General features: G+C 46.0%; 3 protein-coding genes, 1 non-coding gene and 1 pseudogene across 4 annotated transcripts; all 5 read right to left on the reverse strand.

The window, feature by feature from the left end:
• Positions 1–9,721: 9,721 nt before the first annotated feature.
• On the reverse strand, positions 9,722–44,355 carry LOC141178625 (uncharacterized). Its single transcript, XM_073660513.1, has 7 exons — positions 44,271–44,355; positions 20,938–21,087; positions 20,629–20,808; positions 20,422–20,545; positions 20,241–20,338; positions 19,953–20,043; positions 9,722–16,230 (listed from the first exon to the last, which is right to left on the reverse strand). The coding sequence occupies exons 2-7, from the start codon at positions 21,013–21,015 to the stop codon at positions 15,218–15,220; spliced, it is 1,584 nt and encodes a 527-aa protein (XP_073516614.1). The 5' UTR covers positions 21,016–21,087; positions 44,271–44,355; the 3' UTR covers positions 9,722–15,217.
• Positions 44,356–60,736: 16,381 nt separating this feature from the next.
• On the reverse strand, positions 60,737–68,812 carry LOC141178703 (uncharacterized). Its single transcript, XM_073660582.1, has 7 exons — positions 68,795–68,812; positions 68,394–68,543; positions 68,085–68,264; positions 67,877–68,000; positions 67,696–67,793; positions 67,408–67,498; positions 60,737–63,984 (listed from the first exon to the last, which is right to left on the reverse strand). Exons 1-7 carry the CDS (start codon positions 68,810–68,812, stop codon positions 62,861–62,863), a joined length of 1,785 nt encoding a protein of 594 aa, XP_073516683.1. The 3' UTR covers positions 60,737–62,860.
• On the reverse strand, positions 66,345–66,464 carry LOC141178736 (U5 spliceosomal RNA). The gene has a single exon (XR_012254855.1). It is a non-coding gene; the product is annotated as a U5 spliceosomal RNA (small nuclear RNA).
• A 114-nt stretch (positions 68,813–68,926) lies between the features above and the next one.
• On the reverse strand, positions 68,927–101,352 carry LOC141178704 (oocyte zinc finger protein XlCOF8.4-like). Its single transcript, XM_073660583.1, has 9 exons — positions 101,242–101,352; positions 99,438–99,493; positions 96,535–96,779; positions 73,465–73,612; positions 73,156–73,335; positions 72,949–73,072; positions 72,767–72,864; positions 72,481–72,571; positions 68,927–69,442 (listed from the first exon to the last, which is right to left on the reverse strand). Exons 4-9 carry the CDS (start codon positions 73,540–73,542, stop codon positions 68,937–68,939), a joined length of 1,077 nt encoding a protein of 358 aa, XP_073516684.1. The 5' UTR covers positions 73,543–73,612; positions 96,535–96,779; positions 99,438–99,493; positions 101,242–101,352; the 3' UTR covers positions 68,927–68,936.
• LOC141178629 (uncharacterized) lies at positions 100,522–116,812 on the reverse strand (annotated as a pseudogene).
• Positions 116,813–144,179: the final 27,367 nt, after the last annotated feature.

A 144,179-nucleotide genomic window follows, 5' to 3' on the forward strand; every position in this document is an offset into this window, starting at 1 on the left:
ATACAGAAATTTTGGGAACGTGTCAGATATCACACTACATTTAAAGTATGTCATGTTACGCTCACGCCCGGACTATTTGGTGTGAAGGTGGTTAGTGGTCCCACTGGGCCACGAACCGAGGAGTGCCAGGAGGGGCATGACTAAGGGCCTCGCCAGATCCGACCCTGGACGCACGGCGGCTTAATCGACTCTCTGGTCAAAGGAGGGAAGTGGGAGGTGGCCTAGGTGCTACTCCAGGTCAGACCCCGGTCACACAGCTGTTGACCCGCACCGGGGAATGCAGGAACGGGCAGGTTTGGCTGGTATGCAGACAGACGGGTACTGGCAGGCACGGCTGGTATGCTGACAGGCGGGTAGTGGCAGGCACGGCTGGTATGCAGACAGGTGGGTACTGGCAGGCACGGCTGGTATACTGACAGGCGGGTACTGGCAGGCAGGTAAACAGGGTGGATAGGGACCAGTGCAGACTGGGATACAGGAACAGAGCCGCAGGTGCGGAGGGGAGCGGAGCAGGGCAGAGCAGAGCCGCAGATGCGGAGAAGCAGAGCAGAGCAGAACCGAAGGTGCAGAGGGGAAGTGGAGCAGAGCAGAACCGCAGGTGCGGAGGGGAAGCGGAGCCGGGCAGAGCAGAACCGTAGGTGCAAAGGGGAAGCAGAGCTGGGCAGAGCAGAGCAGAAGGTGCGGAGGAGAAGCGGACCAGGGCAGAGCAGAGCTGCAGGTGTGGAGGGGAAGCGGAGGAGGGCCGAGCAGAGCTGCAGGTGCGGAAGGGAAGCGGAGCAGGGCAGAGCAGAGCGCGCAGGTGCGGAGGTGAAGTGGAGCAGAGCAGGGCAGAGCAGAGCCGCAGGTGTGGAGAGGAAGTGGAGCAGTGGAGAGCAGAGCCGCAGGTGAAAAGGGGAAGCAGAGCAGGGCAGAGCAGAGCCACAGGAGCGGAGGGGAAGCGGAGCAGGGCAGGGCAGAGCCGCAGGTGTGGAGGGGAAGCTGAGCAGGGCAGAGCAGAGCCACAGGTGCAGAGTGGCAGCTGGGCAGAGCCGCAGGTGTGGACGGGAAGCAGAGCAGTGCCGCAGGAGCAAACAGACAGGACAGGGCTCTGTTCAAATGGAACAGACAGGGACAGGGAAACACAGGAAGATAGCTAGAACACACGAGGTAGATACAGAGGCAGGGAAATGGGAAAAGCAGAACCAGATACACACAAGGTACTTGCTATGAAGTAGCAAGTGGACACAAAACTCAAACAGAAGTACAGAGACAATGAGTGGGAGTTAGGTACTGGTTCAGACACTGCAGGAAAAGGGAAGGATCGGACATAGAGACAAACAGGTAAAGGGCTAGGACACAGTTCAGACAGGAACTGACACAGGAACGAGATACAGGAACGAACCTGGGCATTCAGCCCCCAGGATGGCGGAATAGACTAGAAGTCACAGATACAGGTAACGGGCCTGGGTACTCAGCTCCCAGGGTGGCAGAAACAGGCAAGATTCAGGACAGGACCTGGCGACTCACAGTTGCACAGAACACACTGTAAGAAAGTGTTGCTCAGGCACCTCCTACTGGGTGGAGGAGGTTTAAGTATCCAGTGACTCACAGCAATAGGCTGGGGATGCATTAGGACTGCGCACATTGTAACTTTAAGAATCAGGAAGTTCCAGCGCCTCCGCCCTAAGCCAGCAGACAAGAGACATGCACACAGCGAGTAGAGGATCATAGTGCACAGCCTGGACTGGTAGGTAGGTTGGTGGTCTTGCATGGTGGGAGATGGTAAGCCATGCCAGCACGCCGCCAGGGATGTTACATGGCAGTTGTGTGTTCAAACCTATTCACAGTTGGTCGCTGACAAATACCATACTATTAGGCGACTGCGTGAAACCGTGACCATCAGACATGATCCCATATAACTGCCGTAATAATACAGAAACTTTTGGGAACTTGTCATATATTACACTGCTTTTAAAATCTGCCAGGTCTATGTTGTTCCAAACTATTGACACTTGGTTGCTGACAAATTCCATCCTATTAAGCAACTGCCTGAAACTGTGGTCATCAGACATGATTCTATATTACTGCCCTAATAATCCAGCAATTTTCGTGAATGTGTCAAATATTACACTCCATTTATAGTATTGCAGTTGTGGGTTCAAACCTATTCACAGTTGGTGGATGACAAATAGCAATGTACAATGAACAATGTTGTCAGAGTATCACGCCACTTTTACAGACTGACAATAAAAAAAACATACAAAAAACAAGCAAAAATGGAAAAAATGTTAAGAAACATTCTTTCCAGGGTAATGACTTGTATATAAGGCCAAAGAAATAATAAAAAAAAGTTATGGACTGTGGAAGACATTTATGCAACCAGAATGAACACTCATCTGGAGCTGATGATACCACCTAGCACCTGTCCCTATTGTAAATGCATCTAACAGCGTTATCAATAGAGAATAGAATAGATTTTAAATTTTTTGGGGCCGCACCAGCAGCACGCAGTATAAGGCAATAATACCTGGCTGGATCGGTGTAATACGCTATCCATACTGCGATACCTCACTCGTAAACGAATTTCAGATAAGACAGATAATATTCTAGAATATAGAATCTATTTCAATCGTCCTTTCCATTATTAAAGAGTGGGTCTCCTATACTGTTATTCCGTATATGCAGCAATTAGAAGGGCTGGCAAAAATTAGGACGCACTCCAATACGGATTTGAAGAGACGCAAGAAAAAAACAAAAAATATATATATAAACACAGCAGGATCTTTAGTATTCAACCAGACTCGCCAATATAATCTCAATATAATCACATTGTTCAGCTCTAGCACCTCCTATTCCTCCTGTTCGGCCTCCATATCCGAAATGACCACATCAGTCACAAGCTGGAAGCACTGCAGCACTGCCTCGGCCAATCGGCAACAGGCTGTGTTGAAGATAATATGCTTATGCTTAGGTGACTAACCGCACACCGCTGCAGGGTTGTTGAAATCTGTAACACAGCAGGCAGATCCGTGGCTCTCACTTCTGAACCTACAGCCCGGCATGGTCTTGTGTCACAATGTCCGGAACCTGGAGGTGGAGAAATGACAGTCGGACTAGATTCCCTCTATGCCAGTCCTTTCACCAAGCTAAAGAATATGGCTCTCTCACCAAGAAGCAGTGTCAGACTGAAGAACATTGGGCCCACCAGAGGATTTGATTCTGAGGGCCCACGTTTCTCCCCCTGCTCATGAGCCCCATAGCAGTTGCAAGGTTTGCACTATGAACTCTCCTGAAGAAGCCAGGGCCCACCGGAGGAGTCTCTCTATTGGATGGTTCCCAGACACTCTATGGGTGCTTTTTTACTGAGGGCGAAACCCAAGCAAACATGGTGAGAACATACAAAATCCTTGCAGATGTTGTCATGGTGGGATTTGAACCCGGGACCCTAGCGCTGCAAGGCTGCAGTGCTAACCACTGAGCCACTGTGCTGCCTTCTCTATTCTCCCTCTGATATCTAACATGCTGGATAAATATGCACCTACTGCCACCACTCAGTATCTACAGCTCCTTTGTGAGAAACGAATGTATTTGGCCAGCCACTCAGTATACTAAATCAAATTCCTGAAAAGGAAATTGTGGATGGCTTTCCTTCTGGTACTGGGGGCACTGCTAATACCATGGTGTCGTGCCATAATTCATTGGAAATATTCCAGGCTGGTTGGAGCCAGCTCATTCCCACAGAAAAGTACCAGAAAGCTAAGGAGATGGTGGCCTCTATCATCATGAATAATTTGCTCGTTGACTAGAAGACCGACTACTTCTGCTGTCTACCTTATGAACATTGTGTTGAAGCTTGATTGACCCAGGGCCTGCAATCCTATGCGTCGGGAAGACGTGTCCCATCCCAGGATCTGACTGAGTCCCGGCTTCCAAAATATTAACCCAGTGATGAGTCAGTGAGATGTACTGTCCCTGGCCACATTTACTTGTCCACGTGTCTGTGGTTAGGCGGTCCTTCCCACTAACTGCGCTTGTGAGGGCACGGGTAATGTTCTGGGACCCATGCTTGTATAAGGCGGGGGCGAAACCAGGAGAAATAGTGGCGGCTGGGGACTGAGTACCAAGGGCCAGTCGCAGCCATGAGGTTTGCGGAAAGCTTCCGCCTCCATGAGCCTAAAAGGCAAAATTTCTAGTGGAAGCAGTCGAGAAATGTGGCCGTTTATTATTGTGGCCTCTGGGGGTTGACTGCATATTTGCACTTTTGTTCAAAGGACTGGGGTAGGGACATCTAAATGCTGCGCTGGAACAAGGACGTGGACATGGTTGCAGATGGTGATGGTTGCAAGCGTGCAACGACAGGTGCAAGGTGGGAGGCATTTTCGCCTGCATCATGGATGGAGGCTTGGCATGCATGTACAACAGGGGAAGAGGCAGTGGTGTCACCCGCAGACACTGTTTCTGGATCCTGGCATTCTGCCCATTGATTTCATCTTCCACCAGCTCATCTTCTACTTCTGCACCCTGGTTCTCCTCCTTTCTGTCCATTGTGTCTCATCATCATCCACCTCTTGCGACAGTAATTGCACGTTCCCACCGTCACCTTCGGGTGACCGTGGCTGCTCAAATATTTGGGCATCGTTATATGCGATCTTCTGTTGCCCTGCTTGAAGTGGTCCGGGCGAGAGACCCAAATCTATAAATGGAAAAGTCAACAACTCTTGGGGTAACCTTGGACTCTAATCTCTCCTTCAAACTGCATATCCAAGCTCTTTCCACTTCTGAGCGGACCAAGTGAGAGACCAGAATCCATAAATGGAAAGATGAACAAAACAGCTCTTCAGAGTGTCCAAGTATGGGATCAGTTGTCTCAGGGCACTAGGCATGATGGGAGAAAGGAGGATCAGGGTGAGGAATATGCCGACTCGAAGTAAAAAAAATCTCCTGGATCTGTACATTCCTCAAACAAGAATCTGCAAAAACACTAGTGCACGCCCTCATCATCTCCCGCCTCGACTAATGCAACCTCCTGCTCTGTGGCCTCCAATCTTTCACCCCTCTAATCTATCCTAAACTCTGTTGCCTGACTAATCCACCTGTCCCCCCACTATTCCCTGGCCTCTTCTCTCCCTTCACTGGCTCCCCATTGCCCAGAGACTCCAGTTCAAAACCATAACCTTAGCATGCAAAGCCATCCACAACCTGTCTCCTCCATATATCTGTGACCTAGTCTCTCGGTATTTACCTGCATGGAACCTCCGATCCTCACAAGATCTCCTTCTCTACTCCCCTCTTATCCTCTCTTCCCACAATCGCATACAAGATTTCTCTCATGCCTCCCCATTACTCTGGAACTCTCACCTAGTGTTGAAACCTTCAAAAGGCACCTGAAGACCCACCTCTTCCAGCAAGTGTACAAACTGCAGTATTCCTCGCTCCACCATACCGCTGCACGACCAGCTCTACCCTCATCTACTGTATCAGTACCCATCCCTTGAAGACTGTGAGCCCTCAATGGCAGGGTCATCTCCTTTCCTGTACCAGTCGCTGTCACATTTTTGTTCAAGATTATTGTAATTGTTTTTGCGATGTATACCCCTCTTTCACAAGTAAAGCACCATGTAATAAATGGCGCTAAAGTAATAATAGTAATGTGGTCCAGACTCACGGCTACCTAGACTGGACCGTGTGGAAGACAGGGTGGTGGTGGTGGCAAACTAACTGGAAGCATTATCTGCCATCCAACCAGCAACCTTTTCACACTGATCTGGCTTCCATAGTGGTGTTCCGCGGCCCCTTAGAAATTGGGACAGGAATGTAGTTCGACATGATGTGGGTGTTTGTTGTGCTCCCTCAGCAGGCACTACATAGCCAGATAAGGTAGTAAAATGTTAAAATGACATTTACCGGTGAATGTATTTTTCACTGTTGAAAGCAATGCAAAAGTGCAAAAACGCATTAAAAACGCTACATGTGAACATAGCCCAAGGTGTGGAGGATCATTTTTGTTTTTAGTTATTTATTTTGCCTTTTATGCAAGTCATTACCCTGGAAAGGATGTTCCTTAATATTTTTTCACAGGAAAATCCATTTTGGTTTCGTTTTTGTATGTTTTATTGTGAGCCTGTAAAAGTGGCGTAATACTCTGACAACATTGTTCACAGCAGTCAAGAGGACTATACCCCCTCTTTTGTCTGCCGGTCTAATTAATAGATCTTTATTGTTAGTTCTGTTAATGCAATTCGTTCATGAACAGATAAATTGTCCTTAATATACAGCTCTGGCAAAAATTAAGAGACCACTGAACAGTTTTCTATTGGAAAGCATGGAAAGACTGGTGGAAAGCATGGCAAGACGAATGAAAGCTGTGATTAAAATCATGGTTAGTCCACCAAATATTGATTTCTGAACTCTTCCTGAGTTAAAACATGAGTAATTTGAGGTCTGAAAGCACTGTTTATTTTTTAGTATTTTGACACTTTATCATTTGCTGCAAATAAATACAAAATTTTTAGCTTTGAATTTCGGAGACAAGTTGTCAGTACAAACAACAATGTACATTTTACTCTATAATATACCTATAAAATATCAAAGAAACTGAAAATTTTGCAGTGATCTCTTAATTTTTGCCAGAGCTGTAAGTACTATTACAGTCCAACAGATGTTCTTTTTCTACCAGTTCTTGAAATACGTCCAGGTCACGCGGTCTAGATTGGACCGCATAGAAAAAATGGTTCTGAGTGACAAATAAGTCATTTAGAGAATCCTGCATCTCATGTGAATCCGATCTCTCAGAGTAGTGAGACTTAACAATTCAGTAAAGAAAAACGTTCTATTCCATTGAGAGGAAGAATCATCCACATAAGGCAATGTAGTCAAACTGCTGGCAGAATCAGGAGTAGTATTCATAAAGTACCAATTTTAAAGGGGTATTCCCATCTCCAAGATCCAATCCCAATATGTAATAGGTGTAATAATAATAATATTAGCAAATACCTCCAATTAGAAATGAAGCATAGTTTTTTTGATTCGCTATGTCTCTTTCCTCATGTGCAAGCATTGCAGAACCTTAAGTATCCATGGTTACGTCCACTGATAAAGTGACAGTTAAATAGCTAGCTGCTAGTGGTCGTAACCATGGATACCTAAGGTCCTGAAATGCCTATGTGGCACCCCAGGGGGTCTGATTGCCACAGTAATAGAAATATTATGTCTGAGAGCAAGTAGGAGGTTTCTCTGGTCAGGAGCCCTAAGCATGCAACACTGCCCGCCCAGACCTGGGGGGGAAGGAATCTGCCCTTATAAACTGGGTCTGGGGCGGGATTAGGTGAGACAGAGCCTGCAGAACAAGCAGAGCAGTCAGAGCCTAGAAAGGGAGAGTTACAACAGGAGCTCTGTAGGAGCAGGAGCGAGTGCCAGAGGCTGGAAGCTAGATAGCTCGCCTTGGCTGAAGACACTAAACCCGGACACGGAGTCCGAGGCTGTGGGGACATCCAGGTCCAGCAGCAGAATCCAACCAGCAGGGGATTCCATGTATTCTGGCCATAGAAGCCCGGAGGCACGGTCACAAGCAAGGGACCAGCACCGCCATCCAGGAGCGGAGGCTAACAGAAGGCCCCAAGTCACCGGCCATACGGGTGAGCACCACACGGTATACTCAGGGACGTGGGCTACTTCTACCCGCACACAGCAAGGTAGCCAGGAAAGAGTGCAGATAGACGGGGAGGCCTACAACTCCACCTGGCCAGGGGAAGATCCTGCTAGCTCTCAGACTGACCAGACCTCTACCGCTAGCCAGTACTCCCGGGAGGGTCTGCTTTATACCATCAGTAAAGACCCTGAACTGCACCACACGTCTCTGTGTTTCATCGCCACACCAGCACCATTAGTACTGGGACGCTCACACCATTACTCCCATCATCCACACTATCTGCCCTGAGGCAATACTTCTCCCGTGGGGAGTTATCCCATACTTGGCTGCGCATACAACATCAGCCTCAGCGGTCTGCAGCGCAGCGGCGGTCCCCACTGACCGCAATCCACGGGTGGCGTAGTCGGACATTTGTTATTGCACTAAGACTGCCACTGGTTTGACCGCCCTGGGCACGGACCGGGTCACCGCCACGGAAGACTACAACTCCCAGCGATCCGGCTCCGGGTATCCCCTGCACAGCACAGGCCCAGGGGGCGTGTCACCTACACATAAGAAAAGAGACATACCGAATCAGAAAAACGATAGTACATTTCTAATTGGAAGCATTTGCTAATATTATTATTATTACACCTACTACAAATTGGGATAGGATCTTGGAGATGGGAATACCCCTTTAAAGGCCAAGACGTACTAATACGTATCTGCGCCCTGGGCTTTAAGAGCCTGATATGTATTAGTACGTCTTGGCGATCGCGTCCGCACACAGGTTGTGTGGGCGCGATTGCCGCCGGGTGTCAGCTGATTGTCACAGCTGACATCCGGTGCTATGTGCAGGGAGCGGTCCCCCTCCGCTCCTGGCACATTAACCCCGCAATTCTACGATCGAAGTCGATCGCAGCATTGCGGGGGCAAGGGGAGGTGATCGCAGATACTCACGTCTCCTGCCGGCGTTCAGCGATGTCTGCCGCGGCTTCCCGGATGTTGCCATGATGACCCGATGTCGTCATTACAACATCCGGGTCACCAGACAGCAGGAAGATATTTTGGTCATGCGCAGTGCCTCCATTGGTTAATAAATTTGATTTCCATTGATGATTTTTGTGTGATTTTGTTGTCAGCACATTCAACTTTGTACAGAACAAAGTATTCAATGAGAATATTTCATTCATTCAGATCTAGGATGTGTTATTTGAGTGTTCCCTTTATTTTTTGGAGCAGTGTATATATTTATATACAGCTTTGTATACATCACCTTGATAGGTGCCTCATTGCACATGAGAACTGATTGGTGTCACCTATTCTAGTCATACATGGGGTTATTTGTGTGTCTATATGTACTGCATGTTCACTGGCCAGTGGCTATTTTATCCTATCTATTATAAAACTTATATTTTAGTATATTCTACCTTTCTGAATTTGGATTTAAAATAAAACAACTGAGATACAATTGAAGTGGAGACTTTCAGGCTTAATTAAAGGGGTTGAACAAAAATATCCTGTGAATTGTTTAGGAATTACAACCATTTCTCTACAAAGCCTCCTCATTTCAGGGGCTTAAAAATAATAATTAACTTTACAATAAATAAAATGTTCATGTTCAATCCTTTGCAGAGAATCCTTTGCAGCAATGACGGCCTGAAGTCTGGAAACCATGGATGTCACCAAACGTTGGGTTTCCTCCTTTGAGAGGCTTTTCCAGGCCTTTACTGCAGTGACGTCAGTTTATGCTTATTTGTGGGTCTTTCTGCCTTATGATTTGTCTTAAAGGAGTTTTCCCATGTCCAAGATCCTACCCCAATATGTAGTAGGTGTAATAATAATAATCTTAGCAAATACCTCCAATTACAAATGTAGTATAGTTTTTCTGATTCACTATGTCTCTTACCTCATGTGCAAGTATTGCAGGACCTTAGGTATCCATGGCTACGACTACTGATATAGTGACAGTTAGTTTGCTAGTGGTCGTAACCATGGATACCTAAGGTCCTACAATGCCTGCACATGAGGAAAGAGACATAGCAAATCAGAAAAAAGATATAACATTTCTAATTGGAGAAATTTGCTAATATTATTATTGTTACATCTACTACATATTGGAATCTTGGACATGGGAATACCCCTTTTAGCCTTTGAAATGCAGCTCGATGTGGTTGAGATCTGGTGATGGACTCGGCCATTGCAGAATATTCCACTTCTTTGCCCTTAAAAATTCCTGGATTGCTTTTGTCCTATATTTTGGGTCATTGTCTCTCTGTACTGCGAAGCGCCGTCCAATCAACCTTACTGCATTTGGTTGAATCTGAGCATAAAATATCGACCTGTACACTTCAGAATTCATCCGGCTGCTTTGGTCTTCAGTCACATCATCAATAAATACTAGTGACCGAGCCCCACTGGAAGCCATGCAAGCCCGCACCATCACACCTCCTCCTTCATGTGTTACAGAGGATGGGCTGTGCTTTGGATCATGACCCATTCCAAGCCTTCTCCATTCTTTCTTATTCCCATTATTTTGGTGAAGATGAATCTTTGATTCATCTGTCCAAAGGATGCTGTTAGAACCCTCCTGTTAGTTTTTTCTATCTTGTGTTTTGCGGTCACGTGACCATCTGCCTATATATTCCAGCTCCGCCCTTCTGGCTTTGCTGGACTTCAGTGTTGTTTGACTGTTTTGCTAGCCTGGTGCTTCGGTGTCTATCTCTGTCAGTTTGCTCTAGTACTTTTTGTCAGTTTGTCTTTTGTGTTCCACAACAATTTCTGTTTAGGAGGTGTCCCATTTTTGTCCCAGTCCTTAGTTCTTTTAGGGACCCCTCCCTTATTTCTATAGGTCTTCGTTCAGACTAGCCGAGGACTAAGGCGGGTCTGTTCACAAGGAACAGGCAGCCTGCTACATCGCAGGGATTCAGCTTAGTCTTAGTGTAGGGACAGCTTTCCCCTATCTTTCCTTAGTTCTTGTTGCAGATCATAACAGTAAGTCCAGCCCAAAAAAACTAAAAGGAAAGAAATTCGGGGATCAGTATGGTTTCCGTCCAGGAGTTTGCTCAACACCTGCAGGGATTGTCTCTGGAGGTGGCTGAGCTTCAGCAACATGTGAGTAGCTGTCCTGGAGCGCATTTTGTCAAACCCAAGGTAGGACTGCCTGATGTTTTTTGTGGTAAACAGCAAGATTTTTTTTCCTTTAAAAATGATTATTATATTTTCGTTTGAGACCAATATCCTCTGGGAATGAATCACAGCGCATTGGTTTTATTATGTCACTTTTGTGCAAAGAACCACAGGGTTGGGCCTTTTCTCTTCAGCCTAATGATCCGTGTTTAAGTTCTGTTGAAGAATTTTTTTCTGCCATGGGGCTATTATATGACGATCCTGATCGAATCTCATCTGCTGAATCAGAACTTAGACGTTTGAATCAGGGGTCTGATGATGTTGAAAACTATTGCACACACTTCAGGAGATGGGCTTCAGAAGTTAAACGGAATGATTCGGCGCTGAGATGTTTATTTCTTGCTGGTCTGAGTGAAAGGGTTAAGGATTTGCTAATTGCATTCCCTGCACCTGAGACTCTGCAGGAAGCTATGCAGTTAGCTGTTCGTGTGGATAGGAGACTGGGGTGCAGGCTCAATGAGGTAAAGACTCCTGTAATGTCAGGTCCTAGTCCCCAGAAAATCTGCTCTGACGGTGGGGAACCAATGGAGGTTGGGGGGATGTCACTCCGCTCTCAGGAAAAAGACAGGAGATTCGCCGAGGGATTGTGTCTTTATTGTGGTAAAGGTGATCATTTGATTAAGTATTGTGAGCGTCGTTTAAGTAAAGAAAAAAAAAAGGTCAGTTACGTCCGTATAGCTTGTTTACGCTCTGCAGGAGTATTTCTTTCTGGGAGTACTACTCTGCAGGGAGATTTGATTGAATTTCAGGTTTTTGTGGATTGTGGTTCAACACTTAATGTGGTTGATAAAGGGTTTTTGGAAAACCTTAAATTGAAATCCAAACCTTTGTCATCACCTATTTCTGTGGTTACAATTGATAACACTCCTTTGAAATGTATTACTCACAAGACTGCTGCATTTTCTCTCACTATCGATGGAGTTCACTAAGAAGTTTTGGACTTGGTTGTTTTGGATAATTTACCCTCTCCGATTGTTCTAGGATTGCCTTGGTTAAAACTGCACAATCCTTTATTGGACTGGTCTACTAATGTGATTAAGTCTTGGAGTCCGAAGTGCTATGATAAATGATGTAATGGTCGCATTGCAGCTGTGGAAAAAGTGGAATTACCTGTACCTATTCAAGATTTTTGGAGGGTTTTTTCAGAGGAGGAGTCGCAAGTGTTACCTCCTCATAGGGATTATGATTGAGCCATTGAGTTTGTTCTGGGTGCTACTGTTCCCAAAAGTCGCTTGTTTAATCTGACTATCCCTGAAAGAAAGGCCTTGGAGGAGTACATACAGACTAGCCTGGCTGCTGGTCACATTAGACCTTCTAAGTCGCCTGTGGCAGTTGGATTCTTCTTCCCCCCGGATATTGTTTCTGATAGAGGACCTCAGTTTGTGGCTCGCTTTTGGCGTACTTTTTGTGACAGGTTGGGAGTCCATTTTTCATTTTCGTCTGGTTATCATCCTGAGTCTAATGGACAGACTGAAAGAAAGAACCAGGATGTTGAGCAGTTTTTGCGTTGTTTTGTGGCGGACAATCAAGAGGTGTGGTCTGAGTTTCTGCCTCTCGCAGAATTTGTTCTTAACAATCATACATCCTCCTCTGCTGGGTGTTCTTTTTTTGTTGTACTGGGAGACATCCGTCTTTTGGTTCGTTCTCCAAATTGGGGTCGGCGGTGCCGGAGGAGAATTTTTCCGGTGATTTGGAGAGAGTTTGGACTAATGTACGTTGTAACCTTCAAGAGGCTAACAAAAAATCCAAGAAGTATTTTGACAGGAAACGTAAAGAGGTTTTGTTTACTGTGGGTGACATGGTTTGGTTGTCCTCGAAGAACCTGCGGTTGAGGATTCCCTCTAAAAAATTGAGTCCTAAGTTTGTGGGTCCATTTAAAGTGCTTCAGGTTGTTAACCCGTCTGCTGTTAGGTTGGATGTCCCTACTTCCTGGAAGATTAATCCTGTGTTTCATGTTTCCTTGTTGAAAAAGGCTGAAGTATCTGATAGGGACGTCACTGCCACAGTTCCTCCTGTGGTGGAAGGCGGCGAATATGAAATTTCGCGTATCTTGAATTCTAGATTGCATAGAGGGAGATTACAATATCTTGTCTCCTGGAAGGGTTTCGGTCCCGAAGACAACTCCTGGGTAAGGACGGATGATGTCTCTGCTCCTAGGCTTGTTAAAGCTTTCCACAGGAGGTTTCCGGATAGGCCTGGAGGATCCGGATGATCCTCATAAAAGAGGGGGTACTGTTAGAACCCTCCTGTTAGTTTTTTTCCATCTTGTGTTTTGCGGTCACGTGACCATCTGCCTTTATATTCCAGCTCCGCCCTTCTGGCTTTGCTGGACTTCAGTGTTGTTTGACTGTTTTGCTAGCCTGGGGCTTTGGTGCCTATCTCTGTCAGTTTGCTTGGTCCTCTGGGACCTCTAGTACTTTTTGTCAGTTTGTCTTTTGTGTTCTACAACAATTTCTGTTTAGGTGTCCCATTCCTTAGTTCTTTTAGGGACCCCTCCCTTATTTTTATAGGTCTTCATTCAGACTAGCCGAGGACTAAGGCGGGTCTGTTCACAAGGAACAGGCAGCCCGCTACATCGTAGGGATTCAGCTTAGTCTTACTGTAGGGACAGCTTTCCCCTATCTTTCCTTAATTCTTGTTGCAGATCATAACAGATGCTTTTCCAGAACTGGACTGCCTTCTTTAGATGTTTTTTTTGGCAAAGTCTAATCTGGCCTTTCTATTTTTTAGGATGATTAATGGTTTGTACCTTGTGGTGAACACTTTGTTTTTGCTCTCATGAAGTTTTCTCTTTTATGATGGACATACACAATGAAATATATACTTCTTGAAGAACGTTCTTCACTTAGGTTGATTTTGTGAAGTGGCATTTCTTCATCAAGCATTCTGCAATAATCCACCACTGTTTTCTTCAATGGACCTCCACGCCTCTTTGAGTTCCCACTAACCAGTGCTCTTTTTTTTTCTTTTATTGCAGAATGTACCAAACTGTTGATTTGGGGATGCCTAACATTTCTGCTATCTATTTGATGGATTTATTCTTTTTTTTCAGTCAATACTAGGTCTCTTTCACTTCCATTAAGAGCTCCTTTCCGTGTTAGGGGTTCACAGCAACAGCTTCCAAATACAAATGCCACAAATGAAATCAGCTACACACCTTTTATTTGCTTAAGTGATGATGGATTAACGAGGGAAAAACCCATGAAACCCAGCCAATGAAAGAGCATTTCAGACAATTGTCCAATTACTTTTGGTCCCTATAAAATGAGGCAGCTCCATATTAAAGAGCTGTAATTGCTAAACCCTTACTCCACTTAGGATGTGAATACCCTCAAAGTAAAGCTGAGAGTCGGAACTTTAAGACCAGATTGATGACCAGATTGATTGTTTCTTGAATATGTTTTGGTAAACAGCCAAAATGGCAAAACTTGTGTCACTGTCCAAATATTTTCTGGACCTATCTAAAAGTGCTACTGACATAAAATTCTCACCAGATGTCAGTTACAACCCATCCAATCCACACAAGCAAAGAAGTCAAATCATAGATGGCAATAAATTATGTGTAATAATGAGAAATGACACAGGGAAAAAGTATTGAACTCGCTTATTGAAATGTATTTAATGCTTCGTACAAAAGCCTTTGTTGGTGATGACCGCTTCATGACGCCTCCTGTATGGCGAAACCAGTCGCATGCATTGCTCAGATGTGATTTTGGCCCATTCTCCCATACAAACACTCTTCAAATTTTGAAGGTCCTGTGGTATCCTTCTATGAACTCTGAGCTTTAGTTCCTTCAATACATTTTCTATTGGATTCAGGTCAGGTGATTGGCTGGGCCTGGTAGATGGCAGCAGATTTTTATCAAGAATGACTCAGTACATTTGTCCATTCATCATTCCTTCAATTATATGAAGTTTTCCAGTGCTTTATTCCCACCTTCAAACTTCACTGTTGGTATGGTGTTTTTGGGTTTAAATGCAGTGCCTTTGGTTTCCAAACATGGCGTGTATTATGGCATCCAAAGAGTTAAATTTTGGTCTCATCTTACAAGACTATATTTTCCCAGTATTTCACATTATTTTCTAAATGTTGTTGAGTAAACTTTAAACGCACTTGAACATGCTTTTTGTTCAGTAATGGAATCTTGCGTGGTGAGCGTGCGTGCAGGCCATGGAGGTTGAGTCCATTATTTACAGTTTTCTTTGAAACAATTGTATCTGCTGATTCCAGGTCAAAAACACTTACAATAATCTTTAGAAAACGAGTCAGCGACTGGTACAGGAGGAGAGAGGACCCTGCCTGCGAGGGCTCACAATCTGGTTAAAACACTTCCCACATTCTGAACATGAAAAAGGCTTCTTTGTGTGACTCCTCTGGTGTCTAACAAGATGCGATTTTATATTTAAAAAATATCCCACATCCTAAACAAGTTTCTCCTTGGTGTGAGTTTTCTGATGTGTGGTAAGATTTGATTTCCGCATAAAACATTTTCCACATTCTGAGCATGATAATGGCTTCTCCCCTGTGTGAGTACTCTGATGTCTATCAAGATTTGCTTGACGTTTAAAACATTTTCCACATTCTGAACAGGGAAAAGGCTTTTCCCCTGTGTGAGTTCTCTGATGTATAACAACATCAGATCTCTGGTTAAAACATTTCCCACATTCTGAACAGGAAAAACGCTTCTCCCCTGTGTGACTTCTCTGATGTTTGATAAGACTTGATTTCTCTGTAAAACATTTCCCACATTCTGAACAGGGAAAAGGCTTCTCCCCTGTATGAGTTCTGTGATGTTTTATAAGACTTGATATCTTTGTAAAACATCTTCCACATTCTGAACAAGAAAAAGGCTTCTCCCCTGTGTGAGTTCTCTGGTGTATAACAACATCAGATCTCTGGTTAAAACATTTCCCACATTCTGAACAGGGAAAAGGCTTCTCCCCTGTGTGAGTTCTCTGATGTTTGATAAGACTTGATTTCTCTGTAAAACATTTCTCACATTCTGAGCAGGAAAAAGGCTTCTCCCCTGTGTGACTTCTCTGGTGTCTAAGAAGATGTGATTTCCAGTCAAAACATCTCTCACAATTGGAACAAGAAAATCTATTCTCAGCTGTGCGTACCTTTCGATGTTTAAGAAAAGACTTTTTAAGAGGAAAACTATTTGTATATTCTGAACGTGAAAATGGCTTCTTTGCTTTAGGAGCAGCTCGTTTTTTGATGCTTATTTTGTGACTATGATTTTCCTCAGTAGTCGGTAATGAATCAGAAGACAGGACCTGTTTCAAAGGATCAGGTGACAGATCTTTGCTGTGAAGGGATGATGGGATATCTGGAGTAATGGCATTCACTTCAATGGTATCCTGTGGGATCTCAAGATCAACAGATTTAAAAATTGAAGATGTCAGCTGTCCCTCTGATCTCCTGGTACAGTCATCTACCAAGAATAAAAACATTTATTATTTATGAATAACATATCCTTAAAATTTATATTGTTGAATATTTCTACTTAAACTTTCATTAAAAATGGCAAGTTATGTAAAAATATTGAATTATTCAACAGAACAATAGCTCACAGTGTTATAGAAAACCTTATAGCATGAACCAGTAGAGTGTGGTGTACAACTGTTTATTCATTCTGCCACCCAAGTATGGAATTAGGCTGTGTGCCCACGATGCTGTGTTAATGCGTTTCCGCGGCTGCTATCCTGCCGCTGAAACGCATTAAAATCGCTTGTCAAGAGATCTGGCATGTTTCCCAATGATAACCCGCATGTGCTGTGCACATGCTGTGAAGATTTCCGCTTCAGATTATCATTGCCGAAGCATCCGCAACACAGCCAATTTAGGAGCGATTTCACACCAAAATTGCGCCCACTGACTTGCATTGAACCGCAGAAAACAAGTATGTATAACATCTATACATACGGATTTGCTGCGGTTCAATGTGCGCATGGTACCCGGGCCTGGGAGAGGAGACTGCTACTCCTCTCATCCGACTGCTGCTCTGGCTGATAACAGCATGAGCAGAGTGGATGGTAGAAGCAGCAGCCTGCTTTTCCACAGCGTGAGTAAAAAAATAATTAAAAAGTAAAAAAATAAAAAAATACCTTCATACTCACCTCACAGTCGGCCCCCAGTGTCCTCCCAGCGGCGATGCTCTCTCCTCGGCAGCCCGCGGTGTACTGCCAGGACCTGCGGTGACATCATTTATCAGCTGATGGTCACACGACCATCAGCTGACCGCTGACATCACCTATCAGCTGGTGGTCGCGTGACCATCAGCTGATAAATGATGTCACCGCAGGTCCTGGCAGTACACCGCGGGCCGCCGAGGAGAGAGGATCGCCGCCGGGAGGACAACGGGGCCGCCGGAGAGGTGAGTATCAGGGTTTTTTTTCCTTTTAACTTTTAAATTATTTTTTTTTTACTATACACAGCATGGGAATCTATGGACATTGGTAGATGCAACATTTGAAAGCATAACTTTCTTTTACCTACTCCTCATAAGTTGGTCACACAATATAAATCCATGCCAGTCGCATGGATTTATATTGTGTGACCAACTTATATTGTCAAGCCCTTTTCCAAAAGCATTGTGATGCTCAAAATCGCTTGGAAAACGGCTTGAAAAAAAACACATGCAAAAACGCATGTAAAAACGCTTCGAAATGCATGTAAAGTCCGCATGCGTTTTTTCTGCCAGGGAGAGGAAAAAAAGCTCAAGAAATTTCTGCTTCAGAACTGCACTGTGGGCACATACCCTTAAAAGCCACTAAAAATGTTATGTAGGTGAAAATAACACCAATAAAAACTTCTACTCATCTCACAAAAAAAGCCCCCACTCAGGTCCATCATCTCTCAATGGAAAAACAAAGGTTTCCACATTATTAGCGGCTCAAAGGTTCTTGAAAAACAATATGGCTTCCATAAACCAATCCAGCAATATCCGCTCTCCCAAAGTCAGATCTCCCCCTCACTTCTGAGCCTTGCAGTTCGCCCAAACCACATTCAGCATCTATGTATTTGGCATTACTATAGTGAGAAGAGCCCACTTAATTTACGGTGTGTGTCTCCTGGAGCACAATCTGGGCACTATGTGTAGGGGAATAAAATGGCAAATGTACAATTTTTACTCTCCAACATCCACTGCGTGCTAATTTCCAGAAAGTGCCTCTGGAATCAAAATAATCGCTACGTCTATAGATTATTTCACTGAGGGTTATAATTTCCAAAATGGAGTCACTTTATGGGGATTTCTACTGCTCTGAATTTCTGCTTTTTTGTTTTACTAGGGCTTCTTCAAATGGTGGGTCCCATCTGCTCTGGGAGGGACCTGCTCCTGAGACGTCTGCTTCTGTCACCAGGAGCCGCCTTATTCATCCTGCAGGCGGCTCTGGTGATGGAAGGGACGTCGGAACCAGAAGCTAAGGGTGGCACATTCTCTGTCCAGCCACTACAATTAGGGTGCCTGGGACCAGAAGTACCATCCAGTCTTGCAGTATGGATGTGTGTACTGTCCAGCTGGAGTAATCTGCTCCCTACTTCAGCCAGTTGGAAAGCACCGCACCCTACTAAAGCTGGAAGCATATTGCCGGAAGCTGCCAGATACAGCCTTGTTCTCCTCTGGTTCAGTCCTCTGTGCTCAGCTCCCAGCTATTTCTTTCCTGTTGTGCAACAACCCGTTTACTGGCTACTCTTGTGTCTTCTGATTTTGTATTAACTCTGCCCTCCTGGCCCGGCTACCTGACTATTCCTCTTGCCATATCAGTCCACAGAACAGCAGGTAATACCATGGCCCAAGCTTAGGGGTCTCTGTGTAAGTCCAGATCCATGTAGAGGGGTTAAAGGATGAGGAGCAAGGCAAACCCAGGGATCTGGAAAATGGAGTAGATAGCGCCAAGCCTGTTTGTGATGGCCATGAACAGTGCCCCCAATATATTGTGTCTGTAAACTATTCCAGCAAGATCAGCATTCAAATAGCTAAATGTCGCTCCTTCCCTTCTTAACCTGCCATGTGCCCAGACAGTAGTGTACAACCGTATATAGGGTATTGTCAGATTCAAGAGAAGTTGGAAAATAATTTGTAAGGTCCATTTGTTTCCTATTATCCTTTGTGAAGAATTCCAAAGTTATCACCATATAAAGTGACACACGTCAGATTTGAAAAATGGGGGCTGATTAGGAACAGAAAACTGGCAGCAGGAAGAGGTTAAATCAGAGTATTTTGGGCACTAACTACTGTAGTCAAAAACTGTATAGAAAATAACACATCTACTGAAATGATCAAACTCAACAGTCTCCATCAGTAAAAGATGAGTAACTAGTGGTGAAACCTCTCTGGGGTAATTAGAGTATGGGGCTCGGTGGCTCTTGGCAATCTAAACTATCGTAAGGGCCAATATTTTCTGTCAGATGAATTCAAGAAGAAATATTAGACGTTCAAAGAGAACTTTTTATAATAGTGCAGAGCTGAGGTGTCTTACATTTAGCTTAGAGATATATCATGGCACAGGTGTAATGTATTTTATGTAGTTTATCACAATCCTCTTTGAAGTTAGTTGGTTTTAAAAGAAATTGAAAAGTCAGGATAAAGGGAAACTCTGTTGTTATTGTACAGAAATTCACACTTGTCCCTCACTGCACATTTAATGTTGTCGATCATAAAAGTGAAGTTTGGCCAGAAAGACTGGACCTGGTCTTGTAGGAACCATATGAGGACATTCAGCAGCACAGAAGGGAGAGAAGGTAGATTCATCCAATAAGATATCAGGGATCTAGGAAGCCAACAGCATCATTACCCTCCGCTTTCTCTTACAGACCATCACAATATTTTTCTTCAAGTGATTTTCTAACTTGTCAGCACATTCTACGTACGCTGTCATTTGGCTTTGTAGTTTACAGATCTGGGCAGGTAACGGTCAGCGTCTCCTAATCCCAGGGGGTAAGTGGATTCTCGAGGTTGTAAGTTCTATAGAAAAGGGTTTTCAATGCCCAAAATCATTTGAACAGTTTTGGGTGGAGGTGAGTGTTGTGGTCTAGAGGCAAAATGGTGATCACACGATTATGATATGGCCGGACTACACCAGCGATAAACTAGCCACAGCCAGTGACAGAGGAGAATCTGTGACTACTCCGCATTTGGTGGTTACTACTCACCTAGGCGGTTATCTGTAGGAATCTCCTCTTTACACCGCTCATCACCCCTCACATATGTCTCTGTAGTATTAATATGGGTCAGATCTTCACCCTGAAACAAATATTGTAAAAGTCACAGACAGATGAGAAGTCACATCTATGATCAGCTCTAATCCTGCCATCTCCACCGTTCTCATTACACAAATAAAAAACATATAATACTGGTGGATAAAACAAGACTGAACACAAGACCTTCACAGCCGTCTACACATCAAAAGGGAGATCTCATGGCACCTTCTCTCCATCTACCTGATGATCCTGAGGAACATTGGGATCTTCTTGTTTACAGTCCTGTGGAAGAAGAGGATGGGGACATCTCTCTGGTGTTGTCCTCTTACTGGATAGATCTGGAGGAAACACATACAGGGACTGAATTCATTCTTTACATACAGATAATTATAGGCCGTGTGTACTTAGTCCTGTCTATTACCTGGTGATGTGAGGGGCTGGGGAACCTCCATCATGACGTCCCTGTACAGATCTTTGTGTCCTTCTAAATACTCCCACTCCTCCATGGAGAAATAGATTGTGACATCCTGACACCTTATAGGAACCTGACACATAAAATGATACAGTCATTCCCCTGATCCTTTCATAACATTACTGTATAATGTCCCAGCATTCCCAGCAGTGTCACCTCTCCAGTCAGCAGCTCAATCATCTTGTAGGCGACTTCTAGGATCTTCTGGTCATTGATGTCCTTATGTATCAGGGGGTGAGGTGGAGGCCCTGTGATTGGGCTCAGAGGTCTTCTCCATCCCTCAGACACAGGGTCTTGACAGCGCTCACTAGAGGTCTTCTTCACTACTGTGTAATCCTGGTTATGGAGAGACACAATAATAAAACTCACTCCAGACATTTCCAGAGTCCTCACCTCTCCAGTTCTGTCCATCTGTTATTTCCATAGATAAGAATGATGTAATGTGACGTCATCAGAATCTCTCACCTCTCCAGTAAGCCGGAAGAGGATCTCTAGGGTGAGGTGTAATATCCTCTCCACCATCTTGTCTCTGTCCATATCCATCTTTGATGGGTCAATAAGGAAAATTCTGTTATATAGAAGATCTTCACTGAGAGGATCCGATATTGTAGGGATCTGAATGAGAAGATGATGAGCCAATATAACATCATAAATATCTTGTGTAATAATACAATTACTGGAGATAATAAGGGGAAATGTGGTGGGCCACTGGGGAGGCGCCAGATGTTGCAGAACGGCCACCTGGGGTATGTAGTCTCACTGGCAACAGATAATGATGTCACAGTAGCTGAAGTGGGTCACTGGACCCCTCAACACTTCCCTCATGTCCACAACAATTGTCAAAAACGAGAGGTGGCACTTGTGGATGGTATAGGACCCCCAGGGGGCACTCCTGTAGCTGTGGTGTCTGGGTGCAAGTTTGGAGTGCCCGTGATGTTTGTGCAATCACAAGCAGCCAGACACGCAGGTGAACTTGTAAATATAACAACTTTACTAAAGGATTTACTAAAGGAGGTAACGGGGTACAGTCTCTCTTAAAGGCAAAGTTTACAGTATATTGTGCATATGAAAGTAATGGTTCTCTCCTCATGAAACAAGTGAGGTCATGGCCTCTCAGGGCTATAGTGTCCATTTTAAGACATGATCAGATATCAAAATCAAACATCAGAATGATGTCAGTTTGAGGCTAAATACCCGGTCTGACAAGTGATCCTGACAAGTGACTTTGATAAGTGACTTTAGAGCTGTAATAATAATAAAAAAAAGTCACTGTTCGCTGATGGGTCTTCAACCCAAAATTCTGTGTCCAGAAGCCAGTGCACTAACCACTGAGCTATAAACGCAGTTGATGAAACCTAGCAGTTCTATTTGGTTATATGATTTTCAGAGTAAACCTGTCTGAACCTGATTGGGACTTTCAGAAATACCTCCTCCAAACCAAATTCAAATGATGTTTGATTTTGATGTGTGAGTCTGATGTGTGACTTTCTTCAAACATCAGAATCAGAATGACTTTTAGTCACCCTGAGTATTTTCATGGTTGATCTCATAAGACAAGAAAAGCTACCAGTTGCTATAACTTGACTGGATAGCTCAATGGCAAGGCATCAGCCTCTGAAACTACAGTGTCCAGGTTCAAATCCCAATAGGAATATATATTTTTTAATTATGCCCATTTAGCACCAAAACTACAAGGGTGTTTTACTTTTAATATCTGACATTCTGATTGTCATCCTGACGTAATAAGAGTTTCAGACACACTGTCTATTTGCATGGTAAATTACATAGCCAAAGTAAATTGGGAGGCACTAATTTACTACATAGTTATTTCCAAGTGACTGTACATTTGCATAATTTCTTAAAGGGGTTTAATGATAACATTTCTTTATTTTAAATTTTTCTTTCCATCCACCCAAGAACTGGCTGCAAACTCCCAATTTACTTTTGCTATGTAATTATTATTATATATCACTACTAGGGTTGAGCGAGTATGTTCTGTTCCAAGTACGCTCGGGCCGAGCTCCGAGTATTTACAGCTGCTCGGTGATATGGTTGAATCGCTCCCGTGTGCATGATTCGCAACTGTTTGACAGCTTTATTACATGGGAGGAATGTGTAAGAAATAGTCATTCCTCACATGTAATAAAACTGTCAAACAGTCGCAAATCATGCACACGGGGGGGGGGGGGGATTTAACCCTATCACCGAGCAGCTATAAATACTCTGAGCTCGGCCTGAGCATACTCGGCGAAAAGGTTAATAGAACATACTCGCTCAACACTAATCACTACCTAAATAATCAAATAATGAACCTACAGTTTAATGGTAAGGCAACTATGTCACGCTACTGGGACTTGAACCCAAAAGCATTTGTTTCACAGTCAGCACGCTTACCATTGAGCTATACACTCATTAAAGAAAACTGGGTATTCTACTTGGTTATGTTATTTCCAGTGCAATCAGGACTTAAACACAGACATTGTCCAAACCAAATTCAAATGATGAATGAGTTTGATACCTGACTTTCTTCACACATCAGAATCAAAATCAGAAGGACTTCCAGACACCATGAGGATTTGCATAGTAAATCTCGTAAACCAAGGAAAACCATCCAGCAGCATCATTTGAGCTTATGGCAGAATGGTAACTCTCTTGTGTCACAAAGTGGACATTGTGAGTTCAAATTCCTGGTGCAGAAAAAAATAAACTATTGCTTTTTAAATGGTGCTGGTAGCACAAAAACTTCACTGATGCTTGGCTTTGATATCTGACTTTTCTCACACATCAGAATAAGAATCACAATTACTTTTAGACCCCCTGAGTATTATCATGGTTAATCTCATAAGCCAAGAAAAACCTGTAGGGACACTGAACTTTTTATTATTTATTATTATTACTATTATTATTATCCTTTCAAACCAAAACTATGTGACACAGATGCCTTACCATTAAACTGTAGGTTCATTATTTGATTATTTAGGTAGTGATATATACCGTATATTCCGGCGTATAAGACGACCTGGTGTATAAGACGACCCCCCTACTTTCCTGTTAAAATATAGAGTTTAGGATATATTCACCGTATAAGACTACCCCTTTTCCAACGCATACCAAACACCGGTAAAAATTAAAAAAAAACAGATTTGAATTTAACATGGTCCTTTTTTAATTTAAATTCTTATGACATGCAGGTATATAGCAGGAAAACTGTCACTCATAAACATATTAAAATAGGGGGGACCCCACGTCATTTTTTGGGGGGGTCCCCCATTCTAATAGCTAGTAAAGGCTAGGTATTCAGCTGGGGGCTGATATTAGTAGCCTGGGAAGCTCCGTGGGTATTACCCTCTTCCCAGACTTCAAACATCTGCCCCAGCCGTCTGCTTAACCTCCGCTACAGACTATAATGATGGTGGATCCCACGCCAATTTTCTTTTTAAAAAATCCTTTATTTTAACACTAAATGACAATTGAGGGGTTAATAAAGATGCAGTCCCTCAATTATTATTAATTTTGTAATTAATTTTTCCCAAAAATGTTGACGTGGGCTTCGCCATATTTTTGTGTCCAGCCAGGTACAGCAGGCAGGAACGGGCTGCCCCCAACCACCAGCTGCCTATTTGTACCTGGCCGGACACAACAATATAGGGAAGCCCTTTTTTTTTTAATTATTTCATGAAATAATTAAAAAAAAAAGACGTGGGGCTTCGCCCTATTTTTGTGTCCAGCCAGGTATAACTAGGCAGCTGGGGGCTGGAATCTGCAGCGCAGGGAGACCCAAGCTTTCTGGGCCCCCCCCCGCTGCAAATTGCAGTCCGCAGCCACCCCGGAAAATGGCGCGTTCATAGAAGCGCCATCTTCTGGCGCTGTACCCAACTCATCCAGGGCCCTGGTGCGGTGGCTCACTGGGTAATAAAGGGGTTAGGGCCAGCTTGGCATTATCAGCTGGCCCTAAGCCCGAAATTCATGGGGTCACGCCAATATTAGACATGACCACCATGAATTTCTAGTAAAGTACCGTAATTAAAAAAAACACAACACCCAGAATAAAGTCCTTTAATTGAAATAAAGACACAATTTTTTAATGTTCTAAATTAAACCATACTTACCGTCACGCCCATTCCAGCTGAAGCCAACGATCTCTTGCAATAAAAGTAAAATAATAAAGCAACCTCATCCTTACCTTTCCATGGTTCCCAGGACCGGTCCAGCTCTGCTACATTCACATGACAGGCTGCACCGCAGCAGAACGCTGCCGTTCAGCTTGCCATGCGGCAGACACTGAGAAGCGCAGGCATGCTTGTGCTCCTCGGTGTCTGACTGTGACGGCATCCAGATGAGCCGAGATCATGTCCAATGAACTCGGCTCACCTCATGCACGTCACTGACAGCGTGGGAAAATTCTCCTGCTCCCCGCATGCGCAGTAGAAGTTTCCCACGCTGTCAGTGACGGACGTCCAGGAGGTGAGCTGAGTTCATTGTCGGCTCATCTGGATGCCGTCACAGCCAGACACTGCAGAGCGCAAGCATGCCTGCGCTTCTCAGTGTCTGCGGGATGACAGGCTGGATGGCAGCGTTCTGCTGCGGTCCAGCCTGTCATCTCGATGTAGCAGAGCTGAAGCTGTCGTGGGAACCATGGAAAGGTAAGGATGATGTTGGTTTATTATTTTTCTTTTATTGCAGGAGATCGTTGGCTTCAGCTGGAATGGGCGTGATGGTAAGTATGGTTTAATTTAGAACAATAAAGAATTGTGTCTTTATTTCAATTAAAGCAGGGTTCCCCAACTCCAGTCCTCAAGGCCCACCAACAGGTCATGTTTTCAGGATTTCCTTAGTATTGCACAGGTGATGGAATTATTGCCTGTGCAGGTGATGGAATTATCACCTGTGTAATACTAAGGAAATCCTGAAAACATGACCTGTTGGTGGGCCTTGAGGACTGGAGTTGGGGAACCCTGAATTAAAGGACTTTATTCTGGGTGTTTGTGTTTTTTTTAACTTTTACTATGGGGTTAGTAATGGGGGTGTCTTATAGACGCCTCTCCATTACTAACCTGGGCTTGATGTCAGCTGGCATTATAAGCTGACATCAACCCCAACCCTATTACCCCCTGCCACCGCACCAGGGCAGCGTGGAAGAGCGAGGCTAAGTGCCAGAATTGGCGCATCCTATGGATGCGCCATTTCTGGGGCGGCTGACGGCTGGTGTTTCTAGCCTGGGAGGGGGCCAATATTCATGGCTCCCTTCCTGGGCTATTAATATCAGCCCCCAGCTGTCTGCCTAGCCTTTGCTAGCTATTAAATTAGGGGGGACCCCACGTCATTTTTTTGGGGGGGTCCCCCATTTTAATAGCTAGTAAAGGCTAGGTATTCAGCTGGGGGCTGATATTAGTAGCCTGGGAAGCTCCGTGGGTATTACCCCCTTCCCAGGCTTCAAACATCTGCCCCAGCTGTCTGCTTAACCTCCGCTAGAGCCTAAAATTAAGGGGAACCCCACGCCAATTTTTTTTTAAATAAATCCTTTAACACTAGATGACAAGTACAGTAATCAACACTGTCACTGTACTTCATATATATGTGACTGACATGTTTCTATCTATCTAATCTATGTGTGAAGCTCTATTCTGTCTGTTATAAATTGTCGGGTACCGCTGCTGAATTGCCGGCCGGCTTTTTTAAAGAGACGGTGCATGAAAACACTATTATTTGTTTTAATAAATCCTTTACACTAAATGACAAGTACAGTAAGCAACACTGTCACTGTACTTCATATATATGTGACTGACATGTTTCTATCTATCTAATCTATGTGTGAAGCTCTATTCTTTCTATTCTAAATTGTCGGGTGCCGGCTTATGCCGCTGCTGAATTGCCGGCTTTTCATATATTGTCACAGAAGCGATGCGAACTTCCCTGCTCCGGACACAGCGCAGCGCTTCTGTGACAAGTGAAAGCTGTCGGCACAGAAGCCCTGCGCTGTGTCCGGAGCTGGGAATACGCAGCGATGTGTCAGTTTCAGCACAGAAGCGCTGACTGTCTGGACCTACCGCCGCCGTATTTTAACTCCCTCCACCTTATATTAACTCCGACATGGCAGGGATACGGCCACGGCAGCTTATTAACACCCCCAGTGTATCCCCGCATGTCAATTTCTGAAAGTTCAAAAGCATTACCGGCATATAAGACGACCCCAGACTAGACAGAAGATTTTTCAGTCTTCAAAAGTCGTCTTATACGCCGGAATATACGGTAATTATAATAATTACATAGCAAAAGTAAATTGGGAGTTTGCAGCCAGTTCTTGGGTGGATGGAAAGAAAAATTTACAATAAAGAAATGTTATCATTAGACCCCTTTAAGAAATTATGCAAATGAACAGTCACTTGGAAATAGATATGTAGTAAATTAGTGCCTCCCAATTTACTTTGGCTATGTAATTTACCATGCAAATACACAGCGTGTCGGAAACTCTTAACACGTCAGGATGACAATCAAAATGTCAGATATTAAAAAGTAAAACACCCCTGTAGTTTGTGTGCTAAACAGACATAATTAAAAAAAATAACATTCCTATTGGGATTTGAACCTAGAGTTTCAGAAACTGATGACTTGCCGTTGAGCTATTCGTTCAAGTGATAGTAGCTGGCAGCTTTCCTTGTCTTATAAAATCAACAATGAAAATACTCAGGGTGACTAAAAGTCATTGTGATTCTGATGGTTGAAGAAAGTCACACATCAGACTCACACATCAGAATCAAACATCATTTGAATTTGGCTAGGAGCAGGTATTTCTGAAAGTCCCAATCAGTTTCAGACAGGTTTACTCTGAAAATCATATAACCAAATAGAACTGCTAGGATTCATCATCTAACTTAATAGCTCAGTGCTTAGTGCACTGGCTTCTGAACACAGAATTTTGGGTTCAAGTCCCATCAGCGAACAGTGACTTTTTTTTTATTATTATTACAGTTGTAAAAGTCACTTATCAAAGTCACTGATCAGGATCATTTGTCAGACAGGGTATTTAGCCTCAAACTGACATCATTCTGATGTTTGATTTTGATATCTGATCATGTCCTAAAATGGACACTGTACAGGGCAGCTGGAGCAGAGTTCTCTTCACTTGCTAGTAGAGGAAATGCTATGCGCAGTCCAAGAAATATTACACTGATGGAGGGACCTTCACAGATTGGCTCTCCGTGGAAACACACTAAAGTCTGGGTGTGCTCAGTTTTTAGACCACCATTCCCTTTCGCAGTCGGTAGTCGATGGTGTGGCAGCCACGTGGATCTGGTCCTGGCTAGAAGCAAACAGGATAACCAGCGTGCAGGAGAGCACACGAACAGCGTTATCTCTCCTGACTGGCAGAGGCTTCACTCATTTTGTGAAGGAGATTATGTGGAGAAAAATGTCCCCCCAGCATGGACTGGCATGGAAACTCTTCTGTGAGAAACAGTGTCTGTCTCCTGTATCTTCATTAGGCAGCTTGAACCGCCCACTACTGATTTGTACCAGTGCTCAGTCAGTGTGTGAGCCCTGAGCTGAGAGACTCCTCCCAGACATTTCTATGGCAGCTTATTGCGAGGAGAGTAATCACTTGCCTTTCATATACACACATTGGCCAGCAGATGGCAGGAAAGTCCAATTTACAATGCAATGTATTATATCTCCTGACTCACAGTGCCCACACTGGAACAAGTCTACTATCACTCTACATCTGTCTCATTTAGCAGCAGTAGAACGGGTACCGGGATGTCACAGAAAAATATGAGGAGATATATTATTTTACAGTATTTAGTTTTCTGCTTTACATCTAGTAATAAAACCTATATATTATAGGTCACAGACAACAAGCAGTTTCTTCCTCGGAGTCTGTAGCCGAATACGTTTCTCATAGACTCATCTTCCATAACACTAATTCTCGTCTCATTTACAGACACTGGAATCGGCATTAGCAATACTGCAGGAGATATTAATTACACATGACATGAGAAATAACTACTTCATGATGAGGACGACATCTTCATCTTCTTCTACGGCTCCAGAAACATATTTAGCCAGAGTCCATCACTGACTACATCTCCACCCGTCTATATGAATGTTTCCCGTCTTCTCTGCACTGTAATCTTCTATCACATTAGATCTCACGTCTGATTCACACACAGAAGTTTGAAGCTTTGACACATGGTAAGGTTTTTAATATTAGACAGAGTAGGACTATCCCGAATAGGTTCACCTTGCCATGGTTGGGATAGCTTTCATGCTATTTTTGATCAAAAACAGTGTTACTAAGAACCCTATTTTATTTAAATGCACTTTTGCTTTTTATTTACAGCAGGGTTTATGATAATTTTTCTTCTTGTAATTTTTTTCTGATTCATGGCCATTGTAAGCATGCATTTATGTGCTGCATGGATACCAACTTAAACCAAGCTCAAATTCTTGTTTTTCTCATGGGCACCATAGTGGTCGGGTTGGCTGCCGCTATGGATGATACCCACTTAACTATCAAACTATCATGTGGTAAAAATCTCATAGGTTCTGGATTCATTAGTATCTGCACCAAGAATGGGGCTAAGTGAGTATTTATTAATCATCCGTGGGGTAGTCGGTGGAGTGGATGAAACCATATATTGTGTGTAGGGGGCAGTACTGCTGGAAAACCCCCCTAAAGTAAAATCTTAAACATTTATTAAATATATGCATTAAAAACTGGACTAACAACACATATGTTCTTAAAACAAGCAAAATTACAAGCTGAATGGCTTTTTGTGGATGTATATAAACAGGTGTAAAAAATGATGCTGCTGAATAATTGATACAGTCACTACCTAACCCTATCCTGTACCTAAACAAAGCTTATACTGCCTATCAGCTGAGGATGGAACCCTAAAGAACAACAACGGCACCCCCGCTCGCTGGTGGCTGTACCTCAGAAGCCCTTGTTAACCCTGACACATACAGTTGAAAAAAAGAAGTTTCCATACACTATATAAAAAGACACATATGGATGTTTTTCTCAATATCTGACATGAAATCAGAAGAAACCTTTTTTTTTTTTAGGTCAATTATGATTACCATAATTTTTAATATTTGCCAAATGCCAGAATAATGAGAGAGAGAGAATGTTTTAAGGCATTTTTATTACTCGCTGCAAAGTCAAAAGTTTACATACACTAAGATTACTATGCCTTTAAACTATTTTGGACTGCCCATATGATGATGTCATGTGTTTGGAAACTTAAGATTTTTTGGCAACATCTGAGTTATTTAGAAACACACATGTGGATGTATTTTAATGCACACCTGAAACACACTGCTTCTTTGTGTAGCATCATGGGAAAGTCTAAAGAAATCAGCCAAGATATCAGGATGAGAATTGTGGACTTGCACAGTCTGGCTTATCCTTGGGTACAATTTCAAGATACCTGAAGGCACCTCGTTCATCTGTACAAACAATTATACGCAAGTACAAACAAGATGGGAATGTAGAACCATCATACCACTCAGGAAGTAGGTGGGTTCTGTGTCCCAGAGATGAACGTGCTTTGGTCTGACAGGTGCATATCAACCCAAGGACAAAAGCAAGAGACCTTGTGAAGATGATGGCGAAAGCTGGTAAGATTGTGTCAATATCCACTGTGAAACGAGTGCTGTATCAACATGGGCTGAAAGGCCACTCTGCCAGGAAGAAGCTATTACTCCAAAATAAACATAACAAAGTCAGATTAATGTTGACAAATGCACAAAGGAACAAATACCTTAATTTTGGAGACATGTCCTCTGGTCTGATGAAAATAAATTTAACTTTTTAGGCATAATGACTGTGAAGATCTGAGGCTGTGGGTTGTAAGTAATCACCTAAGCAGGTTAACGATGCAACAATATTTTATTAATCACATGTGTAGTAATACAGCAATTCTAGGTAAATAGACAAAATACAGTTCTCTCAGTCCTTAAGTTCCCAACCTGGGATCAGTAGTTCCGCTGGCTTTGTATCTGGCCATATTCACTGTCTCCCAACTTTTGGTTGGCCCACAGATTTCGTATCCCCAGCCAGTATAGTCTGTAGCCACAGTCCACAATCCACCAGACGACAGATAAAACGATGGAAACACAGGTATCCAGTAGCAACAATCCTTTAAGAAAGTTTACATCCAAATGACAGATCCCATAACTGTAACATGCTTATCCATCCATCCTTCCAAGTCCTCAGTCTCCATCCTCTTCCTTTGGCATCCTTCCACCAACTCTCCCTGACTAGAAAATGTGTCTTCTCTTTCTCCTGCACAGGGATCAGCCCCCTGAATGGGCAGAAGAGCTCACCCCTCCCTCCCACAGCTAATTGTGCCTTAGTGGAGGTATTTTCTCAGCCATCACCTGGGTTTGCTTGTGAGACTCCCTGTGGTGACGGTTCCTCTTCGTCTACTCTTTCCATCTACACAAGGGGTCCGTTGGCTGAGAGAACAATGACCCAAGGCCCCTGATATAAGGTCACTGAATGGAATTGATACCTGAGGTTGAACTGATGAGCAAACAAATCACTAACACAACACAGCAAACTAATTTCTAACAAAACACAAAATTAAGATCAATGAAAATGGGTGCTTAGTGCTGGAAAAGTATTCTAGTCTTTAGTAAGTGGGTAACTCCTCACAATGACCATTGTTACGTTTGGAGGAAAAAGGGAGAAGCTTCGAAGTCTAAGAACACCATCCCAACTGTGAAACACAGGGGTGGCAGCATCATGTTGTGGGGTTGCTTGGCTGCAGGAGAAACTGGTGAAATTCACAAAATAGATGACTTCATGAGAAAAGAAGATTATGTGGCAATACTGAAGCAACATCTCAAGACATCAGCCAGGAAGTTAAAGCTTGGGCGGAAATAGGTCTTCCAAATGAACAATGACCCAAAGAATACTGCTAAAATGGTAACAAAGTGGCTTAAGGATAACAAAGTCAGTGTTTTGGAGTGGTCATCACAAAGCCCTGATCTCAATCCTATTGAAAATTTGTGGGCAAAGCTGAAAAGACAGGTGCGAGCAACAAAACTGGATCAGTTAAATCAGTTTTGTCAGGAATGGGCCCAAATTCCGACCAACTATTGTGAGAAGCTTCTGGAAGGATGTCCTAAATGCTTGACCTAAATCATTCAGTTTAAGGGCAATGGTACCAAATACTAATGAAATGTATGTAAACTTTTGACTTTGCAGTAATAAAAATGCCTCTCGCTCATTATTCTGGCATTTGGCAAATATTAAAAATTATGATAATCCAAACTGACCTAAAATGGGAAGGGTTTATTCTGATTTCATGTCAGATATTGTGAAAAACATGCATATGTGTCTTTTTATATAGTGTATGTAAACTTCTGGTTTCAACTGTATATAATACACTGATACATTAAATAGAACCAGATATGTATCAAGGTATATATAAAGGAAAGGGTATGGTACTCAGAGAATGTTTCAATAATCTGCCTCAACGCGTTTCCCCAACAGCTTCATCAGGAGGCTTGATACAGGGATGATAATGACGCGCCCCTGGGCCTGTGTCGCGCTGCGTTGCGCACGCGGGAGCCTACCCGGAGCCGGATCAGTGGAGGGTCGTAGTCTCGTGGCGGTGACCCGGTCCGTGCCCAGGGAGTCAAACTAGACGGCAGTCTATTAGTAGTAAATAGTTGATGACTACGCCACCCGTTGAGTGCAGCCAGGAAGCTGCTGCTGCAGGGCAGACCGCTGAGGCCGGTGGTAGGATTGTGCAGCGTGATAGTATAACCCCCAACGGGAGGGGTATGGCCTCAGGGCAGCCGACGTGGATGATGGGGGTAGCAGGAACCACTCAGAGACGGTACGGTGTAGTTCAGGGTCTTTACTGGTAACAACGACAGACCCTCCCGGAGTACTTGCTAGCAAACGGGGCCTGGTCAGTCTTTGAGCAGATGGGATCTCCCCTGGCCAGGCGTAGTTGTAGGCCTCCCAAACTGACTGTACTCTTCTGGCTACCTTGCTAGAAGCTGATGTAAGTAGCCCACGTCCCTGAGTGTACCGTGTGGTGCTCACCCGTATGGCCGGTGACTCGGGGCCTTCTAATGGCTTCCGCTCCACGATGGCAGTGCTGGTCCCACGCGTGTGACCGTGCCTTCGGGCTTCTGGGCCAGAGGACCTGAAATCCCCTGCCTGACGGATTCTGCTGCTGGGTAGGAGTTAGTCCCCACAGCCTCGGACTCCGGGTCCGGTAAAGAATCTTCTTAGTCAGGGCGAGCGCTGCAGCTGCCAGCCCCTGACTCCTTGGAACTCTGCTGTTTCCTATGCTGCTTCTTGTCTCCACTCTCCTTGTCTGACTCACCCTGCCTCAGCCCCGGGTTTTATACAGGGGAAGTTCTTCCCCTCCCAAGACTGGGCAGGAGGTGTGGCATGCACAGGATCCCTGACCAAAGGACCTCCCACCTGCTCTCAGACATAACATTACATTACTGTGGAAAACCAGACCCCTGGGGTGCCACATTCCCCCCTAGTGAAATTTAGTACTCCGGGACTAAACACATTTAGAAAAACATAACAAAGTATAACAATAACAACACAATAAGAAAAACACATAAGATGGTTGCGGCGTGTCCGCAACCGGGTGCAGTCTTTGAAGAAAAGCAAAGGTGTCCATTTCACCAACACAGGGAGACGTAACCAGGTAGGGGTCTGTCCTACCCCGAGTCCTTAACAGTCTCTAGTCCATCCTGGGTTACGCTCCAACTATATACAAGGATTCCCGGTAAATCCACCAAGGTTTCCTAAAAACAACTGGAAACACAAAATTATTCACAAGCAACAATACGCAGAAAAAAAAACATAAATAAAACAATTTATACACTTTAAATTCTCCAGCGTGCGGGTAACTGGCCTCTAGTGGCCCGAGTGGACCTACGGAGCTGACTGTCTGGCCCTGAACTACAGGGTGTAGGAGCTGTCAAGGGTAAACTGGGCAGCTGTCTACCGGCTCTTTGTCTCACTAGGGGTACGGCAGGCTCACTATAAGCAGAGGGTTGATTCTCCTGTTCTGCTTGTGTGGAGTCTTCTGCCTCCTGGACCGGCTGTTCTTCCAGCTCTACCCGTTGCTCCGTAGGTTCTTGGGATGATGGTTGGAGGAAGGTGAGTACGGGTACCACAACTGCACCATTGACTTGAGTCCAAGACTGAGGGAAGTCCCCGAGCACGGTACTAACCATATCTTCCCTTTCTTCCACGGGTCGATGGTCTTCTTGTTCCTCTTCAGGGTTCCTCAGTTGTTCGGGACACTTCTTCAGGTGGTCCCGGGATACAATGGCTGTGGTTTCCCCTCCGTCTTTACTGATGGTACAGACCTTCGGGTTCTCATGGCTTGAGGGCAGTACGGTGTACGGGTCCTCCTCCCACTGGTCATCCAACTTGTGGAGCCGTCTTTTCCTCTTCAAGACCTGCTCTCCGGGTACCAGGGGAACAGCGGGAGCATACTGGTTGTAAGTCTTCTCTTGTCTTTCCCTAGCCTGACAGAGACTTCGCTCCACGCTCTCTTGTACTCTCCGGTACTGCTGCTGCCTCTCTGTGTCCCAGTCTGTTTCTGGTGAAGTGTCCTCAGGTGTCAGGACTCCCATTTCCAGGTCAACAGGTAACTTACCAGGTCTCGCCCTCATTAGGTAAGCCGGGGTACAGTTGGTGGAACCTACCGGGATGTGGTTGTATAGGTCCACCAGATCGGGCAACTTCTCAGGCCACAGACTGCGTTCTTCCAGGGGCAATGTTTTTAGCAGATCCATTACCACCTGGTTCATTTTTTCACAAAGTCCATTAGTTTGCGGATGGTAGGGTGTCGTCCTTATCTTCCGGCAGCCATACAGATTGCAGAATTCCTGGAAGACCTCCGCTTCAAAGGCAGGTCCCTGGTCCGTCAGCACTTGGTCTGGGTACCCGTGTGGACGGCAGAAGTGCTGCTGGAAGGCTCTAGCTGCTGTTTGAGCCGTTAAGTCCTTGACGGGGACGACAACCAAGAACCGGGAGTAATGATCCACGATGGTTAACGCGTAGACGTAGCCACTTCTGCTTGGGGTCAGTTTTACATGATCCAAGGCTACCAGTTCCAACGGTTGCCGGGTGACGATGGATTGCAGGGGAGTCTTCTGGCTGGCCCGGTCCTTCCTTCTCAGATTGCACGGGCCACAGTCTCTGCACCACTTCTCGATGGTTCCCCTCATGCCTACCCAGTGGAACCGCTCGCGCAGCAGGAACTCCAGCTTTTTCCACCCGAAGTGTCCAGCTCCGTCGTGGTATGCCTCCATCACCATGGCTGCGTCTCTTCGTGGCACCACTACTTGCCAGAGTAGTTCATGCGTCCGGGAGTTGACCATTCTGCGGCACAACTTCCCCTTGTAAAGGAATAGTCGACTCTTCTCTGCCCATAGTTGTTTGGCTTCCTCCGGAGCGTCTGGTTCAAGTCGAGCCTCCGGCCGAGTCAGCATCTCCTTCACCAGTCGGACGGCAGGGTCGCTGTCTTGCGTTTCCGCCCAGTTGTAGTGGGGTAAGGGGTTCAACGTAGCAGCCTGTTTACCCCTTACCCGGTGGGAATACTGGATAGTCCCATGACGGTGGAACGCAGGGAGTTCAACTTCTTCCAGTCCCTCCGGATCTTCTCCTTCGTCCGGCAGGTTGGGCATCCTGGACAGGGCATCCGCGTTAGTATTGGAGCGTCCTGCCCGGTATTTGATTGTGAACTCGTAGTTGGACAGATGGGCCATCCACCTCTGCTCCAGGGCACCGAGTCTTGCCGTGTCCAGGTGTATCAACGGGTTGTTATCCGTGTATACGGTGAACCGGGAAGAAGCGAGGTAATGCCTAAAGCGCTCGGTGACTGCCCATACCACGGCCAGGAACTCTAGCTTAAATGAGCTGTAATTCTCGGGGTTCCTTTCGGTGGGTCGCAGTTTTCGGCTGGCATAGGAGATCACTCGTTCTCTCCCCTGCTGAATCTGGGATAGTACGGCTCCTAGCCCGATGTTACTGGCGTCGGTGTAGAGGATGAAGGGCTGGCTATAGTCTGGGTACGCCAAGATTTCATCCCCCGTGAGGGCCATCTTCAGCTGGCGGAAGGACTCCTCTTCTGGCTCTTCCCATTTGAAGGGCGGCTTCTGGTTCTTGGCCTTCCGGGACTGGCCTATCAGGAGGTCCTGCATAGGCGCTGCCTTTTTGGTGAAACCAGGAATAAACCTTCGGTAGTAGCCTACCAACCCTAGGAACTGCCGCACTTCTTTTACGCTGGAGGGGCTTGGCCATCCCTTAATTGCGGTGATCTTATCGGGGTCGGGAGCCACTCCGTCAGCGCTCACCACGTGTCCCAGGTATTGCACCTTTGGTTTCAGGAGGTGACACTTGGAGGGTTTCACCTTTAGGCCGTAACTCGCCAGAGCTTCGAACACCTCCGCCAGGTGTTTCAGGTGGTCCTCATAAGTTTTGGAGTATACGATGACATCGTCCAGGTACAACAGGACCGTCTCGAAGTTTCTGTGGCCCAGACAGCACTCCATTAATCGTTGGAAGGTTCCTGGGGCGTTGCAGAGTCCGAACGGCATGCAGGTGAACTCGCTAAGTCCCATCGGGGTGGTGAATGCGGTCTTCTCCCGGTCCGCCTCTGCTACAGGAACCTGCCAGTACCCGCTAGTGAGATCCAAGGTAGAGAAGAAGTTAGCAGATCTTAAAGCAGCCAATGACTCCTCTATCCTTGGTAAGGGGTACGCATCCTTGTGTGTGATACGGTTGATTTTCCGGTAATCTACACACATCCTCATGGTGTTGTCTTTCTTTTTGACTAAAACTAGTGGGGCTGCCCAGGGGCTACAGCTATCCCGGATTACCCCAGCCTCCTTCATGTCTCTAAGCATCCCCTTGGCGTGTTGGTAATGTGCAGGGGGTACGGGTCGATACCTCTCTTTTATGGGAGGATGATCTCCCGTGGGGATGCGGTGTTCTACCCCCTTGACTCGCCCGAAGTCTAACGGGTGTTTACTAAACACTCTCTCATACTCTTGAACCACCCGATAGACTCCTTGTTTCTGATGTGAGGGAGTGGAATCAGTACCCAAATGTAGTTGCTGACACCAGTCCTCCATGTCTTTCTTAGAGCCGTTACCTTCCTCCGGGTGAGATGGAGGCAAGGGTTCCACAGATTGTATAGAATTTTGATTAGTGGTATATAATTTGGCTAGCGTGGCATACCGGGGCAGGTACACTTCCCTCTCCCCGATATTTATTATGCGAATGGGCACCCTCCCATGGCGTACATTGACCACCCCCCGTGCTGTCAAAATGGTGGGCCTACTGTCTGAGTAAACTGGTTCTACCATTGCCTGGTAATCTCTTCCTCTCAGACCAATAGCTGCCCGGCACCAAATCATCATTTCACTTTTTGGGGGCATGGCAATAGGAAAAGGGTCACACATTCTTACGCTACCAATCTCACCGCCGGAGAGTTCCACTTGTTGCCGTTGCATCAGTGCCCGGATCTCTTTCTGGAGCACCCGCTGCTCGCCGGAGCTGGCGTTCTTGGCAACCTGCTGTAAAAGGAAAATCACCTCTGCAAGACAATTTTCAATTACGTTAGTTCCTAGAGTTATTTTTGGGTGACTCTCATGTTTATCAATATCTACAATGATCAGTCCCTGTGCGGCCAGTTCGACTCTACCGATTTTGAGGGCCACCTCCTTAAATCCGATCTGTGGCACGGGCTGGCCATTGCTGGCGATGATACTCAAGTCGTTGTCAGGGTAGTGGGTAATATCCGAGTCATTCCAGTACTGCTTGAAGAGCACGTACGGGATGGTGGTGACCTGTGACCCGGTATCCAGTAGGGCACTCATGGGAATGCCATCCAGTACCACAGGCAAGACTGGACGTCCTCCCACATATCTGTCGCGCCAGTTCGATGGGCCTGGTGATCTTTTTCCTGGGGGTTGGCCCTCTACCCCAGGTTGTGCCCGTTTAAAGAACAGTACCTTTCCATATGTCCGGGTTGATTGCAGCGGCGGCAGATGGGTCGTCCGTCCTCGCTGTATCGGTCACTGGGGTCCTCCTTGGTCGACGCCACGGGATGTCCTCCGGTCCGGATGCCAGCTGGATCTTCCCTGGGGTGGAAACCTGTAAAGACTGCACAGTTCGGGTTAGCGCAGCAACGCTCTTAACTAGCTCTTGGACCTGATGGTGTAGGTCTGGAGCCGGGTCATTGTCCAAAGCCTGCGCATCAGCTCCCACAGGCCCTGCTGACAAGGGCGCCGCCTCCTGGTAGTAAGTGGTAGTGGGGCGTCTGTGGGTCACAACACCACCTGGTGCCGGTTCTCGGAGCACCCGGATGGCTCTGTCCTTGAACTGTGCAAAGTCCAGATGGGGATCCTGTAAGGCCATTGCCCGCAACTGGGTTCGGTGGGCATTGCAATATAAACCCTCTATAAATTGTTCAGTCAACAACCTGTCCTCGTTTCCCACCCCATCAGGGTCGGTCTGCTTTATGGCCCTCAGGGCCTCTTGTAGGTTTAGTGCATAGTCCCTTATACTCTCATGCGCTCGCTGCTTGCACCCGTAGAATCTAAGCTTAATCTCGGCTGAGGTGCGGGTATCAAAGGTGTCCTTCAGCCGGGTTAGTATCCCTGCGACAGTCTTCCTCCCAGGTGGCCAGGATTTTACTTCCCTTTTGGCTGCCCCGGTTAGTTGGGCCACCAGGATGCTCACTTTTTGCTCTTCTGTGAGGGGGTACACCTGGAAGAGGCTATCCAGCTTTTCTCTAAAGTCATGCAGGGTATGTGACTCCCCTGAATACTGGGGTAGCCAAGCTGCTCCCGGGATATAGGGCATGGTGAAGGGCATAACTGCAGCAGCGGTAGCGCTGGCGGGGGTTGGGGCAGTGAAGCTCTCCTCCGTATCCGACATCTTCCTCCCCCCTAGTGGACCGTGGCCTACCTTGCGATGATCCTCTTCCGTAGGCCGCGGCTCCGCAGTGGATCGTCAGGGTTGAGGACCTTCCGTCGCGCTCCTGTGACGTCGGCGTCTGCTGGGCTCCTTCCAGGACCTTACGCAACGTCCGGAAGTGAGGCGGGGTTTCAGTTCTCGCGCGCTTTCGGAGTCCACGCCCCTCTTCTTCCCGAACGGCGTCCCCAAGATGGCGTCCAACGGCGGGAAAACTCCACGGATGGCGGGAAGAAGGCCGAAGATGGCGCCGGATGGCGGGAAACTTCACCGATAGCGGGAAGAAGGTAGAAGATGGCGCCGGATGGCGGGAAACCTCCACGGATAGCGGGAATCTTCACCACTGGTAAGTTTGAACAGTCTTTGCTTTTCAGGCACGCAGTACCCGGTGGTTGCGGGCACGAAATCCTGCCGACTACGCCAAAGTTGACGCGCCCCTGGGCCTGTGTCGCGCTGCGTTGCGCACGCGGGAGCCTACCCGGAGCCGGATCAGTGGAGGGTCGTAGTCTCGTGGCGGTGACCCGGTCCGTGCCCAGGGAGTCAAACTAGACGGCAGTCTATTAGTAGTAAATAGTTGATGACTACGCCACCCGTTGAGTGCAGCCAGGAAGCTGCTGCTGCAGGGCAGACCGCTGAGGCCGGTGGTAGGATTGTGCAGCGTGATAGTATAACCCCCAACGGGAGGAGTATGGCCTCAGGGCAGCCGACGTGGATGATGGGGGTAGCAGGAACCACTCAGAGACGGTACGGTGTAGTTCAGGGTCTTTACTGGTAACAACGACAGACCCTCCCGGAGTACTTGCTAGCAAACGGGGCCTGGTCAGTCTTTGAGCAGATGGGATCTCCCCTGGCCAGGCGTAGTTGTAGGCCTCCCAAACTGACTGTACTCTTCTGGCTACCTTGCTAGAAGCTGATGTAAGTAGCCCACGTCCCTGAGTGTACCGTGTGGTGCTCACCCGTATGGCCGGTGACTCGGGGCCTTCTAATGGCTTCCGCTCCACGATGGCAGTGCTGGTCCCACGCGTGTGACCGTGCCTTCGGGCTTCTGGGCCAGAGGACCTGAAATCCCCTGCCTGACGGATTCTGCTGCTGGGTAGGAGTTAGTCCCCACAGCCTCGGACTCCGGGTCCGGTAAAGAATCTTCTTAGTCAGGGCGAGCGCTGCAGCTGCCAGCCCCTGACTCCTTGGAACTCTGCTGTTTCCTATGCTGCTTCTTGTCTCCACTCTCCTTGTCTGACTCACCCTGCCTCAGCCCCGGGTTTTATACAGGGGAAGTTCTTCCCCTCCCAAGACTGGGCAGGAGGTGTGGCATGCACAGGATCCCAGACCAAAGGACCTCCCACCTGCTCTCAGACATAACATTACATTACTGTGGAAAACCAGACCCCTGGGGTGCCACAATAATGTTTAGCATAGTGTGCCTAGTAGCCAGGTGTCCATGTTTAAATATCCCACTTCATCCACAACCCCTCCCCAGACTAGGAGGCCCATTCCCATTCCTAGAGGTGAATTGTCACAGGATATATAGAATTAAGTCTGTATACAATATTGTACTGCGCCTGCACAACTTCTCATGCGCTAGAGGTCCGATAATGTCCATCCCCTAGTGTGCATGTCCGGAAGTGACAAGCTTTACACTGAAACGCCAGATAAACTGATTGCCATCGCCCCACTGGTACCCGTGACTGCGCATTCCCATAGTTATGTGTTCTACAACAGAAAGTATCTAGGATCATTGTCACATGCCCAGATGTCTGCATTCCACAATGGAGCGCATATGGTATTGGATTGCATTCCATCAACAGAATACTCCTCTCTCCGAGATCAGCGTCATGGGAGACTAAAAACAAGTATTGCACATCCTCCCATCATAAAAGAGGCATGTAGATCTACTTTATCACTACATAAGATATGGGATGGTGGCCCACAGTATATTCCTAAATGGTCAAATTTGATGACTATTGCATAATTAGAAATACACAAGGAACACCACACGTGTTAGGTACTAAATAGTATAAGTGGGATATAACTGATATAGAAGCTCAGATATCTCAATCAAGTACAACAATATGTGAACCCCATTCACAGGGAACTGACTAGCAATGGGTAGAGTATAAAATCCAAAAAATGTAATCCAGAATGGGACTGTATTCACACAAAACAGACATGAATAGGAGATTTGCTCATTGAGTCCCTTAGGGGTTCGTGAATCAAGTCTGGAAATCCACTCACTTCCTTTTTAGAGGATACATCTATTGTGATCACCTCCCCTCACATTGAGTTTAAACTCCTCAATGATACAAAAGGAGATGTCTCCGGTTTCAAGTCGATGTACACTGTTCATGTGTCTCACTAACTGGGGTGTCTCGACCATGGTGTATATCGCCCAAATGCTCCCCACTCTCCTCCTAGACTGCCTATTGGTCTTGCATACATAATCTAGGGTGCATGTGGCCACATATACAAGTCCTGAAGTTTTACAGTTGAAATAATCCCTCTGGCTCTGAAAAAAGGTTTTACCTGTAGAGGAACTCGAGAAACATTTACAAGGTCTCATCCAATTACATGTACAACTTTCTCCACATCTAAAGAAACCTCAGATTCTTCTATAAAGCCAAGTCCCCTTGGGTGCAGATTTTTATAGAAACTATGCACTAAAAGGTCCCTAATTGACCGACCGTTTCTAAAAGTTATTGTGGGAGCAGATAACACAGCACCCTTAGGTCCAGGTTGACCACAAGTACACCCTATTGTTTTCTGAGGATATTAAAGATAGGGTGACTCTGATTGTCGTAAGTTTCTATTACTCGTTTTATCCCATCTTTTTCTTGGTCTCTTGGTTAGGTATGAAGGAGTATTTGTACCCTTTTTCCCTGAATCTGGTGTTCATGTCTTCTTAACCTTAAAAATTGGCCTGTGGATATTGCTTTTTTTTTAGGGTGATGGGGTGGTGGCTATCCCACTTCAATAGTTTATTAGTGCTTGTAGGTTTTTTGTAGATGAGTGTCCCTAGGGTCCCATCCAGCTCTTTTTCTTGATTAGCATATCCAGGAAAGGCAACTGGTAATAATTAAACTCTGATATAAATCTAAGGCCCACTCTATTGATGTTGAGTTCCCTGACAAATTCAAGAAACTTTTCACTCGTCCCTGTGCAGATGATAAGAACGTCGTCAATATATCTATACTATGCCCCAGTATATGGATGCCACCAGTTATGATTATCCCTGAATATTGTGGTTTCCTCCCACCAGACCAGGAATAGGTTAGCATATGAGGAGGCATAGGGGCTCCCCATCGCAGTACCCCTGAGATCGGGGAAGTACTTCCTGTCAAAAAGAAAGACGTTATGAGTAAGAGTGAATGTTAGACGATCCTCCATAAAGTCATTATGTCTGCTACACTCTACTGATCTCGATTTCAAGAAATGTCTTACTCCTCCGATACAATCCTCATGCGCTATGTTACTGTACAAAGCCTCGATATCTAGTAAGGCCTGCTCCCCTACATGCATGCATACATGCTTGAGGGTCTACATGTAGGGGAGCAGGCAAAGGGAAAACCATTTTCCAGAGGGATAATCCCAACTATAAAACCTCAGGACTTATTGCAACTACAGGACCTCAAGCAGTACTGTGGGAACACTATGCTGAGTGTGGGGGGATGGCGGTATGGTGGGAACATTATACTGTGTGTGGTGGGATGACGGTACTGTGGGAACATTCTACTGTGTGTGGAAGGATGGCGCTACTGTGGGAACATTATACTGTGTGGGGGGCATCATACATACTGCATAAGGGGCATAATGGGGGCATTACACTGTGTGGGGATCATACATCCTGCATAAGGGGCATAATGGGGGCATTACACTGTGTGGGGGCATCATACATACTGCATAAGGGGCATAATGGTGGCATTACACTGTGTGGGGGCATCATACATACTGCATAAGGGGCATAATGGGGGCATTACACTGTGTGGGGCATCATACATACTGCATAAGGGGCATAATGGGGGCATTACACTGTGTGGGGCATCATACATACGGCATAAGGGGCATAATGGGGCATTAAACTGTGTGGGGCATCATACATACTGCATAAGGGGCATTACACTGTGTGGGGGCATCATATACACTGCATAAGGGGCATCATGGGGGCATTACACTGTGTGGGGCATCATACACTCTGCATAAGGGGCATAATGGGGGCATTACACTGTGTGGGGGCATCATACATCCTACATAAGGCACATAATGGGGGCATTACTCTGTGTGGGGCATCATACATACTGCATAAGGGGCATAATGGAGTATTACACTGTGTGGGGCATCATACATACTGCATAAGGGGCATAATGGGGGCATTACACTGTGTGGGGGCATCATACATACTGCATAAGGGGCATAATGGGGGCATTACACTGTGTGGGGCATCATACATACTGCATAAGGGGCATAATGGGGGCATTACACTGTGTGGGGCATCATACATACTGCATAAGGGGCATAATGGGGCATTACACTGTGTGGGGCATCATACATTCGGCATAAGGGGCATAATGGGGCATTACACTGTGTGGGGGCATCATACATACTGCATAAGGGGCATAATGGGGGCATTACATTGTGCTGGCATCATACATCCTGCATAAGGGGCATCATACATATTGCATAAGGGGCATAATGGGAGCATTACACTGTGGGGGCATCATACATACTGCATAAGGTGCATAATGGGGGCATTACACTGTGTGGGCATCATACATCCTGCATAAGGGGCATAATGGCAGCATTACACTGTGGGGGCATCATACATCCTGCATAAGGGGCATGATGGGGGCATTACACTGTGGGGGCATCATACATCCTGCATAAGGGGCATAATGGGGGCATTACACTGTGTGGGCATCATACATCCTGCATAAGGGGCATAATGGGGGCATCATACATCCTGCATAAGGGGCATAATGGGGGCATTACAATGTGTGGGGGCATCATACATCCTGCATAAGGGGCATAATGGGGGCATCATACATCCTGCATAAGGGGCATCATACATATTGCATAAGGGGCATAATGGGAGCATTACACTGTGGGGGCATCATACATACTGCATAAGGTGCATAATGGGGGCATTACACTGTGTGGGCATCATACATCCTGCATAAGGGGCATAATGGCAGCATTACACTGTGGGGGCATCATACATCCTGCATAAGGGGCATAATGGGAGCATTACACTGTGTGGGCATCATACATCCTGCATAAGGGGCATAATGGGGGCATTACACTGTGTGGGGGCATCATACATACTGCATAAGGGGCATAATGGGGGCATTACACTGTGTGGGGGTATCATACATCCTGCATAAGGGGCATAATGGGGGCATTACACTGTGTGGGCATCATACATCCCGCATAAGGGGCATAATGGGGGCATTACACTGTGTGGGGGCATCATACATACAGCATAAGGGGCATAATGGGGGCATCATACATCCTGCATAAGGGGCATAATGGGGGCATTACACTGTGTGGGGGCATCATACATCCTGCATAAGGGGCATAATGGGGGCATCATACATCCTGCATAAGGGGCATAATGGGGGCATTACACTGTGGGGCCAGTAAAGGGGTCCTGTACTATGAGAACAATACGTTTCCTCCCTTCCTGTCTCCATAGTTGGGTCGTATGTATCTATTACAGGAAACAGATGAAAAACCTTATGATTCTTATAAAGGGGCAACACAAGACCCCAAAAGAGTCTCCGTGCTGAAGGGGTTAATGCCCCCTGCGCCCAGTAATGGGGTCTCCACATACCTCCACCTGCAGAGCCGCCACCACATATATGGCTGCTCTGTACGCACAGGAGCTGTGATGAGGTCACAGGAGGGGAGGAGTCAGGGGTCACATGATCAGGGGCCTCAGTGGATGCAGGACTCTGCTGTGCTGGTTGTCATGGTGCTGGATGAGCTGAAGTTTATGTGTGGGGTCAGGAGGGGTTTACAGTGTGGATGTAGCAGAGCCGCGTGTGTACGAGGTGTACGGAGCAGAGCCGTGTGTGTACGAGGTGTACGGAGCAGAGCCGCGTGTGTACGAGGTGTACGGAGCAGAGCCGCGTGTGTACGAGGTGTACGGAGCAGAGCCGCGTGTGTACGAGGTGTACGGAGCGGAGCCGCGCGTGTACGAGGTGTACGGAGCGGAGCCGCGTGTGTACGAGGTGTACGGAGCGGAGCCGCGTGTGTACGAGGTGTACGGAGCGGAGCCGCGTGTGTACGAGGTGTACGGAGCGGAGCCGCGTGTGTACGAGGTGTACGGAGCAGAGCCGCGCGTGTACGAGGTGTACGGAGCGGAGCCGCGCGTGTACGAGGTGTACGGAGCGGAGCCGCGCGTGTACGAGGTGTACGGAGCAGAGCCGCGCGTGTACGAGGTGTACGGAGCAGAGCCGCGCGTGTACGAGGTGTACGGAGCAGAGCCGCGCGTGTACGAGGTGTACGGAGCAGAGCCGCGCGTGTACGAGGTGTACGGAGCAGATCCGCGCGTGTACGAGGTGTACGGAGCAGAGCCGCGTGTGTACGAGGTGTACGGAGCAGAGCCGCGTGTGTACGAGGTGTACGGAGCAGAGCCGCGCGTGTACGAGGTGTACGGAGCAGAGCCGCGCGTGTACGAGGTGTACGGAGCAGAGCCGCGCGTGTACGAGGTGTACGGAGCAGAGCCGCGCGTGTACGAGGTGTACGGAGCGGAGCCGCGCGTGTACGAGGTGTACGGAGCGGAGCCGCGCGTGTACGAGGTGTACGGAGCGGAGCCGCGTGTGTACGAGGTGTACGGAGCGGAGCCGCGTGTGTACGAGGCGTACGGAGCGGAGCCGCGTGTGTACGAGGCGTACGGAGCGGAGCCGCGCGTGTGCGAGGCGTACGGAGCGGAGCCGCGCGTGTGCGAGGCGTACGGAGCGGAGCCGCGCGTGTGCGAGGCGTACGGAGCGGAGCCGCGCGTGTGCGAGGCGTACGGAGCGGAGCCGCGCGTGTGCGAGGCGTACGGAGCGGAGCCGCGCGTGTGCGAGGCGTACGGAGCAGAGCCGCGCGTGTGCGAGGCGTACGGAGCAGAGCCGCGCGTGTACGAGGCGTACGGAGCAGAGCCGCGCGTGTGCGAGGCGTACGGAGCAGAGCCGCGCGTGTACGAGGCGTACGGAGCAGAGCCGCGCGTGTACGAGGCGTACGGAGCAGAGCCGCGCGTGTACGAGGCGTACGGAGCAGAGCCGCGCGTGTACGAGGCGTACGGAGCAGAGCCGCGCGTGTACGAGGCGTACGGAGCGGAGCCGCGCGTGTACGAGGCGTACGGAGCAGAGCCGTGTGTACGAGGTGTACGGAGCGGAGCCGCGTGTGTACGAGGTGTACGGAGCAGAGCCGCGTGTGTACAGAGCGGAGCCGCGTGTGTACGCGCTGTACGGAGCGGAGCCGCGTGTGTACGAGGTGTACGGAGCAGAGCCGCGTGTGTACGAGGTGTACGGAGCAGAGCCGCGTGTGTACGAGGTGTACGGAGCAGAGCCGCGTGTGTACGAGGTGTACGGAGCGGAGCCGGGCGTGTACGAGGTGTACGGAGCGGAGCCGGGCGTGTACGAGGTGTGCGGAGCCGAGCGTGTACGAGGTGTACGGAGCGGAGCCGGGCGTGTACGGAGCGGAGCCGGGCGTGTACGAGGTGTACGGAGCGGAGCCGGGCGTGTACGAGGTGTACGGAGCGGAGCCGGGCGTGTACGAGGTGTACGGAGCGGAGCCGCGCGTGTACGAGGTGTACGGAGCGGAGCCGCGCGTGTACGAGGTGTACGGAGCGGAGCCGCGCGTGTACGAGGTGTACGGAGCGGAGCAGCGCGTGTACGAGTTGTACGGAGCGGAGCCGGGTGTGTATGAGGCGTACGGAGCGGAGCCGCGTGTGTACGAGGCGTACGGAGCGGAGCCGCGTGTGTACGAGGCGTACGGAGCGGAGCCGCGTGTGTACGAGGCGTACGGAGCGGAGCCGCGTGTGTACGAGGCATACGGAGCAGAGCCGCGCGTGTACGAGGTGTACGGAGCGGAGCCGTGCATGTACGAGGTGTGCGGAGCCGCGCGTGTACGATGTGTGCGGAGCCGCGTGTGTACGAGGTGTATGGAGCGGAGCCGCGCGTGTACGAGGTGTACGGAGCGGAGCCATGTGTGTACAAGGCGTATGGAGCGGAGCCGTGTGTACGTGGTGTACGGAGCGGAGCCGCGCGTGTACGAGGTGTACGGAGCGGAGCCATGTGTGTACGAGGCGTATGGAGCGGAGCCGTGTGTACGTGGTGTACGGAGCGGAGCCGTGTGTGTGCGAGGTGTACGGAGCAGAGCTGCGCGTGTACGGGGTGTACAGAGCGGAGCTGTGTGTACGGAGCGGAGCCAGGTGTGTACGAGGTGTATCGAGCGGCCAAAAGCAAAGCCCTCGAGGTGTGAAGAACATACGACCCCCTAAAGTGACCCCATTTCGGACACTGTACCCACCAGGGAAGTCATCTGAGGGTGTAATGGGCGTTCTTACGTTCTTATCCCACAGGTGTCTCACTGATTTCTTTACCACTCGTTTGTGTGTAAATAATATTACATTTGCTCAGAGCCGCAGCGAGGGGTTCAGCCAGGGGTGGACACACCACCGATGCAGCCGCACCCGGGCCCAGAGGTGGAGGGGGGCCCATGCAGGAAGGGGCGTAATGCTCAGGCAGTAGACCACACAGCTGCTATGGGGCCCCTTGAGTCAGGGCTGATGCTGCTTAACCCCGTCCACTCCCACCCGTAATGATTTTTGATACCCTGGGCAGAGTGCGGGCATTGAAAAATGGGGCATGTCATGCAGGAGAGAGGCTGCTGGCCAATGAACTCTTCCCCATCAGACTGATGAGAGCGCTCATTGGCTACTGTGTCTGTCCTCCTGCAGGGTCTTAAGCCCCCGTCTCACATAGCGAGATCGCTAGCGAGATCGCTGCTGTGTCACGGTTTTGGTGACGCAACAGCGACCTCACCAGCGATGTCGCTATGTGTGACACTTTGCAACGATCAGGCCCCTGCTGTGACGTCGCTGATCGCTGCAAAGTGTCCTGGACCATTTTTTGGTCGTTGCTCTCCCGCTGGTCAGCACACATCGCTGTGTGTGACCAGCGGGAGCAGCGATCAGGCTGGTAACTATGGTAAACATCGGGTTTCTAGGGGCACACGCGCACCTAGTAACCCGTTGTTTATCATGGTTACGAGCCTGCTACAGTGAGCGGTAACCTCCCGCTCACTGTAGCAGAGTGGTAACCATGATAAACAACGGGTTACTAGGTGCGCATGTGCCCCTAGTAACCCGATGTTTACCATAGTTACCAGCCTGCTCCTGCTTCAGCAGGCTCGTAACCAGGAGCAGGACATCGTGGAAAGATTCTTTCCACGATGTCGCTGCTCCCCTGATCGTTGGTGAGCCTGCCTGTTTGACAGCTCACCAGTGACCACATAGCGACGCAGCAACGATCCCTGACAGGTCGTGTCGTTGTCGGGATCATTGCAGCGTCGCTATAGTGTGACGGGGCCTTTACAGTGGGTCTTCTGCCTCCTGCGGTTCCTTTCCCAGCAGCATTTCCTCAAAGAGTAGAGGGTGGGGGAGGAGAGTCCACAGCATCGGACCGCACGCAGGGGCAGGAAGCTGAAATCAGTCCTGTCTGCTGTGTCCCCTCCTCCACAGTGGGTTCTGCCGCCCTCTCCAGAAGACCGTGATATCATGAAAGATTAGTATATGAGTGTATGTATATGTGTGCAGGGCTGCCGCCAGGAATTTCAGGCCGCATACTGGCAAAAAATGTTCAGGCACACTTGAGACTCCGCCCAGGCTCCATCCCAGCTCCACCTCCACTCCTCAAACCTTCCACAGTCACACCGCCCACTCGTGGAAAAACTCCACTTCTGCACCACATCCTTATCAATCACACATTAAGGGTTTGTGCCCACGCTCAGGAGGCGCCTGCAACCCCGAAGCTGCGGGATAGCCGTGCGGCTTCTGCCCTCATTTTATGCAATTGAGTGGCGCAATTTTTTTTTTGTACATGCGGAGTTTCCTCATAGATGTTAGTCTGTGGAGAAAGTCCACATGTGGACCCGCAAGAGAAATTGACATGCTGCGGGTCTGAAAGATGTACTGCATGTCAGTTTCCGTGGGTGATCCATAGGTGCACAGAGTCGCATAGTGGACATGGGATTTCTAGAAATCCTATCCACTATGCTGTAACTCCAGACTGCTGAAGGTTTGATGCTGCATAAGCACGCAGTGTCAAACCCACAGCGGCTCCTGACCATGTGCACATACCCTAACAGTTCCCATAGAACACCATATCACATACATAGCAGCAGCTTTTGTTTTGGCCAAAAGATTTTGTAAGCCGCCGCCACGACAAGGTAGACTCTTCTGGCAGGGCCCTACTCTACTCTAACCTATTAAACATTTCTTAAAATATCCAGTACTCTATTTAGGTATATTTTTCTTTAAGGGAATGTGTCACATACATTTTTTCAAATAATATCACATACAAAGGGACAAAAACCGTCACACCATGGCCGGACTGCATATTACCACCACATAGTGACCAGATAATACCAGATACAAAGAATACCGACACACGATGACTAGACAACATATTATCACCACATAGTGACCAAATTATACTACATACAAGGAGGAAATACCACCACACCATGGCCGGACCACATATTACCACCACATAGTGACCGAACAACACCACATACAAGGAACAAATACCACCACACCATGACCAGACCACATATTACCACCAGATAGTGACCAAATAATACTACATACAAGGAACAATGAATTAAACCTCATACTCTTGTTCATGCATATTTGTATCCCACCCTGTATATAAACTGTTTATTGCAGGAAATTTATGTGAAAACCACCGATGTTAGGAAATACACCCGCATCTGATCTGGTGCAAAGCATAATATCCTGGCAAAGGATCATAGAGCCGCAGATATACCAAGCATTATCAATCATATCAACGGGAGGCAAATAGATGCATTATTGTAAAACAGACGAAAACAAGTATGTACAAAACACTGGTGAGATTACTGTAGAACATTGCAATGGTGAATCAGATTAGATGGAATGTACAAATCCATGCCATCCAGGAGTTGGATGTATAACAGATCAATTGCAATGGGATACGTCTGCATAGAGTCTGATGCAAAACCTGATCGTGAGGCTATAGGTATAGCAAGCATTTCTATCTGTATCAATGAAAAACAGATTGTAATGGAAATATTGAAAATATTTTCTTCTCCCCTGTCATAGATATTAAGAAGTCTCTCTCTCAGACTCCTCTTCCCTCCTCCCCTATAGTAATTGTCCACGGGAGAAGAGCTGACACTTTGGCCAGTGGCCTCTATGCAAATCAACACACATATGAGAAGGGCCTTGCAAGCAAATGCTGGCCCAAAAGCTGCTACCAAACCCAATTAACACAGGCTTGTGATAGATTTACAGCTAACTGAGAAGGTTGTATTCCCAGTGCTTCAAAGGGAATGTAACAAAGGCCTGCCGATTGCCCGAAGCCGATATGGAATATGGAATAACTAAAGTTCCATATGTCCGATAATAATGGGGCCTATATTTTGGGTAGCAGGGTCAGCTAAGGAACAATATGGATATTTAACCGTCACTGTAAGCCCCTCTGGGGAGCTGTGGCGCAAAAGTAACAAAATCACAGGGGGTATGTGGGCAGGTCTCCCCTTAGGCATAAAAGAATCCATGGAGGATGGATCAGCACTTATGTTGGAAGTTACATATTTTGTGTAGTACGGGTCACATTCGCTGAACAGGATCGGAGTGCTTCCCTCCAACTACACTGAGTCGCCCCTGCGAGCTGTATAGAGTAAGTTGAGAATTGGAAGACAACAGTAATGTGTTGCCTGACAAAGGTTTTCTATAGAGTGTGGTGTCCACTTTATGAGATGTTACTATCCCTGTCAGGAAAATATCCAGAAATGGAGTGGAAATCAAAGGTTCACTGACAGTGAATTTTAAATTTAAGGAATAGGAATTCAATTACAAAACAAATTGTGACACTAACTGGGGGTCACCTCTCCATACCAAAAGTACATCATCAACATATCTACCAAACCAAAAAATGTGCTCAAAAATGGATTATCATCAGAAAAAATGTAGATTTCTTCCCACCACGACATGTACAGAATAGCCAAAGATGGTGAGAATTTGTAGCCCATGGGGGCTCTAAGTACTTGTAAATAATATTTAGAATCAAACATAAAATTATTGTGGGACAACAAATCTTTTATGTCATAATGAACCTTTTTAAATTCACAGAATATCCACTATATTTATTTAAATAGTGTTGAATGGCAATAATGGCCAATGCGTGAGGGATGGAGGAATACAGGTTGACAACATTGCTGGTGACAAACCTATATTCTTCCTGCCACACGAACCTGTCAAAAACCCTCAGGACAGACGTAGTATCTTTCACATAGCCTGGTGTTTGAATAACCAGAGAATACAAATGTTCACCAGCCATTGGCTTAAATTCTCATTCAATGAACCCATACCCAAGATAATAGGGCGAAGGGTGGGGGGGGGGTACCCTAGTGTGTTTTGGGGAGCCCATGAAAAATGGGATAATCAGGTAACAGCCAGCGCTGAATTTTGTTATTAAACACCGACAAATAAATGCCTTCCTCCAGAATAGTGGACAACATTGTTTTACACAAATTGGTAGGATTCATAGAGACCACCGGAGCAGATTTCATATATCAACAGTTCTAATAGCACATACTCCGGGGGAACAAAACATTTTGTGTCCATACAGAATAATGATCTCACACATTTTTCTTTCTTTGGTCTTGAAAAAGTTAATTAACCGGTAAGGGGTGGAAACAGACAGAAACACCTTAATATGCGTGAAGCCTTCTGGATCTGACGTGTAAATACTAAATACCCTTCGGGTAATGAATTTCCGCAATGATCTGTTTTACATCTATTGATGAAATCCATACTGGTTTATTCCCAGCAGACCATCTATATGGTGACATTCCAGGTTTTCTGAATTTATTTTGTGTTTTTCCGGTTATTATTTGCCGGTGTACTTATTTGCCTTTCTGTATATTGCGCTATCATCGCTGATTCATCTTCGCAGAACGCACATAAATTATGCAAATATCTTAAAGATTTTTCAGCAATGACGGAGTATTTCTATTGCAATGTTCTGCAGCTTATTTATCTTCCATTTCTCATATATTTATTTTTGTCAGTTTTTTCGCAATATAATTCACTGATTTGTTTTTCGTTGATACAGCTAGAAATTCCCGCTACATCCACAGCTTCACGATTCAGTTCTGCATCAGATATTTGTTTTGTCAGTTTTATTATAATGTAATTACCTGTTTTTCGTTGATACAGATAGAAATGCTTGCTCCATCTATAGCCTCACGATCAGGTTTTCCATCAGACTCTATGCAGACGTCTCCCATTGCCATTGATCTGTTATACATTCAGCTCTTGGATATCATGGATTTGTACACTCCATATAATATGATTCGCCATTACAATGCTCCACAGTAATCTGATTCGCCATTACAATGCTCCACAGTAATCTGATTCGCCATTACAATGCTCCACAGTAATCTGATTCGCCATTACAATGCTCCACAGTAATCTCACCAGTGTTCTGTACTTGTTCTCGTCTGTTTTACAATGATGCATCTATTTGCCTCCCGGTGATATTACAGATAATGCTCGGTATATCTGCGGCTCTATGATCGTTTGCCAGGATATTATACTTTGCACCAGATCAGATGCGGGTGGATTTCCTTGTAAATCTTCTACTATATAATCAATTTTGATTTGCATTTTTTTCCCCTTTATATGTTCATTGTTATAGGTTTATAGTTTCTCCATATTGGTTATTGTGCATATTATTTTATATTATATTCTTACGTGTGTCAGATCGATAAGAACAATATTTCTATTCACAATTTAGACATTGATGCGTTTTCTCTGTTTATTGGACATTGTTATTGTGATGCTCTATACTGAATCTATCATCCATCTCATGCATACATGTTCCTGTCCCTCTATAATCAGTATATCCTCCCACTTTCCGTTGCTATAGTTGATGGCATTTGCAATGTTCTGACCCTGTGATCTCACACCTGTACACTTAATCTCGGTGTTGTGTTCCTATATGGGATAATCCCCTGGCAGCTAACACCGGTGGTCTTCACACAAATGTCCTGCAATAAACAGTTTATATACAGAGGGGGATACGGATATACATGAATAAGAGTATGAGGTCTAATTCTATCTTATTTTTCACCATCATGGTGTTTTGCATTTCTGGCTTGTTGTGTGACGCTTGTAATGATCATCTTGTCTGTATTTGATCTCGTTGCCTTCAATGTGAACTGTGGCTTGGATTTTCTTCACACCTTTTGCATGTCTAATTGATTTCTCATTTCATGTCATGTGACTCCATTGTGCTTGTATATATATATATATGACTTCATTGTCCTTTTCTCATCTGCTATAACTATGGGCAGAACCCTAGCGCCAGAAACACATAAGAATTTTAATTATTATTATTTTTTTAAATGATCCAATAATTTTTTTTCATATTTTACCTGTTGGAGTGCTGATTTTCTCCTTTTTGTTTTCTTCATATGGCTGTGCTCACCAGCGGGACCGGCACCCTTCAGTGGACTATCTTCACCCTGTTTGGATTCAGCGTTGCAGCTCCCTAACCCTCCCTCCTGTTTCTTCGCAATATTTTAACACGTATCCTAGGCCTCGATGTTCCCCATACAAACTTGCTGTTAGAATTGTTGAGACGGGAGAAAAAGGTCTGAGGAACGCAGACCGGAACGGTCTGAAATATATAAAGAAGATCTGGTAAAATGTCCATTTTGATCACACTAATACGACCAAACCAGGACAAAGGTTTCAAGTTATAATTCATTCGATTTTTAACCATTTGTTCAAGGATGGGGGATATCATTTAAACCAGTGGTCCCCAACCTTTTTTGCACCAGGGACCGGCTTGAAGCAAGATCATTTTTCCATGGCCCAGCAAGGAGGGGGTGGGGTGGGCGGGGCTTTGGTCATATGGGGGCGAGGTAATGGAGGGATTTGGAGTTTAGTGCATACTTATCATATAGTGTAGACCAGGTCCCCGCCAGGAGCTATGCCAGGAGCCCCACATAATGTGCTGTGCCAGGAGCCGCATCACTGAGGCCCCATCACGCCCTGCAGCAGGACAGGGCAGCTGTCCTGACAGCTGCTGTTCAGCTGCATTTACTTCATCCCAGGGGCGGACACAGACTGTAGTGGGCCCCTGTGCAAGAAATTTTTGGGGGCCCCCCCCGCCCTTCATAAGGCAACAAAGTTATGTAAACATAACCCCCCCATGTGCATCTCTCACCCCCCCATGTGCAGCTCACCCCGTGCATCTCTCATCCCCCTCCGTGCATCTCTCATCCCCCTCCGTGCATCTCTCATCCACCCCCCGTGCATCTCTCATCCCCTCCGTGCATCTCTCACCCCCCCGTGCATCTCTCATCCACCCCCCGTGCATCTCTCATCCCCCCCGTGCATCTCTCACCCCCCGTGCATCTCTCATCCACCCCCGTGCATCTCTCATCCCCCCCGTGCATCTCTCACCCCCCCGTGCATCTCTCATCTCTCCCCTCCCTCCCATGTGCATCTCTCCCCTCCCCCCATGTGCATCTCTCATCTCTCCCCTCCCCCCATGTGCATCTCTCATCTCTCCCCTCCCCCCATGTGGATCTCTCATCTCTCCCCTCCCCCATGTGCATCTCTCATCTCTCCCCTCCCCCCCATGTGGATCTCTCATCTCTCCCCTCCCCCATGTGCATCTCTCATCTCTCCCCTCCCCCCCATGTGGATCTCTCATCTCTCCCCTCCCCCATGTGCATCTCTCATCTCTCCCCTCCCCCCATGTGCATCTCCCATTCCCCCCACTCCTAGTTAATTGTATTTAAAAAAAAATAAAACTTGTTATACTTACCCCCATGCTATCCCTGCAGAATCCTGGCGCTCGTCCAAATCGCTGACACCAGGTTCTCCTGACTTCCGGCCATGTGACGGCGCCGTCACATGACCGGAAGTCAGGGGAATCATGAAGGTGCTGCCGCAGCAGCGCAGCGCTAAGATGTCCCGGACCCGGCGCTTAGCATGCGGCCGGGGGCCCCATGAGGAGAGAGACGCACAAGAGGGGGGCTCCGAGGGGGCTCCTACCGGCCGGGCCCCATACTGGAGTCAGGGCAGTCATGCCCTGATGGCGGCCCTGCTGGAGGCTGGAGGGGCCCCCTCTCCCCGCGGACCGGCTGAAAAACCCCAACGGCCCGGTCCTGGTCCGCGGACCGGCGGTTGGGGACCTCTGATTTAAACGATACAGATCATCCAAGTTCCCCAGAATTTGTATGCCCAGGTACTTAATTATGTCTTTCTGACGCTTAAAGGGGAAGTTAGAAATTAGTTATTGTGTCAGTTCAGGGTTAAAAGTTATGTTCATGGCTTCTGTTTTAGAATAGTTGACTTTAAAATTGCTTACATGGCCGAGTTATTCGAATTCCTTTATTATAGAGGGAAATGAGATCATTGGGTTTGAAACATAGAGCAACAAGTCATCTGCATGTAGAGCTAGTTTATAGTGGTGTGAGTCTATAGTAACTCCACTAATATCTGGATTTGTGTGTAATGCTACCGCTAATTGGTCCATCACCAATGTGTATGGCAGAGGTGATAAAGGACACCCTTGTCTCGTCCCCTTTTTAATAGAAAATGTGTCATATAGAAGGCCGTTTACCCTATCGCTTTAGGGTCAATGTATAACGATAGAATTTTAGATAACAAGAAAGAGTCCAACCTAATTTGTGGTAGGGTGCTCTTCAAGAAAGTCCAATGCACTGTGTCGAACGCTTTTTTAGCGTAGACAGAAACAAGGCACATTGGGATCCCCTGTTTTTTGCATGTGAAATTAACGTTTTATTTTTATTATCACGAGCTTCTCTACCCTTAATGAATCCAACCTGATCGTTGCTGACAATTGAGGGTAGATAGTGGGAGAGCCGTGTTGTAACCACTTTAGAGAATATTTTACATTATTTAATGATATTGGATGAATATTAGGGCAGGTATTTGGTTCTTTTCCAGGCTTTGATGAAACCATTATATGAGCCTTAAGTGATTGGGGGGCAAAAGGGGGAGTCTTCTGAGATATTATCGAACACTTTGGCTAAAAATGGTAATAACTGGGGGGGAAAACATCTTATAAAATCTATTATTGAATCCATCTGGCCCAGGGCTCTTCCCGATAGGGAATGATTTAATGTCCTCTCCTATCTCTTGTTCAGTGAATGCTTTGTCTAGTATCTCCTGCTCAGGGGTCTGTAAGGAAGGAAAGTCAGTGTCCATAATATATTTGTCATTTTTAGTTTCAAGAATATTAGGTGGCATGTCGTGGTATTGTCCATGAATATTATATAGTGAACTATAAAAGAAACTAAATGCTTCCGCTATATCAATGGGGTTATGAATTTCTGGCCCGGGTGCCCCTTTTATTTTGGATATGTATGTCCTTTACACGTGTGGATGTAACCTCCTTGCCAATGAGCAACCACATTTATTTGCGAATTCGTACGAGTACCTTCACATGTGATCTTGGCATTTTGTGTACGTTTGATCTAGTAAAGACCTTCGCTCCTTTCTTTTTTTCAATCAGATCATTTTTATTTTACAAAACAAAGAATTACCAACATTTCTTTTTTTTAAATAAACTTTGTGACAAAGAAAAAGAAATAAAAACCAGTAAAGAATACAAGAACCGGTTTACAATGATATAAATCCCAATATCGCTCTATAGTGCAATGTTTTGGAACAGTAATTTGTACATTTGTACATAAATATCTGAATACTTCCTAAAGGCTTATTTTTTTCCCTATTGGGACATCAAAAGAAAAAGGATATATCTAAGAAGGGCCAATTGTGTGGACTGAGACAATTATTATTTGCTGACACCTTGGGTATAAGGATATAAATTCCTGGCTTACTGTAAGGAAATGGACAAACGATCCAGGATAGTATTTCTGTGAAGGTTCTTTGAAGCAATACCTGGGGTATTTAACCATTGCTCCCATATTTATATGAATTTCTTGAGAGCGTTCCTTTAATATAAGATCCCCTTTCCAAGCATAGAGTGTTATTTATCCTGGATCTTAGTTCTGTTATCGTTAGGGGAGAATTGTCTATCCAATGTAGTGCCAACAACTTTCTGGCTTGGAATAATATTCCTGACCTATCTACTGCCATATGGAGTCTGGGTCTACGTCCTCTCCCAGGAGTCCTAGGATACAGATTTTAGGTTCCAACTGAAGTTGTATCCCAAATACAGATAGTACAAGAGTGATCACCCCCTTCCAGTAGTCGCCAATATTCCCACATCATATGCATCAGGTGGGCATCATTTTGACCACATCTAGGACATGTGTCATCCGTTTGTATTTCAATTTTAAATAAAATACTTGGGGATCTATATACCCTATGAATGAGAAGAATTCGGGACAATCTTTGTGACTCCGACAATGAAAGTGTCTGTGTCAAATCCAGTATTTCCCCCATTGCTCCTCAGATAACAGACCCACATCCTCCTCCCATTTTGTCTTAACTATCAATATTATCCAAATGTAGGGCCAGTAACTGCCTATAAATAAGGGTTAATAGACCTTTTGTATCCACTGCTTTAGCAATGGTATCTATTGGGTGATGTCTATCAATCAGTATGGCGTTTATTCTAATACCCCTATTCTCCCACTCACTAACATTTTTTAGTTTATGTAGCTCTGGTAAGTTATAGTTGTGCCATAAAGGAGTATAATTTGTGTACTTTCCAATTCCAAGAATATTTTTACTCCTATCCCACGCCTTATATATTAACTTTAGTGTACGACATTTTAAATAATTTTCTCGAGGAGGCCCCATATCTAGTACCGAGAATGGAAGCTTCCACTTGGTTCCTTCCGTAAGTAAATGCCCTGAAATACCACAATATTTATCCCATCCATGAACCTACTTTAGCTCCATTCTAGCATTAAGCCGGTCTGTGTATACCTGGAGGGAAGCAGATCGTTTATGTTGTTTGTCAAGGAGATCAATCCGCTCAAGCAAATGAGGACTTTAGCTGTTCTCTCCGTTTTTTAGCTTTTATCTATGTTTTATTATTATTATACTTCTGAGGACACATGTGAGTGCTTCCCATTTAAATGGTAAGGCAGTTTCATCATGCTCATACATTTGAAGGAGTCTATACTCAAGAAGGTCTGAGACACAGAGTGAGTCTTTCAGCAGATTATCATTTAGGTTCCAACATCTGAAGCCTTGGTGGAGTCCGGCATAGTCAGATCTATAATATAACGGGAGATGCATGTCTCTGTCTGAAGCCTTTATAGACTGTGCCGTTACAGGTAAGAGGAGTGTGTATGGCGCCGGAGATCACGGTATGCGTAGACACTGAACGCATACTGCGATCTCCCGGCGCCATACTTACCTGACCGGAAGGAGCATTGCCGCGTCGCCTCTCTTCGCCGGAGACTGGGGCAGGAGTGAAGGTGTCGGAATCAGCACATTCACGTAGCGCTATCCAGCGCCATTTTACTGAAGACACATTTGCAGTGTGTCTTCAGCAAAATGGCGCCGGACAGCGCGGTATGGGCATGTGCGTACTCCGGAGCCGCACTCCTTCCCCAGCCTCCAGCAGAACAGAACACTTCAGTGCTGGAGCACAGAGAAGAAAGGTAAGATTAAGTGTTTATTTTTTTGTATGTGTGCAGCGTGAAAGGGATGAGGGGTGCCATACATACCAGGATTGGGGGGTGATGGGGCCACACATATCAGGATTGGGGGATGAGGGGTACCAAGCATACCAGGATTGGGGGATGAGGGGTACCATGCATACCAGGATGAGGGGTACCACACATACCAGGATTGGGGGGGTGAGGGGTGCCATACATACCAGTATAGTGATGAGGAGTGCCATGCATACAAGGATTGGTGGGTGAGGGGTGCCATGCATACCAGAATAGGGGTGAGGGGTACCATACATACCAGGATAGGGATGGGGTACCATGCATACCAGGATAGGGATGAGGGGTACCCTTCATACCAGGATAGGAATGCGGGATACCATGCATACCAGGATAGGGATGAGGGGTACCATACATACCAGGATAGGAATGAGGGGTGTCATACATACCAGGATAGGGGATAGGGCGCCATGCATACCAGGATAGGGATGAGGGAGCCATATATACCATGATTGGGGATGAGGCGTGCCATGCATACCAGGATGAGGAATTGGGTGCCATGCATACCAGGTTTCTGGGATGAGGAGGCCATACATACCAGAATTGGGATGAGGGGTGCCATGTATACCAGGATGAGGGATGGGGTGTCATGCATACCAGGATAGGGATGAGGGGTACCCTACATACCAGGATAGGAATGCGGGGTACCATGCATACCAGGATAGGGATGGGGGGTACCATACATACCAGGATAGGAATGTGGGGTACCATGCATACCAGGATGAGGGGTACCATGCATACCAGAATAGGGATGAGGGGTACCATGCATACCAGTATAGGGATGAGGGGTGCCATACGCACTAGGATAGGGGATTGGGTGCCATATATACCAGTATTGGGGATGAGGCATGCATTGCATACCAGGATGAGCGATTGGGTGCCATGCATACCAGGTTTCTGAGATGAGGAGGCCATACATACCATAATTGGGATGAGGGGTGCCATGTATACCAGAATGAGGGATGGGGTGCCATGCATACCAGGACGAGTGGTACCATACATACCAGGATAGGGATGAGGGGTACCATGCATACCAGGATAGGAATGAGGGGCACCATGCATACCAGGAAGAGGGATGGGGTGACATGCATACCAGGAAGAGGGATGGGGTGACATGCATACCAGGATTGGGGGATGAGTGGTGCCATGCATACCAGGATAGGGATGAGGGGTACCATGCATACCAGGATAGGAATGAGGGGCACCATGCATACCAGGAAGAGGGATGGGGTGCCATGCATACCAGGATTGGGGGATGAGTGGTGCCATGCATACCAGGATGAGGGATTTGGTACCATACATATCAGGATTGGGATGAGGGGTGCAATGTATACCAGATTTGGAATGAGAGGTGCCATGCATACCAAGATTGGGGATGAGGAGTGCCATGCATACCAGGATTGGGGATGAGGGGTGCAATGCATACCAGGATTGGGGGTGAGGGGTGCTATGCATAACAGGATTGGGAATGAGGGGTGTCATGTATACCAGGATGGGGATGAGGGGTGCCATGCATACCAGGATGGGGATGAGGGGTGCCATGCATACCGGGATAGGATGATGGGGGCAGCAGAAATACCAGGAGGGGGGCAGCACATACCCGCATGGGAGACTATATACCAATAAAAATGCTCGTCACCCGGGCGTAGAACGGGTTCAATAGCTAGTTACAATATACAGGAGCATGATCTGACCATACAGCAGTTCCTACCTGAGATGGAGGTTGCCATGTAGGCAAGTGACGGCTAATTAAGAAAAGGACTATATGGCTATGCATATTGTGTAAAGGAGAATAATAGGTATAATCCTTTACGTCTGGATGTAGTATCCTCCATACATCAACCGGTTGAGACCAAAGCACAATTAGCAAAGCTTTTGTTTGTGTTTTAGATTGGTGACTCCAGCCCAGGGAACCGTCTAAAGAAGGATCCAAGACAAAATTAAAGTCACCTCCAATGATGATAAGGTCCTCCGCAAAATATTTTAGTTTGTTTAAGTAATGACGGCATGTCTTAATTTGGTCACAATTAGGGAGATAGAAGTTTGCCAAAGTCAAAATTTTGGAGTAGACGGAGATCTTAACAAACACGAACCTCCTCTCCGTGTCAGACAGTGTTTCTACAATAGTATGCAGCAGTGATCTGTGGCGGCCGATACTCAGCACCTTAGACTTCAAAACAGCATTTTTCTGGGACGCCAAGATGAATAATATCTATTAGTTAACTGGGGTACAGTATATAATCGCCTCTAAAGTGTGACTCCTGAAGAAAGAGAAAATGTACGTGCTGTTTATGCCTACGATAAAATACCTGAGCTCCTTTCTCTGGAACATTAAGTCCTCTAACATTCAATGAACAAGTTTTGAGTTGTGCCATATTATATGAAAAAAAGGGGGAATGGAAGAGAGAAAGATTAAGAGAAAAGAGGAAGTATAGACGGTAGATAGTAACGTCTACCTCTCAGTGTCTAAGAAGTATAGATTATGAATATATCAAAACAGTAGGAAATTGCGAAACAAGCAGATCCCAATGCAAGTCCCTAACTGGGGGTTGTCTTTACAGGCGTAAGTCAAACTTTCAGTTCTAGGATTCCTAATAGGGGGAACCATGGAATATAAAGCAAGTAATGTAATACAGCCTGATATTACAGTAGTATCATGTGAACTCAACTTATATGCCGGTCTAAGATCTTATATGAACTTAGACATTCTATATAGTGGAAGAGTGGCACCTAATGCTCTATTTAGATGTATCTAATTATATGCTTAAAGAAATAAGTAAGCATCTGCAAACTGTCTCTCATCAGGAAAGACAAGATTCATTTCAGGAGCTCATATGATTAGCAGGTTCCTTTCCCATCTGTCTGCGTCACCATCAAGTTCCTGATCCATTGAACACCTTCTGCGACGTGCTGGAACTCTCTGTGGCAATGGTGGATCAGGTGGCCAGTCAGATATATGGAATGTCCAGGGCATCACAGAAAGGTCTCATGTTGCTTGGATCTTTGAAAATATACAGCTGGAATGGGTACCCCCAGGAGTACATCAGGCCATTTTCCCGGATGGCATCAAGTAGTGGTTTCAATACCCTTCTTTTAGCAAGTGTCATTCAGGATAGATCTGTGAGCAATTATATGTGTTTTCCATTTAAATCACCAGGATCCAACTCCTCTGCTTTCCTCACAATGGCCTCTTTTACATTGAAAAAATGTATGCGACAGATAATGTCCCTTGGACACTCAGGATCTGGGCCATGATTGCCTATTGTCCGGTGCGCCTTTTAAATCTCCACCTCCTTATCAATAGGATCACCAAGGATATTATGAATAATGATCGCAGTGTTGGCATAATCACTTGTGCATTGATGCTTTCAGGTACACCCTTTATCCAGATATTATTGTGATTTTCTTGATCATCAACCATATTAAACAGATGGTTTATTTACGGGCTGTGAAGATCCAGTGTTAGTTTCTGAGCATTATGATGGCCTCTAACTTGGACAACATTATCCTCTAATCTCTGTACCTTGTCAGTAAGCTGTGACAGGATAGAAGCGAGGGGACGTATTTCAGTATTGTATGTGGTCTCCAGCCTCTGAATATATTGCTCCATATCTTCTTTAGAAGGGATAGACGCAATCTGATATACAAATCAGTTATGTTGTTCCCCATATCAGAATTCCCTGTGGCTGGGGGGTAAATGTCCCTGTGAAGCAAGCACTGCTCAGTATGGGGGCTTTGGTGAGAGTACAGGGAGATTTGTGGAGCTGTTTTCTTGTGAGGCTTACATTAAGAGAGAAGTTGGTGCAGGACTTACAGGCTGGAGCTGTCTGTCATCATGAGGGTTAAGACTGCTTCTTTTTCCACACTGAGGTGAGGCAGTAATAGCTCCGGAGCAGGAAGATAAGACCTTCCATAAGAAACGCTGCATACCAGACATGCTGACGGAGGTGGAGGACCTCAGATTAACCTCTGATCTCTTCTTTCTTTCCCATATCGGACAGCATGTTTGAGGCTGTAAATTGCTTATAATTCCCCCAGGAACACGGTCTGAAGAGAGTGCATTCAGTGTGTGCATTCTCTTGGTGCTATGTCCAGGCCATGTCCTTCCTGTTGATGTACAATACGTCTGAAGGTGGCGGTGATTGGGAGCAGGATTGTGTGATGTAACAATCTTGTGTGATGTAACATCCTTATGGAAACGCGATGGAAACGGCGCCAGAACAGGGAGTGCGCATGAGTGTTTTTATTTTAACAAGGCCAAACATAAGGAATGAGAAGGAGTTGTCCTAGTAGTGGGCAACCCCTTTATGAAGATACAATATTCGGTTAAAAATGAAAAAGGCTTTTCTCCTGTGTGACTTCTCTAAAGTTTATTAAGAGTTGATTTCCGTGTAAAACATTTCCCACATTAAGAACATGAAAATGGCTTCTCGTCTGTGTGAGTTCTCTGGTGACTAAGAAGTGATGATTTCTTCACAAAACATTTCCCACATTCTGAACAGGAAAAAGGTTTCTCCCCTGTGTGAGTTCTCTGGTGCTTAACCAAATCTGATTTATGGTTAAAACATTTCCCACATTCTGAACAGCAAAAAGGTTTGTCCCCTGTGTGAATTCTCTGGTGCTTAACCAAATCTGATTTCTGGTTAAAACATTTCCCACATTCTGAACAGAAAAAGGCTTCTCCCCTGTGTGAGTTCTGTTGTGCTTAACCAAAACTGATTTATCTTTAAAACATTTCCCACATTCTGAACAGCAAAAAGGTTTCTCCCCTGTGTGAGTTCTCTGGTGCTTAACCAAATCTGATTTCAGGTTAAAACATTTCCCACATTCTGAACAGGAAAAAGGCTTCTCCCCTGTGTGAGTTCTCTTGTGCTTAACCAAACCTGATTTCCGGCTACAACATTTTCCACATTCTGAACAGGAAAAAGGCTTCTCCCCTGTGTGAGTTCTCTTGTGCTTAACCAAATCTGATTTCCGGCTAAAACATTTTCCACATTCTGAACAGGAAAAAGGCTTCTCATGTATGTGAGTTCTCTTGTGCTTAACCAAATCTGATTTCTGGTTAAAACATTTTCCACATTTTGAACAGGAAAATGGCTTCTCCCCTGTGTGAGTTATCTGATGTCTGATTAAACTTGATTTCTCTGTAAAACAATTTCCACTTTCTGAACAAGAAAATGGATTCTCCTCTGTGTGACTTCTCTGGTGATTAACAAGATTTGATTTCTGGTTAAAAAATTTCCCACAGTTGAAACCAAAAAATCTATTCTCTGCTGTGTGAATGCTTTGATGTTTAAGAAAAGACTTTTCGAGGGAAAAACTATTTCCATATTCTGAACATGAAAATGGCTTCTTTGCTTTAGGAGCAATTTGTTTTTTAATGCTTATTTTGTGACTATGATTTTCCTTAGTAGTTGGTAATGAATCACAAGACAGGACCTGTTTCAAAGGAACAGATGACAGATCTTTGCTGTGAAGGGATGATGGTATATCTGGAGTAATAGCATTCACTTCAATTGTATCTTGTTTGATCTCAAGATCATCTGATTTAAAAATTGAAGATGTCAGCTGTCCCTCTGATCTCCTGGTACAGTCATCTGCTAAGAATAAAACCAATTATTATTTATGAATAACATATCCTTAAAATTTATATTGTTGAATATTTCTACTTAAACTCTCCGTAAAAATGTACTTTATGTAAAAGTATCATTATCTGCCAAGAAAACATCACAGAAAAATCAGCCTTACCAACACCAAATTAGATAACAAATGCAGTAGCATTTTAGTGTTGGTTGGGTGTACTGGGGTGTCTGTCCATGTGGGGTGCACTTATATAGTGCTGGGAAGCCTTTCTGCCCAGTATGGACATCATCAGTATCCTAAGCCAGACACTGTGCATCAAACCTACATGTGTGACTGGCGTCCTATGCAAGCTTCATCTGTGTGCATCTTTAATACTAGGCAACCGCCCCCTCCATGAATTGGTACGATTATTGGTGTTAGTAAGGCTGTATCTTTTTCTGTGATTTTTTTAAATTTTGCCCTATGTTAGCCGCCATTATTCACCAAGACAATAACAGTTCACAGTCTAATAGAAAACCTCATAGGATGAACCAGTGGATCGTAGTGTTCAACTGTTTGTTAATTCTGCCTCCCAAATATGGAATAAAAAGCCACCAAACAATGTTATGTATGCAAAAATAATATCAATAAAAACTTCTATTCATCCCACAAAAAACAAGTCCCCACTCAGGTCCATCATCTGTCAGTGGAAAAATAGAGGTTTCCACATTATTAGTGTCTCAAAGGCTCTAGAAAAGCAACATGGCTGCCATAAACCAATCCAGCAATATCCGCTCTCCCAAAGTCAGATCTCCCCCTCACTTCTGAGCCTTGCAGTGCGCCCAAACCACATTTAGCCTCCATGTATTTGACATTACTATAGTGAGAAGAACCCACTTAATTGATGGTGTGTGTCTCCTGGGGCACAATCTGGGCACTATGTGTTGGGTAATGAAACTATATATTTGTAATTTTCACTCTCCATCATCCACTGCGTGCTAATTTCCGGAAAGTGCCTGTGGAGTCAAAATAGTCACTACTCCTATAGATTATTTCACTAAGGGTTATAATTTCCAAAATGGTGTCACTTTATGGGGATTTCTACTGCTGTGGTTTTCTGCATTTTGGTCACATGGTGTGTCTCCTCTGGGATCTGTTCTTGTAACGTCTGCTTCTCTCATCAGGAGCCGTTTTATTCATCCTGCAGGCAGTGCTGGTGATGGAGGAGACGTCAGAACCAGAAGCTCTGGGCGGCGCAGGCTCTGTCCAGCCACTAAGATTAGGGTGCTTGGGACCTGTAGTACCATACAGTCTGGCAGTATGGGTGTGTGTGCTGTCCAGCTGGAGTAATCTGCTCCCTGCTTCAGCCATTTGGAAAGCACCGCACCCTACTAAAGCTGGAAGCATATTGCCAGAAGCTGCCAGATACAGCCTTGTTCTCCTCTGGTTCAGTCCTCTGTGCTCAGCTCCCGGCTTGTGTATTTGATTCCTGTTGTGACCTCGGCCCGTTTACTGACTACTTTTGTGTGATTTTGTTCTGACCCGGCTATCTGACTATTGTTCTTGCCATCTCACACCACAGAACATTAGGTAACACTGTGGCCCAAGCTTAGGGGGCCTCTGTCTAAGTCCAAATCCATGTAGACGGGTTATAGGATGATGAGCAAGGCAAACCCTGGGATCTGGAAAATGGAGTAGATAGTGACAAGCCTGTTTGTGGTAGCCATCTTTTGAGCTGCCATGTGACCATGAACAGTGTCCCCAATACATTGTGTCTGCAAACTATCTCAGCAAAATCTGCATTCAAATAGCTAAATGGCGCTCCTTCCCTTATTAACCTGCCATGTGCCCAGACAGTAGTGTACAACCGTATATAGGGTATTGTCGGATTCAAGAGAAGTTGGAATATTATTTGTAAGGTCCATTTGTTTCCTATTATCCTTTGTGAAGAATTCCAAAGTTATCACCATATAAAGTCACACACGTCAGATTTGAAAAATGTCAGAGATAGGTACTGGGAAAGGAAGTTGTTTCTGCGCTCTCTGGAGTCATGACAAACCATTAGTATGGATAAAAATGTAGGTTTATTGTCTACGCTTTTCAGAGACCACCAACACCTTCCTCAGGACAACCGTACATAACCTCTTTAACAGGTTTAGTGGTTTAACCACATAGCGGGTTTGGGGGAGCAGATGAAGCTCTCCATTTTTCAGCTCTTTGTGGTTGTTTTTTTCTTTCCATTTTTGGAGCATCCTTCAGTTAAGGGTAAAAAAAACAAAACCAAAAGCATTCAGTCAATGCCCAGAATATAAATAACCCGATACCACAAACCATTCAGCAGTTTTGCAGTCATTGTGTAAAATCAAAGTAAAATTCCCCGCAATCTCTCAATTTGTGCTTAAAAAAAAAAAAAAAATAGAAAAAAATATCTCCACAAAACTCAGTTTTGCTCCTCTCCACGGAAATCTTTAGTAAAGGCGAAAGATTTTTACGTTCTGAAGAGAAGCCAGAGTATTTTTCCATAGATTTGAAAAATGGGCCCAGATAGGAACACAAAACTGGCCGCAGGAAGGGGTTAAATCAGAGTATTTTGGGCACTAAGTACTATAGTCAAAACTGTGAGTATAGACAACAACACATCTACTGAAATGATCAAACTCAACAGTCTCCATCAGTAAGTAGTGAGTAACTAGTGGTGAAACCTCTCTGGGGTAATTAGAGTATGGGGCTCGGTGGCTCTTGGGAATCTAAACTATCGTAAGGGACAATATTTTCTGTCAGATGAGTTTCAAGAACAAATATTAGACATTTAAAGTGAACTTTTTATATTTAGCTTAGAGATATATCATGGCACAGGTGTAATGTTTTCTGTATAGTTTATCACAATCCTGTTTGAAGTTAGTCGGTTTTAAAAGAAATTGAAAAGTCAGGATAAAGGGAAACTCTGTTGTTATTGGACAGAAATTCACACTTGGCCTCACTGCACATTTAATGTTGTCGATCATAAAAGTGAAGTTTGGCCAGAAAGACTGGACCTGGTCTTGTAGGGACCATATGAGCACATTCAGCAGCACAGAAGGGAGAGAAGGTAGATTCATCCAATAAGATATCAGGATTCTAGGAAGCCAACAGCATCATTACCCTCCGCTTTCTCTTACAGGCTCATCATAATATTTTTCTTCAAGTGATTTTCTGGCTTTGTGATTTACAGATCTGGGCAGGTAATGTCTCCTAATCACAGGGGGGAGGTGGATCCTCCAGGTTGTAAGTTCTATGGAAAAGGGTTTCAAAGCCCAAAATCATTTGAACATTTTCGGACGGAGGAGAATGTTGTGGTCTAGAGGCAAAATGGTGATCACAAGATTGTGATACAGCCGGAGTACACAACCGATAAAGCAGCCACAGCCGGTGACTGAGAAGAATCTGTGACTTCTCTGCATTTAGTGGTCACTACTCACCTGGGTGGTCATATGTAGGAATCTCCTCTTTACACCGCTCATCCCCCCTCACATATGTCTCTATAGTATTAATATGGGTCAGATCTTCACCCTGAAACAAATATTGTAAAAGTCACAAACAGATGAGAAGTCACATCTATGATCAGCTCTAATCCTGCCATCTCCACCATTCTCATTACACAAAAGGAAAACACATAATACTGGTGGTTAAAACAAGACTGAGCACAAGACCTTCACAGCCGTCTACACATCATAGGGGAGATCTCATGACACCTTCTCTCCATCTACCTGATGATCCTGAGGAACATTGGGATCTTCTTGTTTACAGTCCTGTGGAAGAAGAGGATGGGGACATCTCTCTGGTGTTGTCCTCTTACTGGATAGATCTAGAGGAAGCACATACAGGGGCTGAATTCATTCTTTACATACAGATAATTATAGGCCGTGTGTATTTAGTCCTATCTATTACCTGGTGATGTGAGGGACTGGGGAACCTCCATCATGACGTATTTGTACAAATCTTTGTGTCCTTCTAAATACTCCCACTCCTCCATGGAAAAATAAACAGTGACATCCTGACATCTTAGAGGAACCTGACACATACAATGATACAGTCATCCCCCCCGATCCTTTAATAGCGTTACTGTATAATGTCCCAGCATTTCCAGCAGTGTCACCTCTCCAGTCAGCAGCTCAATCATCTTGTAGGTGAGTTCTACGATCTTCCGGTCATTGATGTCATCATGTATGAAGGGGTGAGATGGATGCCCTGTGATTGGGCTCAGGGGTCTTTCCCATCCCTCAGACACATGGACCTGACAGCGCTCACTAGAGGTCTTCTTCACTACTGAGTAATCCTGGTTATGGAGAGACACATTAATAAATCTCCCTCCAGACATTTCCAGAGTCCTCACCTCTCCAGTTCTGTCCATCTGTTATTCCCATAGATAAGAATGATGTAATGTGACGTCATCAGAATCTCTCACCTCTCCAGTAAGCCGGAAGAGGATCTCTAGGGTGAGGTGTAATATCCTCTCCGCCATTTTGTCCCTGTCCATATCCATCTTTGATGGGTCCATAAGGAAAATTCTCTTAAATAGAAGATCTTCACTGAGAGGATCTAATATTGTAGGGACCTGAATGAAAAGATGATGAGCCTATGTAACATCATAAAAATCCTGTGTAATAATACAATTACTGGAGATAATAAGGGGAAACATATGAGGAGATATATTATTTTACAGTATTTAGTTTTCTTCTTTACATCTAGTAATAAAACCTATATATTTTAGGCCACATACAACAAGCAGTTTCTTCCTTGGAGTCTGTAGCTGAACACGTTTCTCAAAGACTCATCTTCCATAAAGCTAATTCTCGTCTGATTTACTGACACTAGAATCGGCATTAGCAATACTGCAGGAGATATTCATTACACGTGACATGAGAAATAACTACTTCATGAGAACAACATCTTCATCTTCTACTACGGCTCTTGAAACATATTTAGCCAGAGTTCTTCACTGACTACATCACCACCGGCCGTCTATATGAATGTTTCCCGTCTTCCCCGGACTGTAATCTTCCATCACGTTAGATCTCATGCCTGAACAGAAAAAAGGCTTCTCCCCTGTGTGACTTCTCTGGTGATTAACAAAATTTGATTTCTGGTTAAAAAATTTCCCACAGTTGAAACAAAAAAATCTATTTTCTGCGGTGTGAATGCTTTGATGTTTAAGAAAAGACTTTTCGAGGGAAAAACTATTTCCATATTCTGAACATGAAAATGGCTTCTTTGCTTTAGGAGCAATTTCTTTTTTAATGCTCATTTTGTGACTTTGATTTTCCTTAGTAGTCGGTAATGAATCAGAAGACAGGACCTGTTTCAAATGATCAGATGACTGATCTTTGCTGTGAAGGGATGATGGTATATCTGGGTTAATGGCATTCACTTCAATTGTATCTTGTGGGATCTCAAGATCATCTGATTTAAAAATTGAAGATGTCAGCTGTTCCTCTGATCTCCTGGTACAGTCATCTGCCAAGAATAAAACCAATTATTATTTATGAATAACATATCCTTAAAATTTACATTGTTGAATATTTCTAATTAAACTCTACGTAAAAATGTACTTTATGTAAAAGTATCATTATTTACCAAGAAAACATCACAGAAAAGTCAGCCTTACCAACACCAAATCAGATAACAAATGCATTAGCATTTTAGTGTTGGTTGGGTGTACTGGGGTGTCTGTCCATGTGGGGTGCACTTATATAGTACTGGGCAGCCTTCCTGATGTAATAGTATGGATATCATCAGTATCCTAAGCCAGACACTGTGCATCAAACCTACCTGTGTGACTGGCGTCCTGTGCAAGCTTCATCTGTTTGCATCTTTAATACTAGGCAACCGCCCCCTCCATGAATTGGTAGGTTTGTGAGTGGTTGCTTCATCAGCATTTTGCACCTGCGCTGCCCCCACCTTTATCATGGGGGTCTGCGGCATCCTGCTAGTGCATTTGTTATATGATTTGGTGTTAGTAAGGCTGTATCTTTTTCTGTGATTTTTTTAAAATTTTGACCTATGTTAGCCGTCATTATTCACCAAGACAATAACAGTTCACAGACTAATAGAAAACCTCATAGGATGAACCAGTGGATCGTAGTGTTCAACTGTTTGTTAATTCTGCCTCCCAAATATAGAATAAAAAGCCACCAAAAAATGTTATGTAGGCGAAAATAATATCAATAATAACTTCTACTCATCTCACAAAAAAACAAGTCCCCACTCAGGTCCATCATCTGTCAATGGAAAACCAGAGGTTTCCACATTATTAGTGGCTCAAAGGCTTTTGAAAAGCAACATGGCTTCCATAAACCAATCCAGTAATATCCGCTCCCCCAAAGTCAGATCTCCCCCTCACTTCTGAGCCTTGCAGTGCGCCCAAAACACATTTAGCATCCATGTAGTTGACATTACTATAGTGAGAAGAACCCACTTAATTGATGGTGTGTGTCTCCTGGAGCACAATCTGGGCACTATGTGTTGGGTAATGAAATTATATATTTGTAATTTTCACTCTCCAACATCCACTGCGTGATAATATCTGGAAAGCGCCTGTGGAGTCAAAATAGTCACTACTCCTATAGATTATTTCACTGAGGATTATAATTTCCAAAATGGTGTCACTTTATGGGGATTTCTACTGCTCTGGTTTTCTGCAATTTGGTCACATTAGGGCTTCTGTAAATGGTGGGTCCCATCTCCTCTGGGATCTGCTCCTGCGACGTCTGCTTCTCTCACCAGGAGCCGCCTTATTCATCCTGCAGGCGGCGCTGGTGATGGAGGAGACGTCAGAACCAGAAGCTTTGGGCGGCCCAGGCTCTGTCCAGCCACTAAGATTAGGGTGCCTGGGACCATTAGTACTATCCAGTCTGGCAGTATGGGTGTGTGTGCTGTCCAGCTGGAGTAATCTGCTCCCTGCTTCAGCCATTTGGAGAGCACCGCACCCTACTAAAGCTGGAAGCATATTGCCGGCAGCTGCCAGATACAGCCTTGTTCTCCTCCGGTTCAGTCCTCTGTGCTCAGCTCCCGGCTTGTGTATTTGTGTTCTGTTGTGACCTTGGCCCGTTTACTGACTACTTTTGTGTGATTTTGTATTTTCTCTGACCTCCATGTTCTGACCCGGCTATCTGACTATTGTTCTTGCCATCTCACACCACAGAACATTAGGTAACACTGTGGCCCAAGCTTAGGGGGTCTCTCTCTTAGTACAAATCCATGTAGAGGGGTTAAAGGCAAACCCTGGGATCTGGATAATGGAGTAGATAGCGCTAAGCCTGTTTGTGGTAGCCATCTTTTGAGCTGCCAGGTGACAACGAACAGTGTCCCCAATACATTGTGTCTGCACACTATCCCAGCAAGATCTGCATTCAAATAGCTAAATGGTGCTCCTGCCCTTCTTAACCGGCCATGTGCCCAGACAGTAGTGTACAACAGTATATCGGGTATTGTCAGATTCAAGAGAAGTTGGAATATTATTTGTAAGGTCCATTTGTTTCCTATTATCCTTTGTGAAGAATTCCAAAATTATCACCACATAAAGTGACACACGTCAGATTTGAAAAATGGGCCCAGATAGGAACACAAAACTGGCTGCAGGAAGGGGTTAAATCAGAGTATTTTGTGCACTAACTACTATAGTCAAAACTGTGAGTAACAATAATACGTCTACTGAAATGATCAAACTCAACAGTCTTCATCAGTAAGTAGTGAGTAACTAGTGGTGAAACCTCTCTGGGGTAATTAGAGTATGGGGCTCGGGGGCTCTTGGCAATCTAAACTATCGTAAGGGACAATATTTTCTGTCAGATGAGTTTCAAGAAGAAATATTAGACGTTCAAAGAGAACTTGTTATAATAGTGCAGAGCTGATGGGTCTTAAATTTAGCTTAGAGATATATCATGGCACAGGTGTAATTTTTTTTGTTGTTTAGTTTATCACAATCTGGTTTGAAGTTAGTCGGTTTTAAAAGAAATTGAAAAGTCAGGATAAAGGGAAACTCTGTTAATGTACAGAAATTCACACTTGGTCCTCACTGCACATTTAATGTTGTTGATCATAAAAGTGAAGTTTGGCCAGAAAGACTGGACCTGGTCTTGTAGGGACCATATGAGCACATTCAGCAGCACAGAAGGGAGAAAAGGTAGATTTATCCAATAAGATATCAGGGATCTAGGATGCCAACACCATCATTACCCTCCACTTTCTCTTACAGTCCCACCATAATATTTTTCTTCAAGTAATTTTCTGGCTTTGTGGTTTACAGATCTGGGCAGGTAACGTCTCCTAATCACATGGAGTAGGTGGATCCTCCAGGTTGTAAGTTCTATGGAAAAGGGTTTCAATGCCCAAAATCATTTGAACAGTTTTGGGTGGAAGAGAATGTTGTGGTCTAGAGGCAAAATGGTGATCACACGATTGTGATACGGCCGGACTCCACCACTGATAAAGTAGCCACAGCCGGTGACTGAGAAGAATCTGTGACTTCTCTGCATTTAGTGGTTACTACTCACCTGGGTAGTCATATGTGGGAATCTCCTCTTTACACCACTCATCACCCCTTACATATGCCTCTATAGTATTAATATGGGTCAGATCTTCACCCTGAAACAAATATTGTAAGTCACAAACAGATGAGAAGTTCCATCTATGATCGGCTGTAATCCTGCCATCTCCACCGTTCTCATTACACAAATAGAAAACACATAATACTGGTGGATAAAACAAGACTGAACACAAGACCTTCACAGCCATCTACACATCATAGGGGAGATCTCATGACACCTTCTCTCCATCTACCTGATGATCGTGAGGAACATTGGGATCTTCTTGTTTACAGTCCTGTGGAAGAAGAGGACGGGGACATCTCTCTGGTGTTGTCCTCTTACTGGATAGATCTGTAGGAAACACATACAGGGACTGAATTCATTCTTTACATACAGATAATTATAAGCCGTGTATATTTAGTCCTGTCCTATTACCTGGTGATGTGAGGGGCTGAGGAACCTCCATCATGACGTCTTTGTACAAATCTTTGTGTCCTTCTAAATACTCCCACTCTTCCATAGAGAAATAGACAGTGACATCCTGACATCTTATAGGAACCTGACACATACAATGATACAGTCATCCCCCCGATCCTTTCATTGTGTTACTGTATAATTTCCCAGTATTCCCAGCAGTGTCACCTCTCCAGTTAGCAGCTCAATCAACTTGTAGGTGAGTTCTAGGATCTTCTGGTCATTGATGTCCTCATGTATCAAGGCTTGAGATGGAGGAGCTGTGAATGGGCTCAGGGGTCTTCCCCATCCCTCAGACACATGGACCTGACGGCGCTCACTAGAGGTTTTCTTCACTACTCTGTAATCCTGGTTATGGAGAGAGACATTAATAAATCTCACTACAGACATTTCCAGAGTCCTCATCTCTCCAGTTCTGTCCATCTGTTATTCCCATAGATAAGAACGATGTAATGTGACATCATCAGAATCTCTCACCTCTCCAGTAAGACGGAAGAGGATCTCTAGGGTGAGGTGTAATATCCTCTCCGCCATCTTGTCTCTGTCCAAATCCATCTTTGATGGGTAAAATCAGGAAAATTCTGTTTAATTGATCTTCACTGAGAGGATCCGATATTGTAGGGACCTGAATGAGAAGATGATGAGCCTATGTAACATCATAAAAATCCTGTGTAATAATACAATTACTGGAGATAATAAGGGAAGCATATGAGATTTATTATTTTACAGTATTTAGTTTTCTTCTTTACATCTAGTAATAAAACCTATATATTTTAGGCCACAGACACCAAGCAGTTTCTTCCTTGGAGTCTGCAGCTGAACATGTTTCTCATAGACTCATCTTCCATAAAGCTAATTCTCGTCTCATTTACAGACACTGGAATCGGCATTAGCAATACTGCAGAAGATATTCATTACACGTAACATGAGAAATAACTACTTCATGAGGACGACATTCATCTTCTACTACGGCTCTAGAAACATATTTAGCCAGAGTCCGTCACTGACTACATCTCCACCAGTCGTCTATATGAATGTTTCCCATCTTCCCAGGACTGTAATCTTCTATCACATTTGATCTCATGATTGATTCACACACAGAAGTTTGAGGCTTTGACACATGGTAAGGTTTTTAATATTATACAGAGTAGGACTATCCCGAATAGGTTCACCTTGCCATGGTGGGATAGCTTTCATGCTATTTTTGATCAAAAACAGACCGCCAGGGGGAGCCGCCTGAAAAATGCTCGAGTTTCCCATAGACTTACATTGGGCTCGTTGCTCGGGTCGAGCACCCGAGTATTCCAATATGCTCAACCCGAGAATCGAGCACCCGAGCATTTTAGTGCTCGCCCATCACTAGTTCTGAGTTTAAATCACTGATGCAGAAAAAATAAACTTTTGTTTTTTTAAATGATGCTGGCGAGCACACAAACTTCACTGATGCTTGGCTTTGATATCTGACTTTTCTCACACATCAGAATAAGAATCACAATTACTAAGTATTATCATGGTTAATCTCATAAGCCAAGAAAAACCTGTAGGGACACTGAACTTTTTATTATTAATTATTATTATTATTACTATTATCCTTTCAAACCAAAACTATGTGACACAGATGCCTTACCATTAAACTGTAGGTTCATTATTTGATTAATTAGGTAGTGATATATAATTATAATAATTACATAGCAAAAGTAAATTGGGAGTTTGCAGCCAGTTCTTGGGTGGATGGAAAGAAAAATTGACAAAAAAGAAAGGTTATCATTAGACCCCTTTAAGAAATTATGCAAATGAACAGTCACTTGGAAATAGATATGTAGTAAATTAGTGCCTCCCAATTTACTTTGGCTATGTAATTTACCATGCAAATGCACAGCGTGTCGGAAACTCTTAACACGTCAGGATGACAATCAAAATGTCAGATATTAAAAGTAAAACACCCCTGTAGTTTGTGTGCTAAACAGGGATAGTTAAAAAAAAAAATAATATTTCTATTGGGATTTGTACTGTGACACTTTAGTTTCAGAGGCTGATGCCTTACCATTGAGCTATCCAGGCAAGTGATAGTAACTGGCAGCTTTTCTTGTCTTATGAGATCAACCATGAAAATACTCAGGGTGAGTAAAAGTCATTGTGATTCTGATTCTAATGTTTGAAGAAAGTCACACATCAGACTCACACATCAAAATCAAACATCATTTGAATTGGTCTTGCTTGCAGTCTGTGCATAAGTCCCAATGAGTTTCAATCAGATTTGAACTGAAAAGCATATAACCAGATGGAACTCCTAGGTTTCTTCAACTGAGTTAATATCTCAGTGGTTAGTGCACTGGTGTCTTGATACAGAATTTTAGGTTCAAGTCCCATCAGCGAACAGTTGTAAAAGTCACTTATCAAAATCACTTTTCAGAAACACTTGTCAGACAGGGTATTTAGCCTCAAACTGACATCATTATGATGTTTGATTTTGATATCTGATCATGTCCTAAAATGGACACTGTACTCCTGTGACTGTGTTAACCCCTTTAGTTGCTGGATGCTTCTGGAGCACAACACTTCCTGTCTCATGTGCTTGTGTTACTGCTAATAGTTGCTGAATGCTTTTAAAGCAACAGCACTACTTCTGCATGTCACAACGGGCATTGCAGAAAATGACCTTGGTGGATGACGTTCAGGCCTTCCTAACGGTGTTTGAAAGGGTCGCTGAGAGGGAGAAACTTGCGCCAGAGCAGTGGGCTAAGGTATTGGCGCCATACTTGACGGGAGAGCCCCAGAAGGTGTACTATGATTTAGCTTTGCAGGACGCCAAAGGGTATGGCAAGCTAAAAACTGAGATTCTCGCCCACTTGGGGGTGACAATGACTATCAGGGCGCAGTGGGTTCACCGCTGGGGTAATCACCGGGACAATCCACCTTGCTTCCAAATGTTTAACCTGTTGCACCTGGTCCAGAAGTTGCTGGTACCGGATTCCCCTACACCTGCGCAGATGGTAGAGCGGGTGGTGATGGACCCGTTTGTGCACTCCCTGCCAAGGCCCATACAGGCTTGGGTTGCCCAGGGTGATCCCTGGAATGCGGATGACCTGGTTGGACTGGTCAAGAGATACCAGGGGGTTGAAGGTTCCTTGGGAAGGCAGCCCACTCCATACTGGGGTTCCCAACAGGGGGCGGAGACTCAAAAGGGGGTGGGCCATCCAAGGTCCAAAGGGGCGGGGGAGGTGGTGCCTAAGGTCCCTACAGGTGATGTTGTTTACTCGAGGTGCCACGGCCCAGGCCATATAGCCGCCCATTGTCAGCTGAGCCGATGGACTGCAGCATAGGACGCCATTGTTCATATTAAGCTTATCCGACCTGCAGTGTGAAATGTAAACCCAGCGAGGGGCCACAAGCATGTTCTGTGAAGGACAACAGACAGGAGGTAACGGCACTGCTAGAATCCGGGAGTCTGGTGACCCTTATGATGGCCACCCTTCCTCTTCAAATGATCCCGGGGAAAAAAAGTTGGCGGTCGGTGCATTCATGGTAATGCTAAGGACTAGCCCATGGCCAGAGTAGACATTGAAATGGCTCACGGTACTGAGTCCCACGAGGTCGGCGTCGTTCAGGACTTGTTGCACCCTATTACTATAGGCTGGGACTTTTGTTTGTTTTGGGATGTGTGGGGGAAGAGTTCCAGGTTCGCTGGCTCAGATAAGAAACCAGTTAACCCTGAGGAGGTATCACCACACCCAGAGTCAGACAGGTTTCCCTTTTGTGTCCTTATTGGGGATAAGGAGGTAGTGCCCCCCGAGTCTGCCATTCCGGAGTTAGGGGTGACCAGTGAGAATTTTGGGTTTGCCCAACATTGGGACCTAACTCTGAAGGAAGCCTTTAATAATGTCACTGTTATAAATGGGGTTACACAGGAGCCGGGGGTTGACACAAGGTTTCCCCATTTTATGATGAGTGGGGAGTCATACCGGGTCAAGAAAGTGAGGGAGGAGCGAGTGGAGCAGTTAATAGTGCCGGGCCCCTATAGACAGAAGGTGTTGGACATGGCCCATTGACATGTCTTGGGGAGATATCTGGGAGTGGAAAAAACGCAGGAATAGATTGTGCAGAGGTTCTATTGGCCCGGATGTAAGTATTGCAAGTCTTGCCCTACACGCCAATTAACCGCCCCCACCTCTCACTTTCGAAGTCCCCTTGTGCCTTTGCCCATTATTGTAGAGCATTCAAGAGAATTGCTATGGAAATTGGTTGGTCCCCTGATTGAATCTGCTCGCGGGCAACATCAAAATACACTGCTCAAAAAAATAAAGGGAAAACTCAAATAACACATCCTAGATCTGAATGAATGAAATATTCTCATTGAATACTTTGTTCTGTACAAAGTTGAATGTGCTGACAACAAAATCACACAAAAATCAACAATGAAATCAAATTTATTAACCAATGGAGGCCTGGATTTGGAGCCACCCCCAAAATTAAAGTGGAAAAACACACTACAGGCTGATCCAACTTTGATGTAATGTCGTTAAAACAAGTCAAAATGAGGCTCAGTATTGTGTGTGGCCTCCACGTGCCTGTTTGACCTCCCTACAATGCCTGGGCATGCTCCTGATGAGGTTGTGGATGGTCTGCTGTGGGATCTCCTCCCAGACCTGGACTAAAGCATCTGCCAACTTCTGGACAGTCTGTGGTGCAATGTGACGTTGGTGGAAATTTGCTCACTGAGTTCCTTTGGAGCTTGTGAATCCAGTCTGGAAATCCACTCACTTTCCATTTTGAGGATACATCTAATGAGATCACCTCCTCTCACATTGGGTTTAACCACCTCAATGATGCAAAAGGAGATGTCTCTGGTTTCACCTCAATGTGCACTGTTCATGTGTCTCACTAATGAGGTGTCCCGGCCATGGCGTATTTCGCCCAAATGCCCCCCCCACAATCCTCTTGGTCGTGCATACATAATCTAGGGGGCAGTTGCATGTGGCCACATATACAAGTCCTGAGGTTTTACAGTTAGAATAATCCCTCTGGAAAAAGGCTTCAACCGTAGATGAACTCGAGAAAGATTTATATGGTCTCATCCAATTACATGTACAACTTTCTCCACAACTAAAGAAACCACAGATTCTTCTACCTAGCCAAATTTTTATAGAAACTATGCACTAAACGGTCCATAATTGACAAGTTATTGTGGGAGTAGATCCCACAGCACCCTCAGGTCAGGGTCGACCACAAGTACATACTATACTAGTGTTTTCTGCGGATATTAAAGATAAGGTCACTCTGATTGTGACAAGTTCCTACTACTTGTGTTATCCCATATTTTTCTGGGTCTCTCGGTTAGGCATGGAGGAGTGTCCGTCTATCCTGTTTTTCTGCAAACAATTGTGCGTAATCCAAAATGTACTGTAGGTACCTTTTTCCTTGAATCTGGTGTTCATGTCTATTGCCTGTATATTAATATCTGTGACATTAGAGCAGTTTCTACTCAACTGTAAAAATTGGCCCTTGCATATTGCTTGTTTTTTTTTAGTAATTTAATAGTTTATTAGTGCTCATAGGTTAATGGCAGATGAGTGTCCCTAGGGTCCCATCCCGTTCTTTCTTGAGTAAGGCAACTGTCATAATTAAACTCTGATATAAATCTAAGGCCCACTCTATGGATATTGAGTTCCCTGACAAATTCAAGAAATTGTTCACTCGTCTCTGACCAGATGATAAAAATGTTGTCAATATATCTATATCATACCCCAATATATGGATGCCACCACTTATGATCATCCCTGAATATTGTGGTTTCCTCCTATGAGCCCAGGAATAGGTTAGCATACGAGGGGGCACAGGGGCTCCCCATCGCAGTACCCCTGAACTGGTGGAAGTACTTCCTGTCAAGAAGAAATATGTTATGAGTAAGAGTGAGTTTTAGAAGATCCTCCATGAAGTCATTATGTCTGCTACACTCTATTGATCTCGATTTCAAGAAATGTCTTACTCCTCTGATACCATCCTCATGCGGTATATTACTGTACAAAGCCTCGATATCTAGTAAGGCCTGCTCCCCTACATGCAAGTATACATGCTCGAGGGTCTACATGGAGGGGAGCAGGCAGAGGGAAAACCATTTCCCAGAGGGATTATTCCAACTGCAGGACCTCAGGCGGTACTGTGGAAATATTATACTGTGTGAGGGGGGATGGTGGTAGTGATACACCTGTTTAAATGGAATGTGTTCATTCCCTTGTAATCTTGATATATTTCATGTTCATCCCATGTGCAAGATACAAAAGAAATCCATAATATCTCTCCATATGTTTGGACTGTAAGTTTTTATGTTCATTCTTTTTATTTATTCTTGATCTTCATTCTTTTTAGTACGTCCCGGAACATTAAACTGTGTGGGGGGCATCATACATCCTGCATAAGGGGCATAATGGGGGCATTACACTGTGTGGGGGATCATACATACGGCATAAGGGGCATAATGGGGGCATTACACTGTGTGGGGGGTATCATACATACTGCATAAGGGGCATAATGGGGGCATTACACTGTGTGGGGGGCATCATACATCCTGCATAAGGGGCATAATGGGGGCATTACACTGTGTGGGGGCATCAAACATCCTGCATAAGGGGCATAATGGGGGCATCATACATACTGCATAAGGGGCATAATGGGGGCATCATACATACTGCATAAGGGGCATAATGGGGGCATTACACTGTGTGGGGGCATCATACATCCTGCATAAGGGGCATAATGGGGGCATTACACTGTGTGGGGGTATCATACATCCTGCATAAGGGGCATAATGGGGGCATTACACTGTGTGGGAGGCATCATACATCCAGCATAAGGGGCATAATGGGGGCATTACACTGTGTGGGGGCATCAAACATCCTGTATAAGGGGCATAATGGGGGCATTACACTATGTTGGGGCATCATACATACTGCATAAGGGGCATAATGGGGGCATCATACATACTGCATAAGGGGCATAATGGGGGCATTACACTGTGTGGGGGCATCATACATACTGCATAAGGGGCATAATGGGGGCATTAAACTGTGTGGGGGCATAATACATCCTGCATAAGGGGCATAATGGGGGCATTAAACTGTGTGGGGGCATAATACATCCTGCATAAGGGGCATAATGGGGGCATTACACTGTGTGGGGGGCATCATACATCCAGCATAAGGGGCATAATGGGGGCATTACACTGTGTGGGGGCATCAAACATCCTGCATAAGGGGCATAATGGGGGCATTACACTATGTGGGGGCATCATACATACTGCATAAGGGGCATAATGGGGGCATCATACATACTGCATAAGGGGCATAATGGGGGCATTACACTGTGTGGGGGCATCATACATACTGCATAAGGGGCATAATGGGGGCATTAAACTGTGTGGGGGCATAATACATCCTGCATAAGGGGCATAATGGGGGCATTACACTGTGTTGGGGCATCATACATCCGGCATATGGCTCATTCCACATCAAGTGGACCAGTTTTAAAAATCGTCCCCACTCGACCTTCTCCGATTTTGTTGAAAATTTATAAGGATGTACATGTATGTTTGAAAAGAGGTTCTGTAAATTTTTAGGGCCAGATCTCAAATACATTGGGCACTGTTGACCTTTCACTGGAGGTTCCACCAAGCCTGCGGCTTCAGCTAAGAGGATTTTGCAAACTTTGGCACATAGCCATTAGAGTTCTATACTGGCTATGATGCTGAAATTTGGCATACTAGCTCAACTTTTGCTGCTAAACACGATAAAATTATTACCGGCTATGACAAAACAATAATTCGGCCGCAATTTTGTGTCAAAGTAGCTTGTAAAACGCGTCGTATAAAATTTATGCCAAACTTTGCCCATATATAACTCAAGACCAAAAACCAATAGTAACTGGTGCTTTGCCCTGTACACCAAACATCTACATGACTTTGCATTTCTGCAATATCACGGTCAAACCATATGTATTTGTGGAAATATTCACACCCACATATGATGAAAAACTTAAAAAAAACGAATTTTACCTATTTTTAGGTCAAATTTCTCAAAAAGGGTACCCCTAAAATATATTAATTCTGATATCATTAGAAAGAGCACATTTTTCTCTACAAGGATCATTGGTTTTTTTTTTGGAGTCTCTCAGTTTAAGAAAAGAAAAATTCCACTGAACATGGTGTTATTTATGCGCGTAATGCATTGATTTTGTGTTTGATTTTCAGATTCTTATCACGTTACAGAGTTGTATTGTTGCTAGCAATGTCCATTATAATCAAAAACCTATAAACCTTTTTGTTTATGAAGTTATTGACTATTGTTACATTTTAATGCATATATTATTTATTTTTTAGTGATGGAGAATGAAATTGATGAAGAATCGGCCCAGTGCTTTATCGGCCTTGCGAACAATTCGAAGTGCCACCTTAAGACATTCACCCATAGCAAGGATGAGTTGAAATTGTTTACAAGCTTTGGATTGGATGAACAGAAATTGCTGCGTCGACGAGTGGGACTAAATTTTGACGAACATTCACAAATCTGTTTACACCATGAAGCTTCATTCTTGACCAAATATGAGCATTTGCAAAAATCGTGTTGCAATCCTTTTGGGAAGAAAGGTCATACCACCAAAAAGAATTTGCGAGCTATCAATTTGTTAGCAGCTGACCAGTTGAACGAATTTACAAAGAATGATGTGAAGCCTGGCCAGAAGATGTGTGCATCATATCGAAAAGAATTTGCTAACAGGAAAAAATCAGCTGATCCAGTTTCCTCTGAATCAGATCCAGATGGAATGGAATGTTCTCCTGAAAGTCTAAATTCAAGCTTAACATCCATTGGCATCTCTCCTCTGAAATATCCACGGGTAAGCCAGCGGGATTCACTTGGATATGCAAGGAGAAAGATAAGCCAGGTACAAAATTCATTTTCTAGCAAGATTGCTTCAATTGGAGGGCTTGAGCCGAAAGACATTGAGCAAACAAAAACAGCACAGTGCAAAATGTGTCTGGATTACAATCACCTTTTGGCAGATTTGAAGCAAAAGCTGCAGGTGTCCAGTCGGGCAGAAAAGGTCCAAATCTTGAAATTGGCACCTAAAAGTTGGTCCATTAAGGCTATATCAGACGAATTCGGTGTCTCTGAACGAATGGTCAAACAAGCTCGAAAGCTTAAATGTGAACATGGGATCTTAGCCTTACCTAGAATCAAGTGTGGCAAGAAAGTTTCTGAGGAAGTGAAGAAAAAGGTGCAGGCATTTTTTGAGGATGATGAATTCAGTCGAATGTGCCCTGGTAAAAAAGACTATGTATCAGTGCGAATAGCAGGAGAAAAAAAGCAGATGCAAAAGCGACTATTACTGAGCAATATGAGGGAAATGTTTGTTGCTTATCGGGATTGGAATAGCCCTGAAATTGGATTTTCCAAGTTTTGTGAGCTTCGGCCAAAGTGGCGCGTAACCGTTGGATCTGCTGGAACACATTAAGTTTGTGTGTGTACCATTCACCAAAATGTCAAACTAATGCTTGCAGCATGCCCAATCAATGATGACTACAAAGAGCTCATATGCAAAATGGTCTGTGGAATTAAATCCAAGGACTGTATGCTTGGCCGTTGTGATAAATGCCTGGGTCCTGAAGTTTTAAAAGAATTTCTAGTCAATGTGTTTGTCATCAGTGACCCTGAAGATATTATTGAGTTCAAACAATGGATTCACACTGATCGAGACACGCTTGATACCAAACAACTGACTATAGAAGATTTCATTGAAGAATTGGTTTTGAAAATTTCTAAACTTTGTAGCCATCACTACATCGCCAAGCATCAAAGTAGCTATTTGAAATCGTTGAAGGAAAATCTGAGACCTAGAGAGCTTGTGATCCTTATGGACTTTGCTGAAAATTACTCATTTATTGTTCAAGATGCCATTCAATGTTTCCACTGGGAAAATAGTCAAGCTACAGTACACCCATTTATAATTTACTTCAAGGAGTTAAATGGTGAAGCTGCGCAGAACATCAGCTTGTGCATAATCAGTGATTGCTCACGACATGACACAGTTGCAGTCCACACTTTCTTAACAGTAATTGTGGAGTATCTCAAGACTCTCATCTATGGGATTCATCATATCCACTACTTCAGCGATGGATCTGCAGCCCAGTACAAAAATTTCAAAAATTTTCTCAACTTGTGCCACCACAATGCTTATTTCAATATCAGCGCTGAATGGAATTTTTTTGGTACCAGTCATGGAAAGTCGCCCTGTGATGGGATTGGAGGGACAGCAAAGAGGTTGGCAGCTCGTGCCAGTCTTCAACGCCCAACTGAAAACCAAATACTGACCCCTGACCCCGGTGGATTTATTCAACTTTTGCAACGAGCAACTGCATGGAATCAAATTTTTTTTTGTTCAAAAAGAAAAAATTGACGAAATACGGGTAGTTCAAGAGGAAAGGTTCAAAGATGGACATACAATTGCTGGAACAAGAGAAAATCACCAGTTTGTGCCAATTGATGACAAAAAGATTCGCATTTCAAGGGTGTCAAATGACCCATCATCTTTCATTGCCCATGTAGATAGATCTGTCAGATCAGAAATGCCTTTTGTGCCAATTGCAAACCTCCAGCCAGGGCAACACATTGCCTGCATTTACGATAGGAACTGGTGGATTGGAAATATTTCTGAAATTTCAGTCGACGACCATGATGCATTAATAAATTTTATCCATCCTCATGGACCAGCTAGCTTCTTTCACTGGCCTGTGAGAAATGATACATGCTGGATTCCCGAGCAGTCAATCATTGCAATAATTCCAGCACCAGCTGCAACAGCAATGGGCCGACAATACAGCTTCTCTGAACCGATTATGTTGCAAATTCAGCAACAATTCCAGACCACTTAGACTGAACATTATGGCTTGGGAACCAACAAAAGATACCCAATATTAGGCTTGGGATCCTAGGCAAAGACACCCACCCTCAGGCTTCGGAACCTGCGATAAAGAGACCGCCCGCGGCTGGCCTTGCCCTGCTATCGGCCATGGCTCCTAGGCGATGGGGCTGCCAATTCTCGAAAGACAGCATTATTACAAATCTTAATAGGATTATAATACCAATTCTTAGGGAATTGGTTGTGGTATAACCACCATGGACAAACGCAAGGGTTTGAATAGTGCAGTTACCATTCATTGCTTATTAATAAATAACACCATGTTCAGTGGCATTTTTTTTTTCTTAAACTGAGAGACTCCAAAAAAAAACAACAATGATCCTTGTAGAGAAATATGTGCTCTTTCTAATGATATCAGAATTAATATATTTTAGGGGTACCCTTTTTTAGAAATTTGACCTAAAAATAGGTAAAATTCGTTTTTTTTAAGTTTTTCATCATATGTGGGTGTGAATATTTCCACAAATACATATGATTTGACCGGGATATTGCAGTAATGCAAAGTCATGTAGATGTTTGGTGTACAGGGCAAAGCACCAGTTACTATTGGTTTTTGGTCTTGAGTTATATATGGGCAAAGTTTGGCATGAATTTTATGCGACGCGTTTTACAAGCTACTTTGACACAAAATTGCGGCCGATATATTGTTTTGTCATAGCGGGTAAAAATTTTATCGTGTTTAGCAGCAAAAGTTGAGCTAGTATGGCAAATTTCAGCATCATAGCCAGTATAGAACTCTAATGGCTATGTGCCAAAGTTTGCAAAATTCTCTTAGCTGAAGCCGCAGGCTTGGTGGAACCTCCAGTGAAAGGTCAACAGTGCCCAATGTATTTGAGATCTGGCCCTAAAAATTTACAGAACCTCTTTTCAAACATACATGTACATCCTTATAAATTTTCAGCAAAATCGGAGAAGGTCAAGTGGGGACCACTGGTCCACTTGACATGGAATGACTCATAAGGGGCATAATGGGGGCATTACACTGTGTGGGGCATCATACATCCTGCATAAGGGGCATAATGGGGGCATTACACTGTGTGGGGGGCATAATACATACTGCATAAGAGACATAATGGGGGCATTACACTGTGTGGGGGCAGCTTACATACTGCATAAGGGACATTACACTATGTGTGGGCATCATACATCCTGCATAAGGGGCATAATGTGGGCATTACACTGTGTTGGGGCATCATACATCCCGCATAAGGGGCATAATGTGGGCATTACACTGTGTGGCACATCATACATACTGCATAAGGGGCATAATGGGGGCATTACACTGTGTGGGGGCATCATACATCCCGCATAAGGGGCATAATGGGGGCATTACACTGTGTGGGGGCATCATACATCCCGCATAAGGGGCATAATGGGGGCATTACACTGTGTGGGGGCATCATACATCCCGCATAAGGGGCATAATGGGGGCATTACACTGTGTGGGGGCATCATACATACTGCATAAGGGGCATAATGGGGGCATTACACTGTGTGGGGCATCATACATACTGCATAAGGGGCATAATCGGGGCATTACACTGTGTGGGGGCATCATACATCCTGCATAAGGGGCATAATCGGGGCATTACACTGTGGGGGGGGCATCATACATCCTGCATAAGGGGCATAATGGGGGCAATACACTGTGTGGGGGCATCATACATCCTGCATAAGGGGCATAATGGGGGCATTACACTGTGTGGGGGCATCATACATCCTGCATAAGGGGCATAATGGGGGCATTACATTGTGTGGGGGCATCATACACCCTGCATAAGGGGCATAATACTGTGTGGGGGGATCATAAATCCTGCATAAGGGGCATAATGGGGGCATTACACTGTGTGGGGGGGGGTCATACATCCTGTATAAGGGGCATAATGGGGGCATTACACTGTGTGGGGGCATCAAACATCCTGTATAAGGGGCATAATGGGGGCATTACACTGTGTGGGGACATCATACATCCTGCATAAGGGGCATAATGGTGGCATTACACTGTGGGGGCATCATACATCCTGCATAAGGGGCATAATGGGGGCATTACACTGTGGGGGCATCACACATCCTGCATAAGGGGCATAATGGGGGCATTACACTGTGGGGGGCATCCTACATACTGCATAAGGGGCATAATGGGGGCATTACACTGTGTGGGGGGCATCATACATCCTGAATAAGGGGCATAATGGGAGCATTACACTGTGTGGGGGCATCATACATCCTGCATAAGGGGCATAATGGGGGCATTACACTGTGTGGGTGCATCATACATCCTGCATAAGGGGCATAATGGGGGCATTACACTGTGTGGGGGCATCATACATATTACATAAGGGGCATAATGGGGGCATTACACTGTGTGGGGGGCATCATACATCCTGCATAAGGGGCATAATGGGGGCATTACACTGTGGGGGCATCATACATCCTGCATAAGGGGCATAATGGGGGCATTACACTGTGTGGCAGTAAAGGGGTCCTGTACTATGAGAACAATACGTTTCCTCCCTTCCTGTCTCCATAGTTGGGTAGTATGTATCTATTACAGGAAACAGAACAAAAACCTTATGATTCTTGACTCGCCCCCTGGGCCATGTTGTGCTGCGTTGCGCATGCGGGGGAATACCCGGAGCCGGATCTGATAGGGGTAGTAGTCCTCGTGGCGGTGACCCGGTCCGTGCCCAGGGTGTCAAACTATGTGGCGGAATTTAATAGATGTTATAGAGTTCGACTACGCCACCCGTTGATTGCGGCTATGAAGCCGCCGCTGCAGGGCAGACCGCTGAGGCCGGTGGTACGGTGGTGCAGCGTGGATGGTATAACCCCCAACGGGAGGGGTATAGCCTCAGGGTAGCTGGTGAAGCAGGGAGGAATGATGGTGGAAGTGGTGGTGTGACAAGGAATCACTGAGACGTGCGGTTGCAGTTTTCACAGCTTTACTCACAGTTCTTTATCAGGTCACTTGTGCGCAGTCAGGACCACCCGAGCCGTGCTGCGCCCACCAGGTGAGGGACTCGGCTAACTCCCAGGCAATTCCGGAGCGTGGTCCGGGGCTCCCCTCTCTTCCTTTCTACTGGCCGTCCCCACCAGGGACCCACCTTTGTCCGGCTCCCTCGGGCCTTCTGGTGGCGAAACCTTTCCCGGCTTCCCTGACCCTATATGGTATGCCTTCCTGGTGGATATGGTGAGGGGTCGCGCCAAGGCTTGACCACGACCTCCGGTTCCTGGCTGAGGATAATTGGCCTCCACCAGTTTGGGATCCGGTACCCTGTTCTGCCAACCCTTCACCCGTTAACTCGTGGGATCTCAGGGTTCCCTCTCTTCTTGCGTCTCTGGGCCTTTCCTGGTGTTCCTGTTCCTCCTTCTTCTTCTTTCTCTCTCTCTCTGCCTCAGGCCTCCTCTCCAGGCCTGGCTCTGGAGCTGGGCCCAGACTGAGCCACAGCTCCCTGTCAGCCCTCTCTGGCTGAGCTCCTCTCTGCACAGACCCGGACTCTACTCCTGTCTGGACTCTCTGACTTAAGATGGTGCCCACCTTATATACTCCCTTCTGACACCCAAGCCCAGGTGACTAGCACCCAATGGGCTCCTACCTATGCCCAGAGTCCCTCCCCCCTCTGCTCCTACACCACTGGGATGTTCCTCCCCCCTCCCCACTCCAGCCAGGGACAGAAGCTGTCGTACCTGCACATCTATCTGGTGGGAGTACCGTTGGTCTGTCCCCCGGAAATGGGGTGAGTGTAGTGCATGCAGCTAACTGAGCTCTGTTCCACGCTCCATCCTTACCCGGGAGTGGAATACCACACCTCTGGTTCGAGGTGCAATACCCCTGTAGCAGCCAAGTCCTCGGGGTGCTACATTCTTATAAAGGGGCAACACAAGACCCCAAAAGAGTCTCTGTGCTGAAGGGGTTAATGCCCCCTGCGCCCAGTAATGGGGTCTCCACATACCTCCACCTGCAGAGCCGCCACCACATATATGGCTGCTCTGTGCGCACAGGAGCTGTGATGAGGTCACAGGAGGGGAGGAGTCAGGGGTCACATGATCAGGGGCCTCAGTGGATGCAGGACTCTGCTGTGCTGGTTGTCATGGTGCTGGATGAGCTGAAGTTTATGTGTGGAGTCAGGAGAGGTTTACAGTGTGGATGTAGCGGAGCCGCGTGTGTACGAGGTGTACGGAGCGGAGCCGTGTGTGTACGAGGTGTACGGAGCGGAGCCGCGTGTGTACGAGGTGTACGGAGCGGAGCCCCGCGTGTACGAGGTGTACGGAGCGGAGCCGCGTGTGTACGAGGTGTACGGAGCGGAGCCCCGCGTGTACGAGGTGTACGGAGCGGAGCCGCGTGTGTACGAGGTGTACGGAGCGGAGCCGCGTGTGTACGAGGTGTACGGAGCGGAGCCGCGTGTGTACGAGGTGTACGGAGCGGAGCCGCGTGTGTACGAGGTGTACGGAGCGGAGCCCCGCGTGTACGAGGTGTACGGAGCGGAGCCGCGTGTGTACGAGGTGTACGGAGCGGAGCCGTGTGTGTACGAGGTGTACGGAGCAGAGCCGCGTGTGTACGAGGTGTACGGAGCGGAGCCGCGTGTGTACGAGGTGTACGGAGCGGAGCTGCGCGTGTACGAGACGTACGGAGCGGAGCCGCGTGTGTACGAGGCGTACGGAGCAGAGCCGCGTGTGTACGAGGTGTACGGAGCGGAGCCGCGTGTGTACGAGGCGTACGGAGCGGAGCCGCGTGTGTACGAGGCGTACGGAGCGGAGCCGCGTGTGTACGAGGCGTACGGAGCGGAGCCGCGTGTGTACGAGGTGTACGGAGCGGAGCCGCGTTTGTACGAGGTGTACGGAGCAGAGTCGTGTGTGTACGAGGTGTGCGGAGCAGAGTCGTGTGTGTACGAGGTGTGCGGAGCAGAGCCGTGTGTGTACGAGGTGTACGGAGCAGAGCCGTGTGTGTACGAGGTGTACGGAGCGGAGCCGTGTGTGTACGAGGCGTACGGAGCGGAGCCGCGCGTGTACGAGGCGTACGGAGCGGAGCCGCGCGTGTACGAGGCGTACGGAGCGGAGCCGCACGTGTACGAGGGGTACGGAGCGGAGCCGCGGGTGTACGAGGTGTACGGAGCGGAGCCGCGCGTGTACGAGGTGTACGGAGCGGAGCCGCGCGTGTACGAGGTGTACGGAGCGGAGCCGCGCGTGTACGAGGTGTACGGAGCGGAGCCGCGCGTGTACGAGATGTACGGAGTAGAGAACTGCGGAGCAGAGACGCATGTGTACGAGTTGTAGGGAGCAGAGCCGCGTGTTTACGAGGTGTACAGAGCGGAGCCGTGTGTACGGAGCGGAGCTGTGTGTACGGAGCGGAGCCATGTGTGTGTGAGGTGTACAGATCGGAGCTGTGTGTACGGAGCGGAGTCAGGTGTGTACGAGGTGTACGGAGCGGCCAAAAGCAAAGCCCTCGAGGTGTAAAGAACATACGACCCCCTAAAATGACCCCATTTCGGACACTGTACCCACCAGGGAATCATCTGAGGGTGTAATGGGCGTTCTTACGTTCTTATCCCACAGGTGTCTCACTGATTTCTTTACCACTTGTTGGTGTGTAAATAAGATTACATTTGCTCAGAGCCGCAGCGAGGGGTTCAGCCAGGGCCCGACACACCACCGATGCACCCGGGCCCAGAGGTGAAGGGGGGCCCATGCAGGAAGGGGTGCAGTGCTCAGGCAGTAGACCACGCAGCTGCTATGGGGGCCCTTGACTGAGGGCTGATGCTGCTTAATCCCGTCCACTCCCACCCGTAATGATTTTTGATACTCAGGGCAGAGTGCGGGCATTGAAAAATGGGGCATGTCATGCAGGAGAGAGGCCGCTGGCCAATGAACGCTGTTCCATCAGACTGATGAGAGCGCTCATTGGCTGCTGTGTCTGTCCTCCTGCAGGGTCTTATAGGGGTCTTCTGCCTCCTGCGGTTCCTTTCCCAGCAGCATTTCCTCAAAGAGTAGAGGGTGAGGGAGGAGAGTCCACAGCATCGGACAGCACGCAGGGGCAGGAAGCTGAAATCAGTCCTGTCTGCTGTGTCCCCTCCTCCACAGTGCGTTCTGCAGCCCTCTCCAGAAGACCGTGATATCATGAAAGATTAGTATATGAGTGTATGTATATGTGCGGGGCTGCCGCCAGGAATTTCAGGCCCCATACTGACAAAAAAATTTCGGGCCCCTTGAGACTCCGCCCAGGCTCCACCCCAGCTCCACCTCCACTCCTCAAACCTTCCACAGTCACACCGCCCACTCTTGGAAAAACTCCACTTCTGCACCACATCCTTATCAATCACACATTAAGGGTATGTGCCCACGCTCCAGAGGCGCCTGCAACACCGAAGCTGCGGGATAGCCGTGCGGCTTCTGCCCTCAATTTATGCTATTGAGTGGCACGATTTTTTTTTTGCACATGTGGAGTTTTCTCATAGATGTTAGTCTGTGGAGAAAGTCCACATGTGGACCCGCAAGAGAAATTGACATGCTGCAGGTCTGAAAGACGTACTGCATGTCAGTTTCCGTGGGTGATCCATAGGTGCACAGAGTCGCATAGTGGACATGGGATTTCTAGAAATCCTATCCACTATGCTGTAACACCAGACTGCGGCAGGTTTGATGCTGCATAAGCATGCAGTGTCAAACACACAGCGGCTCCTGACCATGTGCACATACCCTAACAGTTCCCATAGAACACCATATCACATACATAGCAGCAGCTTTTGTTTTGGCCAAACGATTTTGTAAGCCGCCGCCACGACAAGGTAGACTCTTCTGGCAGGGCCCTACTCTACTGTAACCTATTAAACATTTCTTAAAATATCCAGTACTCTATTTAGGTATATTTTTCTTTAAGGGAATATGTCACATACATTTTTTTCAAATAATATCACATACAAAGGGATAAAAACCGTCACACCATGGCCAGACTGCATATTACCACCACATAGTGACCAAATAATACCACATACAAAGAATACCGACACACGATGACTAGACCACATATCACCACATAGTGACCAAATAATACTACATACAAGGAGCAAATACCACCACACCATGGCCGGACCACATTTTACCACCACATAGTGACAGAACATTTTAACACCACATACAAGGAACAAGTACCACCACACCATGACCAGACCACATATTACCACCAGATAATGACCAAATAATACTACATACAAGGAACATAGAATTAAACCTCATACTCTTGTTTATGCATATTTGTATCCCACCCTGTATATAAACTGTTTATTGCAGGAAATTTGTGTGAAAACCACTGATGTTAGGAAATACACCCGCATCTGATCTGGTGCAAAGTATAATATCCTGGCGAAGGATCATAGAGCCGCAGATATTCCAAGCATTATCAATCATATCAACAGGAGGCAAATAGATGCATCATTGTAAAACAGACGAAAACAAGTACAGAACACTGGTGAGATTACTGTGGAACATTGCAATGGTGAATCAGATTAGATGGAGCGTACAAATCCATACTATCCAGGAGTTGGATGTACAGTACAGACCAAAAGTTTGGACACACCTTCTCATTTAAAGATTTTCTGTATTTTCATTACTATGAAAATTGTACATTCACACTGAAGGCATCAAAACTATGAATTAACACATGTGGAATTATATACTTAACAAAAAAGTGTGAAACAACTGAAAATATGTCTTATATTCTAGGTTCTTCAAAGTAGCCACCTTTTGCTTTGATAACTGCTTTGCACACTCTTGCCATTCTCTAGTGTGTTATTATTTGCCGGTGTACTTATTTGCCTTTCTGTATATTGTGCTATCATCGCTGATTCATCTTCGCAGAACGCACATGAATGATGCAAATATCTTAAAGATTTTTCAGCAATGACTGAGTATTTCCATTGCAATGTTCTGCAGCTTATTTATCTTCCATTTCTCATATATTTATTCTTATCAGTTTTTTTCGCAATATAATTCAATGATTTGTTTTTCGTTGATACAGATAGAAATTCCCGCTACATCCACAGCTTCACGATTCAGTTCTGCATCAGATATTTGTTTTTGTCAGTTTTATTATAATGTAATTACCTGTTTTTCTTGATACAGATAGAAATTCTTGCTCCATCTATAGCCTCACGATCAGGTTTTCCATCAGACTCTATGCAGACGTCTCCCATTGCCATTGATCTGTACATTGATCTGTACAGCTGTACATTCAGCTCTTGGATATCATGGATTTGTGCGCTCCATCTAATCTGATTCGCCATTACAATGCTCCACAGTAATCTGATTCGCCATTACAATGCTCCACAGTAATCTGATTCACCATTACAATGCTCCACAGTAATCTGATTCACCATTACAATGCTCCACAGTAATCTCACCAGTGTTCTGTACTTGTTCTCTTCTGTTTTACAATGATGCATCTATTTGCCTCCCGTTGATATGACAGATAATGCTCGGTATGCTCAGAGATTATTTGGTACGCTTTCATTATGAGGGGTCGGGAGGCAATACATTTCTGGATGGGCAACCTAGGCGGAGCGGATGTGTCCCGTGTGGTCGGTGTGTGGCATGCCCTAATGTAGAACGGAGTGATACGTTCTTCAAATCTGATGGAACTAGAACATTTACAATTAACAAATTCATCACATGTACAACTAAAAATGTAATATACTTCGCTACATGTCCATGTGGCCTGATTTATGTTGGCATGACAACTCGCCAGTTTAAGATACGAATATGTGAACATGTACTGGGGATTTTGGCTGCCGCCGACCACGCGGATACATCAACTCTTAAGACGATCCCGCGTCACTATAAAATCCATCATAACAGCGATGCCTCGCTCTTTCGGGTTAGGGGGATAGACTCCATTACACCAAATATACGGGGAGGCAAGATCGGACAGAAATTAGCCCAAATTGAATCTCGCTGGATCTGGACCCTAAATTCTGTACATCCACGAGGGTTGAATGAAAACATCAGCTATGCATTATTCCTTTGAATAATTGAAAGTGTCCATTAATTTACATTGAATTGTGCAACGCCTATATTATGTTCTATGCCATGAACCCTGCATTTGTATTTGTGTTGTTGTTTTTTATATTGTTTTTTATCTGTTTTTAATGTACTTTCTATGCTATCTAGGACCTCTTACTACCTACTCTTCCTGGCTGCGGTTTTACTTGCTTTCTCTTCTTCCTCTTTTGTGCCACGTTTATGGAGCCGTCCCGGTGTCTACTTGACGAGTGTGGCATATAATTGACTTTGTTCGTCCCGTCTCCGCACCACACAGATGGAGCCGTCCTGGTATATATTTTTTGATAAGTGATACATATAATTGGACATTACGTGGCTTGATGTATTCACTATGTGAAAAAACATTTAGATATCCATCTATATGTGTGCGGGTTGCAACATTGTATGCGATTGATGTATTTACATCTATGGGTTCATTTATTTATAATATTTAATATGCTTTCTTTCCTGTATTGAGGACGTATTTAATCTATGTACCTATTCATTATGCCTTTTAACACACATGTGTGTACACATTGTGGGATGTCCTGATGGAATCCCCTTGTGGTTGCTGGGTCGTGGCTCTAAATGCATATGTTTATACATGTTGTCACTATCTTTATTTTTTCATATCGTTTATTTTTTATTTTTTTATTTTGAATCTTTCATTTTTGAGTTGATATATATCTATTCTCCTTATTCTTCTTCTATTGTATATGTGGCCATGGAAAATCTAGTGTTTGTTATACTTCATTTCCCCCCTCCTCCCCCCCCCTTTTTTCTAATAAGCATATATACAGCCTGTACAATTGTTGGAATAATGACCCTGTACGCGTGCGTGCTGTGGCTCCTCGGCGCCTGCCGTCTCTCTGTATCTGTGGCGATGGTTCTTACCGGGTCACGTGTGGCCTGTAGCTATCGCCATGTGATGTGGATGCCGGCGCACGTTGTGGTATCCTTAGTAACGCACGCGTCACTTCCGGGTCACGTGGGGCCTTGTTTTCCGGTGGTGGCGTGATGCGGGCGCTGATAGCGTCTATGTAGCTATGACTACGCACACGCCCCTTCCGGCCCATGGGTCCTTCGGGTACTATTTAAATCAATTCAAACATACAAATCTCCACGCCCCCTGACGAAGGGAAATCCAAAACGCGCGTCGGGGCTGTTGCTCCACGTGTACAGCTGGTTAATGTGACGCTCCTGTGCCCTGTCATTTGTTCTCTGCAGCCCTTTCGTTTATTTCTTGGTATGTATAGACAGGACTATGATGGACTGCATATTTTTATTGAAATGACTATACATGCACTTATTTTGGCACTTTATTGGCTAGTGGTAGACTATGCACCCTCTAGTATGTGTACTGATTGTCAATACTTGTTTACATACATGTATCTTTCCAATTGTGGATTAGATGTTTAATGCTGTACCTAGTGGAGCAATCTTTTTCAAGGTTTGGAATGGCTATATTTATAATTACCCTAAATCATGCTTGTTACTATTTACAATAAAGTTTATTGAACTATTTTTCTAAATATTAGCTTATTGATCGTTTTCTTGCTTGTTTGTACTATTTTTACATGTGTCAGATCGATAAGAACAATATTTCTATTAACAAATTAGACATTGATGCGTTTTCTCTGTTTATTGGACATTGTTATTGCGATGCTCTATACTGAATCTATCATCCATCTCATGTACAGTATACATGTTCCTGTCCCTCTATAATCAGTATATCCTCCCACCTGCCGTTGCTATAGTTGATGGCATTTGCGATGTTCTGACCCTGTGATCTCACACCTGTACACTTAATCCCAATGTTGTGTTCCTATATGGGATAATCCCCTGGCAGCTAACACTGGTGGTCTTCACACAAATGTCCTGCAATAAACAGTTTATATACAGAGGGGGATACGGATATGCATGAATAAGAGTATGAGGTCTAATTCTATCTTATTTTTCACCATCATGGTGTTTTACATTTCTGGCTTGTTGTGTGACGCTTGTGTAGCGCCCCGAGGGTTCGGCCGCTACAGGGGTATTGCACCTCTGCCAGAGGTGTGATATCCCACTCCCAGGTAAGGATGGAGTATGGACCAGGGCTCAGTTAGCTGCATACAGCACACACACCCCATTTCCGAGGGACAGCTCAACGGTGCTCCCACTAGACAGAAGTGCAGGCACGACCGACTATGTCCCTGTCTGGAGTGGGGAGGGGGGTGGAACACCCAGTGCTGTAGGGGCAGATAGGGGTTGGTTCCTGAGCGTAGATAGGAGCTCATTGGTTGCTGGTCACCTGGGCTCATGGCTAGAGGGAGGTATAAAAGGTGGGCACCATCTTAGATCTAGGTTCTGTCCAGAGAGGAGAAGACAGGGAGTAGAGGCTCTGTAGGAGCTCTACTCCAGGAGGGCCTAGTGAGAGGCCGAGGAGGAGGTGAAGGGGAGCTGTGGTGCCACCTGAGCCCAGCTCCACGAGAAGGGAGGATAAGAAGGAACAGGAAAGACGGAGGAGAGACAGAGAAACAGAAGGGCTCAGGAACAAGAAGGTGGAAGGGACCCTAAGAACGCACGAGAATCCAGGGTGAAGGGTCAGGCAGATTAAGGGTACCGGATCCCAAGTTGGTGGAGGAGAAACTACCCTCAGCCAAAGACCGGTCGTCGTGATCATTTATTGGTGCGACACCTCATCAAACCTGCTAGGAAGGCACCATATAGGACAGCAGAGGACGGGGCCCACGTTTAACCGCACAAGTCCGCGGCAGCTGGACAAAAGTGGGTCACTGGTGAGGCAGGCCAGAGAAAGGGCAAAAGGGGGTCCTGAGCCATACTCCTGAACTGCCTGGGAGTTGACCGAGCCCCACACCTGGTGGACGCAGCACGGCTCGGGCAGTCACTACCTGTACAGAAGTGACCTGGAGTACCTGAACTGTGAGTAAAAGACATTGGACTGCAGTACGTTGTCTGTGTGCTCTTTCGCTCCTCCAGCACTACCGGTACTGGGACTCTCATCACCATCACTCCCACCATCCACTACACTGCCCTGGGGCCGCACTCTTCCCGTGGGGAGTCACACCATCCCATCTGCACACGTCATCAGCCCCAGCGGACTGCCTTGCAGCGGCGGTTCCTAATAACCGCAATCCACGGGTGGCGTAGTCGGACATAATCATCAGCACATAACGGACTACCACTGGCCTGACCACCCTGAGCCGCGGGACCGGGCCGCCACTACTACTCCCAGCGTCTCCCTATCGCCCGGTTCCGTGTGCCCCACGGCCCAGGGGGCGAGTCACTTGCAATGATCATCTTGTCTGTATTTGATCTAGTTGCCTTCAATGTGAACTGTGGCTGGGATTTTCTTCACACCTTTTGCATGTCTAATTGATTTCTCATTTCGTGTCATGTGACTCCATTGTGCTTGTATATATATGACTTCATTGTCCTTTTCTCATCTGCTATGACTAATGGCGCAACCCTAGCGCCATAAACGCATAAGAATTTTACATTTTTGTTTTTTTTTAAATGATCCAATACATTTTTTTCATATTTTACCTGTTGGAGTGCTGATTTTCTCCTTTTCGTTTTCTTCATATGTCTGTGCTCACCAGCGGGACCGGCACCCTTCAGTGGACTATCTTCACCCTGTTTGGATTCAGCGTTGCAGCTCCCTAACCCTCCCTCCTGTTTCTTCACAATATTGTAACACGTATCCTAGGCCTCGATGTTCCCCATACAAACTTGCTGTTAGAATTGTTGAGACGGGAGAAAAAGGTCTGAGGAACGCAGACTGGAACGGACTGAAATATATAAAGAAGATCTGGTAAAATGTCCATTTTGATCACATTAATACGACCAAACCAGAACAAGGGTTTCAAGTTATAATTAATTCAATTTTGAACCATTTGTTCAAGGATGGGGGATATAATTTAAAAGATACAGATCATCCAAGTTCCCCAGAATTTGTATACCCAGGTACTTAATTGTGTCTTTCTGCCACTTAAAGGGGAAGTTAGAAATTAGTTATTGTGTCAGTTCAGGGTTAAAAGTTATGTTCATGGCTTCTGTTTTAGAGTAGTTGACTTTAAAATTGCTTTCATGGCCGAGTTATTAGAATTCCTTTATTATAGAGGGAAATGAGATCATTGGGTTTGAAACATAGAGCAACAAGTCATCTGCGTATAGAGCTAGTTTATAGTGATGTGAGTATATAGTAACTCCACTAATATCTGGATTTGTGTGTAATGCTACCGCTAAATATTCCATCACCAATGTGTATAGGAGAGGTGATAAGGGACACTCTTGTCTCGTCCCCTTTTTAATAGAAAATGTGTCATATAGAAGGCCGTTTACCCTATCGCTTTAGTGTCAGTGTAGAGGGAGAGAATTTTAGATAACAAGAAAGAGTCCATCCTAATTTGTGGTAGGGTGCTCTTCAAGAAAGTCCAATGCACTGTGTCGAACGCTTTTTTAGTGTAGGCAGAAACAAGGAACATTGGGTGCCCGTTTTTTTGCATGTCAAATTAACCCCTTCGCAACCCTGGGTTTTTCCGCTTTTGCCTTGTTGTTTTTTGCTCCCCTTGTTCCCAGAGCCATAGCGTTTTTATTTGTTGGCCAATATGGCCATGTGAGGGCTTATTTTTTGTGGGACGAGTTGTACTTTTGAACGACATTACTGGTTTTACCATGTCGTGTACGGGAAAGCAGGAAAAAAATTCCAAGTGCGTTGAAATTGCAAAAAAAGTGCAATACCTCAGATGTTTTTTTTTTTAATTTCTTTACGACGTTCACTGAATGCTAAAACTGACCTGCCATTATTATTCTCCAGGTCATTACAAGTTTGTAGATACCAAACATGTATAGGTTCTTTTTTATTTAAGTGGTGGAAAAAATTCCAAAGTTTGCTAAAAAACAAAATGGCGCCATTTTCCAAGACCCGTAGCTTCTCCATTTTTCGGGATCTGGGGCCAGGTGAGGGCTTATTTTTTGCGTGCTGAGCTGAAGTTTTTATTGATACCATTTTGGGGTAGATCTGATGTTTTGATCGCCCGTTATTGTATTTTATTGCAATGCTGCGGCGACCAAAAAACATAATTCTGGCGGTTAGAATTCCTTTTCTCGTTACGCCGTTTACCGATCGGATTAATAATTTTTTTATATTGATAGATCGGGCGATTCTGAAAGCGGTGATACCAAATATGTGTATGTGGGTTGTTTTTTTTTAATATTTTATTTTGAATGGGGCAAAAGGGGGGTGATTTCAACTTTTATATTATTTTAATATTTTTAAAAACATTTTTTTTTTCACTTTTTACTTCCTTCTATAGAAGCAGCAACTGTCTGATCATCTCTGCTACATAGAGGTGATGAGCAGATCACCTCTATGTAGCAGAAATGCTCCTGTGCTATGAGCGTCGACCAGTAGGTGGCGCTCATAGCGATCAGCACATGACAACCACTGGGGTCTGCTGCAAACCCAGGGTTGTCATGCCCACCCATCAGTGACCCACGACCACGTGACGGGGTCACCGATGGGCGGGGTAAGTGACACGCTTCCGGCGCGGTGATGTTAAATGCCGCTGTCAGAGATTGACAGCAGCAATTAGCATGTTAAAAGCCGTAGGTGGATCGCGATTCCACCCGCGGCTGTTGGGGGCACATGTCAGCTGTATAAATCAGCTGACATGTGCCCGGTTCAGTGCAGGCTCAGCGCCGGAGCCCTCACTGTACCAGGGGGTGACAGCCTGGTGCGTACTAATACGCCACAGGCTGTAAAGTGGTTAACAACAATGTTTTATTTTTATTATCACGAGCTTCTCTACTCTTAATGAAGCCAACCTGATCGTTGCTAACAATTGAGGGTAGATAGTGGGAGAGCCGTGTTGTAATCACTTCAGAGAATATTTTGACGTCTACATTATTTAATGATATTGGATGAATATTAGGGCAGGTATTTGGTTCTTTTCCAGGCTTTGATGAAACCATTATATGAGCCTTAAGTGATTGGGGGCAAAAGGGGAGTCTTCTGAGATATTATTGAACACTTTGGCTAAAAATGGTAATAACTGGGGGGGAAAACATCTTATAAAATCTATTATTGAATCCATCTGCCCCAGGGCTCTTCCCGATAGGGATTTATTGGCCTCTCCTGTCTCTTGTTCAGTGAAAGCTTTGTCTAGTATCTCCTGCTCAGGGATCTGTAAGGAAGGAAAGTCAGTGTCCATAATATATTTGTCAATTTTTGTTTCAAGAATATTAGGTGGCATGTCAGGGTTTTGTCCATGAATATTATATAGTGAACTATTAAACAGCAACTAAATGCTTCCGCTATGTCAGTGGGGTTATGAATTTCTGGCCCGGGTGCCCCTTTTATTTTGGATACGTATGTCCTTTACACGTGTGGATGTAACCTCCTTGCCAATGAGCAACCACATTTATCTGCAAATTCGTACGAGAACCTTCACATGTGATCTTGGCATTTTGTGTACGTTTGATCTAGTAAAGACCTTCCCTCCTTTCGTTTTTCAATCAGATCGATTTTATGGAAAAAAAAATAAAAGAATTACCAATATTTTTTTTTTTTTATACAAACATTGTGAGAACAACAATAAAAAGAAAGAAAAACCAGTAAACAATACAAGAACCGGTTTACAATGATATAAATCCCAATATCGCTCTATAGTACAATGTTTTGGAACAGTAATTTGTACATTTGTACATAAATATCTGAATACTTCCCGACTGCTTATGTTTTTCCCTATTGAGACATCAAAAGAAAAAGGATATATCTAAGAAGGGGCAATTGTGTGGACTGAGACAATTATTATTTGCTGACACCTTGGGTATAAGGATATAAATTCCTGGCTTACTGTAAGGAAATGGACAAACGATCCAGGATAGTATTTCTGTGAAGGTTCTTTGAAGCAATACCTGGGGTAATTAACCATTGCTCCCATATGTGTATGGATTTCTTGACAGCGTTCCTTTAATATAAGATCCCCTTTCCAAGCATAGAGTGTTATTTATCCTGGATTTTAGTTCTGTTATCGTTGGGGGAGAATTGTCTATCCAATGTAGTGCCAACAACTTTCTGGCTGGGAATAATATTCTTGAGCTATCTACTGCCATATGGAGTCTGGGTCTACGTCCTCTCCCAGGAGTCCTAGGATTCGGATTTTAGGTTCCAACTGAAGTTGTATCCCAAATACAGATCGTACAAGAGCCATCACCACGTTCCATTAGTCGCCAATATTTACACATTTCCACGTCATATGTATCAAGTGGGCGCGTCCTTTTGACCACATATAGGAGATGTGTCATCCATTTGTATTTCAATTTTAAATAAAATACTTGGGGATCTATATACCCTATGAATGAGAAGAATTCGGGACAATCTTTGTAACTCTGACAATGAAACTTTCGGTGTCTAATCCAGTATTTCCCCCATTGCTCCTCAGATAAGGGACCCACATCCACCTCCCATGTCTTAACTATCAAAGGATATTTATCCAAACGTAGGGCCAGTAACTGCCTATAAATAAGGGATATTAGACCTTTTGTATCCATCGATGTAGTAATGGTATCTATTGGGTGATGTCAATTTATGTTTATTCTAGTTGTGTAGTATATGCAATATGTATTTGCAGATATTGATAAAACACCCTATGTGGAAGGTTAAAACCTGCCTTTATTTGTTCAAACATCTTGAATAATCCATCCCTCAAGAGTTGTGACACCAAATATATACCCATATCCTCTCACTCACTAACATTTTTTTTTCTGTAGCTCTGGTAAGTTATAGCTGTGCCATAAAGGAGTATAGCTTGTGTACTTTTCAATCCCCAGAATATTTTTACCCCTATCCCACGCCTTATATATTAACTTTACTGTACAACATTTTAGAGATGTAGGTTGCCATGTAGGCAAGTGACGGCTAATTAAGAAAAGGACTATATGGCTATTCATATTGTGTAAAGGAGAATAATAGGTATAATCCTTTACGTCTGGATGTAGTATCCTCCATACGTCAACCGGTTGAGACCAAAGCACAATTAGCAAAGCTTTTGTTTGTGTTTTAGATTGGTGACTCCAGCCCAGGGACGCGTCTAAAGAAGGATCCAAGAAAAAATTAAAGTCACCTCCAATGATGATAAGGTCCTCCGCAAAATATTTTAGTTTGTTTAAGTAATGACGGCATGTCTTAATTTGGTCACAATTAGGGAGATACAAGTTTTGGAGTAGATGGAGATCTTAAACACATACCTCCTCTCCGTGTCAGACAGTGTTTCTACAATAGTATGCAGCAGTGATCTGTGGCGGCCGATACTCAGCACCTTAGACTTCGAAACAGCATTTTTCTGGGACGCCAAGATGAATAATATCTATTAGTAATCTGAGGTACAGTATATGATCACCTCTAAAGTGTGACTCCTGAAAAAAGAGAAAATGTACGTGCTGTTTATGCCTATGATAAAACACTTGAGCTCCTTTCTCTGGAACATTAAGTCCTCTGACATTCAATGAACAAGTTTTGAGTTGTGCCATATTATATGAAAAAAAGGGGGAATGGAAGAGAGAAAGGTAAAGAGAAAAGAGGAAGTATAGACGGTAGATAGTAACGTCTACCTCTCAGTGTCTAAGAAGTATAGATTATGAATATATCGAAACAGTAGGAAATTGCGAAACAAGCAGATCCCAATGCAAGTCCCTAACTGGGGGTTGTCTTTACAGGCGTAAGTCAAACTTTCAGTTCTAGGGTTCCTATTAGGTGGAACCATGGAATATAAAGCAAGTAATGTAATACAGCCCGATATTACAGTAGTATCATGTGAACTCAACTTATATCCTGGTCTAAGATCTTATATGAACTTAGACATTCTATATAGTGGAAGAGTGGCACCTAATGCTCTATTTAGATATATCTAATTATATGCTTAAAGAAATAAGTAAGCATCTGCAAACTGTCTATCATCAGGGAAGACAAGATTCATTTCAGGAGCTCATATGATTGGCAGGTTCCTTTCCCATCTGGCTGCATCACCATCAAGTTCCTGATCCATTGAACGCCTTCTGTGACGGGCTGGAACTCTCTGTGGCAATGGTGGAGCAGGTGGCCAGTCAGATATATGGAATGTCCAGGGCATCACAAACAGGTCTCATGTTGCTTGGATCTTTGAAAATATACAGCTGGAATGGGTACCCCCAGGAGTACATCAGGCCATTTTCCCGGATGGCATTAAGTAGTGGTTGCAATACCCTTCTTTTAGCAAGTGTCATTCAGGATAGATATGTGAGCAACTATATGCGTTTTCCATTGAAATCACCAGGACCCAACTCCTCTGCTTTCCTCACAATGGCCTCTTTTACATTGAAAAAAATATGCGACAGATAATGTCCCTTGGACACTCAGGATCTGGGCCATGATTGCCTATTGTACGGTGCGCCTTTTAAATCTCCACCTCCTTATCAATAGGATCACCAAGGATATTATGAATAATGATCGGTGTTGGCATAATCACTTGTGCATTGATGCTTTCAGGTATACCCCTTATCCAGATATTATTGCCATTTTCTTGATCATCAACCATATTAAACAGATGGTTTATTTACTGGCTGTGAAGATCCAGTGTTAGTTTCTGAGCATTATGATGGCCTCTAACTTGAACGTCGTCATCCTCTAATCTCTGTACCTTGTCAGTAAGCTGTGACAGGATAGAAGTGAGGGGACGTATTTCAGTATTGTATGTGGTCTCCAGCCTCTGAATATATTGCTCCATATCTTCTTTAGTAGGGATAGACGCAATCTGATATACAAATAAGTTATGTTGTTCCCCATATCAGAATAACCTGTGGCTGGGAGGTAAATGTCCCTGTGAAGCAAGCACTGCTCAGTATGTGGACTTTGGTGAGAGTACAGGGAGATTTGTGGAGCTGTTTTCTTGTGAGGCCTACATTAAGAAAGAAGTTAGTGCAGGACTTACAGCCTGGAGCTGTCTGGCATCATGAGGGTTAAGACTGCTTCTTTTACCACGTTGAAGTGAGGCAGTAATAGCTCCGGAGCAGGAAGATAAGACCTTCCATAAGAAACGCTGCATACCAGACATGCTGACGGAGGTGGAGGACCTCAGATTAACCTCTGATTTCTTATTTCTTTCCCATATCGAAAGTCATGTTTGAGGCTGTAAATTGCTTATAATTCACCCAGTAGCACGGTATGAAGAGAGTGCTTTCAGTGTGTGCATTCTCTTGGTGCTATGTCCAGGCCCTGTCCTTCCTGTTGATGTTCAATACGTCTGAAGGTGGCGTTGATTGGCAGCAGGATTGTGTGATGTAACAATCTTGTGTGATGTAACATCCTTACGGAAACGCGAGTTGTGACACCAATGGAACGGCACCAGAACAGGAAGTGTGTATGAGTGTTTTTATTTTAACAAGGCCAAACATGAGGAATGAGAAGGAGTTGTCCTAGTAGTGGACAACCCCTTTATGAAGATACAATTTTCGGTTAAAAATGAAAAAGGCTTCTCCCCTGTGTGACTTCTCTGAAGTTTGTTAAGAGTTGATTTCCGTGCAAAACATTTCCCACATTAAGAACATGAAAATGGATTCTCGTCTGTGTGAGTACTTTGGTGACTAAGAAGTGATGATTTCTTCACAAAACATTTCCCACATTCTGAACAGGAAAAAGGCTTCTCCCCTGTGTGATTTCTCTGGTGTATAACCAAATCTGATTTCCGGCTAAAACATTTCCCACATTCTGAACAGCAAAAAGGCTTTTACCCTGTGTGAGTTCTCTGGTGCTCAACCAAAACTGATTTCTCGATAAAACATTTCCCACATTCTGAACAGGAAAAAGGTTTCTCCCCTGTGTGAGTTCTCTGGTGCTTTAGAAAACCTGATTTCCAGCCAAAACATTTTCCACATTCTGAACAGGAAAAAGGCATCTCCCCTGTGTGAGTTCTCTGGTGCTCAACCAAATCTATTTTCCGGCTTAAACATTTTCCACATTCTGAACAGGAAAAAGGCATCTCCCCTGTGTGAATTCTCTGGTGCTTAACCAAATCTGATTTCCGGCTAAAACATTTTCCACATTCTGAACAGGAAAAAGGCTTCTCCCCTGTGTGAGTTCTCTGATGTCTGATACAACATGATTTCGCTGTAAAACATTTCCCACATTCTGAACATGAAAAAGGCTTCTCCCCTGTGTGATATCTCTGATGTTTGATAAAACTTGATTTCAATCTAAAACATTTCCCACATTCTGAACAGGAAAAAGGCTTCTCCCCTGTGTGAGTTCTCTGGTGATTAACCAAATCTGATTTCCGGCTAAAACATTTTCCACATTCTGAACAGGAAAAAGGCTTCTCCCCTGTGTGAGTACTGTTATGCTCAACCAAATTTGATTTCCGGCTAAAACATTTTCCACATTCTGAACAGAAAAAAGGCTTCTCCCCTGTGTGAGTACTGTTATGCTCAACCAAATATGATTTCCGGCTAAAACATTTTCCACATTCTGAACAGGAAAAAGGCTTCTCCCCTGTGTGAGTACTGTTATGCTCAACCAAATATGATTTCCGGCTAAAACATTTTCCACATTCTGAACAGGAAAAAGGCTTCTCCCCTGTGTGAGTTCTTTGGTGCTTAACAAAATTTGATTTATCGTTAAAACACTTCCCACATTCTGAACATGAATAAGGCTTCTCTCCTGTGTGAGTTCTCTGATATTTGATTAAACTTGATTTCTCTGTAAAACAATTTCCACTTTCTGAACAAGAAAATGGCTTCTCTCCTGTGTGACTTCGCTGGTGATTAAAAAGATCTGATTTCTGGTTAAACAATTTCCCACACTTGAAACAAAAAAATCTATTCTCTGCTGTGTGAATGCTTTGATGTTTAAGAAAAGACTTTTCGAGGGAAAAACTATTTCCATATTCTGAAAGTGAAAATGGCTTCTTTGCTTTAGGAGCAATTTGTTTTTTAATGCTTATTTTGTGACTTTGATTTTCCTGGGTAATCAGCAATGAATCAGAAGACAGGACCTGTTTCAAAGGATCAGATGACAGATCTTTGCTGTGAAGGGATGATGGTATATCTGGAGTAATGGCATTCACTTCAATTGTATCTTGTTTGATCTCAAGATCATCTGATTTAAAAATTGAAGATGTCAGCTGTCCCTCTGATCTCCTGGTACAGTCATCTGCCAAGAATAAAACCAATTATTATTTATGAATAACATATCCTTAAAATTTATATTGTTGAATATTTCTACTTAAACTCTCTGCAAAAATGTACTTTATATAAAAGTATCATTATTTACCAAGAAAACACATCACAGAAAAAAAATCTGCCTTACCAACACCAAATCAGATAACAAATGCATTAGTATTTTAGTGTTGGTTGGGTGTACTGGGGTGTCTGTCCATGTGGGGTGCACTTATATAGTGCTGGGCAGCCCTCCTGATCTAATAGTATGGGCATCATCACTATCCTAAGCCAGACACTGTGCATCAAACCTACCTGTGTGACTGGCGTCCTATTCAAGCTTCATCTGTGTGCATCTTTAATACTAGGCAGCCACCCCCTCCATGAATTGGTAGGTTTGTGAATGGTTGCTCCATCAGTATTTTGCACCTGCGTTGCCCCCACCTTTATCATGGGGGTCTGCGGCATCCTGCTAGTGCATTTGTTATATGATTTGGTGTTGGTAAGGCTGTATCTTTTTCTGTGATTTTTTTTACATTTTGCCCTATGTTAGCCGTCATTATTCACCAAGACAATAACAGTTCACAGTCTAATAGAAAACCTCATAGGATGGAGCAGTAGAGCGTGGTGTTCAACTGTTTGTTCATTCTGCCTCCAAATATGGAATAAAAAGCCACCAAACAATGTTATGTAGGTGAAATAATATCAATAAAAACTTCTACTCATCTCACAAAAAAACAAGTCCCCACTCAGGTCCATCATCTGTCAGTGGAAAAACAGAGGTTTCCACATTATTAGTGGCTCAAAGGCTTTTGAAAAGCAACATGGTTTCCTTAAACCAATCCAGCAATATCCGCTCTCCCAAAGTCAGATCCCCCCCTCACTTCTGAGCCTTGCAGTGCGCCCAAAACACATAGCATCCATGTATTTAGCATTACTATAGTGAGAAGAACCCACTTAATTTACGGTGTTTGTCTCCTGGAGCACAATCTGGGCACTATGTGTTGGGTAATGAAATTATATATTTGTAATTTTCCATCATCCACTACGTGCTAATTTCCGGAAAGTGCCTGTGGAGTCAAAATAGTCACTACTCCTATAGATTATATCACTGAGGGTTATAATTTCCAAAATGGAGTCACTTTATGGGGATTTCTACAGCTCTGGTTTTCTGCAATTTGGTCACATTAGGGCTTCTGCAAATGGTGGGTCCCATCTCCTCTGGGATCTGCTCCTGCGACGTCTGCTTCTGTCACCAGGTGCCGCCTTATTCATCCTGCAGGTGGCGCTGGTGATGGAGGAGACGTCAGAACCAGAAGCTCTGGACGGCGCAGGCTCTGTCCAGCCACTAAGATTAGGGTGCCTGGTACCTGTAGTACTATCCAGTCTGGCAGTATGGGTGTGTGCTGTCCAGCTGGAGTAATCTGCTCCCTACTTCAGCCATTTGGAAAGCACCGCACCCTACTAAAGCTGGAAGCATATTGCCGGAAGCTGCCAGATACAGCCATGTTCTCCTCTGGTTCAGTCCTCTGTGCTCAGCTCCCTGCTTGTGTATTTGTTTCCTGTTGTGACCTCGGCCCGTTTTCTGACTACTTTTGTGTGATTTTGTATTTTCTCTGACCTCCATGTTCTGACCCGGCTATCTGACTATTCTTCTTCCCATCTCACACCACAAAACATTAGGTAACACTGTGGCCCAAGCCTAGGGGTCTCTGTCTAAGTCCAAATCCATGTAGAGGGGTTAAAGGGTGATGAGCAAGGCAAACCCTGGGATCTGGAAAATGGAGTAGATAGCGCCAAGCCTGTTTGTGGTAGCCATATGTTGAGCTGCCAGGTGACAGTGAACAGTGTCCCCAATACATTGTGTCTGCAAACTATCCCAGCAAAATCTGCATTCAAATAGCTAAATGTCGCTCCTTCCCTTCTTAACCTGCCATGTGCCCACACAGTAGTGTACAACCGTATATCGGGTATTGTCGGATTCAAGAGAAGTTGGAATATAATTTGTAAGGTCCATTTGTTTCCTATTATCCTTTGTGAAGAATCTCAAAGTTATCACCATATAAAGTGACACGCGTCAGATTTGAAAAATGGGCCCAGATAGGAACACAAAACTGGCTGCAGGAAGAGGTTAAATCAGAGTATTTTGGGCACTAACTACTATAGTCAAAACTATGAGTATAGACAATAACATCTACTGAAATGATCAATCTCAACAGTCTCCATCAGTAAGTAGTGAGTAATTAGTGGTGAAACCTCTCTGTGGTAATTGCAGTATGGTGCTCGGTGGCTCTTGGCTAGGCATGAGCGAACATTTCAATGTTCGGTTCTGAAAAGTTAGCAGAACAAATTGATATTCGCAGAATTTATTAGTCGAATATTCGTCAAACATTTCCGAATCCCATAGGAGTCAATTGGGGGACCAAAAAAATGCAAAGGGAACGCCTAGAAACGGGACCAAAAGCTGCCAAAACACATCAAATTAGGGAAGTGCCATCAATTGACCCAGAGTACAAGTACTGTAATTATTATTACTGTGGCAGCGAAATTTATTCAGTTGCGCTTTACATGTCAAAAGGGGTCACCGACTGGTACAACAGGAGAGAGGACCATGCCTGCGAGGGCGCACAGTCACGGACATGGTTTGTGGATCCACTGTGCCAGGGACCCCCGAGAGCCTGGAGGGGCGTGACTAAGCGAGCACCGGACTGTTCACTAGAGCCTCTGATGGTGAGGTTAGACTTGGCTCCCGGTGAACGCCAGGTGCCACTCCAGGACAGACCAACGGACGCTCAGCAGCTGGACCCAGTAGAACAGACTAGATGGCGGTGCAGGCAGAGTCTGTAGCGGGAGTGCAGCAGGCAGAGTCTGTAGCGGGAGTGCAGCAGGCAGAGTCTGTAGCGGGAGTGCAGCAGGCAGAGTCTGTAGCGGGAGTGCAGCAGGCAGAGTCTGTAGCGGGAGTGCAGCAGGCAGAGTCTGTAGCGGGAGAGTAGCAGGCAGAGTCTGTAGCGGGAGTGCAGCAGGCAGAGTCTGTAGCGGGAGTGCAGCAGGCAGAGTCTGTAGCGGGAGTGCAGCAGGCAGAGTCTGTAGCGGGAGTGCAGCAGGCAGAGTCTGTATCGGGAGTGCAGCAGGCAGAGTCTGTATCGGGAGTGCAGCAGGCAGAGTCTGAATCGGGAGTGCAGCAGGCAGAGTCTGTATCGGGAGTGCTGCAGGCAGAGTCTGTATCGGGAGTGCTGCAGGCAGAGTCTGTATCGGGAGTGCAGCAGGCAGAGTCTGTATCGGGAGTGCAGCAGGCAGAGTCTGTATCGGGAGTGCAGCAGGCAGAGTCTGTATCGGGAGTGCAGCAGGCAGAGTCTGTATCGGGAGTGCAGCAGGCAGAGTCTGTATCGGGAGTGCAGCAGGCAGAGTCTGTATCGGGAGTGCAGCAGGCAGAGTCTGTATCGGGAGTGCTGCAGGCAGAGTCTGTATCGGGAGTGCTGCAGGCAGAGTCTGTATCGGGAGTGCAGCAGGCAGAGTCTGTATCAGGAGAGCAGCAGGCAGAGTCTGTATCAGGAGTGCAGCAGGCAGAGTCTGTATCAGGAGAGCAGCAGGCAGAGTCTGTATCAGGAGTGCAGCAGGCAGAGTCTGTATCAGGAGTGCAGCAAGGACTGGTACACAACCTTACACAACTTAGACTGCAGAACAGGAAGGTTCCACTACAGCCAACCCAATAGATGGAGACCCAATTAGGATTCCCCACATTTAAAAAAATTAGTGGCAGACGTCAGCAAAGTGGCATCAATTTCACTACAGTAGAAATAGTGTAAATAAGACCCACACCTCTTCCAGTACAGCCAACCCAGAAGATGGGGACCTAAGCAGGAGTGTTCACATTGCCTTAAATGAGGGCCTAACACCACCGAAGTGGCACCAATGTCATCAGACTACAAGTAGTTTAACGCAGACCCATACCTGTCCCACTACAGCCAACGCAAGAGATGCAGATTCAATCGGAAGTGTTTACATTTAAAAAAATAGGGCCTAAGATCACCCTTTCCATGGCCAACAGATTGGAGAATGTGGAGTTCAACCTCTTAGCTTTGTCGTGTGTGGGATGAAACAGTCTTTTACGTGACTACAACAGCGGGATTGAGGGCTGGCTGCAGTACTGAGAAAGGGCAGAGTATGGTGAAACGGACAAACCGATAGACCGTGAGTGAGGTGCATGTGGATATGTTACGGTGGATTAAGAAACGTGTGGTGTGCTCAGAGAAACAAACACAGCAGGCATGTCCGCTTCACTTACAGCTGACAGGCTGTCACTCAGCCTAACTGCAGTGGGTATACAGCTTGTTCTGTCGGACACCTGCGTGACAACTTGGCACGGTAACAGAGGAGGAGGAAGAAGCAGCAGAGGTGTTTGATGGGGCGGCTGATGGTTGCTTTTTGAAAATCTATTTTAAGTTTATTATGTTTGCGTACCCGTTTGGGGAGAACAATATCTGCACCAAATGCTCAATTTCACTACATTCACTCCATAACTATAGAAATGCATGGAGACCAAAACCGCTTCCACTACAGTCAACCCAATGGATGGAGAACCATTCAGGATTCCCCATATTTCCAAAAATTAGCGGCCCACATCTCATCCAGTACAAACAACCCAAGAGATGGAGACTTAACCAGGAGTGTTCACATTGCCCTAAATGAGGGCCTAACACCACCGAAGTGGCATCAATTTCACTAGAGTATAAGTATTGCAAAGGAGGCCAAAACTAGTTCCTCTACAGCCAACCCAATAGATGGAGACCCAATCATGATTCTCCATATTTCAAAAAAATTTGTGGCAGACACTAGCAACGTCTAATCAATTTTACTACAGTAGAAATAGTGTAAATAAAACCCACACCTCTTCCAGTACAGCCAACCCAGGAGATGGAGACCTAACCAGGAGTGTTCACATTGCCCTAAATGAGGGCCTAACATCACCGAAGTGGCATCAATGTCATCACGAGCTTGTGCAAAAAATGTGTGAAAGGACTCCCAGAAATTGCTTCTGCCACTTACTCTGCTGCTGTTGCTAATGTTTTGGCGTTGACGAGCTGACGTGCCGGAGGTTGAAAGACTACAGCTGCGACGCACACTGTGTGCCTCACTGTTATCTTGGGGAAAACCTCTATTAAAGGTTGCTTAAAAGCTTGTTTCGATACTCCAACATAAGCAGGTCCCTTTTCAGGGCGGGAAGCATCTGGCAAAATTGACTCAGATCCACGTTATAACAGAGTGGCAACCCAGTAGTCAGCATTATTTCGAATCCTAGCTATACAGGGATCATGTTGCAGATAGTGCATCAAGAAGGCACTTATATGTCGGGCTCTTCCAGGAGGTCCAAAGCCAGGCTGTATTGTGGGCTGCGTAACACTGATGCTTGTTTCCTAAGTCCCCTCCAGCCAACCACGTTCAAACAAGAGGGGATGATTATCCTCTTCATCCTCTGACAGTTGCTCGCCCATCACCTCTTCCTCCTCCATTAGTTCTTCGGCTCTTGCACCTTCACTAACAGTTTGCCTGGTATCACCAAACCCCCTCGATCGCTGTAATCCAGCGTCACTTGGCATAAGCCTGTGTGACGACAGTCTGGAAATTTGAGACATTGGTATCCCTTCCGCATCCTCCTCTTGTTCTGGGGCCAGCACCTCCTGCTGCAGGTTATTCAAAGTTTGCTCCATCATGTATATGTCCGGAATAGTGATGTTGATGATGGCATCGTCAGTGCTAACCAGTTTAGTAGCCATTTCAAAACCGTGCAGAATGTGCAGAGGTCCCTAATCTGTTCCCACTCCACAAACGTGATATGCTCCAAGTCCGTACGGTGTTGCCCCAAGCTATACGTCATGACATACTGCGCCAGAGCTCGTTGCTGCTGGCACAGTTGCTGCAACATGTGCAGAGTAGAATTCCACCGCGTCGGCCATCGAAGATCAACCTGTTAACTGGCACGGACAAAGACCTCTGTATCGATGCAAGTCGATGACATGAGGGGTGCGAACGTCGGAAGTGAGCACACAGCTTCCGTACTTTGTGAAGCAGCTCATCCAGGCCAGGATAGTGGCGGAGAAATCGCTGTACCACCAGGTTGAGGACGTGAGCCGATCTTGCCTAGGCCTAGGGCCAATAACAGGTTCGCACCGTTATCGCACACGGCCTTCCCTGGTTCTAGGTTCAGCGGAGACAGCCATTGCTCAAACTGAGCCTGGAGAGCTGCCCACAACTCTTCACCTGTATGATTGAGATCTCCAAAGCATATTAATTTGAAGGCTGCCTGATTATGGAGAGCCCTGACTGCGCAGTACGGAGGTGGTGTGTATTCGCTCCGCACCTTGGAACGCGGTGTCTTGTTAAGGCAGAGGTTGAGTGCGCAGGTGGAGGCCCTAGAGGAGGTGGAGGATGTGGGAAATACAGAGGTTTCTCCTGCAAGCCTTGGGGATTCCAAGATTTGTGGAGCAGCTCCTGCCCCGCCTGCCCCCACAGCCACCAGAGTCACCCAGTGCCTAGTCAGCGAGATGTAAAGCCCTTGGCCTTGCTTACTCATCCAGGTGTCTGAGGTGAAATGCACCCTGGCACACATAGATTTAGACAAGGAACGGGTGATGTTGTCTGCGACATGCTGGTATAGCGCAGGCACAGCTTTCTTAGAGAAGTAATGGCGACTGGGCAACTGGTACTGGGGGACTGCGACGGCCATCATTTTTCGGAAACCGTCTGTATCTACCAGGCGGAAAGGCAGCATTTACGTGGTCAACAGATTGGAGATGGTGGTGTTCAACCTCTTAGCTTTGTCATGCGTAGAATGAAACAATCTTTTACGTGACCACAACTGCGGGACCGAGGGCTGGCTAAGGTGCTGAGAGAGCGGAGTATGGTGAACCAGAAAAACTGGTGGAGTGTGAGTGAGGTGCAGATGTTACGGTGGATTTAGAAACATGCGGTGTGTTCGTTGAAACGAACACAGCAGGTGTGTCCGCTTCCATTACAGCTGAAGGGCTGTCACTCAGCCTGACTGAAGCGGGTAAAGAACCAGAGTTTCTGCGATGGGAGACCTGCGTGACAATACTTGGCACGGTAACAGAGAAGGAGGAAGAAGCAGCGGATGCGTTTGCTGGGGCAGATGATGGTTGTTGAGGTGCGCTGTTCCGCATTTCAGCGCAGTAAGATTCGCAGGGTAAAGAATGTTGTTTGAGCATGTGAACGTTCATGCATGTAGTAGTCAAATTTACTGAGTTTTTTATCGCAAAGTTTGCAAAAAAACGTGAGTTGGCTCATCCTTTTGCAGTGACCAAAAAGGCCCATACTAGGCAACCCTTGCTGCCACTGCGAGCTGCAGACGCATGACAGCTGCTGGCCACAGCCACGGTTGTGGCTAAGGATGCAGTGCTCCTCGTGCTTGCATCACTCCATGTCTGCGCCGTAGGGCGAAATATAACCTCCTCGTCATCCTACTCCACCTCCTCAGATGAGCTACTCGGCTGCGTGACTATGGGTTCACACCAAGTAGGATCTTCAACCTCGTCATCATCCAATGTGTTATCCCATTCCTCGCCCTCAGAGTGACCCCTCTCCTCTTGTTGCCCTGACAGCACAGTACAGTCCGCATGAGCCTCAGGTATCCGAGTCTCATCGGGATCACCTTCCTCCCCTGCGGTTAACGTCTGGTGACGAGGGTCAGGAATCTGCTCGGACCCTACTTCATCCTGCCCCGAATTCAAGCTAAAAAAATTTTGGGCATCGCTGCAGATGCTTTCCTCCTCTTTACTCTGTGACTGTTTGGAGTACACTTCTTATGTCCATGGTGTAGAATGGGTGACGAGTTCTACAGACTCGCCCATCTGTCATTTGCTACAGTCAGTTGGGCAGTTGTGACGTGGTGCTTTCACTAACATTACCACATACCCCACGTACACCTTTAATACCAAGCCTATTCTCCCTTCCACCACGCCCTCTCTTTTTCCCACTCATGTTGATCAGATTCAATGGTAGAAGCACGCAATTAACTAAAGAAAAATAAGTTTTTTCCTGTGCAATAACACAGCACCCACCTGAATTTCAGCGACACTAAATGACAAGGTAAGATATGGCCTGCCGTATAAGGTTACTAACAGACAAAAGAAATTTGTTAGTGTGCATAAGGCCGATAAAACCTACAAGATATTCTCCAAACAATTTCAAACTGAGATGTCCCCTACTGTATTACTTTAGGAACAGAAGAATTATTTTTTTGAATGTGGATGAGGCCAGTATGACATAGAATATATGCTCCAAAATATTTAAAACTCAGATCTAGCCAGCTGTATCACTTTACTCAGAGCAAAAAATATTTGTGGGTTACACTGCATAAGCTCTGCGTCCAGCTGACTTTGAAAGCCACTGACGTAGTAGCTGACTTATAGCACGGTATGACTTTTGGCACAGGAAAAAATATTTTTTTGACTGGGCGCAGCAAGAGGAAAAATTTATTTTTTTACTCAGATACTATTTTAGTGGAGTTGAACTTGAGTTGGTTTCAGACACTAAAAAAAAACTTTAGTGCACACAGCTTTCAATATCACAATAGCAACAGAAAAAACAGATTTTGTGCTCTGCAATAAGAAGAATCGCAGACTCTGCAGAGCACAATTTCAACCCCACTAAATGAAAAGGTGCACTGCGCTTGCTTGATCACATTAGCAATTGCAAAAAAAGATTCAAGGTATACTGAGCCATGGAGCTCTATACCAGCGGTGCACAGCACTATTGTATGGCATGGGCCCTTTGTTTCTGTCAGAATCTCAGTACTTGCACAAGAACACCTAAAAATGTGCTGCACCAGCGATTGCAGAGGTACACAGGCCAGGAATTATCTACACACTATCTGACTACCACACAAGCGCCCATCTATCTAGCTAATACCTCTCATTACACAGGAGAACACGGAGCTGCGTCTGTCTCCAGCAGTGACATGGATATAATGGCGCTGAGGGAACATGGCCGCTTTTTATATTGAGAGGACATGTGATTTCTGCAGCCAATTGCAGAAGCCCTTATGTCTGGGCAGTGTAGATGCTTCCTGCGCTATGATTGGCTGGCCGCGCTTTCCTCAGTTAAAGTTACCGCCCACAGGAAAAAACAAAAAACAGTGCGCTGCTGATCTGACCTGTTCTAAGCTCTCCACAGCCCCCACACTCACCTGGCACATGTCATCGCCCATCATACACTTGCACTATGCTAACAAAGCGCCGTGGTAGCCCTGTATTCGCGGTCCAGCACAAATTCATCTAACTTTTTTGATTTTAAGAAAATTTGCTCGCCTTTGCGATCTTGAATCCGAATGTGCCATATTCATGCCGAATTTGAAACTTTCGAACATTCGCCGAACAAATTCGCTCAATACTACTCTTGGCAATCTGAACTATCATAAGGGACAATATTTTCTGTCAGATGAGTTTCAAGAAAAAATATTACACATTCAAAGACAACTTTTTATAATAGTGCAGAGATGAGGTGTCTTAAATTTAGCTGAGAGATATATATCGTGGCACAGGTGTAATGTTTGTTTTTTTGTTTAGTTTATCACAATCTGGTTTGAATTTAGTTGGTTTTAAAAGAAATTTAAAACTCAGGATAAAGGGAAACTCTGCTGTTATTGTACAGAAATTCACACTTGGCCCTCAACATTTAATGCTGTAGATCATAAAGGTGAAGTTTGGCCAGAAAGACTGGACCTGGTCTTGTAGGGACCATATGAGCACATTCAGCAGCAGAGAAGGGAGAGAAGGTAGATTCATCCAATAAGATATCAGGGATCTAGGAAGCCAACAGCATCATTACCCTCCGCTTTCTCTTACAGGACCATCATAATATTTTTCTTCAAGTGATTTTCTGGCTTTGTGGTTTACAGATCTGGGCAGGTAACGTCTCCTAATCACAGGGAATATGTGGAAAATCCAGGTTGTAACTTCTATGGAAAAGGGTTTCTATGCCCAAAATCATTTGAACAGTTTTGGGTGGAAGAGAATGTTGTGGTCTAGAGGCAAAATGGTGATCACACGATTGTGATACGGCCGGACTACACCAGCGATAAAGCAGCCACAGCCGGTGACTGAGAAGAATCTCTGACTTCTCTGCATTTAGTGGTCACTACTCACCTGGGTAGTCATATGTAGGAATCTCCTCTTTACACCGCTCATCACCCCTTACATATGCCTCTATAGTATTAATATGGGTCAGATCTTCACCCTGAAACAAATATTGTAAAAGTCACAAACAGATGAGAAGTCCCATCTATGATCAGCTCTAATCCTGCCATCTCCACCGTTCTCATTACACTAGTATAAAACATATAATACTGGTGGATAAAACAAGACTGAGCACAAGACCTTCACAGCCGTCTACACATCATAGGGGAGATCTCATGACACCTTCTCTCCATCTACCTGATGATCCTGAGGAACATTGGGATCTTCTTGTTTACAGTCCTGTGGAAGAAGAGGATGGGGACATCTCTCTGGTGTGGTCCTCTTACTGGATAGATCTGGAAGAAACACATACAGGGACTGAATTCATTCTTTACATTCAGATAATTATAGGCTGTGTGTATTTAGTCCTGTCTATTACCTGGTGATGTGAGGGGCTGGGGAACCTCCATCATGACGTCCTTGTACAGATCTTTGTGTCCTTCTAAATACTCCCACTCCTCCATGGAGAAATAGACAGCGACATCCTGACACCTTATAGGAACCTGACACATACAATGATACAGTCATCCCCCCGATCCCTTCATAGCGTTACTGTATAATGTCCCAGCATTCCCAGCAGTGTCACCTCTCCAGTCAGCAGCTCAATCATTTTGTAGGTGAGTTCTAGGATCTTCTGGTCATTGATGTCCTCATGTATCAGGGGGTGAGATGGAGGCCCTGTGATTGAGCTCAGGAGTCTTTCCCATCCCTCAGACACATGGTCCTGACAGCGCTCACTAGAGGTCTTCTTCACTACTGTGTAATCCTGGTTATGGAGAGACACATTAATAAATCTCCCTCCAGACATTTCCAAAGTCCTCACCTCTCCAGTTCTGTTCATCTTTTATTCCCATAGATAAGAATGGTGTAATGTGACGTCATCAGAATCTCTCACCTCTCCAGTAAGCCGGAAGAGGATCTCTAGGGTGAGGTGTAATATCCTCTCTGCCATCTTGTCTCTATCCATATCCGTCTTTGATGGGTCCATAAGGAAAATTCTCTTAAATAGAAGATCTTCACTGAGAGGATCTGATATTGTGTAATAATACAATTACTGGAGATAATAAGGGGAAACATATGAGATATATTATTTTACAGTATTTAGTTTTCTGCTTTACATCTAGTAATAAAACCTATATATTTTAGGCCACAGACAACAAGCAGTTTCTTCCTCGGAGTCTGTAGCTGAACACGTTTCTCAAAGACTCATCTTCCATAAAGCTAATTCTCGTCTCATTTACGGACACTGGAATCGGCATTAGCAATACTGCAGGGGATATTCATTACACGTGACATGAGAAATAACTACTTCATGAGGAGAACGAAGACATCTTCATCTTCTACTAAGGCTCTACAAACATATTTGGCCAGAGTTCTTCACTGACTACATCTCCACCGGTCTATATGAATGTTTCCCGTCTTCCCCGGACTGTAATCTTCTATCACGTTAGTTCTCATGTCTGATTCACACACAGAAGTTTGAGGCTTTGATACATGGTAAGGTTTTTAATATTAAACAGAGTAGGACTATCCCGAATGGGTTTATCTTGCCATGGTGGGATAGCTTTCATGCTATTTTTGATCAAAAACAGTGTTACTAAGAACCCTATTTTATTTAAATGCACTTTTGCTTTTTATTTATTTATTTACAGCAGGGTTTATGATTTTTCTTCATATAGTTTTTTTTTCTGATCTATGGCCATAGTAAACATGCGTCTATGTGCTGCATGGATACCAACTTAAACCAAGCTCAAATTCTGTGTTTTTTCACGGGCACCATAGTGGCCCTGTGGGCTGCTGCTATGGATGATACACTCCTAACTATCCAACTATCATAATGATAAAAATCTCATAGGTCCTGTATTTATTAGTATCTGCACGAAGAATGGAGCTAAGTGAGTATTTATTAAAGGGAATCCACTCCACCGACTACCCCACGGCCAGCAAGCATCAGAATCTTCACTGAATAAAAAGCCATTTCACAGCAAACAGACCTCTAATATGAGGCATACAGGTATGTATAGATTCACATTTCTATCACCTGTATGCCAATATTAGAGGTCAGATAAGTCCCAGAGGGTGACAGATTCCCTTTCATCAGCCGTGGGGTGATCATAAAACCAGATATGTATCATGGTATTCTAAGGTGGTTAATGGTTGCATAGTCAATGGGAGGCATGTGTCACAGAGATGGCTGGTCTCTGTGATGTAACCCAGAGTGTTTCTCTAGGGCAGATAAGCAATAAGAGGATCGGTTGGTGCACCTGGGAGCCGGGTTACGGGTAGCTAAGAGAGAATGGGTGGGTCCAGCTACCCACATACCTCACCTCTGGGTGTGGTTAACAGCCTATTAAATGGAGCCTGTTGTTTGGCACATGGTCTGTGTGTTTGGAGGGAGAAGGCCTCCTGTGTATGTATGTCTTCAGACCAAGCCAGGACACTGGACGCTACCCCAGCTTGTGTGCCACACAAGCCTGGCTGAGCAGAGACCTGCTAAGGACATTTACTTTGTTTGCCTGATATAAAGGCTATTTTCTTTTCTGTTTGGCTTCTGGGTTTATGAAGCAATAAACCCACATGAACTTTTAAAGGAACATGCCTCCTGTTTTCCTCCTGTCATACCCAAGTGAGTAAAACCTCCACAATTAGTGTTAGACTTGCGGGCAGCGTTCCCAGCAGAGACGTGTGAGTGCTACAGGATGGACTGCATGCCCTGGGTGAAGTCTGTCGCAAGCCAGCAAGCATCGCCAGACAAAATGGAGGACCTGCTGAAACACCTGGTCCGGTTGCAGCAGCATCAACAGGAGACCAACAGGCTGCAGTTACAGCAGATCCAGCAGCACTAGCAGGAACAACATCAGCAGATGCAGCTTTTGGCAACCGCTATCCAGGACAGGACGAGCACTCCAACCCCAGGTCCGACTGATGACTCCCATGTCCGGAAGGCGGTATGACGGGCTTTGCAGAAAATGACCCCGGGGGATGACGTGGAGACCTTCCTGATGCTGTTTCAAAGGGTGGCCGAGAGGGAGAAATTTCCACAAGAGCAGTGGGCAGAGGCACTGTCGCCATACTTGACTTGGAGAGCCCCAGAAGTACGCCTAGTAGGCGTACTATGATTTAGCTTTGCAGGATGCCAAAGAGTATGGCAAGCTAAAAAGTGAGATTCTCGCACGCTTGAGGTTGACAATGACTATCAGGGCACAGTGGGTTTGTATCACCAGAACAAACCACCTCCGTCCCAAATGTTTGACCTGCTGCACCTGGTCCAGAAGTGGCTGCAGCCAGAGTCCTCAATGCCTGCGCAGATGGTAGAGTGGGTGGTGATGGACCGGTTTGTGCACTCCCTGCCGAGGCCCATACAGCCTTGGGTTGCCCAGGGTGATCCCAGGTATGCTGATGAACTGGTTGGACTGATCGAGAGATACCAGGGGGTTGAAGGTTCCTTGGGAAGGCAGCCCACTACATGTTTGAGTTCCCAACAGGGGGTGGAGGCCCAAAAGGTGGTAGGACTTCCAAGGTCCAAATGGACAAGGGAGGTGGTGCCCAAGGTTCATACAGGTGATGTTGTTTGCTGGAGGTGCCATGGCCCAGGCCATATAGCCGCCCGTTGTCCCCTGACCCTTGAGTCGATGGACTGCAGCATAGGACAACATTGTTCATATTATGCTTATCCGGCCTGCAGTGTGAACTGTCCACCCAGAGAGGGGCCACAAGCATGTCACGTGAAGGTGAATAGATGGGAAGTACCGGCACTGCTAGACTCCGGGAGCCTGGTGACCCTTATGAGGGCCACCCTTCCTCTCCAAATTATCCCGGGGAAAAAAGTCGGCATTCAGTGCATTCATGGCGATGCTAAAGACTACACTATGGGCCAGAGTGGACATTGAAATCGCCCACGGTACAGAGTCCCACGAGGTCGGCATCGTTCAGGACTTGTTGCACCCTATTATTATAGGCTGGGACTTTTGCTTGTTTTGGGATCTATGGGGGAAGGGTTCTGGGTTCGCTGGTTCAGATAAGAAAAAAATTAACCCTAATGAGGTATCACCACACCCAGAGTTAGACAGGTTTCCTTTTTGTGTCCTTGTGGGGGATGAGGAGGTAGTGCCCCCTGAGTCTGCCATTCCAGAGTTAGGGGTGACCAGCGAGAATTTTGGGTCTGCCCAACATAGGGACCTAACTCTGAAGGAAGCCTTTAATAATGTCACTATTATAAATGGGGTTGCACAGAAGTCGGGGGCTCACACAAGGTTTCCCCATTTTATGATGAGTAAGGAGTTGTTGTATCGGGTCAAGAATGTGAGGGAGGAGAGTGTGGAGCAGTTAATAGTGCCGGGCCCCTTAAGACGGAAGGTGTTGGACATGGCCCATTCACATGTCTTGGGGGGACATCTGGGAGTGGAAAAAACGCAGGAACGGATCGTGCAAAGGTTCTATTGGTGAACATTGGACATAATTTCAAAAAACATCACAATAAAAGACAATACCTTACCAACATCAGGTCAGATTGCCAATGCACTGCAGGATGCAGCAAGCCTCCATGATAAAGGCGGTGCCAGCACATGTGCAAAATACTGAAGCAGACAGCCACTCACTAACCTACCAAATTCATGGAGGGGGTGGCTGTGTAGTATTATACATGCACACCGATGGAGTCTGCATAGGGCGGGCGCCAGTCACACAGATATGTGTGATGCACAGTGCAAAAAAATGTGCAAAAAATATGAAAAATAGTGTATAAGATAAATACCCCACCAGGCCTCTTTAGTGTTGGCTGGGTGAATTGGGCATATGTCTTGTGGTCTTGCATGTATATAGTGCTTGGCAGCCCGTCTGATCTAATAGTATGGGTGTCATCAATAGGCTGCAAGCCAGACAATGTGCATTACACATATCTGTATGACTGGCGCCCTATGCAGACTCCATCGGTGTGTATGTATAAAACTACACAGCCACTCACTCCATGAAATGGTAGTTTAGTGAGTGGCTGTCTGCATCAGTATTTCGCACATGTGCAGGCCCCGCCTTTATCATTGAGGCTTGCTGCATCCTGCAGTGCATTGGTAATCTGACCTGGTGTTGGTAAGGCATTATCTTTTAGGCTATGTGCCCACGATGCAGAAATGCTCTGGATTTTTTCCTGAGCATTTCTGCATCTCCCTGGCACAAAAAACGCATGCGGATTGTACGGATGTGAAGCGTTCTAAACATGCATTTCCGCATGCGGGTTGTCAAGCGTTTCCAAGCGATTTTAGCATCACTTGGAAAGTGCTTGACAACTTGGTCACACTATATAAATCCATGCAACCGGCATGGATTTATATACTGTGACCGAAAGTATGGTAAAAAATAAATATATACTTACCTTCTGATGGCCCCCGGTGTCTTTATCCGATGCGTCCTGGCTTGCTGGCAGCTTGCGGTAGACTAAAGGACTTGCCAACGTCAGCGGTCTCGTGACCTGTCACATGACTAATTGACGTCATGGCAGGTCCTTTTCAGACCATCGCGAGCTGCCAGCAAGCCGAGACGCATCGCTAAGGACACCGGGGGCCATCAGAAGGTAAGTATAATGTATATTTTTTATTTTATTCTTTTTTTACAGGTTCTATGGTACCCGGGTCCGGAGACGAGTCTCCTCTTCTCCAAACCCGGGTACCATCCGCACACTGAAACGCATGGATTCCGCATCTGCAGATGCAATGATGCGGATTCCATGCATTCCAATGCAAGTCAATGGCGGTGAAAACGCCGCGCTAACGCAAAATAATTGGTAGTGATGCGGATTTTTCCGCAATGATAATCCGCAGCGGAAATTTCCGCAGCATATGCACAGCACATGGGATTATTATTGGGGAACATGGCAGACCTTCTACCAAGCGTTTTTTAAGCGTTTCTGCAGCGGAATTGCTTAAAAAATGGATAGTGGCCATACAGCCTTACTGTGATGTTTTTTGAAATTATGTCCAATGTTCACCATTTTTAATGTTTAGTGTTAGGACTCGCAAGTATGAGGACCCTTGACGTTTGGGTTGCGAGCTTGTGTATTTTGGCCAAAATATCGACCAATACCTCATGTGGTGTATTTATCTTCTACACTATTTTTCATCTTTTTTGCACATTTTTTTTGCAGGATGCGGCCAGGTCTCTTTAGTGTTGGCTGGGTGAATTGGGGCATCTGTCTTGTGGGGGTACACGTATATAGTGCTGGCCAGCCCGCCTGATCTAATAGTATGGGTGTCATCAACAAGCTACAAGCCAGAAACGGTGCACCGCACATATCTGTGTGACTGGCGCCCTATGCACACTCCATCGGTGGGCATGTATAATACTAGACAGCCACCTCCCTCCATGAATTGGTAGGTTAGTGAGTGGCTGTCTGCATCAGTATTTTGCACATGTGCTGGCCCCGCCTTTATCATGGAGGCTTGCTGCATCTGGTGTTGGTAAGGCATTATCTTTTACAAAGGTTCTATTGGCCCGGATGTCACCGGGAAATATTTAAGTATTGCAGGTCTTGCACTACGTGCCAGTTAACCGACCCCACCTCTCACTTTTGAAGTCCCCTCGTGCCATTGCCCATTATTGAAGTGCCGTTCGAGAGAATTGCTATGGACTTGGTCAGTCCCCTGGTTGAATCTGCTCGTGGGCATCAATTTATATTGGTTATCCTGGACTACGCCAAACACTATCCTGAAGTGATTCCACTGAGAAACTCCTCCACAAAGAATATATCCCGTGAGTTGGTCCACGTTTTTCCCCAACAGGCTTACCAAAGGGAGATACTCGCCGACCAGGGAACTCCCTATATGAGTAAGGTGATGAGGGAGTTATGCAAAACCCTCCAAATCTCCCAACTGAGGACTTCAGTATACCATCCTCAGACAGCCTAGTCGAAAGGTTTAACAAGACTCTGAAGAGTATACTGAGGAAGGACATAGAAAGGGACAGTAGAGACAGGGACTGTCTCCTACCGTATCTGTTGTTCTCCAACTGAAAGGTTTCACAGGCCTCTACAGGATTCTCGCCATTTGAACTTCTGTAGGGCTGACATTCGCAGGGTCTTCTGGATGTCACAAAGGAAATCTGGGAAGCCGAATTCACGCCCCACAGGAGCATCATCGAGCACGTTGCTCTGATGCAGGAGAGGATTGTGAAGGTGATGCCCATCGTAAAAGAACATCTCCTCCAGGCACAAGAAGCTCATGCCAGAGTCTACAACCGGTCAGCCAGAGTGAGGCAATTCAATCCGGGAGACTGGAGTCCTCATGCTAATTCCTGCGGTGGAAAGTAAGTTCTTGGCCAAGTGGCAAGGGCCGTATAAGATGGTGGAAAAAGTGGGTGAAGTGAACTACAAGGTTCATCAACCGGGACGACGTATGCCGTACCAGATATACCACATCAACCTTATCAAGCCGTGGCAAGACAGAGAGGCTGTGGAAGCTCCATGCTTGCTGGGCAAGCTAGAAGGTGACGTTGGAGGAGTCGCAATAGCGGAAATGCTAACGAAGGCCAAGAAACAGCAGTGTCGGGAGTTGATGCAGAAGAACAGGGATCTGTTCTTGGAATTGTCGGGCTGCACAAGGGTCATAGAACACAAGGTTCTGACGGAGCTACATGTGCGGGTGAACTTGAAGCCCTATCTGATACCTGAGGCAAGACAGGAGTTGATATCCAAAGAGGTAGCTTGTATGCTGAAGCTCAGTGTCATTGAAGAATCCAAGAGCAGTTGGTCGAGCCTGATCGTCTTGGTCCCAAATCCCAATGGTGATTGGAGATTCTACTATTGGAAGTTGAATGAGGTCTCCAAATTTGATGCATATCCCATGCCACACGTTGTCGAGCTGATCAAGAGGCTTGGGGAAGCAGGGCACATAACCACCTTGGATCTGACGAAGGGATATTGCCAGATCCCCATGGCACAGGTAGCCAAAGAGAAGACTGCGTTTTCTACGCTAGACGGATGCTTCCAGTATGCCCGGATGCCGTTTGGACTGCAGGAGGCCCCTGAAAAATTCCAGAGAGCTATGGATTGCATCCTTGCATCCCATAAGAAATATGTCGTAACATACCTGGACAATATTATTATCTTCAGTCCAGACTGGGAGAGTCATCTGGAAAAGATTCAGGCTGTGTTTGATGCTCTGAGGAAGGTGAGGTTTTCAATAAACTTGAAGAAATGTGGCATGGGGAAATAAGAAGCCAAGTACTTTGGATATGTAGTGGGTAGAGTTGAGATAAAACCCCAAAATACTAAAGTAGAAGCAATCCAAAATTGGCTGAGATCGGTGTCGAAAAAGTAAGTCAGAGCCTTCCTGGGAATCGTGGGATACTACAGGAAATTCATCCCAAACTTCGCCATGATGGCCGCACCCCTGACTGACCTCCTTAAAGGGACAAAATCAGCCAAGGCCAAGTGGACTGCAGAGGCGGAGACGTCCTTTCAAAAACTGTGTTGGCAACCGGTCCTGGTTGCCCCGGATTTCAAGAAAGAGTTTATACTCCAGACAGATGCCTCAGATGTCGGGTTAGCAGCAGTCCTTTCCCAGGAGATACACGGGGAAGAGCACTCAGTCCTCTACCTGAGTAGAAAGCTGTCCTCCTGCGAGAAAAATTATTCGGTCATAGAGAAGGAACGCTCGGCTATAAAGTGTGCAGTGGACACCTTACCGTACTGTTAGGTCGAAAATTTAGATTATTATCCGACTATGCTCCACTCAGATGGATGAGGGAAAAAAGTGAAAAAATTACAGAGTTACCATCGGGTTTTTAGCCCTACAGGACTCCTACTTCCCTGTAGACCATAGAGCAGAGAAGCTACATGATAATGCCCATGCTCTCTCGAGAATCCCCTGTCTGGTAGTAAAAGGTGTCAAGCCCACGGCTTTAGGCAGGGGGGGGGGGGGGAGGTATGTAAAGTGGCTAATGGTCGCGTAGTCGATGGGAGGTATGTGTCACAGAGATGGCTGGTCTCTGTGAAGTAACCCGGAGTGTTTCTCTAGGGCACATAAGCACTAAGAGGATCGTTTGGTGCACCTGGGAGCCGGGTTACGGGTAGCTAGGAGAGAATGGGTGGGTCCAGCTACCCACATACCTCACCTCTGGGTGTGGTTAACAGCCTATAAAATGAAGGCTGTTGTTTGGCACATGGTCTGTGTGTTTGGAGGGAGAAGGCCTCCTGTGTATGTTTGTCTTCAGACCAAGCCAGGACACTGGACTCTACCCCAGCTTGTGTGCCACACAGGCCTGGCTGAGCAGAGACCTGCTAAGGACATTTACTTTGTTTGCCTGATCTAAAGGCTATTTGCTTTTCTGTTTGGCTTCTGGGTTTATGAAGTAATAAACCCACATGAAATTTTAAAGGAACATGCTTCCTGTTCTCCTCCCATTGTGCCCCAGTGAGTAAAACCCCTACAATATGTATAAAGGAAATGGTATGGTACTCAGAGAATGTTTCAATAATCCGCCTCAACGTATTTTCCCAACAGGTTCATTAGGAGGCTTGATAGAGGGATGATAATTCATGATGTTCAGCATAGTGTGCCTAATAGCCAGATGTCCATGTTTAAATATCCCACTTCATCCAAAACCCCTCCAAGGCTCATTCCCATTCCTAGAGGTGAATTGTCACAGGATATACAGAATAGAGTCTGTCTACAATAATATACTGCGCCTATGCTACTTCTCATGAGCTATAGGTTCGATAATGTCCATCCCCTAGTGTGCATGTCCGGAAGTGACGTGCTTTATGCTGAAACACCAGAAAAACTGATTGCCGCCGTGAAACTCGTACCTGTGACTGCTCATGCCCGCAGTTATCATTCCATCTAGGATCATTGTCCACAAATGTGCATGCCCAGATGTCTGCGTTCCACACCGAGTGCATATGGTATTGGATTGCATTCCAAGAACAGAAAAATCCTCTCTCTGAGATTAGTATCATGGGAGACTAAAAACAAGTATTGCACATCCTCCCATCATGCAATCGGCATGTGGATCTACTTTATCACTACAAAATATATGGGATGGTGGCCCACAGTATACTCCTAAATGGTCATATTTGACCCCTATTGCATAATTAGAGATACACAAGGAACACCACACTCGTTAGTTACTAAATAGTATAATTGGGAAATAAGAAATAATTCTGATATAGAAGCTCAGATATCTTGATGAAGTAAAACAATATGTGAACCTCGTTCACAGGGAACTGAGTAGCAATGGGTAGAGTATAAAATCCTAAAATGTAATCTGGAATGGGTCTGTATTCATACAAAACAGGCATAGGAAATTTGCTCATTCAGTCCCTTAGGGCCTAGTGAATCCAGTCTGGAAATCCACTCACTTTCCTTTTTGAGGATACATCTATTGAGATCACCACCTCTCACATTGGGTTTAACCACCTTAATGATGCAAAAGGAGATGTCTCTTGTTTCACCTCAATGTGCACTGTTCATGTGTCTCACTAATGGGGTGTCCCGATGTCACGCCAGGTGTGAGTGCAACACAGAGTCACGCCAGGTGTGAGTGCAACACAGAGGAGAAAGGGAAAGGGAGCCCAGACACTAGGGAAAAGGGGGAAGAGGTGACCTCCTAATCTGGACTAGCATCACCCTCTCTCCCCCTAACGTCTCTATACAGCCTCCGCAGCTGTCACCCATCACATGCCTCGCCCAACTATCCCTGTCGTAAGGCTATAGCTGGAGGTGGAAGGAGGTGAGCACTAGTCAACCTCCGCTACCACTCTAAAGACCAAAGGGAAAGACAACATAGGGGAATTACAACTTCGCTTTAGAAGAAACTCCAACAGGGCTCACGGCCTCAAGACTCCAAAGAGGACGTGATGCTGCTTCGGCCAAGTTCCAAGTAGAAATGAGTATACCCGGCGATGCCAACATAGACACACCAGGTATATATACACCCAGACTAAATTGAGGTAGAATCTGGGTCCTAAACACAGCCTCCCATCTAGGCAGCTGTCTGCATTGCCAAACGTGGAGATCCCCTGCAAACCCCTGCAGGGCGACTGTCTGTCACCTCTGACACACCCGTGACACCCAACCATGGAGTATTTCGCCCAAATGTCCCCTCCACACTCCTCTTAGACTGCCTCTTGGTCGTGCTTACATAATCTAGGGGGCAGGTGCATGTGGCCATATATAAAAGTCCTGAGGTTTTACAGTTGGAATAATCCCTCTGGAAAAAGGTTTTACCTGTAGAGGAACACGAGAAAGATTTACATGGTCTCATCCAATTACATGTACAACTTTCTACACATCTAAAGAAACCACAGATTCATCTATCCAGCCATGTCCCCTTGGGTGCAGTATTTTTTTTTAGAAACTATGCACTAAACGGTCCCTAATTGACCAACCCTTTCTGAAAGTTATTGTGGGAGTAGATCACACAGCACCCTCAGGTCCAGGTCGGCCACAAGTACATCCTAGTGTTTTCTGAGGATATTAAAGATATGGTCACTCTGATTGTCACAAGTTCCTATTACTTGTGTTATCCCATCTTTTTCTTGGTGTCTTGGTTAGGTATGTAGGAGTGTCTCTTTCTCCTGTTTTTCTGCAAACAATCGTGCGGAATCCAAAATGTACTGTGGGTACTTTTTTCATGAATCTGGTCTTCATGTCTTTTGCCCGTATATTAATATCTGTGACATTAGAGCAGTTTCTTCTCAACTGTAAACATTGGCCCTTCGATATTGTCTTTTTTTTTTTTTTTAGTAGGATGCGGTGGTGGCTATCGCACTTTAATAGATTATGGTAGATGAGTGTCCCTAGGGTCCAAACCAGGGCTGTGGAGTTGGAGTCGGTGCCCATTTTGGTGGAGTTGGAGTCGTGAAGTCGGAGACGGTGTCATGGAAATTGAGGAGTAGGAGTCGAAGGTTTGACTTACCGACTCCACAACCCTGGCTCCCATCCCGTACTTTCTTGATTGGTACATCAAGGAAAGGCAACTGGTAATAATTAAACTCTGATATAAATCTAAGGCCCACTCTATGGATATTGAGTTCCCTGACAAATTCAAGAAATTGTTCACTCGTCCTTGACCAGATGATAAAAATGTTGTCAATATATCTATATCATGCCCCAATATATGGTTGCCACCACTTATAATCATCCCTGAGTATTTTGGTTTCCTCCTACCAGCTCAGGAATAGATTAGCAGATGAGGGGGTACAGGGGCTCCCCATCGCAGTACCCCTGAGCTGGTGGAAGTACTTCCTGTCAAAAAGAAAGAAATTATGAGTAAGAATGAATTTTAGAAGATCCTCCATGAAGTCATTATGTCTGCTACACTCTATTGATCTGGATTTAAATAAACATCTTACTCCTCTGATACCATCCATATGCGATATATTACTGTACAAAGCCTCGATATCTACTAAGGCCTGCTCCCCTACATGCAAGTATACATGCTCGAGGGTATACATGTAGGGGAGCAGGCAGAGGGAAAACCAACTCCAGAGGGATTATTCCAACTGTAAAACCTCAGGACTTATTCCAACTGCAGAACCTCAGGCGGTACTGTGGGAACATTATACTGTGTGGGGGCATCATCCATACTGCATATGGGGCATAATGGGGGCATTAAACTGTGGGGGGCATCATCCATACTGCATAAGGGGCATAATTGGGGCATTACACTGTGTGGGGCATCATACATACTGCATAAGGGGCAAATGGGGGCATTACACTGTGTAGTGCATCATACATACTGCATAAGGGCATAATGGGGGTATTACACTGTATGGGGGCATCATACATACTGCATAAGGGGCACATTACACTGTGTGGGGGCATCATACATCCTGCATAAGGGGCATAATGGGGGCATTACACTGTGTGGGGGCATCATACATACTGCATAAGGGGCATAATGGGGGCATTACACTGTGTGGGGGCATCATACCTACTGCATAAGCGGCATAATGGGGGCATTACACTGTGTGGGGCATCATCCATACTGCATAAGCGGCATAATGGGGGCATTACACTGTGTGGGGCATCATCCATACTGCATAAGGGGCATAATGGGGGCATTACACTGTGTGGGGCATCATCCATACTGCATAAGGGGCATAATGGGGGCATTACACTGTGGGGGGCATCATCCATACTGCATAAGGGGCATAATTGGGGCATTACACTGTGTGGGGCATCATACATACTGCATAAGGGGCAAATGGGGGCATTACACTGTGTAGTGCATCATACATACTGCATAAGGGGCATAATGGGGGCATTACACTGTGTGGGGGTATCATACATCCTGCATAAGGGGCATTACACTGTGTGGGGCATCATACATCCTGCATAAGGGGCATAATGGGGGCATTACACTGTGTGGGGCATCATACATCCTGCATAAGGGGCATAATGGGGGCATTACACTGTGTGGGGGCTTCATACATCCTGCATAAGGGGCATAATGGGAGCATTACACTGTGTGGGGGCTTCATACATCCTGCATAAGGGGCATGATGGGGGCATTACACTGTGGGGGGCATCATACATCCTGCATAAGGGGCATAATGGGGGCATTACACTGTGGGGGGCATCATACATCCTGCATAAGGGGCATAATGGGGGCATTACACTGTGGGGGCATCATACATACTGCATAAGGGGCATAATGGAGGCATTACACTGTGGGGGGCATCATACATCCTGCATAAGGGGAATAATGGGGGCATCATACATCCTGCATAAGGGGCATAATGGGGGCATTACACTGTGTGGGGGCATCATACATACTGCATAAGGGGTATAATGGGGGCATTACACTGTGGGGGCATCATACATCCTGCATAAGGGGCATAATGGGGGCATTACACTGTGGGGCCAGTAAAGGGGTCCTGTACTATGAGAACAATACGTTTCCTCCCTTCCTGTCTCCATAGTTGGGTCGTATGTATCTATTACAGGAAACAGAACAAAAACCTTATGATTCTTATAAAGGGGCAACACAAGACCCCAAAAGAGTCTCCGTGCTGAAGGGGTTAATGCCCCCTGCGCCCAGTAATGGGGTCTCCACATACCTCCACCTGCAGAGCCGCCACCACATATATGGCTGCTCTGTGCGCACAGGAGCTGTGATGAGGTCACAGGAGGGGAGGAGTCAGGGGTCACATGATCAGGGGCCTCAGTGGATGCAGGACTCTGCTGTGCTGGTTGTCATGGTGCTGGATGAGCTGAAGTTTATGTGTGGGGTCAGGAGGGGTTTACAGTGTGGATGTAGCAGAGCCGTGTGTGTACGAGGTGTACTGAGCGAAGCTGCGTGTGTACGAGGTGTACGGAGCAGAGCCGCGTGTGTACGAGGTGTACGGAGCGGAGCCGCGTGTGTACGAGGTGTACGGAGCGGAGCCGCGTGTGTACGAGGTGTACGGAGCGGAGCCGCGTGTGTACGAGGTGTACGGAGCAGAGCCGCGCGTGTACGAGGTGTACGGAGCAGAGCCGCGCGTGTACGAGGTGTACGGAGCGGAGCCGCGTGTGTACGAGGTGTACGGAGCAGAGCCGCGTGTGTACGAGGTGTACGGAGCAGAGCCGCGCGTGTACGAGGTGTACGGAGCAGAGCCGCGCGTGTACGAGGTGTACGGAGCAGAGCCGCGCGTGTACGAGGTGTACGGAGTAGAGCCGCGCGTGTACGAGGTGTACGGAGCAGAGCCGCGTGTGTACGAGGTGTACGGAGCGGAGTCGAGTGTGTACGAGGTGTACGGAGCGGAGTCGAGTGTGTACGAGGTGTACGGAGCGGAGTCGAGTGTGTACGAAGTGTACGGAGCGGAGTCGAGTGTGTACGAAGTGTACGGAGCGGAGTCGAGTGTCTACGAGGTGTACGGAGCGGAGCCGCGCTTGTACGAGGTGTATGGAGCGGAGCCGCGTGTGTACGAGGTGTACGGAGCGGAGCCTGGCGTGTACGAGGCGTACGGAGCGGAGCCTGGCGTGTACGAGGCGTACGGAGCGGAGCCTGGCGTGTACGAGGCGTACGGAGCGGAGCCGCGCGTGTACGAGGTGTACGGAGCGGAGCCGCGCGTGTACGAGGCGTACGGAGCGGAGCCTGGCGTGTACGAGGCATGCGGAGCGGAGCCGGGCGTGTACGAGGCGTACGGAGCGGAGCCTGGCGTGTACGAGGCGTACGGAGCGGAGCCTGGCGTGTACGAGGCGTACGGAGCGGAGCCTGGCGTGTACGAGGCATGCGGAGCGGAGCCTGGCGTGTACGAGGCGTACGGAGCGGAGCCTGGCGTGTACGAGGCATGCGGAGCGGAGCCTGGCGTGTACGAGGCGTACGGAGCGGAGCCTGGCGTGTACGAGGCGTACGGAGCGGAGCCGGGCGTGTACGAGGCGTACGGAGTGGAGCCTGGCGTGTACGAGGCATGCGGAGCGGAGCCGGGCGTGTACGAGGCGTATGGAGCCGAGCCGGGCGTGTACGAGGCGTGCGGAGCGGAGACGGGCGTGTACGAGGCGTGCGGAGCCGGGCGTGTACGAGGTGTACGGAGCGGATGCTGCCCCTCTCCAGGAGCGATCACAGCAGCACGGCATGAGATGTTCTTGTACTACACAGACTGTCCTGACAGAACACAGCTCGTCAGGACATAGCCCCGACCTCTAGCGACAGCCGAACAGTCCCATTGGATCGGGGACGGTTGGGAGGTTTCTGTATATAAGTTGTGTGTGATAATTGTAGAATTATTAATGTCTTAGCATAAAAGGATGTGCCGGAGTGTTTGTTCCGGGGTCCATATGCATGGAGGGGGTTGAGGCGGTGCTGGCTGTATTATGCAGACGGAATCTGCCTGTAATAGTAGCAACCAGAAACTAAGTATTAAAGCAAGTATAGTGGTACTACAGAAAGTTAAAACTTAACATTTATTACAAATGAGTAAAAAGTGAAACACAAGTCGCAAGGACCTAAAAACAAAAATATGCCTGCCTGTGGTTGTGAATAACCATACTAATCAATAACTCATTATGTCCAGGAATACGAAGATATGTTATACAGACATAGTCTACCCGTAACATAACACAGATACAGTGGCAAAGAAATAGTGGAGCTCTCAAGACAATGTCTCAGCATATAAGAACCTTAGTACATTTAAACTGGTTATGGTGAGCATTTAGATCTTATATATAATAGTGGAACGACCTCACCAAATAAAATGTCGGTTCTTGCTCTCTGGCTTTAAGACAGCTCCATGTGGTGGGGCATCCAAACCTTTTCAGCCTCCAGCAACACACAGCACACCGCTCCCAACGCGTTTCATTGCCTCAGCTAATCATCAGGGGAGAAGAGGGTGTCACACAATATAAAAGCTGGCATCAATCACTCAGCCTATCCATTAGACAGCACCTCTTCTCCCCTGATGATTAGCTGAGGCAATGAAACGCGTTTGGGGCTGTGTGGCCAATGCCGGCACCGGGAATCTTGTTAAAGTTGAGGGACACATGGATTCCACTCAGTATCAGCAGATTCTTGACAATAATGTTCAACAATCAGTGATAAAGTTGTAGTTATGCAGGGGATGGATCTTTCAGCAAGGCAATGATCCAAAACACTGCTCCAAATCTACTCAGGCTACTCAGGCATTCATGCAGAGGAACAATTACAATGTTCTGAAATGGCCATCCCAGTCCCCAGACCTGAATATCATTGAACATCTGTGGGATCATTTGAAGAGGGCTATCCATGCTCGGCGACCATCAAACTTTACTGAACTGGAATTGTTTTGTAAAGAGGAATGGTCAAAAATACCTTCATCCAGGATCCAGGAACTCATTAAAAGCTACAGGAAGCGACTAGAGGCAGAGGATCTACTAAATATTAATGTCACTTTTCTGGTGAGGTGCCCATACTTATGCACCTGTCAAATTTTGTTTGAATGCAGATTGCACATTTTCTGTTAGTACAATAAACCTCATTTCAAGGCAGAAACATTACTGTGTCCAACAGTTATTACATATATCAAACTGAAACAGCTGTTGCAAAAACAACAATTTTTACAAAACATTAAGCTTAAGATTAATCGGGGTGCCCAAACTTTTTCATATAACTGTATTTTTTTAAAATTGAATAATTTTACCCCAAAATTGTGATCTGTTATAATATTATCATTCTTCATGCGAGATTAATCATTAGTCTGTAATAAATCCAAACATCTGGAAGATGTAGAACAATATATCTCTGATCCTCTTCTGCCAGGATAAGCGCCTCCTTTCTGTCCTTTCTGTGATGGAGAAAACGCTTGAAAGATTCAGAAAGTCCGATGAGTTTTTGGAGCTTATTGTAAAGGGCCTTAATGACGACCTGGGAAAGAAACCACCAGAAACAAAGGATCCAACCAGGTAAGTTCTAATGATCCTATCTGAAATGATCGGCTTTATTTCCATGGGATTGTTCTGTAGAAGAGATGGGACCTGCAGCATTTTGATCCTGAACTTCACTATGTATAGATGTAGCAAAGCTTCATGTGACAATTCACACACCGCAGTGATAAATTGTCTCAGAAGGTTAGCTCTCATAACAGAATTAACATCACTTATAGTGGAACTAAACTTACAATTTATTTTCAGAATTGTGAAAATTCTGGCACTTTGCAAAGCACTTCAATAGTTTCTTTGGCGTCATATCCATAAAATGATCATATTAAAGTGGCCTCCAGACTCTGCTTTTCCCAAGTGCAGGAGCGTTGCTAGGGTCCTAAGAGATCAGGGACCCCAGCCCCAAAGTACATGTTTCCCCATATAACCTCCCTGCCACTTAAAAGAGGATTTATACATATATAATTACAGTATACCACTGCTACTAATCTAAAATACACTATACAAAGACCAATATTCACCAAAATTACTACTATACAAGGCCAAAATGATCCTGCTACACAATGTCCTCTACCATCACCACCACACAGTGAGTCCATATATGAAAGAAGACCCCGCAGGGTAAAAGACCATCAAAGGAGTCCAGGGAGTATAAAATCTATCATATTTATTCAGCAATAGAAAAATAGGATGATGGGGGAAGGGACACAACACATATGTGATTGTTAGACATGTAAGCGAAAAAAATCAAGGCACGCAAGGAGGGGGCCATTCCAGGTATAATGGCTGTCTATAGTATCATCATGGGTATACTAAAATATCCCAAAATAGACACCGCATATATTCCACTGGGGGCAACAGTCATCATATGCAGGTGCATCTCACTAAATTAGAATATCATCAAAAAGTTAATTTATTTCAGTTCTTCAATACAAAAAGTGAGTCATTACAGACAGAGAGATCTATTTCAAGTGTTTATTTCTGTTAATGTTGACGATTATGGCTTACAGCCAATGAAAACACAAAAGTCATTATCTCAGTAAATTAGAATAATTAACAAAAAACCCCTGCAACAGCTTCCTAAGTGTTGAAAAATGTCCCATAGTCTGTTTCAGTAGGCTCCACAATCATGGGGAAGACTGCTGACTTGACAAATGCCAAGAAGGCAGTCATTGACACCATCCACAAGGTCCCAGAGTTCCAATTTTCCTTTAGAAATCAAGGTCCCAGAGTCTGGAGGAAGAGTGGAGAGGCCACAATCCAAGCTGCTGGAGGTCTACTGTGAAGTTTCCACAATCAGTGATGGTTTGGGGAGCCATGTCATCTGCTGGTGTAGGTCCACTGTGTTTTATCAAGACCAAAGTCAGCGCAGCCGTCTCCCAGGAAATTTCAGAGCACTTCATGCTTCCCTCTGCTGACAAGCTTTTTGGAGATGGAAATGTCATTCTCCAGCAGGACTTGGCCCCTGTCCACACTGCCAAAAGTACCAATACCTGGTTTAAAAACAACAGTATCACTCTGCTTAATTGGTCAGCAAACTCACATGACCTTAACCCCATAGAGAATCTATTATAGAGAATCTATGGGGTATTGTCAAGAGGAAGATAAGAGACACCAGACCCAACAAAGCAGACGAGCTGAAGGCTGCTATCAAAGCAACCTGGGCTTCCATAACACCTCAGCAGTGCCACAGGCTGATCGCCTCCATGCCACGCCGCATTGATGCAGTAATTGATGCAAAAGGAGCCCCGACCAAGTATTGAGTGCATTTACTGAACATACATTTCAATAGGACAACATTTCGGATTTTAAAAACATTTTTCAAGCTGATGTTATAAAGTATTTTAATTTACTGAGATAATGACTTTTGTGATTTCATTGGCTGTAAGCCATAATCAGTGGCGTACCGCCAATAGTGGCAGGCCACACCACTGCTGTGGGGCCCGTGAGCCTCAGGGGAGCGAGGAGGATAGGTGAGTATTTGGGGGGTGGGAGGTTGCGGCAGCAGAGTAGCGGGCACGCGCAGTAGCGGCTGCTGTAGCTACCACGTGTGCCCGCTGCTAAAGGGACATGAATATTCCCTCTTCTCCACTTCCATGGGCGAGGAGAAGAGGGAATATTCATTCTCTTTAGTAGCGGGCACAGAGGAGCGCTGAGTCATGGCTCCTGCTTACAGTGCCCGCTACTAAAGAGAATGCATATTCACACTTGTGAACGCTTATAGTCCCGGCGTGGAGAGGAGTGAATATGCCGGCAGCAGCAGCTCACCTCAGCAACTGAGAGCGCGCGCTGCTCGGATACCAACATGAGCTGCAGCAGACAGAACACAGCAGCTCTGGAGCAGAGGTGAGGAAGGAAGGTGAGTATAAGTGTTTATTTTTTGTGTGTGCAGTGATGGGACCACACATACCAGGATTGGGGGGTGAGGAGGCCATACATACCAGGATTGGGGGATGAGGGGGCCATACATACCAGGATTGGGGGATGAGGGGGCCACATATACCAGGATTGGGGGGTGAGGAGACTATGCATACCAGGATTGAAGGATGAGGGGGCCATACATACCAGGATTGGGGGATGAGGGGGCTATGCATACCAGGATTGGGGGATAAGGGGCCACACATACCAGGATTGGGGGATGAGAAGGCCATACATACCATTCTTGACTCCATTTCTGGCGATTGGATATTTCCCTGGATCTCGTGTATCCTGCTGCATATTGCTGTATATAACATAGGCTTACGTTATGTGAACAATGGCAAAATAGCTGTTGGCTGAGAACTCGTCCTGTATGATAAAATCTGGGATGGAGGTTCCTAATACGGCTTCCAACGAAGATGAGAAATCATCCAAATGTGTATAAGAACTAGCGAGTGATAAAGGAGACAATGGCTGGTAGGTAATAAGTCATTACCTGTCTGCCAATATCTTCTTCTGGAAGACTTCAAGATATCATGTATTACATATTACATATTATTTTGAAAGCGAACCATGTAATACCACATGTGTCCTGGAGAGGCCACTACGTCCAGCAAAACACAGCTGATTGCTGAGGGTGTTCACTGCCAGACCCCCGACTATCAACTGATCGCCTGCAAGTCCACATTTGGGGACAGGAGTTGTTCACACTTGCCATATTTTGTGATTCATGAGGGGAGGACAGTAGCCGGATATAGACTTTTTCTATAAAGTCAGATTAAAGGGGTTTTCAGGAATGTTTTTATGTAATATATAGGAGGTTCCCAGTGGTAGAGAAAACACACAGAGCTTTACTTTCTCCTGCTGCTCCAGCTCTGGATCTTCAGCGCTTCCGGTGGTCTATTGTGACTGGCTGCAGGGGTGATGGCTCAACTTCAGCACACATCATTGCTGCAGCCAATCACTGAGCTTAGAAGCTCTGTCAGCGTGGCCCACTGAGCCAAGTGATTGGCTGCAGAGCTGCAGTCATGATGTCACCCTTGAAGCCAGTGACTAAAGATCAGCGGCAGCGGTGAAGTGCTGGAGCTGGAGCAGGAGGTAGTAAAGCTTCATCTGTTCTACTTAAGTGACGATTTATACGATTTATATTTAAGTGATGAAAAAAAATTCAGAAATTTGTAAAAAATAATACAAATAATTTGCTTGTGTCGCCACTTTCCGAGATCTGAAAGCCGCGGCGTTTTCATGTTTCGGGAATGGGGCTGCGTGAGGGCTAGTTTTTTGCACCACAAACTGATGGTTATATTGATATCATTTTGGGGTATATACAATGTTTTGATTGCCTGTTATTATATATTTTTTTCTTGTTGCAACGACTGAAAATCTGTAATTCTGGCATTTTATGTAATGTTCTAGTTACGCCGTTTACTAAATGGATTAATTTATTTTATATTTTGATGGATCTGACTTTTACAAACGCAGCGATACCAAATATGTTTTTTTTTTAAAATGTTTTAAATTTCTTAATTTTTAATGGGGGGAAAACTGGGATGATTTGAACTTTTATACTTTTTTCATTTTTTTTTTACTTTTCACTGTATTTGTTCGTCTCTTTAGGGGGCTTGAACCTGCAATCATCTGATTGCTTGTGCTATATACAGCATTGCTATATATAGCAGAAATCACGGTCTCCTATGAACACTAGCACCAGGCTGGCTGTCACAGGAATCCAGTGATGACAGCCAGTGTGCAGTGATGGGGCCACACATACCAGGATTGGAGGGGTGAGAAGGCCCCACATACCAGAATTGGGGGATGAGGGGGCCATGCATACTAGGATTGGGAGTTGAGGGGGCCACACAAACCAGGGGTATTGGGGGATGATAAGGCCACACATACCAGGATTGGGGGATGAGGAGGCCACACATACCAGGGGATTGGGGGATGAGAAGGCCACACATACCAGGATTGGGGGATGAGGAGGCCACAGATACCAAGATTGGGGGATGAAAAGGGCACACATACCAGGATTGGGGGATGAGGAGGCTACACATGCCAGGGGATTGGGGGATGAGAAGGCCACACATACCAGGATTGGGGGATGAAGAGGCCACACATACCAAGATTGGGGGATGAGGAGGCCACAGATACCAAGATTGGGGGATGAGGAGGCCATACATACCAGGATTGGGGGATGAGGAGGCCACACATACCAGGATTGGGGAATGAGGAGGCCACACATACCAGGATTGGGGGATGAGGGGGCCACGTATACCAGGATTGGGGGATGAGGGGTGCCATATGTACCAGGATTTGGGGATGAGAGGTGCCATACATACCAGGATTGGTGATGAGGGGGGCCATACATACCAGGATGGTGAAATTTTCCAGTAGCTGCTGCATTTCCTACCCTAGGCTTATACTCAACTCAATACGTTTTCCCAGTTTTTTTGTGGTAAAATTAGGGGCCTCGGCTTATACTCGGGTCGTCTTATTTAAAACATACGGTATTTTAAAATCAGTGAGTACGTGGTGCCCATAATACTGCAGGACTGTGTGGTGCATTATACTATATGGGGGCTGCATTTTACCCTTTGGAGTGTGAAATATACTGTATGGAGGACTATGGTGAGTGCATTATACTCTATCGAGGACCATGGGAAGTTCATTATACTATATGGAGGATTATGGGCGGTGCATTATACTATATGGAGGATTTTGGAGGGTGCATTATACTATATGAAGGATTATGGGTGGCATATTATACTTTATGGAAGTCTATGTGGGGCCATTATGATATTTTGAGGGCTATGTGGGGGGCCATTATACTGTATGAAAGCAATTATACGGTGTGAAGGTTTGTGTGGGGTCCATCATACTGTTTGGAGGGCTGTGTGGGGCCATTATACTGTTTGGAGGGCGAGTGTGGGCCATTATACTGTATGTAGGCCCATTATACTGTATGGAGGGCTGTTTGGGAGTCACAGTTGGGGGAATCATACTGTGTTAGGGTCAGCATATGACTCGCCCCCTGGGCCGTGGGGCACTCGGAACCGGGCAATAGGGAAACGGTGGGAGTAGTAGTGGCAACCCGGTTCCGTGGCTCAGGGTGATCAGGCCAGTGGTAGTCCGTTATGTGCTGATGATTATGTCTGACTACACCACCCGTGGATTGCGGTTATTAGGAACCACCGCTGCATGCAGACCGCTGGGGCTGATGAGGTGTGCAGCTAGGGTAGTGTGACTCCCCATGGGAAGAGTGCGGCCCCAGGGCAGTATAATGGGTGGTGGGAGTGATGGTGGTGAGAGTCCCAGTACCGGTAGTGCTGGAGGCGCGAAGGAGCACACCGACAACAGGTTGCAGTCCAGGGTCTTTACTAGAACAGGTAAACTGACCCATAAACAGTCCCGGCTAGGAGGGGACCTGGATGTCTGAGAGCAATTGGGAGATTGGCCCTGGTCAGGGTGAGGGTGTAGGCCTACCGTGCTTTCTGCGCTCCTTCTGACTATCTCCTCCTTATAGGATAACAGCCCACGCTTCCGAGCTCTCCGTGTATTCTCGCCTGTATGACCTGCGACGTGGGTTCCTTTCTGCTCCCAGCCTTGTACAGCTTTGCTGGTCCCTTCTGTTGTGGCAGGGCCTCCAGGCTTCTTAGGCCAAGGAATATACAGTCCCCTGCGGACTGGTTATCTGCTGGAGGATGTGGAATCCTCCCAGCCTCAGACACCAAAGTCTGGTAAATCAAGTCCGTTATCTGCCAAGACAGGCTCTCTTCGCCTCTTGTCTCTGGCTTGTGGCTCTCCTCCTGCCACACTTCCTCTTAGGGTGCAATACAACTGTCCCTCTCTGCTCTGGGACCTGAATCCTGAGACAGGTCGTCCAGTTCTCTCTAACCCTGCCCCCAGTACCAGCTTTTATAGGGGCAGCCAGCTCCCCCTACTGGCCTGAGACAGGAGGCATTGCATGCTAATGTTCCCCTGAGTAGAGAACCTCCCCCTTGCTCTCAGACACAGCTTTAATTACACTTGTGGCATCCAGGCCAGGGTGACACACATACTTGGCTTTCCCCACTAGCGTTAGGGGTGCAGCTACCAGCTGGGTGTACAGGTAGGGCAGGCAGCTGTCTGCGGGTCCTTTGGCTTACCGCAGGCAAGGCAGGCTCACTGTCAGCAGAGGGTTGACTCTCCTGGGCTGCTGGTACAGGCTCTTCTGCCTCTGGAACCGCTTGCTCCTCTTCACCTACCGGCTCTGGTGTTGGTTGTTGCTGTGCCGGTTGAAGGAAATGCAGGACGGGTACCACTATGGCATCATTTATGCGAGTCCAGGACTGAGGGAACTCTCAGAGTACGGTGCTGATAATTTCTTCCTTGTCCTCTGTGGGTTCAAGGTCACTCTGATCCTCTTCTGCACTACGGAGTTGCTCGGGGCATCTTTTGAGGTGGTCTCTGGAGACGGTACTAGTGGTTTCTCCTCCGTCCTTGGTGATCACGCACACCTTCGGGTTGTCGTGATCAGACTGCAGTACGGTGTAGGGTTCCCTTTCCCACTGGTCGTCCAACTTATGTAGCCTTCTTTTTCGCTTTAGGACTTGCTCACCAGGTTCTAGGGGACCAGCAGGGGTGTGTTGGTTGAAGAGCCTTTCTTGCCTTTCTCTCACCTGGGCCAGGCTCCTCTCCACACTATCCTGTACCTTCTTGTACTGCAGTTGCCTTTCCGTATCCCAGTCTGCATCCGGGGAGGTGTCCTCAGGTGTTAGGACTCCCATCTCCAGGTCTACGGGCAGCTTACCCGGTCTGGCTCGCATCAGGTAAGCCGGGGTGCAGTTGGTAGCATTCACCGGGATGTGATTGTATAAGTCTATCAGGTCCGGCAGTTTTTCTGGCCACAGGCTGCGTTCCTCCAGGGGCAACGTCTTCAGGAGATCAATGACTATGTTGTTCATCTTCTCACACATCCCGTTGGTTTGTGGGTGGTAAGGCGTTGTACGAATTTTCTTACAGCCATAAAGGTTGCAGAACTGGAAGATTTCAGCCTCGAACGCTGGACCCTGGTCTGTCAGGACCTGTTCCGGATACCCGTGTGGACGGCAGAAGTATTGCTGGAAGGCTCTGGCCGCTGTTTGGGCTGTCAAGTCCTTTAACGGGACCACCACTAGAAAACGGGAATAGTGGTCCACGATTGTCAGGGCATAGATGTATCCTGACCGGCTGGGAGCCAATTTGACATGGTCCAGAGCTACCAGCTCAAGAGGCTGCATGGTGACGATGGGCCTCAAGGGTGTCTTCTGGCTGGCACGGTCCTTCCTCCTTAGGTGACAAGGGCCACAATCTCTGCACCATTTTTTTACAGCTCCTCTCATGCCGACCCAAAAGAACCTTCCTCTTAGCAGGAACTCCAGTTTCTTCCAACCGAAATGCCCCGCTCTGTCATGGTAAGCCCCCAGGACCATAGCTGCATCTCGCCTTGGGACCACGACTTGCCAGGTCAGCTCGTGCGTCCGGTGGTTGACAATCCTTCTGCACAACTTGCCTTCGTAGAGGAACAGCTTGCTCTTCTCTTTCCATAGCTGCTTGGCTTCCTCTGGGGCATCTTGATCTAAGCGGGCGTCTTCCCGGGTCAGCAGATCTTTCACCAGGCGGATGGCAGGGTCACTATCTTGGGTCTCGGCCCAGCTGTGGTGAGGTAGGGGATTGATCATCACGGTTGTTTGATCCTCCTCCTTCACGCGGTGGGAGTATTGAGCGGCTCCATACCGGTGAAACGCGGGGAGTTCTACCTCCTCCCGCTCTTCTGGGTCTTCGTCACCTTCAGGTAAGTGAGGCATCCTCGATAGGGCGTCAGCGTTGGCATTGGTTTTGCCGGCCCTGTACTTGATCACGAAGTCATAGTTAGAGAGACGAGCCATCCACCGCTGTTCTAGGGCACCCAGTCTTGCATTGTCCAGGTGTGTCAACGGGTTGTTGTCCGTGTACACGGTGAACTTTGCGAAGGCCAGGTAATGCTTGAAGCGTTCTGTCACGGCCCACACCACCGCCAAGAATTCTAGCTTGAAGGAGCTGTAATTCTCCGGGTTCCTCTCGGTGGGCCTCAGCTTCCGGCTGGCGTACGCGATCACCCTTTCTCTGATCTGTTGGTTTTGGGACAGTACGGCTCCCAGTCCCACATTACTGGTGTCCGTGTGGAGAATAAAAGGCTGGCCATAATCAGGGTAGGCCAGATTCTCATCCCCCGTGAGGGCCATCTTTAGCTGGCGGAAGGACTCCTCTTCCGGTTTATCCCACTTGAAGGGTGGCTTTTGACTTCTGTACTTAGACTGTCCGATCAGGAGGTCCTGCATAGGAGCTGCCATCTTGGTGAACCCGGGGATGAACCTTTGGTAGTAGCCTACCAACCCGAGAAACTGTCTCACCTCTTTGATGTTCGAGGAGCTTGGCCAGCTCTTGATTGCCGTGACCTTGTCAGGGTCGGGGGCCACTCCTTCTGCGCTTACCACGTGCCCTAGGTACTGGACCTTTGGTTTCAGCAGGTGACACTTCGATGGTTTCACCTTCAGGCCATAGCCTGCCAGGGCTTCGAACACCTCGGCCAGGTGCTTTAGATGGTCCTCGTAGGTCTTCTAATAGACGATTACGTCGTCCAGGTAAAGGAGGACCGTCTCGAAGTTTCGGTGCCCTAGACAGCATTCAGCCGCTGGAAGGTCCCTGGTGCGTTTCAGAGCCCGAAAGGCATACAGTTGAATTCGCTCAGTCCCATCGGGGTGGTGAAGGCGGTCTTCTCCTTGTCAGCCTCTGCCACAGGAACCTGCCAGTACCCGCTAGTAAGGTCCAAAGTAGAAAAGAAGTTAGCTGATTTTAGTGCAGCTAAAGACTCCTCTATTCTAGGCAGCGGATATGCGTCTTTGTGGGTGATACGGTTGATTTGTCTATAGTCCATGCACATTCTCATTGTGCCGTCCTTCTTTTTCACCAGAACCAAGGGGGCTGCCCAGGGGCTACAGCTATCTCTAATGACCCCAGCTTCCTTCATTTCTCTTAGCATGCCCTTTGCGTTCTGATAATGTGCAGGGGGTACAGGTCGGTGTCTTTCTTTTATCGGTGGGTGGCTCCCTGTGGGGATGTGGTGTTCTATCCTTTTTACTCTGCCGAAGTCTAGCGGGTGCTTACTAAAGACTCTCTCGTACTCCTGTACCTCCCGAAGGAGGCCTTCCGACAATTAAGGAATACTGATACCTATACTAAATTGTCACATAATCCTACGGTATCTTTCTCTGCGGCACTTCAGGGGATCCTCGGTCATGCATGCGACCAGGGAATTATTGATCGAAAAACTGTTGAGGCCCTGACAGTTCGTTTTCCTCGGATTGCCACATTCTATCTCCTCCCCAAGGTACACAAGGACCCCACCAACCCACCGGGACGTCCGATAGTGTCTGGACAAGGGGGTCTGTGTGAACCAATCTGCAGATATATCGATAGTTATTTAAAACCTTTGGTCGAGACTCTCCCTTCGTTTGTGAAGGACACTACGGACGTCCTTACTCGGGTTGATGGTGTCCTTGTCGAGCCAGGCATTATCATGGTCACGGCTGATGTGGAGGGTCTGTATACGTGTATTCGGCATGACCTGGGCCTTGAGTCGGTTCGCCTCTTCCTCGGAACCTCCGATCTGGACCGCCCGTGTCGTGAGTTTCTCCTCGAGCTGCTCCACTTTGTTCTCTCGCATAATTACTTTCTATTTAAAGATGTCATGTACCTCCAGTGCCGTGGCACGGCTATGGGGGCGGCCTGCGCGCCGTCGTATGCCAACCTCTTCCTGGGTGCTTGGGAGAGGGATATTTTTGGTGATGACGGCGTGCCGGCCGTGGACCATGTCGTGTCATGGATGAGGTACATTGATGATATATTGTTTTTTTGGCGGGGGACGGTGGGGGAGCTTGAGGAGTTTATGGGACACCTAAACACCAATTCGCGGGGTATCAAACTTACTTATACCTACCATACCAAGCGTATTGATTTCCTGGACGTGAGTTTGGAGATTGATGCATTTTCGGCTATCCAGACTGACGTCTTCAGGAAATCTACGTCGGTTAACTCTTTGATCCACGCGAAGTCTGCCCATCATTTACCCATGATCCGGGCCGTCCCGATCGGACAGTTCCTGAGGATGAGGCGTATCTGTTCTACAGACTCTAGGTTTGAAGCCCAGGCTGCCGACCTCACTAGACTGTTTCGAAATCGCGGCTACAGTAACCGAAGCATTAGACGTGGCTATGATAGGGCACGGAGCGCATCTCGCAGTGGTTTACTATATTCGAATCGCGCTGGCCAGATGCGAGGCGGGGACGGGTCTGGGATGATCAGGTTTATCTCATCCTTCAATCATGAATGGGAAGGGATGCGTCAGATTCTGAGCCGCCATTGGGCGGTTCTAGGGACCGAACCTCTACTTCGTGACCATCTCGCACCCTTCCCGTCTATGACCGCTCGTCGAGGGAGGAATTTGAGGGACCTGCTCGTCTCAAGCCACTATGTCCCCCCTGTATTTAACCCGTTTGGCTCTCGCGGTCCCACTGTGGGATGTTTTCCGTGCGGCCACTGTCTTGCCTGCGCCAATGTCCTACGTAGTGCTATTTTCACGTCCTCTGACAGCTCCCGGGAATTCAAAATCTTACAGTACATCTCATGTGGCACTAGTAACGTAATATACTATGCCACTTGTGGATGTAATTTGATTTATATTGGTTTGACCTCCCGCGAGCTTCGGGTCAGGGTACGTGAGCACGTGCGGGACATTGGCGCGGCCAAGACAGTGGCCGACCCCCGGGAGCTGAAGACGCTTCCTAGACACTTCAAGGCCGCCCATGGATGCGATCCGAAAACATTGCAGATACGCGGCATTGAGGCGGTGCGCCTTGGCTCTCGGGGTGGTAACATGAAACAGCGCCTGGCTCAGAGGGAGGCGCGATGGATCGTGAATCTGGACACCGTGAGCCCACATGGTCTG

This window comes from Phyllobates terribilis, unplaced genomic scaffold (assembly GCF_046119375.1).
Source record: "Phyllobates terribilis strain yellow unplaced genomic scaffold, ASM4611937v1 Scaffold_29__1_contigs__length_15306474, whole genome shotgun sequence".
Lineage (NCBI taxonomy): Eukaryota > Metazoa > Chordata > Amphibia > Anura > Dendrobatidae > Phyllobates > Phyllobates terribilis.

Bases quoted from the DNA above. Each gene is read 5' to 3' on its own strand.
- LOC141178704 (XM_073660583.1), bottom strand. From the start codon at position 73,542: ATGGATTTGGACAGAGACAAGATGGCGGAGAGGATATTACACCTCACC. The intron at 73,336-73,464 runs GTGAGAGATTCT...CTCCATAACCAG, and splicing joins TCTTCCGTCTTACTGGAGAG to GATTACAGAGTAGTGAAGAA. The intron at 72,865-72,948 runs GTAATAGGACAG...TGTTTCCTACAG, and splicing joins TCAGCCCCTCACATCACCAG to ATCTATCCAGTAAGAGGACA.
- LOC141178703 (XM_073660582.1), bottom strand. The intron at 68,001-68,084 runs GTGACACTGCTG...TGTATGTGTCAG, and splicing joins TTGAGCTGCTGACTGGAGAG to GTTCCTCTAAGATGTCAGGA. The intron at 67,499-67,695 runs GTAGATGGAGAG...TATTTGTTTCAG, and splicing joins ATGTTCCTCAGGATCATCAG to GGTGAAGATCTGACCCATAT.
- LOC141178625 (XM_073660513.1), bottom strand. From the start codon at position 21,015: ATGGATATGGACAGAGACAAGATGGTGGAGAGGATATTACACCTCACC. The intron at 20,044-20,240 runs GTAGATGGAGAG...TATTTGTTTCAG, and splicing joins ATGTTCCTCAGGATCATCAG to GGTGAAGATCTGACCCATAT. The intron at 16,231-19,952 runs GTGAGTAGTAAC...TATTCTTGGTAG, and splicing joins TCCTACAGATAACCGCCTAG to ATGACTGTACCAGGAGATCA.